The sequence below is a fragment of the Leopardus geoffroyi genome, chromosome A1 (genome assembly GCF_018350155.1).
Source record: "Leopardus geoffroyi isolate Oge1 chromosome A1, O.geoffroyi_Oge1_pat1.0, whole genome shotgun sequence".
In the NCBI taxonomy this organism is placed as follows: domain Eukaryota; kingdom Metazoa; phylum Chordata; class Mammalia; order Carnivora; family Felidae; genus Leopardus; species Leopardus geoffroyi.
In genome coordinates, this window is record NC_059326.1 from 239148499 (window position 1) to 239287544 (window position 139046).

General features: G+C 54.8%; 4 protein-coding genes and 4 long non-coding RNA genes across 14 annotated transcripts; 4 read left to right on the plus strand and 4 right to left on the minus strand.

Annotated features, from left to right (window-relative positions):
• The first annotated feature begins 1630 nt into the window (after positions 1-1630).
• Positions 1631-22198, plus strand: LOC123579364 (palmitoyltransferase ZDHHC11-like). Its single transcript, XM_045443308.1, has 8 exons — positions 1631-2311; positions 2712-2924; positions 7052-7227; positions 7673-7774; positions 12344-12468; positions 14614-14766; positions 17184-17293; positions 21223-22198. The coding sequence occupies exons 2-8, from the start codon at positions 2712-2714 to the stop codon at positions 21355-21357; spliced, it is 1014 nt and encodes a 337-aa protein (XP_045299264.1). The 5' UTR covers positions 1631-2311; the 3' UTR covers positions 21358-22198.
• Positions 10599-19233, minus strand: LOC123579377. Of its 2 annotated transcripts, none has more exons than XR_006702731.1 (2): positions 18255-19233; positions 10599-10644 (listed from the first exon to the last, which is right to left on the minus strand). It is a non-coding gene; the product is annotated as an uncharacterized LOC123579377 (long non-coding RNA). The 2 variants fall into 2 exon arrangements; XR_006702732.1 differs by lacking the exon at positions 10599-10644 and adding an exon at positions 15621-16472.
• A 223-nt stretch (positions 22199-22421) lies between the features above and the next one.
• Positions 22422-41127, plus strand: LOC123579372. Its single transcript, XM_045443320.1, has 5 exons — positions 22422-25480; positions 29550-29584; positions 31054-31154; positions 36627-36699; positions 40385-41127. The coding sequence occupies exons 1-5, from the start codon at positions 25295-25297 to the stop codon at positions 40608-40610; spliced, it is 621 nt and encodes a 206-aa protein (XP_045299276.1). The 5' UTR covers positions 22422-25294; the 3' UTR covers positions 40611-41127.
• A 5819-nt stretch (positions 41128-46946) lies between these two features.
• LOC123579403 (tubulin polymerization promoting protein) lies at positions 46947-74280 on the plus strand. 2 transcript variants are annotated; one of them, XM_045443391.1, is made up of 4 exons: positions 46947-47061; positions 59152-59472; positions 69612-69765; positions 69911-74280. In XM_045443391.1, exons 2-4 carry the CDS (start codon positions 59156-59158, stop codon positions 70103-70105), a joined length of 666 nt encoding a protein of 221 aa, XP_045299347.1. In that variant the 5' UTR covers positions 46947-47061; positions 59152-59155; the 3' UTR covers positions 70106-74280. The 2 variants fall into 2 exon arrangements, with proteins under 2 accessions (XP_045299347.1, XP_045299337.1); XM_045443381.1 differs by lacking the exon at positions 46947-47061 and adding an exon at positions 47742-47979.
• Positions 74281-76078: 1798 nt separating this feature from the next.
• On the plus strand, positions 76079-78317 carry LOC123579410. Its single transcript, XR_006702752.1, has 2 exons — positions 76079-77727; positions 78262-78317. It is a non-coding gene; the product is annotated as an uncharacterized LOC123579410 (long non-coding RNA).
• On the minus strand, positions 78111-114974 carry CEP72 (centrosomal protein 72). 5 transcript variants are annotated; one of them, XM_045443353.1, is made up of 12 exons: positions 114848-114974; positions 109028-109143; positions 107904-108096; positions 106090-106198; positions 97480-97658; positions 95999-96181; positions 92996-93297; positions 90733-90874; positions 89465-89661; positions 82748-82874; positions 80110-80221; positions 78111-78672 (listed from the first exon to the last, which is right to left on the minus strand). In XM_045443353.1, exons 1-12 carry the CDS (start codon positions 114942-114944, stop codon positions 78531-78533), a joined length of 1899 nt encoding a protein of 632 aa, XP_045299309.1. In that variant the 5' UTR covers positions 114945-114974; the 3' UTR covers positions 78111-78530. The 5 variants fall into 5 exon arrangements, 4 of the variants coding, with proteins under 4 accessions (XP_045299309.1, XP_045299300.1, XP_045299319.1 ...); XM_045443344.1 differs by having other exon boundaries at positions 109016-109143; XM_045443363.1 differs by lacking the exon at positions 114848-114974 and adding an exon at positions 114722-114832 and having other exon boundaries at positions 109016-109143.
• Positions 114975-123402: 8428 nt separating this feature from the next.
• Positions 123403-124937, minus strand: LOC123607260. Its single transcript, XR_006716708.1, has 2 exons — positions 124546-124937; positions 123403-123983 (listed from the first exon to the last, which is right to left on the minus strand). It is a non-coding gene; the product is annotated as an uncharacterized LOC123607260 (long non-coding RNA).
• A 10118-nt stretch (positions 124938-135055) lies between these two features.
• Positions 135056-138257, minus strand: LOC123607321. Its single transcript, XR_006716715.1, has 4 exons — positions 137928-138257; positions 137368-137462; positions 137060-137105; positions 135056-136627 (listed from the first exon to the last, which is right to left on the minus strand). It is a non-coding gene; the product is annotated as an uncharacterized LOC123607321 (long non-coding RNA).
• Positions 138258-139046: the final 789 nt, after the last annotated feature.

Genomic DNA, 139046 nt, shown 5'->3' on the forward strand with positions numbered 1-139046 from the left:
TGGCCCCGCCCCGGCCACGGGGGCCTTCTGTGCAGGGTGTCGTCCCCAGCTGGCTGTGGGGGCCCTGGGCCTTCTCTACAGGGTGTCTGTAGCTCGACCCGCCCTGCCCCCCGTTGGCTGTGGGGGCCCCAGGGTGGGGCCGGCCCTGGCTTTATGAGGCGCCTTGGGCTCCGTCATTGCCACGGCAACCGGGCCTTTGTTGTTTCTCAGACCTGGGCCGAGTGAGCCCGTGATCCTCGGTCCTGCCTGGACTGTTGACCAGGAAGGAAGTGGAGCGGGTTCTGTCTCCCAGCCGGGTAGGTGTCTCCTGCTTCTACTGTGACCAGAGAACGCAGAAGCGTAACCTGTGCGCATCCCCAAGCAGGACACAGGATGAAACAATGATTCGGGGGCTGTCAGGACCTGTGTCGGGTTTCAGAAGGTCACGTTTGCCAGGCTGTGATATCACAAACACACAGGTGCGCCCAGGACGCCCTGTTCGGAGAGCATGGTGTGACGGTGTCTGTCTGGCAGGGGGCAGGGTCACCGTCCACAGTCACACTGGGCCAGCGCAGCAGCCTCTGCTCGAAGCTTCTGTGAGTCGGCCATGTTTGTGTTGGGGACGTGGAGGTGACGATGGCCTTGTGGGAGCATTGCGGCTCCAACACGTCTCACACCAAAGCCTGGACTAAGCCCTTAGGAATGACGAAAAACGAACGTCAGGAACTGAGCTTGGGCTAAGAAGGGACCCAGGCCCCACCGAGTCTGCCCAAGAGGGAGATCGTTAGGTTTCCTTCCTGCGGCCTGAATCCGGAGGACCAGTCCCGGCATTTGCGGAAGGAGTGGACGGGGGCCTGGCTCAGATCTGGTGGGGGGGGGGGGTGGTTAGGAGGTCGTCTAGGGAGTGACGCCAGCACAGGCTCCAAAGGCAAGAGATGGCCATTAGCGGAGGGGGTGGGGGGGACGACGTGGCTCCAGGCTGAGGAAATAGCACGAGAAAGGCCAGGAACGAGAAGTGAGCCGAGAAATCTTGTGTGCCTAAGCTGTGAGTGAGTGTGTGTGTGTGTGGTGTATGTCTGTGTCGTGTGTGTGTCTTGTGTGCGTGCTGTACGTGGGGTGCCTGTGTATGTCTCTGGTGCGTGTGTTCCACGTGTATGTGTGCTCTGTGGCGCGTGTGTGTGGTCTGCCACGTATGTGGTATGTGCGGTGTGTTCCGTGTGTGTTGTGTGAGCGTGTGGATGGACGTGTCCGCACGGGTGTCTCGTGCACACGCGGAGCCCACGTTAACTGTGCCGTCTGGTCCCGGCAGGAGTCAGGAGCCCGTGCGTTTGTTGGTAACTGTGTATTTGTCCTGGTGAGAACTGCTGGAATCTTCTGAGAGTGAGAAACCGAACCGGAGGATCCAAGGGGGTGTTCGAGCCGAGCACCTGCCCCGCCAGGGGGCCCGGGGTGAGGCCCCTGGTACCACGTGCAGCTGCTCTCTCCAGACCCCCCCCCCCCCCCGGCTCACCAGCGCCCACGTGACTGGCGGTACCGGCCGCAGCCCCTCCCGGTGACGGGAAGTGGGCACCTCCCGCCGCGGCTGCTTGGGCCGCGTGCGTGGTGGTGACCTCACACTCAGGCCGCTGTGGTCCTGCCCCGGGGACCGAGGCTGCGCTCGCCCCCCGTGGAGTGTTGCTCTTGGTGCCACTTTGAGGTCGGCTGCAGGGAAGCTTCCGGGGGGCCTCCGAGGAGTGCTGCTGCGGTGCCCCCACGCGTGCACTCTCAGTCCCATGTCCCCGTGACACTTGGGCTGTCTCTGCTGGGGTTCAAGGTAGCCTCAGAGCTTGAAAACGCGCTCTGCTTCAAGTGTTGCCAGATCCAATGCCAGCTGCAACCTCAGGGTTTCCACACGTCAGTGACGCCATTTCTGTCCTGGGAAGCCCCGTAGGATGCGGCCCACCCTTGCCTTCCACGGGCTCCTGGGCCGACGTGCGCCCTCCCGTGCCTTCCCTGTGCCCTCGTGTCCCGTCCGCACCCCGTCGCCCCTTCGGCAAGATGAGTGCCGTCTCCACTGCCATCCTCCACGGCACTTCCGGTTTCTCCCACGTGCCTGCTTCACCTCCCTGGGCCGAGGTCTGCGGTTACGCCCTAGAGCCCACCTCCCCATTAGTGGGGTTTGGTTTTCAGAAGCATCCTTCCCATTGGCCGGTACTTCCATCCAAATGTTGTTTTCGCGCAGGAATCGTGTCGCTCGTAACACGGCGCCTTTCTGTGCTCCAACCCCCGGGGCGCTGGCCTCGCCGTCCATGTGGGATGGTCGCTGTGGTCCCCCAGGGGTCTCACTGATCAGGTAAGCCCTGCCTGGCCCCACACCCCGAGAAGAGTGGCAGAAATCCGCCCTCATGAGGCAAAGTCCCCAGGACCCTCGGCTCTGCCAGGGGCGGCTGTGATGCGGCTCACCTTCTCCAACAGCCGGACACCTGGCCAGAAGTGGCCACGGCTCCCTCCCAGCCCCTCAGCTCGACCTGGGTGTCCCCAGAGTGCCCAGAGACCCCAGAAGCCCCTTGGTCAGCAGGCCTTTGTTCTGCAGCAGGAACATGGTCTCTTGTTCTGTCCTCAAGGGAAACTTGCGGAAGATTCCCTGAGGATTTCGGCACACAAAAGTGTCGCGTTGTCACAGGGTCTGCTTTTCCTGCAGTCTTTTCCTCGGTTTCCCTGGGGGTAGGAGTGACCCTCCTCCCGTCTTGCAGATGGATCTGTGCGGCCGGAGCCAGAGAGGGGCCCTGCGGGAAGCCAGCAGGAAGCAGGCCTCGCCCCGCCGCTGGTCCAGAGTGAATGGCTGGTCGTGGCCCCTGCACACCTTCCAGGCGGTGGCCTGGACCACGCTGTTCATCTTGGCCTTCGCCAACTTCGGTATCTTCGTCCCCTTGCTGCCGCCTAACTGGAACTTGGTCATCTATGGTGTATCCTTCGCTGTGGGAGCAGCGCCTGCTGTCCCAGGGAGGCTCCCCGCGGGCCCTGCCCCAGATCTGGCTCGGGACCCTGCTACGCCTACCAGCCCCCGCTGCGACCCCTGTTCTGCGACCCCGCTCCTCCCCTTCACCCCAGACACCCGCCACGGCCACGCTGCCTGAAACCTTACGTTCGTTCTCGCTGTGGCTCCCTGGCTTGGGGCCGGGGCTAAAAGCACAGAGTGTCTGCTGCTTGCCTGCCGGCAGTGCAGGGAGAGCCCGCCTGGGGGCCAGGGCTGGAGGGGCTTTGGGGTGAGGCAGGCAGCCTGGACGACAGGAAAGGGTCGCAGAGGGGTCGCGGGGCTGGCTCAGAAACTGAAGGCTGAGTCCCAGGGATTCACATGGCGTTCGTTCTCAGGGTCTGGGGTGCCCCGTGCGGGCCCCACTTGTCTGCAGGTCTGCAGTGGGCTGGGTCAGGCTGGCTGGCGGGGGAGCCACGCCAGGGGTGCGAGGAAGACACCGATTATAGCCGTGTCCCTCTTGCGACAGGTGAGTCTGGTGGCGGGTGTTGGCTGGGCCTGGAGTGGCCGAGGCCAGAGAGAAAACCCGCCGGCTGTTAGGAGCCACATAGGCCACAGTGGGGACTGTGAACCCCGTGGTGGCCTTGAAAGGAGGCTCCAGACGTGTCACCAGAGTAGGCTTCAGGCCAGGTGGGCGGGCGTCGGGGACGCACTTGGGGTTGGCGCGCAGGCCCCATGGTGGAGCGTGGCAGGTGCAGTCGAGTGCTCCTCCCCCGGCCAGGCGGGCATCGCCAGCCTTGCCCCCTCCTCACACCTCACTCTGTGGGTGACGGACCTCAGTTCCGCCAGCGCATCCGTGCTCCGGGGGCCACCGCTGGCCCACCCCACCAGTGAGCCTGGGCGTCCCCCATGGCCTGATGTGCAAGCCTGCTGCCCCCCCAGGGCCACGCAGCCCCCGATCTGGCCGGCCTCCCCCTGTGGGGCCCTCAGGGTGTCTGATCCAGCGGCACAGAGCTGGGAATGTGGGTCCTGTGTGTCCGGATGCAGCTGCCCCGCTTCTAGGCCTGTGGCCCAGGGTTGGCGACGCTAGGTGGGGCCTGCAAAGCCAACATCCCACGCCCCACATCACCCCGTATAACTTGTGTCTTTCACACACAAGAGGATGGGCAGAAGTCGGCCAGCCTTGTAGATTTCTCCACTGGTCCCCAAAACCTGCTTTGTTGGGTTTTTTAAATTCAGAATCCAGGCACAGTTCACGCTTTGCATGTGGCGAGGGGTCTCCTCTCTCTGTCCCAGCACGAAGGCCAGCAGTGCCCGACCCACGACTTCCTGGTCAGAATGGCACTCTCGCTGGGACTCACACCACAGCGAAACGTCTCCCAGTTCTGAGAGGGAGCCCTCTCTCGTTCTGGGAACAGAAGCCCTTAGTGTCGGCAGGGGCCAGCTCCGGGGAGGGCCACTTCCTGGCCTCCTTGCTGCCTCCAGCTGCCCCTCTATCTGTATCCTAACCTCCGTCCCTGACTGTGGGTTTGTTTGCGTTCTGGGTTCTAATCCGTTGTCTCCCTTCTCCCTTCGCTGTGGCTCAGCCTGTTCTGGGGCCTTCTCGAGCTGCCTCGTGTTCTCTGTCCAGGGAGCACTCTGAGAACTCACCTGCTTTCGGGCCCAGAGGGCGCCCCGAGCTCACTTGCACACCCTTTCTCCCAGGAGCCCCTGGCTGGCCTGAGTCCCAGGTTCTGGCTGGCTTCCTTTCCCCTCAGGCTCCGCAGCGCTTGGCCACCGGGGGGCGCCAGCGTCGTTCGGCGCTGCAGGGACTGCTGCCCCAGGAGGGAGGGCAGGGTCTGGGTTGCACCTCCAGAAGACACAGCAGAGGAGGCGGACCCCTGGTTCCCCGCTGACCTCAGCGGCCAGCTTCCCCCACAGCCCTGCCCCTGCGAAGGGCCCCGGAGGGTCCCTGTGCTGAGGGACTGGCCTCTGACGTGACCCGTCTTAAGTCCAGGAGCCTGCGCCGTGGCCAGGCGAAACCCCTGGTTAGGTTAGCCTCAGTGACTGCAGGGCTGGTGGGGGATGGTGGGAGCTCTGGGGGGCGCCTCACCCCTTCCTGCCGCAGAACCGGAAGGACCCGAAAGGAAGGTCGGTCGGGAGGGCGTGTGTCCTGGGCTGGCGGAGCTGTGTGTTTACCAAACACAGATTGTCGCTAAGGGGATGGGGCCTCGAGGGCAGGGCCTGGCCTTCTGCCGCTGGAGACCTCCTACCCTGTGCCTTTTACTTTTTGTTATTCTCTGCAGCCTGAGAGACACCCATAACCCGGGCATCTGAATGTGGGGGCAGAACTTTGGTGTGGTGCCCACCTGCTGACACTTCTCAGCCAAGTGGCTACGGAGTGAATGGCCAGGCAAAACGCGGTGGCCTTTTGCTCACCCGTGTCACTCCCACGGGTGACCTGCCTGAACCTGTGTTCGTGCTTAAGGGGGCTTGCCTACCACATGGCGGGGGGCTGCCCCTCTGTTCCTGGGGGACACGTTCTGGTAGTGGCCTGGCCACGGCACCTGCAGGGTTGGGACAGGAGGGGAAAATCAGGCTCAGGTCAGGGGCCTCGCTGCCTCCAGTTTGAGGCTAGAGTGCAGGCCACGCTGCCCCTACACTGTCTCCAAGGGCCCCAACGCCTCAGTCCCTCCCCCACACCTTGCCTGCCTATTTCTGATGCGACAGAGGAAGGGGCCTTCCTGCCGCACCTCTTGTCCTGGGCCGGACCCCTGTGCTCAGGACCTGCTCCCGCTGCCCCAGTAACCACACAAACAGTGCTTGCCTCCAGCCAGCGCCTCAGGCTTCAGGGAGCAGGTGCAGGGAGACCGTGTGCCAGCACTGTGTTGGTGTCTCCAGCTGTGATGGCAAAGCCTGACCGGGCCCCTGACCACCTGGCCGCGGCCCCATACCCTGAATGGAACAGCAGAGCAGGGGAGGCTCAGGCCTTACCCAGCCCCGCAGGGTCCGGTGGCCACAGGAAGGGCCTTGGTGTCACCACATCCCTTATGTGGCACTGGGGATCTGGTCAGTCTCGTGCCCCCGTGCAGGTCCCCCAGGGCCCGGCTGGTTCTCAGCCACCCTTCCACTCACCCCTGGCCTGGGCACCAGCTTCCTGGGCTGATCCTCATGGCCCTCAGCTCATTCTCGCCTGCCCTCCTCCTGCCCTCCTCCCCCAGCAGGGCTGAGTCCCCATTGCCTCCATGCCGTCATCTGGCAGCCTGAGTCCTGGGTCTGCACGTGGTGCCTAGAGGCTGGAGGGCGAGGGAGGAATGAGCGATTTGGGCCAGAAGCAGCCTCCCACTCAGGCTAGAGCATTGTGGAGGCAGGACCCCGCCTGTCAGCCCCAGGCCCGTGGAGGTGGAGGTGGAGGCAGAGGCTGAGGCGGAGGCGGCTGGCAGGTCTGAGGAGGACCCCGAGGGGGCTTCCCGCAGGACTGAGCAGTAGCCCCAGCCCCCTGCCCCGAACCCCCACCCCTGTCAGATCCCGGCAGAACCCCGTGCACCGTGGCCTCGCCTCCCGGGCTGGGTCATTTCCCCCTGCCACACCCTGGAACCCAGCCTGTAAACCCTGAACCCTCCCATTCAGCACCGGTCCTGGGAAGCAGGGCAGGGCTGACAGGGAGGCGGCTTCCACCTCTTCTGTTTGGTTTCCAAGGGGACAGTGTGTTGGTCCCGGAGGGGAGGAGGAGGATGGGAGCCCGGGGACTGGTTTTACCCTGGGTGCCACGGCGGGAGTGGGTCCAGAGAGCCAGAGGGGCCTAGGGGCGAGGAGAGACAAGACGGGACCCAGACAGACCGTGCAGACTGGCCGTGTGAGCCCTCCCTGCTCCCCTCCATTTTTTGATGATACACTGTCTTCTTCCCCCGACGCACGTGCTCTGAGCATCTCTGCTGCCCAAAGAACCCCCACGACTTCGGCACCCAGCGTGGTGGCCGCTGGCCCCCGAGGGCCTTCCCTTGCTGCCTTGGTGAAGCATGGGGTCCACACCCTCAGGCCGCAAGCAGGCGCCTCCAGGGTCCTGCTGCTAGTTTGAGCAGGCACCTTCGCCGTGTTGACCGGGCCTGGCCGCACGTTCCTTGACACACTCACGCCCAGGTGACTGGTGGGCTTTTCTGTTTCCACTTCGTGGTCCACTTGCTTGCAATTTCCATCGATCCTGCTGAAACCAACGTACGGCTCAAGAACTACTCGGAGCCCGTACCCACCTTCGACCCATCCAGACACACACATGTCATCGAGAACCAATACTGCCACCTGTGTGAGGTCACCGTGTGAGTGCCCAGCGTGTGGGGGCAGGCAGCCCCGAGGGCGCGGCCCCTGCCGTGTGGACCCGTCCCCTCCCCGTGCTGTGCACAGGCAGGTCCTGCCCCGGCCTTTCTGTTTCCATGCAGCTGACTGGTGCTGCTTTCCTTGAATGAGCAGCAGTGGCCCTGAGACACGCAGGACCCCTCACCCATCTAGGGGCTCAGATGAGTCCCAGCCCCCCCCCACCGGAACCCCACCTGGGCTAGTCAGAGCACTGAAGGCTCAGCAGGCAGCCTGGGAGGGAGGCCTGTGGCTCAGGATGGGAGCTGGTGGCACCGTGTGGCAGGCGTGGCTGAGGGAAGCTAACCCGCCTGGGGCCTGGTCTTCCCTGCCACCTGTCTCTCCCTTCTGACCCTGTCTTCCTCCTGCACATGCTGCTAACGGGCTGCTCATGTGAATTCTTCCTTCTAGGAACAAGAAGGCTAAACACTGTAGGGCCTGCAACAAGTGTGTATCTGACTTTGACCACCACTGCAAATGGCTTAACAACTGTGTAGGGGGCAGGAATTACAGGTGAGGGGCTGGAGGGGGAGGTCCGGGAGGGAGGGGCAGAGTCCTGGGGGAGGGAGAGGGAGACCCAGCAGGGAAGAGGGATAAGGGCATTGCAGGGCTGGGGTGGTGGTGGGGGGGGCGGGGGTGGACCTAGAAGTGGGGAGGGGTGAGGTCCTGGGGGAGGGAGAGGAGGTCCTTGGCAGGGGAGAGGGGTGGGGTGCTAGGGAAGGGGGAGGTGGGACTTGGCAGGGGGGAGGGTGAAAGGACTGGGGGAGGGGGGGGGCCCAGAGAGAGGGGTCCTGCAGGCTGGGGGCCTCATGGGTAAGAGGGTGGGGGCCACAGGCAGTTGGGGGAGTCCCATGCTGTCCCCAGCACAGCGGTCCTTAGCGTCTTTCTGTTCTCCTTGTCTGGCTCTGAAATGTGTTGGCCTGGGGCCCCTCCCGAATGTGGAGGCCCAGCCCCATCCAGAGGGGCTCAGGCTGAGCTGACTTGTCCTTGGCCCGCTGGCCTGGACCCGGGCGCTTTCTCCCGGAGGCCGTCAGAGCACAGAGGATGTGGGCCAAGGCTGCACTGGGAGCAGGTGTGGTGTTCAGTCCCGCACGGGCTTCGCCAGGACCCCACGTGCTAGGGCCCAGGCTGTGAGTGGCCAAGAAAGCCGCAGGGGCTCCCCCGGTTAGTTCAGAGTGGCCTTCGCCGGCTCATGGCGCTGCAAGGGGTTCCACTGCTCACCCACTACTCATAGCAGGTGTGCTCCGTGCAGCCTGGTCACGGAGCCCGGTCCAGGAGGCTTGTGCTCCGTGCAGCCCGGTCACGGAGCGTCATGCTCCGTGCAGCCCAGTCCAGGAGGGTTGTGCTCCGTGCAGCCCGGTCATGGAGCGTCGTGGTCTGTGCTCCGTGCAGCCCGGTCATGGAGCGTCGTGGTCTGTGCAGCCCAGTCCAGGAGGGTTGTGCTCCGTGCAGCCCGGTCATGGAGCGTTGTGGTCTGTGCTCCGTGCAGCCCGGTCATGGAGCGTCGTGGTCTGTGCTCCATGCAGCCCGGTCCAGGAGGGTTGTGCTCCGTGCAGCCCGGTCATGGAGCGTCATGCTCCGTGCAGCCCGGTCCAGGAGGGTTGTGCTCCGTGCAGCCCGGTCGTGGAGCATCGTGGTCTGTTCTCTGTGCAGCCCGGTCATGGAGCGTCGTGGTCTGTGCTCCGGGCAGCCCGGTCCAGGAGGGTTGTGCTCCGTGCAGCCCAGTCATGGAGCGTCGTGGTCTGTGCTCCGGGCAGCCCGGTCCAGGAGGGTTGTGCTCCGTGCAGCCCGGTCATGGAGCATCGTGGTCTGTGCTCCGTGCAGCCCGGTCATGGAGCGTCGTGGTCTGTGCTCCGGGCAGCCTGGTCCAGGAGGGTTGTGCTCCGTGCAGCCCAGTCATGGAGCGTCGTGGTCTGTGCTCCGGGCAGCCTGGTCCAGGAGGGTTGTGCTCCGTGCAGCCCGGTCATGGAGCGTCGTGGTCTGTGCTCCGGGCAGCCTGGTCCAGGAGGGTTGTGCTCCGTGCAGCCCGGTCATGGAGCGTCGTGGTCTGTGCTCCGGGCAGCCCGGTCCAGGAGGGTTGTGCTCCGTGCAGCCCGGTCATGGAGCGTCGTGGTCTGTGCTCCATGCAGCCCGGTCATGGAGCGTCGTGGTCTGTGCTCCGTGCAGCCCAGTCATGGAGCGTCGTGGTCTGTGCTCCATGCAGCCCGGTCCAGGAGGGTTGTGCTCCGTGCAGCCCGGTCATGGAGCGTCGTGGTCTGTGCTCCGTGCAGCCCAGTCATGGAGCGTCGTGGTCTGTGCTCCATGCAGCCCGGTCCAGGAGGGTTGTGCTCCGTGCAGCCCGGTCACGGAGCGTCATGCTCCGTGCAGCCCAGTCCAGGAGGCTTGTGCTCCGTGTAGCCCGGTCATGGAGCATCATGCTCCGTGCAGCCCAGTCCAGGAGGGTTGTGCTCCGTGCAGCCCGGTCATGGAGCGTCGTGGTCTGTGCTCCGTGCAGCCCGGTCATGGAGCGTCGTGGTCTGTGCTCCGTGCAGCCCGGTCATGGAGCGTCGTGGTCTGTGCTCCGTGCAGCCCGGTCATGGAGCATCGTGGTCTGTGCTCCGTGCAGCCCGGTCCAGGAGGGTTGTGCTCCGTGCAGCCCGGTCATGGAGCATCATGCTCCGTGCAGCCCGGTCCAGGAGGGTTGTGCTCCGTGCAGCCCGGTCATGGAGCGTCGTGGTCTGTGCTCCGTGCAGCCCAGTCATGGAGCGTCGTGGTCTGTGCTCCATGCAGCCCGGTCCAGGAGGGTTGTGCTCCGTGCAGCCCGGTCATGGAGCGTCATGCTCCGTGCAGCCTGGTCCAGGAGGGTTGTGCTCCGTGCAGCCCGGTCGTGGAGCATCGTGGTCTGTTCTCCGTGCAGCCCGGTCATGGAACGTCGTGGTCTGTGCTCCGGGCAGCCCGGTCCAGGAGGGTTGTGCTCCGTGCAGCCCGGTCGTGGAGCATCGTGGTCTGTTCTCCGTGCAGCCCGGTCATGGAACGTCGTGGTCTGTGCTCCGGGCAGCCCGGTCCAGGAGGGTTGTGCTCCGTGCAGCCCGGTCATGGAGCATCGTGGTCTGTGCTCCGTGCAGCCCGGTCATGGAGCGTCGTGGTCTGTGCTCCGTGCAGCCCAGTCATGGAGCGTCGTGGTCTGTGCTCCATGCAGCCCGGTCCAGGAGGGTTGTGCTCCGTGCAGCCCGGTCATGGAGCGTCGTGGTCTGTGCTCCGTGCAGCCCGGTCATGGAGCGTCGTGGTCTGTGCTCCAGGCAGCCTGGTCCAGGAGGGCCGTGCTCCGTGCAGCCCAGTCAAGAAATGCTCCACTTGCTCAGGTTTGAAAAGCGTTGCTGCTTTGAGCAGAAGGAAATGCAAAGCTGTCATGATTAGAAAAGTCTAATGAGAATCGGGGGCCTGGGAGCCCCCATGCCGCCCTCTCCCGTACAGAGGAGGAGCCCCAGGCCAGCTGGGGCTGCCTCCTCACGGTAGCAGGGCTTTCTTCTCTCCCCCAGATGCTCCTCTTAAGGCCTTGGTGCCACAGGCTGGTGGCCTGGAGGTCTGGTCAGCCGTTGGGGACGGGCGAGGGTTTGTGGCCCTGCCACTGAGGAGGACCAAGCGGACCGGGCCCCAAAGGGCACACAGGGCGGAGTTCCGAGGTCCTGACAGTGGCCTCCGGGCACAACAGGCTGCAGAAGTTCCCGGTGGGGACGGCTGGGCCCCAGGAGCCCTCCTACCCACTGGGCGTGTCAGCAGCAAGGAGTGTGCACAGAAGTGAGTGAGGGCACCGTGTGGGCGTGGCCACCCCTGTCCACGTGGAGTCCCAGACTCCCTCCTGTCCCTTCCACCGTCAGGCAGAGAAAGCAACAGGAAATGACTGCATTTGAAGACGAGTTGGCCAAAACAGTTGCCAAAGTGTGATAAGCTCCTGAGAGGACATGCCTTCACAGAGGAAGTGCCCGGACTGGGCGCTGAGGCCCCACAGACGTGGGAGTCAGGGACGACAGCGACGTTTCTGGCCCCGAACGTGCAGCTGGAGTGGCTTTGGCCCTCACCCTGCCGGGAGGGCCGCCTCTGGCCGGGTGCCAGCAGCAGCGGATGGCCGAGGGCCTTCTGCTGAGGGTGAGCCCGTCGGCTGGAACAGCTGCACTGCACATTACAGGCTCCCCGGGGACCAGAGCCAGGTGTGGGGCCAGGCTTCTGCCCCCTGCAGCTCGGGGACACACAGGACACGTGCCCTCCAGGGCCTTCGACAAGGGGCCACAATGCAGGCTGCCCTCCACATCCACGTGACCCTTTGAGGACATTCACATTTTAGCTCTCTGCCTAAAGATGTGTTAAAAAAAACAAAAACAAACCTCAAGATGTTCTGGAAAAGAATAATGGAGTCAGATAAATTTCAGCTGGAGAAAAGACATTGATGAAGATTGAAAATGCTAAAGAAACAGTTTCCTTAAATATCACCACGGTAGAAAGCCCAAAGGAAGACCTTGCAGCAGAAGCTTATTCCAAGAATTGCTGACCAGAATTTAATTTTTGGATGGTTAGATCATTCTCTGTCCTGAGCACAGGCAAGAGGACAGGAGTGATTCTGGTCTAATGCCAAAGCACAAGATATCACTTGAGCACAGAAGTGTGCACAGGCCCCTGGAGGGTGCGTGGAGATGATGCACCATGGGCCGCCGGCCGGCCAGGCGCCTGTCCCAGCACCTCTGGCCTTCCCGACCTGCTGGGCTTCCATGCCTCTGGATGGAAGCACAGCACCCGGGATCCCGTGCAACATGGGGGGCAGGGGTGGTGGTCCCGACCCCGACCCGGTGGAGCCCTGGTGAGCGGTGGCGGCATGTGGAGGAAGCTGCGGGCGGCCCGACCTGCTCGGAGCCTCTGTGTACCCACCTGGGAGCCGGGCCGGGCCCTTCTCACTGCCGCGTGGGGGTGGGAGGGGGACAGAGAAACTGGAGGTGCCCTCAGGGCGTCCCCTGGGGAGCTCGGGTGCCAGCAGGCAGGAAGAAGGCTGGGCCTTGGGTTCAGGGTCAGGGGCACCTTGCCCAGCCCTGAGTCTGGCTCTGCCCCCCGCAGATATTTCTTCTGCTCCTTGGTCTTTGCCTCGGCCAGCCTGCTCTGCCTGATCACCATCCTGCTGTACGTCTTCATCCAGTACTTTGTCAACCCGGAGGTGCTGCGCACTCATCCCCTCTATGAGGGTACGGGGGCGGGGGGGGGCTCCTCTCTGGCGTTGCTTTCTCTTGGGTCCCTCGTGGTGGTAGCCTCTCCCTCCAGCTGTCTTTCGGGGAAAGCTCTCCCTATGGGGGGGAACCAGTCTGGCCCGCCCCCTAGCTGGTTGAGCTGCAGGGCCGGGCAGGAGGGCAGCAGCCCCCCAGGCACCAGAAGGCAGCTTTGGGGCCCGGTGCCCATCACCCAGTAGTTGGTCTTGGCAGGGAGCAGGGTGGGGCGGGAGGGCAGGGCTGCCTGGGGAAGGTGCCGGGTGGTGTGTGGCTGCAGGTGTCTGCTGAGCGGCTCCAGGAGCCTGGCCTTGGGAACACATGTGCCTCAAAGGTCTGCCCACCACTGCCCACCCTCCGGGCCTGTGACCGTGACCTTATTTGGAGAGAGGGTCCTCCCAAATGTGATTAAGGATCCTGAGATGATCATGGGTTACCCGGCAATGTGTGGGGTCCTGGATCCAGTGAAAACATCCTTATAAGAGACTGGGGGGACATGGGCACAAGCCCAGGGGTGCCTGGAGCCCCAGAAGCTGGAAGATCCAAGGATAGATCCTCCCCCGTGGCCTTGGAGGGAGACGGGCCCTGCAACAGCCTGACATCGGGGCTTCATCTCTGCTGTTGAAACTGCCTGGTCTATGGCCATCGGTCACAGCAGCCCTGGACACTGATGCAGGGAGGACCCCAAGCGGAGCACCTCGTGTGTCTGTCCTGAGTGTTTGGGGATCTCAGCCCTCAGGGTGCAGAGCAAAGCTTCCTTTCTCAGTCCAGGCCTCTCTCCGGAGCACGTCATGGCCATGCCCTCTTCCTGGAGGGGCACCATGCCCTGTGCACCTTCACCCCCAGGCCCGCACTGCACCTGGGCTGGATGAGCCCTCGTGGGATGGGCCATCTGACCTGCACCTGCTCCGGAGTGCATCCTGGTGATTTCCATGGTAAAAGGGAACAGTGGGGTCTCGGCGAGACCCGGCCCTGCTCAGCGGGAAGAGCCGCCTGCGCTCTGCACGCAGCCAGCTGGAGGCCTCCGCCTGCCATCCTTCCTGACAGTCTCCACACGCGGCCTGAGCAGAAGGGCTGGCCGGTGACCGCCGCCTCAGAACAGTCACCGGTGGGCACTGGGGCTTCCCCGCAAAGGTCCTCCCGGCCACGGGGCCTCTCATTGCCCCAACACGCGCTGAAATGTGGCTCGCACGTGGTAAGGGGCAGCCTCAGCGCACCCGAGTTCCATGGCACGTGTCCTTACTTCCTCCCAATGTGGGCGTCGGCTGGGCCCTCGCTGCCACACGCTGGCAGGACAGAGGGCAGCCTGGTCTCCGAAGGTGCTTCTCTCTGGGAACTTGCTGGCCCCGGAACCATTGTGGATGTGCTGCACATGATTGCCTGATGACCGAGGCGATCTCCTGGGTTTGCTGTTCCAGGAGATTCCATGGGGCTGCTTACCCGCCAGTTCCCTGGGGCACTTTGCTCTCATTGGTGGGAATCATCAAGACATCACGGCTGAGGGGACAAGCATGTGGCCGGCCACCCCATGGCACACCCGGGCTCATGCACACTGCGCTGCAGCCCCCGAGGCGCACAGCGGGCCTGGTGGCCACTTTCCATGCCACATGAGGGACCGGAATCAGTACCTCCCAGACCCTGTGGTGGGATGAGAGCGTTTCAGCTGGATTCCATCTCCATGGGCCTGCCTGCAGATTCCTCAGTGCTTTCCTCACACTTAAGTTTGGAAGTGTCGGCAGCCCTCGGGGCCCAGAGGACCACATCCTGGAAATGTCCCAAGGCGCTGGCTACTGCCTTGCAGTTCCCTGTGAGGGCGGCTGACTGAGAACGGGGAGGGCCTGGCACAGTGGCATGGCCCTCGGGACAGGGTGGGGGTTCGGCCAGGCAGGGGGTCAGGCTCTGTGACCCGGACCCTTAGTTATCCTCTCCCAGCCTCACCTTCCAGACCCGTAAAGTGGGGCTGCGACACCCACCTCAGTCGGGGCTGCAAGGGCCCCGGGGCGAGGTAGGGCACACACTGGGGTGGGGGAGGGGCTCCCTCGGGCTGCTCACCCTCCCCCACCTCCCAAGGAGGGGCTGGCCATGCCCCAGGTGCTGGAGGCATGCGCGTCTCCCTTGCCTCCGCAGATGTCTCCAAGGACACTTGGCTGCTGTTCCTTCCTTCCTTCCCTGTAAAGACGAAGACCCTGGTGGTCCTGGGCATTGGGGTGTTCGTCCTGCTGCTGTCCGCCCTCAGCCTCCTGCTACTTGGACACCTGCTCATCTTCCACCTCTTCTTAAGTATGTGTCCTGACCCCCACTCCAGTCTTTGTCCCTTGCGTTCCAACATGGCCCAAGACAAGGTCTGCTGGCCCCTGCTAGAAACGAGCACATCAGACAAATCACAGGAAGAGACACCCCTAGAGGGACAGCAGGGCTCATTCTGCTCTGAGGCCTGCAGAGGACACGAGAGGGCCTAGGAGTAAGTTAGATAAGGGAGCAGAACGTGTGAGGCAGGAACAGGCACCATTAAAAAAAGAACAGGGGATTTAGAGAAGCACCAAGTCCTAACAATGAGAAATAGTGAGCCAGCGACAGGGTACCTGCTGACCCAGCTCGCTGCAGGGACACCGGCCATTTCCTGGAGTCCACGCGGCACTGCGTGCAGCAGGCTCCACTATGCCGTGGCCCAGGGGAGGGCATGACTTCTCTCTGTGGCCTCTGCAAGGGAGAAGGTGGCAGCGGGGGCCCTATGTGGCTGCCGGAGCAGGTCTGGCACAGGGAGTGTCCTCAGCAGAGCCAGGGCCAGAATCAGCACCCAGAGCCAGCGGTGGGTCAGCCCAGGCCCTTAGCCTAAAGCTTCCACGCACTGGCCAATGGGGACAAGGGTGCATTTGGGGACAGTGCCCCAGCTGCAGCCTACATGACAGCCGGCAGGTGGCAAGCTGGGCAGGTCCAGAAGTCCACTGCGGCCACTCAGGACAGATGGATGTGAGACTGGAGAATAGGCCCGCGGGACAGATGGCCAATGGGAGAGGGACCAGAGGGCCCCAACCCAAGCAACAGGGAGGGTGGTGGTGCCACACTCACTGTGGGGGTCGGAGCTTATGGCTCAAGGTGCTGTTTACAGGGTATCTGGACAGCAAAACACAGACTTCCAGAAAAAGTTGGATTACTAGCTATTGTTACAGTAAACTTACCCTGCTTGAAGTAACAGAGTTATCACCTTGCAGTCTCTGTGGGTCATGGGTTCAGCATAGCTTAGCTGGGTCCATTGGCCCTGCTCGGCCACAAGGCTTCCGCCAGGTGTGAGGAGGGCTGTGGTCTCATCCGACCGGGACCCACGTTTAGGATCAACGCCAGGGTGTTGGCAGGCCAGTTCCTGGCCTCAGTTCCCCGTGAGTTGTTGGCCGGTGCCTCTTCCCACCAGGACACTCCAGCACGAGGGGGCAGCCGGCCTTTTGTAGCCCAGTCATGGAAGTGACGCCCCTCACCTCTTGTGCAAGGCGCTGGGGCCACCCACTCTCCAAGGGATGGTGTGACGCAAATACCCTGAGGTGGGGGGTAGGGGCTGCTGGGGGGCCTGTCGGAAGCCATGGGCAGCTGGACGCCCCACGGCGAAGTTTGGGGGAAGGACATCCTGACGAGGCTGCAGCACGAGCGGAGTGCAGCGTTGGTGAGGGCAAGACCTCCCAGGAAGACACACAGATGTCGGGGTGCCAGCAGCAGGAGTGTGGGGAAAGCCGCCTCCACACAAGCGGGGGGACAGAGCATCCCAGAGACCAGCGGCCCCGGCTGCTGTGCTGGCGCCTAGTGTCGCCGCGGCGGGGGGACATGGCAGACGCTCATTTGGTGCACGCCGCACTCTGGCCTCCCTCCCCAGCCACATCTCCTCTCGCTACTGTCAGATGAAGGTGTTTACACAAAACTCAGGACGAGTGTGAGCTCTGGGGAACACACAGTGTGTACTTGCCACCCGATGGCGATGGCAGCCATCCCTGCAATCCCTGCGAGAGAACGAGTGTTTTCGCGAGCGTGTGGCCAGGCGCAAATGACGCCCTGACTCAGGTTCTGGGGGAGGTGGGAGGACCAGTAAAAGCCAGGTGGAGTTCAGCAGGAAGCCAGAGCAAACAGACAGACGCACTTGTACACACCACCCAGGGAAGGGAACGGGCTCCACGCGGGTGTGGGGGCAGCCCACCCTCCGTCTGCTCCTCCAGCTGCAAATAGGCTTCTGTGGGCGGCCCTTCTCCCTTTCCAGAAATAATTAGAAGCCATCTGTCCTCGTGTCGGTTTTAGGGAAAGAGAAGTGGGAGGATTGGTGCCTCTGCTGAAGCAGGCACAGAACCCGTTTCGTGGACGGTGCTGTCTGTTGACAGACCCGGGTCTCAGATGTCCTTTCAGTGACCTGGGGTGCTTCTGCCACAGTGCCGGAGCCAGTGTCCGGGTCCACGCTGGCTTTGCGGGCCTGGAAGGCTGCAGGGCGGCTGTTCCTGGGACGGGGCGCCAGCAGCCTTGGGGCTGTGACGAGCTACCGCTTGCCTCCCACAGGCCAGGTGGGCCCCAGGGTGGCCATGCAGCAGCCTCCCGGCGCCCCGGGTTAGGAGGCAGCTGCCGGCACCCTGGGGGGAAGCCCCGGAAGACCGCGTTGTGGCCTGTGGGCCACTCTGCCCGCTTGCGTGATTGTAACTGCCCATTTCCGCCTTTCTCCTCTCTAGTGTTCAAGAAGTTGAGCACGTATGAGTATGTGACACAGAACCGCTGTCAAGAGACTCCAAAAGTTCCAGCAGGGAGGAAAGAGCTGTCCTTCAAAATAAGCATGCCACAGGTAGCGGGTGCCCCTCTGCTTCACCATCTGTGCTATCCGGGCCTGGGGCAGCGCCCAGTGTCACCTTGCAGCTGGGACTTCTCAAACACAGTCCTTTGCTTCTGTGTTGGCACAATCCTCTGATTCCGTGTGTGTGTGTGCGCGCGTTGTGTGATGCAGTGCAGGTGTGTGTGATGCGGTGTGTGTGCGTGTGCGTGTGTTTGGTGTGAGATGCAGTGCATGTTTGCACGTGAGTGCATGTATATAATGTGATGCACATGTGTGTGGTTGCGTGTGCACAGTATGTGATGCAGTGCATGTGTGTGTGTGGTTTTGTGTGTGTGTGTTTAGTGTGAGATACAGTGCGTGTATGTGACTGAGTGCATGTGTGTGACTGAGTGCATGTGTATGTGTGCATGTGTACATGGTGTGTGTGTGCAGCGCAGTACATGTGTGTTTGGTGTGTGGGAGGATTTGTACGTTCACTGTCCACAGAATCAAGCCGGCAGGGCTGACTCCTTTTAGGCCCATATATTAATGCAGCTGCTTCTCACCAAAATTAAAAACATTTGCTTTTCAAACGGGTGCCATTAAGAAAATGAAAACATAAGCCAAAGGCAGAAATATATGCAAATCATATACTTGTGTCCAGAATATATAAAGAATTCAAAATTCCATTATAAGAAAAATGACCCAGTGTTTTAACTTTTTAAATGGGCAAAAGATTTGAACCAACTGTTCACCAAGGAGGATCCATGGTGGCAGATAAGCACATCGACATCATTTACCATTAAGAAAACACAAAACCACAGTAAGGTACCATTACACACCCATTAGAATGGCTATAATCAAAAGAACCAACAATAAAAAGTGTTGGTGAAGCCGTAGATCGAAAGGCTCCTACGTTACTAGTGCAGATACCAAATTATATCACTTTGATAAGCAGTGTGGTATTTTCTTAAAAAGTGAAATGTATACTCACCGTTGAAGTCAGCAATCCCACTTCCAGTTTCTTAACTATTAGAAGTGAAGACACAGGTATTCATGTGACAGGGGTGCTATCCCCCAGGGAGATCCTTTCCTAGGACCCAGGAGACTCTGAGGCACCATTACTCAAAATTAACTAATAACTGACTTGAATTGTGTCTAAGACTAAGCCCCGTGTCAGCAGCTTTTTCACTTTGTGAATTTTTATCGCCCACAGCAAGCAGATGACGACCTGAGTCCATCTGCCCGTAGGTAAATGTGTAAGCTTACTAAAGTTGTTTTATCTGTCTGACAAATACTATATGCTCTCAATAGTCTTGCTTTAAAAAGTCTTCGTGACTCCAAGGTTATACAAATATTCACATTCTTTGCTAGTGTTTTCACCAGTTTTATTCGCTTTGCATTTTGATTTCCAAGCCGACCTGAATTTGTTTGCGTGTTCACGGAGACAGGGGCTAAGGTCGTTATGTCGCCCTGAGCCAGCGCCGCACTTCGCCCAGGACCTGGTGCCCCGGGCTCCCCCGGGAGACCCTCTTCCGGCCGCGCCTCGCCCTGAACGTCCGGCAGGGGAACGCCCTCGGCATTCTTTAGTTTTCATAGTTGACAATTCCTCCACGTTTTTAGTTTCTGTGTAAATTTTAAAATAGTTCTCGTGCAGTTCTGAGAAAGGCGGAGTTCGAAGTGGAGTTACAATAAACATTCCCTAGAGGCGGGAGCGAGCGGAGCCGCAAGGTCTCAGCTCCACGCCCTGAAACTGCCCCGGAAGTCGGTCTCCCCCGGGGGAGCGGGCCGGAAGTGCCGCAGTTCGGTGGTGCTCTCGGAAGCTCGGTCCTCGCAGAAACGGGTGGGGGCGACTCCCATGTTCCGGCGGAGCGGGGCGGGTCGCAGGGCCGGTGCCGGCTCGCGACGGAGGAGCGGGAATCCCTCCAAAGAATCCGCTCGTTCCTTCTGCATTTGTTTCCTTAGACACCGGTGGCCATGCTTCTGGGAAAACCCGGGTCGTTTGGGAGTTTCACTTGAAGCATCGCCTCACTGCGGTCCAGGTACAATCTGAGCACATTCCCCTCACCCTGTCCGGCCTGGGGGCCAGCCGCCTCTAGAAGCAACCGAGACTAACCCCGTTTTCGGGCAGTCGGTGTGGACGCCGCGCAGGAACTGGGGACCCAAAGTCGCTGGCCGCCCCACGCGCTGCAGTCACTGCTGGCGCTCCGAGGACTGTCTTCCAAGTTCCGTTTTTGTATTATTTTGTGAGTTATACTCACGGTGCTTTGTTTTTATAAAATTGTAATCACATTGTTCAACTCTTCAGCCCCTTTTAAAAATTCCATATATTGTGGTGCCACTGGGTGGCTCAGGCGGTTAAGCATGGGACACTTGGTTTCTACTGAGGTCATGATCTCACGGTTTGTAGCTTTGAGCCCCACGTTGGGCTCTGTGCTGGCAGCAGTGAGCCTGCTTGGGATTCTCTCTGCCTCTCTCTCTGCCCCTTCTCCCCAAGGTCTCTCTCTGTCAAAATAAATAAATAAACTTTAAAAAATTCCATACGTTGTGGACATAGTTAAAAGAAAAAGAACCATAATTTTTATGAATATAAGTTATTTCATCTTTGGGAGGGACCATATTCCTCATTTCTGGAATGTTATTTCTTATTTTCAATCACTATAGTGTTCCCTTCTCCAACTGGAAAGTGAGCTGCTAACCTTTGTATTGAAAGGTCGATTGTGTTGAGAGACAAGCCCTCTCAATGCACCGGGCCGTCTGTCACAGTGGCCTCTCTTTCCTGCAGAAGTGTCCCTAGTTTGACCTGGACACTCACAGCCTTACATGTTAGGCAAAGCCCACTGTCAGAATGTCAGCTCCTAGAGATCAAAGAATATGTTTAAATCATGTGGCACTCCGCCCACCCCCCAAAAGAAAAATCCACTCAGTAAGTGCCTGTGGAGTTCCATGATGTAAATCACTGGTATATTTTAGGGGAGAACTTCGTGTCGGACTCTCTAAGGTGCTTCTCTCTAATAGTAGTTATCAGACCAATTTATTGGAGGTATTTCCTCTGGACCGTTAATCTGCTGCGAAAGTAGGATGACACGTGTGAAGATAACTGCTTGCCTAATTCTACAGGTGCTCTGCTCAGCTAATGTCCATCAAGTGGCTTGTATTTATGTTCTATTGCTATGTGGCAAATTCCCACAAATATAGTGGCTTGAACTAAGACTCGTCTGAAAGCACTTGTGGGTCGCGTGCCTGGCAAGCTCAGCTGGGTCCCTGCCTGGCGCCTCCCAAGGCAGCAGTCACGGCTTACGGGTCAGCCCTCCCTTCTGGAGGTTATGGGGACGAGTCTGCTTCCGGGCAGATTGAGAATGCCGAGGCAGCGGTTGCTTTCCCGCTCTTGCCACGTGGCCCTTCTGTCTCTAAGTCGGTAATGGTGGGTCTGGTCTCCTCGTATTTTAGATCTCTCGGACTTCCTCCTTTTCCTCATTTCTCAGTTTTTAAGGATTCGTGTGATTGCATTGGACCTCCTTGGGTAATCAAGGACCATCCTCCGTTTCCTACAGTTGCTGCAAGGAATGAGCACCAAGTGACGATGCCGTGGTCTCCAAGGCAGGTCACTTTGTCCGTTTGTAACTGAGCTCTGCTGCGCCCACAGACTCGGGAACGCAGTGGCCCAGCGTGGGGGCGCCGCAGCAGGAAGAAGCACCCCCGTGGCCTCCCGCCGGCCAGCAGTCATAGACCTTGACGGGTGGCGCTCCTGCGCCGCGTTCTCCGTGGTGCAGCCAACCCGAGGGCACGCGGACGGCCTCCCAGGAGCTGCTGGCTCTGAGGCTCTGCAGATGAGCACGTCACGATGGCGGCCAGTGCATGGAGCTTTGCAGCTGTCGGCGGCGCTCTCCGAGCTCACTGCACAAAGCAAGGCCCTTCTTTGCTGATGGGAGTCTGTCCTCCCTTTTGCCCCATCCCTGTAGAGAGCAGCGCAAGGAGGCCCCGCCGCAGCCGAGGTGTCCGGGTCTGTGTCCCACCATCACCACGTGCCAGGAGAGCTCCCCCCTGCAGATGAGAGCCCCGGGCACTTGAAGGGTCTCAGGCTGCCCCCGGAATGAGGACAGAAAACGCTTGGGATTGCTTGTTTGACTGATTTGAAGCATTTACTCGGTACCCAGGCATGCTACTCATATGGGAACAAAGGTGGAGGGAGAAGAGAAGAAAAACTGACAGACAGAAAATATTCTTAACTGTAGGGCTTATAGTGTGTGTGTGTGTGTGTGTGTGTGTGTGTAAGGGGAGAGAAAGAGATAAATGCAGGCAATCTGGGTGTGCTAAGACTGAAGTGGCATCCGTGTGCTTTAACAAAGGGTGCTGATGTCTGTGTCCTGCTGGCTTTGAAAAGCACCAGAAAATAAAATGATGGATGGATAGTCACGTGGTTAAAAAGAAATATTTACAGCAAAATTTTAATGATGATAGGACCTGGAAGTTGAGTGTGTGGGCATTCTTGTACAATCCTTTCCACTTTTCTGGGTGTTTGAAATTGTCCATTCTTAAAAAAGTGTTAGGGAATAACTATAGGCCACAGACATGGAGTAAGGGGTGTGTGTGTGTGTGTGTGTCTGTTTATGTCTGCTCTTCACAGATTGAGACTGAGGCAAGAATGTCCACCTCAAACTTCTATTTGACATTTTACTAAAGTTCCAGCCAGTGTAATACAGCAAGAAATACAAAGACATACAGATTTGAAAATGAAACTGTATTTATTTGCAGGAAACATGCTTCTAACAAATCTGCAAGATATATGGTAGAAATAATAAGATAGCTCAGCAAGGTGGTAGGATACAAAAGCAATATAATAACCCCAATTATATTTCTGTATGCTAACAATGAAAAATCTCAAAATGATATTAAGAAAACCATTCCATCTGCAATAGCATTGAAAATAATAAAATAGGGGCGCCTGGGTGGCGCAGTCGGTTAAGCGTCCGACTTCAGCCAGGTCACGATCTCGCGGTCCGTGAGTTCGAGCCCCGCGTCAGGCTCTGGGCTGATGGCTCGGAGCCTGGAGCCTGTTTCCGATTCTGTGTCTCCCTCTCTCTCTGCCCCTCCCCCGTTCATGCTCTGTCTCTCTCTGTCCCAAAAATAAAAAAAAAAAAATAAATAAAATGTTGAAAATAATAAAATAAAATAAAACAAGCACCAAATGTATATACTTAAAGCTACAAACTATTGATGAGAGAAACTGAGCACAATCCAAATAAACGGAAAGATTTAGAATATTCGTGGACTGGAAAATATTGTCATGATAGAAAACTCCCCCCAAAATTGATCTGTATAATTACCATGATCCCTATTGAGTTTCCAGCAAGCTTTTTTCTTTAAGGAAATAGCAAGCCAACCCTAAAATAGATACAGAAATCCAAAGGACATAGAGTGACCAAAAGAATTTAGAAAAAGAAGCAGCAAATTGGAGGACTTACTCAATCTGACTTAAAAATGAACTATCGAGCTACAGTAGTCGGGACAGTGTGGGCCGTGAGGGTGGTGTGCCCAGTGAGGGGAGACATGCAGGTCAAGGGAACAGGATAGAAAGTCCAGAAATAAAACCTGATCAGTGGGTGTTAAACAGAGGTGCCAGGATAATTAAACGGGGAGAGATGAGAGTACATTCAATAAGCTGTGCCAGAACAATTGGATGACCATATGCAAAAAAAGAGGGCGGGGAAGAGCTTAATAGCTGCTTCACACCATACACACAAAAATAACTCAAAATCAGTCACAGTTCTGAATTTAGGGGCTAACCTATAACACTGTAGGAAGAAAACAGAATAAAACCTTGGTGGTCTTGAGGTAGACAAAGTTTTCTTTAATATGGGCACCAAAACCACTATTAAGGAAGAAAATGGAAAATTTGACTTTTTTATAAAAGAGAGCATTTCCTGTTCAGAATTCACCACTGCAAAAATAAAAATGTAAGTCACAGGTTGGAATAAATATTTGCAAACCCTGTGCTTAAATCCAGAATAAACAAAGAACTCTTAACACTTAGTAGGGAAAAACGGCCCCATTTTTAAAATGGGGAAAAGATTCTAATTAACTTTACCAAATAGGATATATGGGTGGCAAACAGTCACCCGACAAGATGTTCCACGTCATCCACCACTAGGAAAGCGCAGCTAAAGCCACGGTAAGGCAGCTGGAACGGCTCCCTCAGAAAGGCTGCCCGCACCAGGAGCGGGAGACACGGAGGAACCGGCGGCCCGTAGGTAGCCGTGCGAAGTCGTCGGGGTTTACAGTGATACCACTGTGGAAAGTCGTTTGACGGTCTCCTAAAATCTTCAGTGTGCTCCTAACCTCTGACACGGCGACCCCCACGCAGAGACCCCTTCCTGGGAAGGCCCTGAGCCACACGCACCTGAAACTAATGACGGACTTGATTTGCTACGAATAAGCCTCAGTACCAACGACTTCTTCTTCTTTTTCCTTTACGCCCACAGGCAGCCACAGGTGACCTGCAATCACCCTCAGCACACAGGTAGGTTGTAAGCTTCCCGGACTTGTTCTCTCTGAATGAAAACGGCTCCGCGCTCTTAAGTCAAGTTGCTTTGGAAAGTGACTCATCTCCGATGGGATATTTTTAAATAATGTGACAACACAGTAGGAAATAACGCTGTTTCGAGTAGCAGTACCACGTACAGCTACGCAGGGACCTTTTGCGCTCCACGTGCTTGGGGAGATGCAGTAATTGTCTCCCTGCGGACGACTCGCATCTCAACTAGCACGGCAGCGGCAGCGCTCATTTATTCTGTGTGTCGGTCGGAGAACATGTGGGGAGCGGGTCCCAGCCTCCTTTCTACGACCTCCGATAATACGTAGTTTCCCGTCGCTCCTGAGCCACGCCTGCTCATTCTGAGCCCGCGAGGAGTCACACAGAGGACAGCCCTGCACGCGCACACGCACCCAAAGTGCACCCCTGCAAAGTCACAGAAGCAGAAAGTGGCCCACTATGAAGGTCACGACCCAGGGTGAGCACACATTTTAAAACATGCACTTGGTCTCCACTTTGAAATTGTACCAGTGTGGAAAGTCACCTCGGAACACGGAGAAACGAGAAATATGCTCACGTTAGGGTGAGGGTCTCGATCTGCCAGGGCTGCCCTGACAAAGGACCACAAAACAGGTGGCTTAAAAAATAGAAATGTACTGTCTCACTGCTCTGGAGGCTGGAGCCGGACTCACCTCGACGTGTCCCCAGTCACAGGACCTGCACTTGGCTTCTCTCCTTGGCTCGTACCTGATGCTCTTTTCCCTTTGTCTCTTCAATTTTCCCATTTTGCCCCTTTCTGGCAAGAATGATTGAAAATTAACGAACCAGGAGGGCCTGCCTGCCCTCTTGCATGGACGCGGTCATCAGGCCGAGGGCCTGCCTGTCTTCTGGCATGGACGTGGTCACCCCTCTGAAGGCCTACCTGTCCTCTTGCACGGACGTGGTCGTCGGGCCGAGGGCTGGCCTGTCCTCTTGCACGGACGCGGCCGTCGGGCTGAGGGCCTGTCTTCTTGCACGGACGCAGTCGTTGGGCTGAGGGCCTGTCCTCTTGTATGGACGTGGTCGTCGGGCTGAGGGCCTGTCCTCTTGCACGGACGCGGCCGTCGGGCTGAGGGCCTGTCCTCTTGCACGGACGCAGTCGTCGGGCTGACCCTGGTCTCAGGTGATGACACCTTGAGCTGCTAGAGTCGCTGCATCTGAAAACCCCCCTTACAGCGATGTGAGGTCATTGGTGGACACTGTTCAATCCACTTGCACGGTTCAGTTAGCTGAGTGTCCCACGACCTACATCCCCACCATTGCTCTTGGTAATTCCTGAACATCTCTTCCCTTCCAAACCAGGGCCTCTCCCCAAATCCCCTCCTGATCTGCAGGGGCACCCCTTGTTGTTGACACCCCCTGCTGCTCCTGCAGCTCTCCCTTTAGGTGCTCCTCCCCTGCCCTCCCGGGGTCTCCCACCGTGCAGTGGACCTGAGGGGAAAGGGCGGTAAGGAGGCTGTGTGATGCCATGGCCTGTGGTTTCCAGCAGCCATCAGCATCCCCTCCAGGAAGCAGCGCCCGTCCTTGCTGATGAGTGTCTCCCCTTCCCCCTGCCATCCCACAGAGTGAAGTCCAACCATCTGCTGCCGGACGTGCACTCAGGTCCACCCTCCTCCACCAACACGTTCGTGGAGGACTCGTGGGTGATGGTAAGTGAGGCATGGCCGTGTGTGAGTGAGCCTCAAACACAGGGGTGGGGTCCAGTGCTGAGTCTAAGCTCCCCACAAGAGCAAGGGCAGGACAGTATTTGGACCTGCTTGTCTGGCTGGTTTAAGGCATTTATGGTGTCCTCCGGGGACACTGCTCGAACAGGACAGTGGTGGGAGGGGGATAAAGGGAAACAAGGCGGGCAGCACAAACAATCTAAAGCGCAGGGCGTGTGTGTGAGCAGAGAAACATGACGGAAAAATGGGTGCTACTGGAACGGAAGCATCACACGTGTGCTTGGGTGACATGTGTGCACTCCAGAAAGCTGGCGAGATTCTGGCCAGGAAGGGCTCAGTGACCCACTTACTGTCACAGCAGAAGGATGCCCCTACTCATCTCCCAGGTCAGCGGGGAGGAGGGACATACCTGGTCCACTGTGTTCATTACAGAGCCTGGAGTCAGAGCTCCACGTTAGAGATGCTGGAGGCCGGTCTTCAGTGGGGACTGGTGTGACTGGCCAAGTCACAGCTTAAACCGTAGCCAACACAATTATGGCATGACCCCTCCCCGCCACTCGCTCCCATCAAGCCTTCCAACAAGTACATACTTTACGTGCATGGAGACCAGGCTGCTGCTCCATTCCAGGGGTCACAGTGGTGGCTGTGGCAGTGATAGCATCTATTGGCGCCCATCCCTGCCATCCCTTCTTGGGTGGTGGTGGCCACACAGCTTCTGAGTGACATGAAGGACACATCTCAAGAAGCAAAGATGTGATGACCATGTGGGTGTTGACCATGTATGACCGTGAGGGCCATGTCCCCCCGCTGGTTATAATGTGTGTCCAGGTGAACATGTGGAAGCCCTCTCTCTGATGTGTGGCTCTGGAGCTCGCCTCTAGAATGTGTAGTAGAGCCGTCTCAGGGCCACCTCATTCCCATCCTGTCTCAGGAATCCAAGGAAGCTGCGACCGTTCGTTGTCACTCTGCTGGACACTTGTCATCCATCATCACGTTTAATCCCTCTGTGGATTGTCTGAGACAGATCATCATCCCACTTTGATGGCCGGGCTCACCTCTTGGTGTGCGTGGAGCTTTAGGACCCCACCGGCTTAAACCCTCCCCACCCCACACCCCTGAGGATACATTTTCTTCTGCTTTCAAAACTGTATATGCCAGATATGGTCATATGGCTTTCTAGTGCCACAGTAGTAATAGCATGGGGTCTGGGGCTTTTAAATATTTGTATACTTCATTCTAAATCTTCCAGTGTTGAAAAATGCATTTCTCACTTAAGAAAGGTAGTTACCTTTCCAGCCAATTTACACAAATTACCAACACTGTCGAATTCTACCGAATTTTAAAAAAATAATGACACAAACCCTCTCAGAATATAGAGGAAGGGAGACCTGTTCTGTGAGGCCAGTTCCAACCTGATACCAAAGCCAGACAATGTCATCCCGAAAGAATACCATGAGGCAAAATCCTTCAAGAAAACACAGAAACCATTGATTAAGTGTTAGCAAACCAAATCTAGCAGCACACAGAATTAAGTACCATGGCTATGTGAAAATTAATTGACATTATACAAAATACCAACAGTAAATGACAATAATATGGTGCTGTCAATTCAGAAAGGGAGTTGCCAATAAGAAACTCTCACGTGTGACAAAAAAATATTCTCAACAAATTAGGAATGAAATGAAAAGATCTTCATTCTGACCTATGCAATACACCTATGAAATACAACTAACATACTTCCTGGTGAAAGACTGAGTACGTCTTAAAACCGGGAATAAGGCAAGGATGTACTGAAGTTCCAGCTGGTGCAATAAGACAAGAAAAAGGAATAAAGAATAGAAAGTGAAACTGTGTTGATCACAGACAACATGATTCTAAAATACAAACAAAACAAAAAACAAAACTACTAGTAATAAAATAGCTTTGCAAGAAGCAGGTAAAGTGCTCTCCAGTAAGCTCTGGGACATTTATCTTCAGTGTTATCCAGAGCACGCCTGAAATCAAATACAGTCCCTACCTGGCGTCAGGAACCTCTGTGTGCCTCCAGCTAGCTCCACAGCAGATTGCCTCAGCATGGTCAAAGTAGAAGTTTCTCCATTGCCTTGGCTGATCTAGAAATGTTTTATGTAATTTGCCATTATCTGGAATGGAAACAGTAAAAAATAAATCTCTTTTGACTTTGTATTGTTAAAAAAAATAGCAAATCCAATCATATTTCTGTATTTGGCAAAAATGCCACTGAAAATAATATTAGTTATTTTATTAACAATAGCATTAACAATAATGAATTTAACGAAACTGTAGTAAAGTCTATACATTGAAAGTTATAAGTATGGGACGCCTGGGTGGCGCAGTCGGTTAAGCGTCCGACTTCAGCCAGGTCACGATCTCGCGGTCCGTGAGTTCGAGCCCCGCGTCGGGCTCTGGGCTGATGGCTCGGAGCCTGGAGCCTGTTTCCGATTCTGTGTCTCCCTCTCTCTCTGCCCCTCCCCCGTTCATGCTCTGTCGCTCTCTGTCCCAAAAATAAATAAACGTTGAAAAAAAAAAAAAAGAAAGTTATAAGTCATTGCTGAGAGAAACTGAAGACATTTAAAATAAATGGAAAGATATACAATGTTCATGGATTGGAACACTCAATATTGTTAAGATAGCATTTCCCCCAAAACTGATCTATGGACATAGTACAATCCCTATTGAATTCCTAGGAGGTTCTCTTTTGTTTTTTTATGTTTTTTTTTTTTTTTTGACCAACAAGCTGATCATAAAATGTACATGGAAATTCAGAGTACCTAGAGTAGCCAGAACAATTTCGAAAAGAGAACAAAACTGGAAGAATTATACAATCTGACTTCAAAATTTACTAAAAAGCTATAGTCATCAGGTTAGTGTAGTCAATGGAATAGAAATGGAATAGAATAAAAATTCTAGAAATAAGCCTTCACACTTATGGCCAAGGCAATCCTTTGGGGAGAAGTGAATATTTCAACAAATGGTCCTGGAACAACCGGATATCCATCGTGAAATAAAAATAACACCGTACTGGGAATGCAAGCTGGTGCAGCCACTCGGGAAAATAGTATGGAGGTTCCTCAAAAAGCTAAAACTAGAACTACCCTATGACCCAGCAATTGCACTACTAGGTATTTATCCAGGGGAGACAGGTGTGCTGCTTCAAAGGGACACATGCACCCCAATGTTTATAGCGGCACTATCGACAATAGCCAAAGTATGGAAAGAGCCCAAATGTCCATCGATGGATGAATGGATAAAGAAAATGTGGTATATACAATGGAGTATTACTCGGCAATCAAAAAGAATGAAATCTTGCCATTTGCAACTACGTGGATGGAACTGGAGGGTATTATGCTAAGTGAAATTAGTCAGAGAAAGACAAAAATCATAGGACTTCACTCATATGAGGACTTTAAGAGACAAAACAGATGAACACAAGGGAAGCAAAAATAATATAAAAACGGAGGGGGACAAAACAGAAGAGACTCATAAATATGGAGAACAAACAGAGGGTTATGGGAGGGGTTGTGGGAGGGGGGGATGGGCTAAATGGGTCAGGGGCACTAAGGAATCTCCTCCTGAAATCATTGTTGTGCTATATGCTAATTTGGATGTAAATTTTAAAAAATAAAAAATAAAATTAAAAAAATAATAGTACCGTACTTAGGTATTGACCGCCCTGAGACCCAGGTGCTGTCAAGGTCAGACTCTCCTGGGGCGTCTCCCCTCAGCCCCCCGAGTCCTCAGGCGGCCCCTCCTCTGTGTGCCTCGGTCCTGGCTGCTGCCCGCGTGCAGACCTGCCACAGAAGTCAGGGCCGCCCGGTGGCCGCGTGTGACACATACCGGTCCTGAGCGGGCCCCTTGGCCAGTGTGGACACTGGCTGTGGAATGCGCTCCCCCACAGACCCCTTCCCTGGCCCCGGGACCCTGAGGACGTTTGCTCCAAATCGGTAATAAGGAACGTCATTTTGTTTAACAATAAGCTCGAGGTTGACCGCTCCATCTTGTTTCCTGTCGTGAACAATCATCTCTTCCCTCACAGGAAACAGCCAGCAGCCTGACTTCATCTGCCCTCAGGTGAGTCTCTGAGCCTCCTGCAGCTGCTTCCCCGTCTCAACGACTTCACCACGATTCCCAACGAACACAGTCTTCGGTGGGAAACCTTAGGGTACTGTGATGACGCGATCGAAGACAAACCAGTTTCCCTTGACGTCACAGACGCGGACAGCCACCCGGAGGGCTCGCCGTACTCCGCTCGCTGGAGCTGGCGATGAGACCTCTCTGGGTTCTTCACAAGTGACACGTGAGCCAGTGCACAGGTGTGAGCGATGCCCGTCTGCTTTCTGTCTGTGAGCGTGTGCTGCGTGCAGAGGGCGCCGCGGTCCGTGACCGTGTGCAGCAGAGGCAGGGCTCTCCATGTGCCAGGTGGGTGACCGCACCTCGCAGGCCCCTGGGGAGCACACGGCCTCCGCCCCTCCTGTGCCACAGAGACAGAGAGTGGCCCCTTTCACATCGTGGCCCAGCTTCAAGCGCACATTTTAGGGTAAATCAGGTGTAGCGCAACACGGTGACTACCGTCCCCGCGACAAGACGTCGTCTTCTCCTGGAGTTTGAGTAACAGGAGGCCACACAGCACCCATGTCAGCGAGGTCCGCGCTGTCTCCCCTGCATTTCCCCGAGCACACGGTGAGCACAGGCTCCCTCTGTTTCTGGAAGGATGGTTCTGGGGAACATTTCACAGCTGTAAGTGTCTGAATATTGTATCCTCACTTCACAACCTCAGTAACTTTGCACCAAGTGCCCTTTAATGCATTTGAAGTGAAATTAAAGAGGACAAGTTATGTACTTGAATGTCACCCACCACACACACACACACACACACAGACCTCCCGCTCTGGCCCGCAGGGACTGTTGCAGAAAATGTTTCTTTGGTAACCAAAGAGTTAGGACCCAGTTGAGCAGCTAGCGCTTTAGACACCTTCCGTGGCCTGCTCCTGAGGCCTCCCCCGAGTCTCAGTCCTCGAGGCCCACCCACCAGGGGCCTCCCTGGGACGTCGATCACAGGGAAACCTTGTAGGACTTCGTACAGCCTGTGTTCCTCGCGGTCGCTGGCAGACAAACTTCTTGGGAGGACTTCTTCCCGGCTGTCTATCTGTCTAGGGCGTCCGGTCTGCTGGTTATGTACAAACCAGCCAAACGGTGAATATATGAATAAGGGGGAGGGTCCGTCATGCAGGTGAAGCTGCCTCTGTCTGGTTTTAAAGGCATTTCTGTCGGCAGAAATCCACCGGGTGGCTTTTTTAGTTTTCCGCTGGCGGTGGAAGCCTGCAGCGTCCTTCTCGCATGAACCTTCTGCGTGTTTATGGCGCGGGACCCCCTCTGGCACTCAGCCTCCAGGCGCTGCCTGCTCCGGAGACTGCAGATAAGAGGGGGCCCCAGCGGGGAGACGTCCACGGGCACCGTGGAGCCCGCAGGGTCCCCACGCGCTAGCCCGCCCGGCGAGGGCCTGCCCTGTAACATGTTCCTTCTTCCCCGCTCTGCCCTAGCGGACCCGGGAGCAAGGTGTTCCTGTCGCCATCCAGTGATCCAGTGACTTCACCCTACGCTCCACCTTGGCCTCCGGCACAGAGGACCACCTGCGGTGAAGGTGAGCCTGTGCTCAGATGTAGGGCCTGGGGCTCCCTCCTAAGCCGGGCTCAGCACCATGCCTGGACGCTGGTCGCACTGGTGTTCTGCATTTACTGGGTGCCTGGGCCACTACACAAAGGGCCCGTGTGTGTGGAGTAGGAGGAGAAGCGAGGGCAGATCACGCTCCTGACGGGGGCCCGTGTGTGTGAGAAGCGGAGTCCCCAGACAGGTGTCCCTAAAACGAGCCTCGTACGTGTGCTCTGGTGCCACGTGCTGGTGATGGCCACGTGGTAGGTGACACAGACCAGAACGCCCGCTGTGATAGACTCTCAGCAGTGGGTGTTTTCAGGGTGTCCCGTGTAATCCCTTCAACTTTCTGTGTGTTTGGAGTTTTTCATAATAAATGTTGGGATAGAGAAGGGGTGTGTATAACTGACAGTCAACACAGAGCGTGTGAGCCACACACGGGGCTGAGTGAGGAAGCCTGCCGATGATACGCTCATGGCCCCAGGACCGGGCGGGTGGGGTGGCCTGTGCGGCCAGGCAGGAGACACAGGCAGACCCAGTATGGTGGCAGCCTCACCAGCAGGTGAGTGTAGAACCCGGAAAGGCGGGGCTGTGGAGGGCCCGGCTCCCACCGTCCGTCCTTCCGTGTGCTCCCTTCCAGAGTGGCTCGCGGGGCCACCCAGCCAGCGGGGCCTGAGTTGCTTCTGTAACAGCACGAGGCTCCAGACAATGTTGGAAGCCTCGGCTTCGAGCTTGACTGCACCTGAGAGGGCCCCTCAGACCCTGGCGCTCAGCCGCCCATGCACATTCGCTGAACTCACACGCCCAGCCCCGGGCTGGGGCTTCCTCTCTGCTCATTCTGGAACCCGCGTTTAATCCTGACGCCCTGTGTGCCCCCACTTCACGCCAGGCCCACCCCTCTGCGGGCGACCCCAAGGCCCGTAGCTCTGAGCAGAGTCCTTAGAGAGAAATGGGCGCCATAAGGCGCACTTGGACTTGGGAGTCCACCCTGGTGTGCAGGCGTGACTGGCTCCACAGCCCAGAGTAAGTTCTTTAACCTCCCGGAGTGCCTGGGTCTCCATGCTTTCAAGATACGCATGGACTCCATGAGGGGTCCCGAGTCCTGTTGCCAGTGTCCAGCTGGGACTGGTGCTCAGTAAATGCTAACCCCCGTCCCCCATCATACCTGCTTTGGACTTTGCTGCCCATTAATTATAATCCTCATCTGAGGACACAGACTCATCACTGACCTATGCGTTACCTGCTTCCTAAGTTTACTTGGTATTTTATTTATTTTTGGTAACAGATGTAGCATCACCGCCCCCCGCCCCCCACCCAGAAAAAGGCAGGGTCCTGATGTGGTCAACTTCTGTGTGGCCCGGCCACGTGTGGTCTGCTTCTGTGTACGTGGCTTGGCCACACTCTTTGTTCTCATGTTTTCCTTTCACTTCAGTGTTTCACATCATATGTAGTCCTAAAAAATAGATGCTCACAACACATCGGTTACTCTTTATTTCACAGAAAGGACATAGTGTGTATGTGATGTTTGGAATTTGGGGGAATCACCTTTTCACTTACTACCTCTCGGTCAAAACGGTGGTTCCCTGTCCCGGGTGGCCGAGCTCCTTTGCCTTCCTTCTGCGACTGCTTCTTGTAACTCGTCCGTCCCCTCTGCTGTGGGCCAGCAGGACGTGTGCCCCCTTGCGGGTCCCTGTGAGGAGCAGCAGGCCATCTCTTCTACAAGGCCAGACTCTTCTACAGGGGTGCTCGGTCTGCACTCCCGCAGAAGCATATGCATATTCGGAGCCCTGTAGGTCTGTGTCGTCCCCAACACCTGGGGCACCGAGTGGTGCGGCTGGCTGGCGGCTCACGATCCCGCCCAGCCTTCCCCTCACCACCGATGGTGCTGAATATGCATTAGCCATGTGAATTTCCTTCTGTCGGAAGTGCTTCCTCTTGTCCTTGGCCCATTTTCCTCCTGGGCTCTTTCTGATTTTCTTATAGATTTATTTGTGTGCTTTATACATGCTTGATACAAACGCCTCATTAGTTGGGTGAATTACAGATAGAGTGTCACAGCAACTCGAGTCCATGCTTAGCTGAACTCAACATTTGATGAGTCACAGTCACACTCACACTTGTGCATATTTTATGATCATGCTTTTGGGTCTCGATTAATCTCGAACCCAATCTTCTAAAAGACAGTCATCTATACTTTCCACTGCTAATTTTCAACATTTGATTTTGAGAGTTGAGTCCTCACTCTGTGGGTCATTGGTGTGTTTAGTGTGAGGTAGGGATCCAGCTTCATCCGTTCCAGGTGGTTTCTGTTGTTCCAGCTGCTTTCGCTAAACATCAGATTGACCTTCTTTCCCCCACTGATTTATTTTTTGTATGTCTCGTATATTTTTTATTCCATAACTCCTCCACCACTGCCTTTCTGTATTTAGTTGAATTTGCATACTGTGCCATTGTGATTCCCATCTTCTTTCCTTTTGCTTATACTTTTTAGTTACCTTCTTACTGGTTACCTTGGGGATTACAATTAATACCTTAAGCTTATAAGAGTCTAGTTTGAATAATACTACGTTAATTTCAGTAGTATATACTCTGATCCTATACATCTTCCTACCTCTTCCTTTATATTGTTACATCTTTATACATTGTGTGCCCATTAAGAAAGATTTATAATTATTCTGTGAATTGGTCTTTTAAGTCACATAGAGAAGAAGAGGAGTTACAAACCAAAGTACGACAATCCTTGCTTATGTCTCGACCTGTGTGGTTACCTTTCCGAGCGTACTTTATTTCAGCTACTGTCTAGAGCCTCTGTTTTAGCCTAAAGATCTCCCTTTGGCATTTCTTGTAGGGGAGGTCTGTTGGTCATGAATTCTCTCAGCTTATGTTTATCTAAGAACATCTTAATTTCTTCTTTATTCCCAAAATACGGTTTTGTTGGATTTAGAATTCTTGGTTGGCAGATTTATTTTCCTTCCAGGACTCGAAAGGTGCCCTCTGGACTCCATGGTTTCTGATGAGAAATCAGCTGTTGATCTTACTGAGGCCCCTTGTGCGTGATTAACCACTTCTCTCTCAATGCTTTCAGACTCCTCTCTTTGGGTTCTGAGAATCCGGCAGTGCTGTGTCTTGGTGCGAACCCTTCTGAGTTTATCTTGCTTGGAGTCTGTGGAGCATCTTGGATGTGTAGATCCGTATCTTCCATCGGATTTGGAGAGCGTGCAGGCAACGTTTCTCCGGACACTTTTTCTCTCTGCCCCCTCTCTTCTCCTTCTGGGCCTCAGGTCTGCCAGGTGCTCTTCATTTTCCTTTGTTCCATTTTTCTCCCTGGTCCTCAGGTTGGAGAATCTCAATTGTCTTCAGGCTCACAGATCCTTTCTTCTCCTGCTCTGTTTTGAACTCTTCTAGTGAATTTTTAATTTCACACTTTTCAGTGGCAGAATTTGTTTGGTTCTTTTTTGTAATTCTGTCTCTTTATTGATTTTCTTTTTTGTTCATTCAGTATTTTCATGACTTCCTTTAATTCTTCACCTTGGCTCATTGAGCACATTTAAGATAACTGACCTAATGTCCTTGACTACTAATTCAAATGTCTGGGCTTCTTCCAGGAAATTCTGTCAAATTCTTTTTCTCCTTTGAATGGGCCATATTTTCCTTTTTCTCTGGATGTTTTATAATTTTTTGTTGAGAACTGTATATTCTGAGTATTATAATGTGGTTAAGTCTGGACATCAGATTCTCCCACTGCTTGGGATTGTAGATCTTTGCTTGTTGAACTATCAGTTTGTGAGTCTCCCAAGCTATTTTTGCAAAACATGTATTTGTTGTTGCAAAGTTTCTCTCATTATCTCTGTGGTCAGCCAGTGTTTTCCTTCAATGTCTGGCTGCAAATAGGGGGACTAAGTGTCCCAGTAGATGCTCCCAAAGACAGCTACTGCTGCCAAGAGGGCCAGGACAAGCGAGCCCTTGTGCCGGCCCCTCGGGACATGACCAGACTAACCAAAAGACACAACAGACAAGTTCTGGAGTACAGAGTCCCTACTGCCTGCGCAGGAATGAAGGCTGTTGGCCTGTAGCCACAGGAGGACTGAGGACCGAGGGTGGGTGGGTTGTCGCTGCTCTGTTGACGCCACTCACTCGGGAGAGTTGGACAGCATGTCTCCCCTGGTGCTGTGCAGCGTGTCTGGTCTGGCTTCAGAGTCTGGAATAGTTGACCCCAAAGGCTCTCTTTAGCACAGTGGTCACATCTGTGGAGGACCAATCTCTCGTGCTTCCTGCTCCCCGGCTTTGTCCTCAGGTGAAGGATGCTGATGTGCACTCTGAGAACACGTGTCACCACCTCCCCACAAATCTCTACCCCGCAGGCAGGCCTCCACTGTTCCACTGCCCGGCTCCATTGCGTTTCTGTTTTCATTCTAAGCAAACAGTGTGCTTCCCTGGGGCATCATTTCAGTAATACCTTGATCACCTTTGCTTCCAAGCACCATCACCTCCTTCTGTGGGTTTTTCTTACACGTCCTGCCTCTACCAGGTTGCTGCCCACTCCGTGGCCCTCTGTGGCCAGCACCCCCACCTCTTACCCGTCGGAGCCTTGCCCCTACCTCAGCTCCCACAACTGCCTCTGCGTTGGGTCCCCCGGGGGCCTGTCCATCTCGACAGCATTGTCCTCACACCTGGCTTTTCTACAGTCTGTTCCCGTTTGCTTCCTCTTCTTCAGGGAGCCATTGTTCATTGAGGTTCCCCTTTCAGTTCCTTCCCATTTAATCTCATTCACGCCTCAGTTTGTATCTTGACTAATTCTCAGGAGCTGGCTCTGGGAGGAGGACGAAGGCATGTACGGGTTTAGAGATCTCCTAGAGACACTGGACTTGCAGAACCTTCCAAGGAAAGTTCTGCACAGCTGCACAGTCCAGTCCCGCCGCACACAGCCCTGTAAGTCAGAAGGAGCACCGTCCCCGGCCGTTTGGCAAGAGCCGTGCTCTCCCGTGTCGTCCGTGCAGGGGATCTGAAGTCACCATCAGCAGGCCCGGTAGCACCAGGGCAAGGGAGAAACCTCCTGCTTTCGGGAGATGGTGTGAGGACATTCGGGGCCCCTGGGTAGCCAGGACTCACCACCAGCAAGCAGAGTTGTGCAGAGAAGGTGCCAAGCAAGACGAGGCGGCCTGTGTTGAGTCTTCCCCCCATGCCAAGGGTCCAAATAGGCTTTGGTGGCCCCCAGGAGACCCTCCTGCTCATCAGGAAAAGCACCACTTGTCTCTGTCCTGATGCGCGTGCAGAGGGAAAAGCCACCCCCCGTCCCCAGAGCAGCCGCCTGCTTGAGTGCTCTGAACTCAAGAGGCGAGGTGGCCGCCGGTGTCCCAGAGCCCGTCGTGGCTCCGTCTCCAAAATGTGCTCTTGCTGCTCTGTTCTGTTCCCTTTGGCAGTGCAAGAGATGCCATGTCACGTATTTCCTGTTATTTCTCTGCAGGTCTCAAAGGACCAACAGGAAATGAGGTTGCCTGTGAAAGCAGACAGCGCCGAGGGCAAAGGCCCAGCTTCAGGTAAGACATCACACAGTGTGGGAGTTGAGATCCACCCAAGTTTGATTCCCTAAAGAGGAAAACGTTCTCTACAGAAAAACGAGGAGAGGGAGAAATCACTGGTGGGGAGTCAAAGGCTAGGATGCTTGTTGTCTCAGTGGCACGGAGGACGAGCTTGGGCTCACGTAGTGTCTGCCGATGGGGCCTGGCGTCCCCGCGCCAGCCCCGCCACCTGCTCTGTGTGCCACAGAGCAGCAGGTGCAACACGTGGGGCTGGCCGCCCAGCTGAAAGAGTGCCTGCAAGGTAGGAGCTGGCCCTGGGTGGCGTCGTGTGGCCGCCGATCTGAGCCGTGGACCCTGACGTGCAACGGTGGCCAACCTAACCATGGCACCAGAGCGAGGGCCACGGAGAGTTTGACTAGTGACCGGAACCAAAGGCCTGATGTGCTCTGTTAGAGGCTCAGACTCCACCACCCGCACGCTGTCTGCCGAAATGCACGGTGACTTTGTTATTCACTCGCCTGACCCTTCCAGAGTCCTTCTGAGACGGCCCCACCTCATCTAAGGAAATGTTCACCACTCAGCTTTTAAACAACTACCTACCCTTGGCCACGATGACGCCTCCTGCTGCCGCCGTCGCGTCAGAGCTCACAGTGCAATTCTCCAGTGCTCCTGTTTCTAGAAAAGAGGTGGAGGCTGACCTTTCAACACGCCCGTGGCCGCAGGAGTCAGTGGCTCCTGTTTCCAGAAAAGAGGTGGAGGCTGAGAGGGTGAGTTTGATTTCTGCGTGATTCCAGAAAGGCCAAAGCTGGATTTTAAGAAACCTAAACTACGAGCAAGTGGCAAAGTGACAGGGAGCCCGAGCCTCAGGTCTGGGTACGTGGCAGGTTGGCTCCTGAGTGGACTGACGCCACGGGCGCATGCACGTGCACGCCGTCCACGTGGGTGTAGGTGCTCGTGGACAGGTAAGAACAAGGGGTCCTCAGCCAGGGACGGAGGCAAAGAGAAAGCCCACAGAGAGCCCCGTGGGCACCTGCAGCCTGTGTCCCAAGGGCCCCTGCCTCCCTGGTGAGCCGGGTTCTCGTGGCCTCACAGGAGGGAGAGACAGGCCCAAGCTCAGGGCGCAGCCAGAACGCAAGGCCGATAAGTCATCCTGTAAAATCGGGACCCAAATGGCTACACGTGCATTGCAGTGGTGAGCCCGGAGGAACCCCTGCTCCGCTCCCACAGGACACAAGAATGAACCTTGGAGCCGAAAGGAGCTGAGAAAATCCCCCAACTCCTCAAGCTGAGGATTAACGCCAAGTGACTCTGGACCAGCCGTTTGCAGGTGCCGAGAGGCGCTCCCCTCGCAGGAGCTGGGAAGATACCAGCCGCGCTCATCCCACACGGCCACGCCCTCATGGAGGCCAAGGCCCCCACAGAAACAGACACACGTCGGGAGTTGGGCTCGAGGACCAAAGGCAAAGTAACTGTGGTTGTTGTTTGGGGAAACAACAGGCAAAGGGAAAAACATCTGAAGAGAGCAGAAAACCTGTTTAAATCGCACGTGTATTTGAAGAGAAACCAAATGAAACTCAGAGCTGCAGAAAATGCCACTGACGTGGGGCGGCTGACTGAGGGTTTTGCAGCACGCGGGTCACAGCTGGAGTTGGTGAGCTCGAAGCTGGAACTGGAGAAGTTACCTGACACCCAAAGACGGGACCCAAAGACAGGCGGAGAGCGCGACCGGAGGTGGGGCTGGGGTCGGCGGTGTGAGCGGAGTCCCCGGCAGGGAGGGGCGCTCGGGGGGCAGCGTGTGAGGCCGTGGGGCTGAGGGCCCTGCGCTGCGAACCCGCACGCACTCGGGTCCGATGAGTCCAGGAACGGCAAGTGAGACCGTAGCTGTGTCGTGAGCAAGCTGGCACACTCCAGAGACAAAGAAAATGCGTATTTTTAAATATTTGGCGATAAAAAAAGGGGAGTCCTTCCAGGGAATATCGACTGACTACGCTCATTGTAACGGAAGCTACGGCAGAGTGGAGTCCTGCCTGCAGTACGGGGGCCGTCAGCCCAGGGCTGCCCTCCTGGCTGATGCACCTTTTAAAGTGAAAGTGAAACAGGCTCTTCACACAGAAGTAAGGAACGTTAGGGAGTGAAAATAGACCATTTTCGGCGCATTTTTAGAAAGCGACGTCCCTAGGAACAGATCTAACAAAAGACACGCCGGACTCATGGAGAAAACGGTAAAACTTGCAGAGGGACGTCTTAAGGAGCCTGATGAGTGCGGACAGACCCAGCTCACGGCGTGCGTGCCAGGCCTCCCAGAGAGGCCAGTGCAGGACGCCAGCGCGAAACCCTGCGTCTGAGACGTGTGTGGAACTGCAAAGGACCAAGAATGCCAAGAAGCAGGAGAGGAGCAATTTAGGACGTCTGGCCGGGCCGCTTCCACGAAGCTTGTGAGTCAAAGACAGAGTGGGGTCTGTGCCGAAATAAGCACAGGGCCTGGCGTGGTGGCTTGCAGGGGCCGCGAGCACGTCAGTGGGCACAGGGACACTGTTTGTGGCACGGGGCGGCTGACGAGCAGGGGTGGGTAGATTGTTTCATAAACGCGGAAACATTTGGTGCCGTGTGGGAATAACACTAATGAAATCAGACCCCACCTTGTACCGTTTACACAAATTAATTCCACGTGGACTAAAGACATAATGGGTGAAGGGACAACTATGCAAACTGGAAGATAATATTTGGTACTATCTTCTTTTTTTAAGTTTATTTATTTATTTTGGGAGAGACGGAGAGTAGGGGAGGGGCAGAGAGCCAGGGAGACAGAGAATCCCAAGCAGGCTCAGCACTGTCAGCACAGAGCCCGACGCGGGGCTCGATCCCAGGAAACTGTGAGCCGAGACCCAGAGTCCGACGCTTCACAGACTGAGCCCCCCCCCCCCGCCCCCCGGGCACCCCTGGTACTGTCCTTATGTCCTCATGGTGACTGAGGGTCCTTAAGCAAGGTTTTCTTAAAGGCACCGTCCCTAAAGGAAGATACACAGAAATTAGATCACACCCAGATACAAAGGGAGGCTGTCAAAAATCGGGAAAATATTTGTGACACATAGGTGACAAAGAATTGGTGTCCAGGACACAAAGTACTATGACACCAGCAGGAAAAACATAGCCGCATGATGGCTGGGCACTTCGGGGAACAGGGAACCCAGAAGACCCACAAACAAGTGCGACCTGCTGCCTTCCTCCGGGAAAGGTGACCGAAAACCACCTGTGGTGGGGTGCGGTCCCGGTCACACGAGCAGGTGTGAGTCTGCCATCACTGAGGACTGGCACGGGTGGGCCTGGGACGCGCACGCGGCTGGTGGACAAGGCCGTCGGCACCGCCAGGCCTCCCGGGTGTGGGTCGGGAAACGCCTGCCCGCTGCACCAGGAGCCGTGAGCATTGCTTCTGGGTCCGAGGAGATGCCCAGTACGGGGACCCCAGCTCGGGGGAGGGGTGGAGGAGGGTTCCCGCTGACCCGCTGAGCAGGGCTGCGTGTGCAGACACAGATGTTCCGTGCAGAAGCGGCCGCCCTCCTGGCAAGAGGTCAGGACGGACGGCACCGGGAACCTGTCCTTGGCCTTCCTGGCAGAGGGCCGCTTCTGCACCCGGGGCCAAGGACTGGGCGCGCCCTCTGCTCACCGCCCTCAGGTGCTCATGGCACTTTCTTTTGCTCTGCAGGAGCCAAGGGGCCCACACCGGCCAAATGGGCGTCCACACACCCGTGTCCTCAGAGATCCGGGCTCGGGAGGCGGCCCTGGAGAGACTCGGGCTCCCGCGCCTACTGCCCTCCAGCAGCCTGGATGTCCCCTCGCGGAGGCAGCAGGTCCAGGGCACGGAGCCTGCCACTGTCACCACCACCAGGAAGCCAGCGGATGGGCAGGTGTGCCATCTCCAGCACATCTAGCTCCCAGGACAGACAGCAGAGGTGGCTTGGGGCCAGGCATCGCCATCCGGCCAGGAAGCAGAGGGCCCGCTCGATGCTTAGGGAGAGACCAGGGTCAACCTGGATATCGCTGTCAGCACGACTTGTGTCCGCCCTGCCGCGGAAGCCCCCGAGTCCAGGGCAGGCGCTCACCCCGACTCCCACGATGCCTGCCTGGCCTGAGGCCGGCAGGGGCGCCCGCCGTGTTCATGGTGCAGTGCAGCCCTCGCCTCTACGCAGGCACCGGCTTCCTCCAAGCGGAGTGCTGGGTCCGCGTCCGGAGTCCAGGAAAGAAGGGAGCCTGTGCACACCCTGACTTGCGCTATTTCCCGACACGTCCCCATCGTGCTCCAAGATTCAGGACAGACTTGGTGTGATGTTTTCACTTGTGTTACTTAGGAATGTTGACAACTGTTGTGAACCTAAGTAGCCTTTAGGGAGATTCTTCAGAATTTCTTAGACAGTTATACGAAATAATAAAAAATAATTTCATTGGCAATAAGCTTGAAATCAGTCTTGGTAAACTTTAAATTCTTGGGTTTCACGTGGCCTTTTCGAAGCCCCTCCTGCCCCCACCCAGCCTGAGTCCTGGCCAGAGTGAGGACGAGGGGTGTGATACAGAGGAGGGGATTCTGGCCTTTTTTTTTTTTTTAAGTTTATTTATTTTGAAAGAGAAAGACAGCAAGGGAGGGGCAGAGAGAAGGAGAGAGAGAGAGAGAGAGAGAGAGAGAGTCCCAAGCAGGCCCCATGCCACCAGCACAGAGCCTGATATGGGTCTTGAACTCACAAACAGTGAGATCATGACCTGAGCCAAAACCAAGAGTCGGACGCTTGACCCACTGAGCGCCCCCAGGAGCCCCAGGGCTTCTGGCTTTATGGTGAACTTGTCAGCACAAGATAATTAGTGCTCTCATGAAAACGTAATTTCATTGCATCCTGGATTCATACAAAGTGAGCAAATCCCCCCAAAACTGGAGAACAAAAGTGAGCTGATAGGTAGGTGGTCCAGGACCAGGGGCTCCTTTGAAACCAGGCCTCGATCCAGAAGCCAGGAACAGAGCTGGGGGCAAGGATCCAGGATGAATCCAGTCTCAGGCAGAAGTAAACTGAGCTAAACTGGCCCAAGTTAAGAAGCTAGATTTTCAGAGCTTAAGATCAGTCCAGATAAGCTCACAACCAAAGATCACAAACCATCACGCACGAGAGAGCCAAGAAACAGTAAAAGAGAATTCAGACCCCCCAGAAACCTCAAGGACTAGAAATACAGGATATTAAGGAGGATGCACAGAATCTTTTAATGTTGGGGCGCGTGGGTGGCTCAGTCGGTTGGGCGACTGACTGCAGTTCAGGTCACCATCTCACAGCTCGTGAGTTGGAGCCCCGCGTCGGGCTCTGTGCTGACAGCTGGGAGCCTGGAGCCTGCTTCCGATTCTGTGTCTCCCTCTCTCTCTGCCCCTCCCCCATTCATGCTCTGTCTCTCTCTGTCTCGAAAATAAATAAACGTTAAAAACATTTTTTTTTAAAAGGCTGAAAAGAATTTTTAGAAATAAAAAGTATACTTGTTAAAAACTTGGATAAATTAAACATAGCCAAAGAGAGAGTTCTTGAACTGGAAAGCAATCTGAAGACGTTGCCAGAATGTGGATGCGGCCGTGAGGGCCACGTGGAGGGAGGGCTGGCGGGCGCGGAGGGCAGGTGGGCCTCAGACGCGTCCACGAAGCCCTCGAGAAGGGACTTACTGTAGTGGCAGGGTCGCCCAGGACTCACAAAACACGTGCCGGTGGCTTCTTGTCCAGCCAGCTGCTCAGGTGAGAGCTACACCTTGAGACCTATGCGGAAGCACGGGGCACCGGAGACACTGACCTCAAGAACAGCCGGAGGAAAGACCACCGACAGGAAGAGCAGAGGACAGCAGACCTTCCGGCTGTAAGGACAGAGGGAGGAAGCAACTTCGCAAAGCATGACAGAAAACAGCTGTCGACCTGGCGCCACATAACCAGAAGTGCGACGCGGAGGAAAGAGCAAAACCACGTTTGTAGATGACAGAGAATTGTGCTTACTACCACCAAACCCACAGTGCTGCGACTGGAGAAGACAGAAGGGAGAGGCGTGCGCGAAGCAAACATGGACAGGAGCCGCGGGAACAGGTGCGACACTCACCCTGACCCTCTCGTGCTTCCTGTCGGCTCACCAGGTCTTCACACAGTAAAGACACAGATCTGGACGACACAAGTAACGAGCCTGATTCGCGGGACGGCTGCGGACCCCCGGCTCACTTGTTGGGAGGTGTGTGTTCTCCCGGGGCTCGTGGACCTTTTCTAGAAACGGAGCTTGGGCCGCCCTGCCTCACCTCAGCGCACTTCCCACCCAGGGACCCTCGGCGTGCCGCCCCTCTGTTCCTCCGCCCCTCCACACTGTGCCGGCCCCCCGGCTGTTCCTGCCCCTTCCTGCTCACTGCCAGCAGCGTTTCCCCTGTGGTCCTTATGGTTGGGGAGCATCCAGCCTCTTGCGTCTGTGGGTTAGAGTTTACGTCAAACTTGGAAACATTTTGGCCGTTATTTTTCTAACACCTTTTCTGCACCCTTGTCCCAAGTATTCTCTCTGCTTTTGGGGGGACCCCGATTAAGCACACAGTAGGCTGCCTGAAGCTGTCCCACAGATCACGGACGATCCGGGTTTTCTAATTCTCTTCTTCCTGTTTCACTTTGGGTAGCTTCTGTTGCTACATTTGTTCCGTGTCTAATCTGCCATCGGCCCGTCCAGGGTATCTTCCATGTCACACGCTGTAGTTTTTCAGTCCTACTATTCAGTCTGTGGTGCTGCTGGGACTCCCACGCCTCAACTTAACTTTCAGGCCCTGTGGAATGCAGTTAGCTGTGCTAATACCTCGTGTCAGTCCTGGGTCGGTCCCAGATGACTGGTCTTGTCACATGGGTCTGATTTTCCTGCTGGTTTGCACCCCTGGTAGTGCTACGTGGAATCATTATGTTCACCTTATGGGGTGCTGAATGTTTCTGTATTTTTATGAATATTCTCGAAAGTCATTCTGAGATGCAGTTAAAGAGTTTGATCCTTGTGCCTTGGGTGGGGCTAATGGTCCCCCACTAAGTTGTCTCCTTCCCCTGTTGCCTCATTCGGCACCCCACGGATGCGGAGTCTTGAGCTCGGCCTCCGCACTCGCTGCACACGGCCGGACCCAGCTGCATTCTCACGGGGCTCCTGCGGGGCTCTGGGTCCGTCTACTTCGGTACTCCGTCTTTGAGTTCGGTCACCCTGCATGGCGCTTGGAGGCTATACCCAGGCGCTTGCTGGGGACCCTGCCGCTCAGGGGTCCTGTGCTTTGCTGCCTTTGCTCCGTGTGAGAGAGCACACCTAATTCCTGTGACTCCGCCTCATCTGGACGCGAAAACCTGTTCTGTAACAATGGGACGGACGGAACGTGCTGCTGCACAAAGGCCCATTTTCCTCTGCAAAAGCAGAAAACGCACTCACGGAAGCAGTCTGCTGGACCTTAAAAGGCTCAGCTGCTGTGTCCCCGGGAGGTGGAGAGGCGCTGGGATGAACCCCATCCCAGAACTCTTGCGGGGAGCACTGTGTCAGAGCGGAGGGCACGGCTGCGCTAGCCAGGAGGTGCGCACGCGGTCCTGTGCACGGAAGGCCGCAGAGGAACGCTGGCTTAGATTAACTGGGGGCAGATCTGGACCGTACTAAGGGACAGATTTTGTTACCACGTGGAGGCTTCGGCACCTCTCTGTCCCACGGCTGCCTTCTGACAGGTTTTCATGCACATGTGGGAGCAGCTCCTTGCAGGGCTTGGATCTCAGTGGTGGCAGATTGTTTCTGTTATCATCACCCGGTAACTCGGTGATGCACCGCGTCCTCCCAGACGGGCAGCCAGAGAGCCACCTCGTTCACACGCCTCCTCTGGTGCACACTCCAGGCCCAGGTTTAGGATTGCAAGGATAAATTCCTAAGCTAAAAAAGCAAGTTTGGGGCTCCCTGGGTGGCTCAGTCGGTTGAGCTTCCAACTGTTAATTTTGGCTCAGGTCACGATGTCACAATTCATGAGATCGAGCCCCGTGTCGGGCTCTGCGCTGACAGTGCGGGGCCTGCTTGGGCTTCTCTGTCTCCACCCCCCTCTCTCTCTGCCCCTTCCCACCTCTCTCTCTCTCTCTCTCTCAAAATAAATAAGTTTGCATTTAAAAATAAAGATGAAAAAGCAAGTTTCTGAAGCAAGCATCACACGCACGGGCTGTGGGCGCCAGCCCTGCCCTATGCCTCTGCGTGTCCTCTCTGAGTCCCGAGACTTGCCTGGCAGCAGGACTGCAGTCGGGGCTGTGTGTGCCGAGGACCCCGAGGGGGACCCTGAGCTCTGTTCGATACTCCGCTGTTGCCATCCTGGGGGTGCTACCGAGTTTTGCACAAGGGGCCCCCAGTTTGAATTCTGACCAGGCCCCGTATGTATGGCTGGTCCTGACAGCGATGCTGTCTCCGCCCTCCAGAAGCAGGGCGCCAGCCCGCCTGGAATGTGGGGGCAGGACCTCCGCGGGCCCTGACTCTGCCCATCTGGCCCTGAGGGCTCCCCCAGCGCCCTGCCCTGAGGGTGTCCCCATCTCCCGAGGCCTTGCCTCTCCTTCCCAGGGAAAATGCTCCTTGCATATTTATGCTCCTGAAACCTGGTGCCCACCTCCGTTGGCAGATTACCCTGTGTCTATGTCAGAGCTCTAATAGGTCTTGCAAAATGGATTCAACGGTCACCTTTGGCCGATACGACAGTGGGAACATAGTGTGCAATGTTTTTCTTTCTTCCTCTTGCATCGTTAGTAGTGATGTCCAGGAGAAAGCAGTGCTGAGGCCTGAGTGGGATGCGGCGAAGACGCTGTCCAGCTCCGACCGGAACCAACAGAACCCTGAGTCTCAACGAACAGACCTCTAGACGGTCGCCCATCTTCCACCAGTTTGAAGCGGAAGTAGAAACTAGAGGGTTGACAGGAGGCATGTGGAACCCAGGACCTCTGTGGGGCTGGGGTGGGGCTGAGCCCCTAGGGCTGCCTGTCCCTGGCTCCCGAAATGTCAGGAAAAGCACGTCCTCCCCACCGCGGCCTAGTGGACTGCGGCAGAGCCTGCACCACCGCCCCCTCTCTGGTTCGTGAGCTGCCTGTGCAGGCTCTGAGCAGGCCGGAATCTCTGAGGTGAGCCCCAAAGCTGCATCCCACCTGCAGAGTCTGGCACTTGTGATTCATGGGGCTCTGAGAGCAGGGCAGAGTCTGGAGGGGGTGTATATGTGTGTGTGTGGGGGGGGGGGTCTCTGCAGCTGGGAGAGTTAAGGACAGAGCCCGGGTGGGGGCGGGGGTCTGGTGCCAGATGGACCCAGGACAGAGACTGGGTGGGCATGTGGGTGGGGGTTCTGTAGCCAGGAGGGGAGGGCAGAACCTGGGGTAGTGGTTCCTTGGCGAGGTCCAAGGGAGCCACAGCAATGAAACTGGAAGAAGCGTCACACCCCTTCCCCCGACCGGCCTTCTCCACTGGAGGGTGTCCTGCAGGACAGACAGGGAGGCCTTTGCACCCCAAGCCCCAGCACTAAGCAAGTGGGGCCAGCCTGGAGGGGAAGGGCAGCGGGCCTCACCCAGAAAAGAGAAGGAGACATTGGAAGATTTCCGGATCTGCGTGCGCAGGTAGGCAGGACGGGCCCACCTCGAGCGCTGCAAGAACAGGGTCTCCAGGCTGCGCTGGGGATGCAGCCGCTGCTTGTCCCTGGGGGGGCGGCTCCGGCTGCACCGGGGCCCAGCACAGCCTGACCGCACCCAGGCGCGGCTGCACGTTCCGGCTGTTCCCAATCTCCCGGACGAGGCCCATTCCCCGCCGGCCCTCCCTGCGCCCCCTCCGTGAGGTCCCAGCCCGCACCCCCGACCGCGACCCCACTCCACATTGGGCCTCCTCGTCGGCCCGAGTCTCCGCGGAGAGGGCAGGGCCCCGCCGTCCCCCCGCCCCTCCCCGCAGGCCCGTCCGCTCGCGTGCTGTCGGCCGCGGGGATGCGGGCGGGCCTCCCGAGGTCCCGGAGGGCCAGGTGCGGCCGCCCCTAGCCCACCGCCCCCGGCTCGCCTCCCCTGCGGGGTTCCCACGGCCCTGCGCCGCGCCGGCCTTGTAAGGCAGAGCCGCGCCGCCGCCGGCCTCCGTGCGCCCCGCGCGCTCCCCGGGCCGGGAGGGGCCGGGGGTGTGGCAGGGCCGGGGGCGGGCCAATGAGCGCGCGGGGCGGGGTGGGGCGGGGGCGGGCCAATGAGCGCGCGGGGCGGGGCGGACCGGGGGCGGGCCGTCGGGGCGCGCGGGGCGGGGCTGGCGGGCCCGGGGCGGCGGGGGCGCGGGCGCTCGCCGGACACCCGGTCGCGCGCGGCCGAGTCGCGGAGGCGCCCGCTGCAGTGGCCGCATCTCCGAGGTAAGCGTCCGCAGAGCTCGGTCCGGGGCGCTGGACGCAGGACCACCCACCCCGCCCGGGCCCGCCGCGCCTGCCACCTGCGCCCGCCGCGCCTCCTCCTGGCTGCGGCCCCCTGCGTCCGCGCGCCCCCATCCCGGGCCCTGGGCTGCCTGGCGGTCGGTGCTGCGCGCTGAGGCCCCCGGGGGCTGCGTCGGGGGCGTGGGTCCGGGGGCTCGAGGGGCGCGGGCGGGGGCGACCCCGCTGCAAGGGACAGGTGGTTGGTGCGTGGGCCCCGGATGAGGCGCTGGGCCTGTCTGGGCGGCAGCGCTTCACGCGACGAAGCCGCACCCCCCCCCCCCCTCCTGGCAGCCCCTTTCCCCGCCGCCGCCGCCGCCGCTGCCGCCTCCCCACGTCCCGCTACGCGGACGCCCAGGCCTGGGGTGGCAAGACCGAAGGGGATTAGGGCGTAGAGGGTGTGAAATGAAGTCAGTGCCCTGCAGCCCCAATTCCGGGAGACCCGGGGCCCCGCAGAGGGCCCAGAGTGAGCGTGGTCCCTTGGCAGAGACCGCGCCGCCCCCTCGGGGTCCCAGGCCCCTCTCCGGCCGCATTTGCGTCACCATTATCACGCCAGGTGACAGTGTCAGCCGCACAGTGTGCGACTCCAGCAGCCTCCCCGGAGGGTGTCACGTTCTCTTATCGCCTGTGAGCACAGAACCCGGCAGTCAGGATGAAGAGATCGGCTGCCAGCAGGTTTGCTCACACACCTCTGGGGAGCAGTGCCCCACCTGTGCAGCAGGACCAGAGAAACCCTTTATTCTGCGGTTTCAGTTACGCAAATGCAGCCTTGAAATGAGCTGGGGAGAAAATCCATTCCTGCCACTCTGCTCATGACTATTTCGACAGGCGTTTGGTGTCTCTGAAGATGAGACACCGTTTAGGGTAAGCTGACAGTGTGGCCATCTATCTGCGTATTCAGTGGTTAGTTTACCTGGCGTTTTTTGGATACCGGCAGGGTCTCGGCAGGGTCTCGGGGACGCTGGATAAAGGACCCAGCTCCCATGTCCCACTCTGCAGGCCTGTCCTGACTCCCCATGGCCAGCTTCTCAGGGAGGACCCAATGGAGGTGGGGGGGGGGGGGCGGGGGGAGCTCTGCACCATCCAGGGCAGCCCTGCACTCCTAGGAGGTGATTGGTAAAGGCCAGCCTGGATCCTGAGTGCCCTGGGACCACAGGGGCTTGGAGTGATGGGGAGAGAGCTTGGAACAGGCAGGAAATGGGGGTGGGGCAGCGAGACAGCGGCTTGACCGATGCCTTAATTAAGCTGGATTCTGTGACCCGGTCTCTGGTACCAGCCACTGTTCCCGTCACATGGTCCAAATCACAGGGCTCCTCGAGGGTTCTGGGGGGAGGGGTGCTGGTGAATTTGTCTGCAAATTGCCTGCGGTAGGAGGGTATGTGCATTCTCCTGGGGGAAGGGTCCGCCGCTTTCCTGATTTCCAGAGGGTTCCGTGAGTCAGAAAGGTACCATAACTTAAGTGCTACATTAGAAAATCCCTCTCCGTGAGTCCGGAAGGATGAAGTGATGGAGATCATGGGAAGCTCTCTTGGCTGTATTCTTATCTCCCTGGTGCTGTTTGGCTCCTCTTCCCGAATCCTTTGAAGTCTCAGTAAATCACTGGTAAAACCGTATACGAGGTTATAAATACTCACGGTAGGAAATGTGTAAATCACAGGAGAATTTAAGGAAAATTAAATCACTCATCACTGCCTGAGGATGCAGAGAAGGCTTTTAGCAGCCAGACGGTCCTCAGGGCCGCAGAGTGCTCCCGGCAGGAGAGACTGAGAATGAAAAGCTTCCTCTGGGAGAGGCTGCGCTGCCTGGAAGCCAGGCCTATTTATAGCTGGTGATGTTGCTGGTGAGGCAGGAGGGGCACGTCTGGGGATCTCGGGACCACGAGGCAAGGGCCCTGCTGCACCTCGAAGTGTCAGGTCCTCTGTGGGCTGGAGGGCGGTGGGGGCGGGGCGTGTGCCCCTGAGCCCTCAGACCCTGGACCCGGCAGACACTCCCCTGTGTGTCAGCAGCGGCCTTGCCTCAAGGGGGTGGGGGATGGAGCGCACCTGCCTCTGGGGCTCAGACGGGGTCTCCAGCCTTTCTGGGTGGGGACGGAGCCCTGGTGTCTGCCCTCGGCAGTGCAGTGCGTCTTCAGGGGGACCCTTTGCGGCCGCGGAGAGCGCGGGGTGCGGGGTTGGCCCTGCTGGGGCCTCGGGTGAGGGTGCGGCCCTGTGTGAGCCCCAGGAGCGGCCTGTGGGGGGGGGGCCGCCCCTCCCTCCTCCCCAGCTCTCATCTGATGTGGGGTGTCGGTCTGTTCCCAGGCTCCTTGTTCCCTGGAACTGTGCAATAGCACAGGACGGCCGTCAGCCGGGAGGTGTAATTTAGCGTCCAAACACAGGACCTTCTTTGGTGAAGAGTCCAAAGTCTTGCACGGAGAGTGAGGCAGTGACAGTTTTCTGCCTTCCCCGCCCTCGCCCCCAGCCCTCGCTTCTCTCAGCAGCGGGACCTGCCAGCCGGTCCTGGGAGGAGCACGTCCACACCGACTTTTTCTTGTTTTTAATTAGGTTTGTGGTGAGGAACGATGGGTTCTTACCTTTGCTGAAGCCTAGATGTTAAAACCCCCTGGAGCCTTTCCCACTCCTCCTGCTGCCTCTGTGGTGGGGCGCACCCATGTGTCCCCGGCGTGTGTCCCTGTGTGTCCCCACGTGTCCCTGCAGGTCTCCAGCAGGTCCCCAGGGTGCCCGTGTCTCTGGTTCTCTTGGCGTAAACGCAGTGCCCCCGCGTGGGCCCCGTGTGACCTCCTGCCCTGAGCCACGTTTCCCCAGACCTCTCCCTGTCACACCTGCGCACCTGCCAGGTGGCCTTTACCTGGGAAGCCCCACTGCAGTGGGGACAACACTCAGCGGCCGGCGCCCCCGGGTGACCTCGTGCAGTCCCCACGTGCCCCGCTGTCCCCCCTGCATGGGGCGGGGGGGGGGGGGGCGCGTGCGGTGCAGGTGGGGGTCTGGGCCCAGAACCGACGTTAAGTCAGGCTAAGTCAGGTGCTCCTCGCGTGTGCCTGCGGCCCTGCGTCACAAGCTGTCTGTAGAAAGCCCGCCCACACCCTCCTTCTCCATCCAGGTGTCGTGCTTCGTGCACTCCCTGACCCTCGACCCCGCTCCAGTCATTTGATGCCGTAGGACAGACTGTCCCCAAACCGGGGCTTTAAGACAGTGACCCTGTTTGCTTTTGCTCATGACTCTGCCAGCCAGCAGGGCTTGGCACGGACGGTGGTCCCCATCCCCGGACCTCGGCTAGGGGTCTGCTGGCCGGACAGGACCACCCGAGACTGCCCTGCTTAGTTGAGTCTGGGTTGAGTGACTGGCACGAGGCTCCCCTCTCTCTGTGTGGGGTGTCTCCAGAACGTTTGCCTGTCCCTCGAGGGAACAGGGGAGCCTGGTTCTTTGTCGTGTGGCTGTGTCCCACGGTCCAGCCAGCTGGGGAAGTGCCCCTGGCTTGAGGGGCGGGAGCCGGTGGGTGGGAGACGCTCAAGGGTGGCCCCTCTTCTCGGTGCTTCGGAGGACCAGTTGTGGCAGCCCCCGGGGCCCCTGGCCCTGTGCCCCTCGGCCTCTGACGGCCCCCGGCCTGCTCCCTCGGGACTCGCTGCACCCTTTCCGTGGCAGCGGGTCGCACGTCTGTGGGTGGACGGCCCCCCCTCGGCCGTGCCGCCTGCTGCGCCCTGGTTCTGATTCCTGCTGCTTGGTCAGCTGTCCCCCGCGTCCTCGGGGTCTGAGGCTCCGTTCTCCGGACACCCTGCAGGCCCTGCCCCACTGGGCCTTCCAGCCCGGCAGGGGCCCCTGCCTGCTTCTCTGGACTTGCTGCCTTTTTCTCATTGAGTTGAAGGGCCCTTTACGGGTTCTGGAGACAAGCCCATATTTGTATCTTCTCCTACCCCGTGGCTTCCCTTTTCTCTCCATCGGTGATATTTTTTGATGAACAGAAGTTCTTGATTTCAGCCTGCTGCCATCCTAGAATGGTTTCCTTTAAGGGCAGTGATTGTTGAGGCTTGTGCAGTGGATCTTTCTCTATCCCCAGGACGTCAGACACCCTCAGCCCTCACCTTCGTGAGGATTTTGCCTCTCCTCCTTCAGTCCTCGGAGCGCCTGAAGGGTGGTGTCGATGCCCCGTCTCCCCTGCATCTGCCATTTACTGAAAATATGCTCCTCCCTTTTTTCTGCAGGGCCACCTTGTTACACATGTGTGCGCATGTGCTTGGGCTCTGGCGTCCCTCCCGTTGGTGATTCTGTCCCATTGGTGCTGTCTTTGCTTCCAGACCTTTCTCTTGAGTCTCCATGCCCGTGGAGCAAATCTTGTCTTTCTTTTAAGGTCGCTGTGTATTCACAGCCCTTCTCCCACATATGTCAGCTCAGTGGGTCTAGACACTAGACGCAAAAGTTGTCGGGGTTTTTATCCAGATTAAGTGAAGCCTGTGGTCGAATTTAAGGACAGTTGACATCTTCCTGTACGTAGATTCCGACCCACGTTCGTAACGTCGTCATTTGGGCCTTTCGTTTCCTTCAGTGGCCGAGTTTTCTGTGTTGACCGTCTGTGCGTCCTCTGTGAGCGGTGTTCCGAGGAACTTGTATTTCTCCATATTTTAAGTGTTGCATTTCTAAATGCTTTTTACTGTGCATCTTCGCTGTTACGCAGAAATGAAATGGCCTTTTGTGTGTTGACCACGTATCCAGAAACACTACTAGACTCACTTACTGGTTCTAATAATCGTCCTGGGATCCCTTTGGGTTTGGTGTGTGCACAACCCTAGAAGCTGCAGATGATGAGTTTTTTTCCCTAACAATTTTTATATCTTCATTTCCTTTTCTTGTCTTTCTCTACTGACATGGGGAATATAGTACTTGCCCCACCTTAAAAACAAACGCTTTCGATATTTCAAGTGTGGCGGCTTTTTTCAGCTGTTTTGCAGGTGGCCCTTTTTCTCAGATTAGGGAGTTTTCCTCTTTTCTCGATTTACTAAGAATTTGCATGATGCATAGATGCTGACTTCTGTCAGATGCTCTCCCTGCATTTATGACGGTGGCATTAGTGTGACCCTCACATTTAGCCACATTCCCGGCCCGGCCCCAACTTGACTGCAAAGTGTTGATCCTTTTTATCTCTGACTGGATTCCGTTGGTTAATGTTTTGTTTAGGATTGTGAAGGACAGTTTTTGTATCCATGGGCAGCTCCTCAGGTCTGCCTGCAGTGTGGAGTGACTCTGGCGCCCACCGAGGCCAGGACCTGGCCGCCTCGCCCCTGCAGCAGGGCTGTGTAGGACCCGCCCCGCCCCCCCCCCCCCCCCCCCCCCCCCACTGGCCACTGCCCTAGCATGGGCTTTAAGCCTTTCCTAAAGCAACAGGCTGTGTGAGCCGCCTCTTCCTGTGCCCAGTGCCTGCAACTTGAGGCCAGAGCAGGGATCCCAGCAGGCAGGTGTCATATGGCTGTCCTGTACTGGGAGCCTGTCCTCCAGGGGCCTTTGGAACCCGGCCCCGCCTGATCCTCTGGGCCCTCTGGGCCACGGCCCCTGGCTTCTCTCCTCCACGCACTGTTATCTGTGGGGGACGCTCCTCCTCTGGTCTCTGGTCCCCTGAGTGCTCCGAGGTGGCTGTGACAAAGAGCCACAAAACAGTGACTTAACACACAGAAGTTTATCCTCTCTCAGTGCTGGGGCCAGAGGCTTGGGGCCGAGGGCCAGGGGATCTCGCTCCCTCCGGAGGGTCTTGGGGAGGGTCCTTCCTGCCTCTTCCAGCTCCCGGGGTTCCAGGGCCGTGGCTCTGTCATCACGTGGCCTCCCCCATGTCTGTGTGTCTGCTTCCAAGAGCACTTGTCATTGGGTTCAGGGCCGCCAGGCAGATCAGACCTCGCCTTGGTATCTTCAGCTTGATGACGCCTGCAAAGACCCTTTCTCCAAACAAGGTCACATTCACAGTTCTGGGGGTTAGGATGTGGCCGTTCGTTTCTCGGGGCCGCCGCTCAGCCCCCTCCACTTGCCCTCAGGCTGCCTGCAGGCGCTGACAGAGACCCCTGGCCGGGCACTTGTGGGGCCAGGCGCTGGGTGACCGAGCGGCTGGAAGTTTCCACCTGTGTCCTCATCCAACCCGTAGGGCGCCACCTGCCCGGGGACATCTGTCCGGGAGCCTCGAGTCTCCCTCCGGCTCAGCCCACCAAGACCAGAGTGTAAAGTGTGGGAAACGCGGCACCCGCACACTCAGGGCTTCAGTGTTTCCCGCGTCGTGGCTGGGACTTGTGGGCAGAGCATCTTAGGACAGGTCTTAGAGAACCCGCGGCCCAGACGGTGAGCCACGGGCTAGTGTGGGCCTGGGCAGCTGTCTCGGGGACCCCAGAGGGCCCAGGGGGGCTGAGCCCCCTTCTCTGTCCCTGCTGGTGCCCGGGGGCCACCCTCCCACGCCACTCTGCTCTCCTTGGTTCTGAGGCCCTCTTTCGGGATTGGGGGTGTGCCCCGTCCCTCCCGGCACCCCCAGGCCCCGTCCAGCCTGGCCCCCCTGTGCTGGCTGCCCCTAAGCCTGACCCACCAGCTGGGCAGCAGCTCCCCAGGTCAGAGGCTGGGGCTCCCAAGGCAGCCTTGCTGCGGGACAGTGCAGGACAGGTCCATGGCCCCGGGATGTTCGGGGACACAGACAAGACACGGGCCTGGTGCTCTGCTCGTGTTTTTCCATTGGAGAGAACTCAGTTTGGTCTTCTGACTGGGAACACACGATGGCCTGGCCTCAGGGCCTGGACAGCCTGGCCCCGGGGGACCTGTCGGGGCCAGTGGCCTCAGGCTACGGGATCTGGGACCTGAGCCGTATCCTGCTCACACAGCCCAGGTCACGCCAGCTTTCTCACTGGGGCTGTGTCCTGTGGAGGGTGGGATTCCTGGCTGCCCCAGTGTTTCTCGGGAATGCGCAGCTCAGAAAGCCTGCTTTGTCCGCCCGGGAGGCTCTCACCGCTTGGAGCGGCCCTCAGCGGGGACGAGTGGCCCCGGGAGGCTCTCACCGCCCGGAGCGGCCCTCAGCGGGGACGAGTGCCTTTGTTCCCCCAGGGGCAGCAGCCAGGGCGATGCGCCTCTAGACCCTGATGTCGGGGCCTGAGCCTCCAGGTGGGCTCTGGGCCCTGGTAGAAGGTGGAGAGCAGGGAGGCAAGCCGCGTGAAGCGTTCTGGAAAGGGCCAGCCCGGGGGCCTCGGTGCCTCTGCCCGCCGCATCCCACAGGGTCTGCCCGGAAGCCTCAGAGGGGCAAGGGGCGTGTCTCTTGTTGTCGTTCTCTTCTGTCTGCGCCTTTTGTTCGCCGTCTCCGCGTTGTCGCTGAGAGTCTGGTGGCATCCGGTACGGTGCCTCCCACGGCCTCCTCGTGGTTTCCTTGGCTCAGCCCCCATCCCCAGCTGCGCCCCTGGCCGCCCAAGAGGTCTGAGCAGGGTCCCGCTTTACGCTTGTGTGGCCAGGTCCCCCGAGGGTCCTGGCACAGAAATGGGGTCTCGGTCTGGACCCTGGGCCCCGGCGTCCCGCCGGTGGGCCCAGCGACCAGCCCCGGGGCTTCAGCACCTAGAGCTTTCGCTGGCCTGGGCCCAGGTGTCAAGATCCGGGAGACGTGGGAGTGAACAGCAGGGACACCGAGCAGGGGCGCAGGGAGAGCCAGAGTGGCTTCCAGAAGCTTCCCTGTGATGCGCCCGCCCCCAGGGGCCCTATCCCCCTACAGGGCCTGTGGTGTCCCTCAGGGGCCCAGAGCCCGGTTCTCAATTCCACTTGCAACACAGTGTGTCCCCTGCAGACTCCCCTGCACCCAGAGGGGCTGGCGCTGTGCCTTTAGCGGAAGAAGGTTAAGGCCAGAACCCCGAACGAGATCCTGCCTTTCGTGGGCGGGCACTTCTGGGAGCCAAGGGGCTTGGCGGGGCGAGCAGCCCCCACACAGGCCCGCAGGCCCGTGTCCCTGCCCCTGCACGCAAATAGGGAATTCTCCAGGGAGCGCTGTAGGTTCCAAGGCTTCAGGACACTCCAGCCCTGTTATTTGCAAAGAATATCCGCCTCTTCTGGGTTTGTGGCTGCAGGGTGTCCCCGAGGAGGACACCGGTTCCCCCTGTTTCGGGGGCCTGGACTCACACCGCACTCCAGCAGCACGGGGAGGCCAGCTCAGGACACCGGGGTGCCAGCTGGGCAGGACCTGGCTCCTTCAGGGACACCAACGTGGAGTTCCAGGAGTCAGGACAGAGCCCGGGAGTGTGCTGGGGGACTTGGGGTCACACTGGTGGGCTCTCCCCCCTCTCAGAGCGGGGGCCCAGGGGCAGGTGGGCGGGAGGAGGGGCTGCCGTTTCTCAGACAGGGTCTCTGGGAGGCTGCTCACCTCCAGGCCAGAGGTTCCCGGGGAGATGGGGCCAGAGGAGGGGCTCATGCGGCCCCCAGGAAGAGTGACAGAAGCCAGCAGCATGTGGAGGACTGGGGGACAGGGGTCTGGGTGAGCTCTGGCTCCCCTGCGGCCTGCCCAGATTCCCAGACACAGGCGTCCTGCCGGCCCCCACCTGACCCCGCTCTGCACGCCATCCCTGGTCTCTGATTCTAGTACAAGTGCAGCTCTTCCACGGAGCCTGCTCGCAGACACACCTGCTTCTGTCGCAGGAACACCACTAACAGGGAGTTCCTGGTCAGGAATTCTGTGTGCCGATGTCCGTGTGGCAGCTGACAGTGGTCTGTCGGGGTCTGTCCCGTGTCACCTTTTCTGTAAGTTTCGCTTTAGGCAGTCGAGGCTTAAGGAGGTTGCCAGGGAGAGTCCTTCTGAATTGGGGCCCGACTCATTTTGGAAATAGGGGCCTTGGCCTCGTGCCTCTTTGGGGCCTCGGTGGGTCCCGGGGGGTGGGGGCCGGGGCGACCACATGGCGTCTGAGAGACAGCCTTTCCCGGTGGCGGGACGATCCCTGTCTGGCACACACTGGGGCTCAGGCCCATCCAGGTCTGTATGGGGCCCGCTGGCAGGGGCTGCCCTCTGGCCGCCCCCCCTCCCCCACCCGCGGTCCCTAATTCCACCTTGGCAGGGCCTCTCGAGGCCCTTCTTTGAAAACGCAAATCCAGTAACACAGTCTCCCCACACCCAGTGTGGGTGTTTATCAGCTCCCTGCTCCTGACCCTTCTGGCCCAGGGGGATGGCTCACATGAGACCTGGGTGCTTCCTCCCCCTCCTCATTCCTCCCCACACCCCTGCGCTCGCTTCCTCCCCCTCCTCACTTCCTCCCCACCCCCCTGCGCTCGCTTCCTCCCCCTCCTCACTTCCTCCCCACCCCCCTGCGCTCACTTCCTCCCCACCCCCCTGCGCTCGCTTCCTCCCCCTCCTCACTTCCTCCCCCCGCCCTGCGCTCACTTCCTCCCCCTCCTCACTTCCTCCCCACCCCCCTGCGCTCACTTCCTTCCCCTCCTCACTTCCTCCCCATCCCCCTGCGCTCACTTCCTCCCCACCCCCCTGCGCTCGCTTCCTCCCCCTCCTCACTTCCTCCCCCCCCGCGCTCACTTCCTCCCCCTCCTCACTTCCTCCCCCCCCCCGCGCTCACTTCCTCCCCCTCCTCACTTCCTCCCCACCCCCCTGCGCTCACTTCCTCCCCCTCCTCACTTCCTCCCCATCCCCCTGTGCTCACTTCCTCCCCACCCCCCCTGCGCTCGCTTCCTCCCCCTCCTCACTTCCTCCCCACCCCCCTGCGCTCACTTCCTCCCCACCCCCCTGCGCTCGCTTCCTCCCCCTGCTCACTTCCTCCCCACCCCCCTGCGCTCGCTTCCTCCCCCTCCTCACTTCCTCCCCACCCCCCTGCACTCACTTCCTCCCCCTCCTCACTTCCTCCCCACCCCCCTGCACTCACTTCCTCCCCCTCCTCACTTCCTCCCCACCCCCCTGCACTCACTTCCTCCCCCTCCTCACTTCCTCCCCACCCCCCTGCACTCACTTCCTCCCCCTCCTCACTTCCTCCCCACCCCCCTGCGCTCACTTCCTCCCCAGCCCCCTGCGCTCACTTCCTCCCCCTCCTCACTTCCTCCCCACCCCCCTGCACTTACTTCCTCCCCACCCCCCTGTGCTCACTTCCTCCCCCTCCTCACTTCCTCCCCACCCCCCTGCGCTCACTTCCTCCCCACCCCCCTGCGCTCGCTTCCTCCCCCTGCTCACTTCCTCCCCACCCCCCTGCGCTCACTTCCTCCCCCTCCTCACTTCCTCCCCACCCCCCTGCGCTCGCTTCCTCCCCCTGCTCACTTCCTCCCCACCCCCCTGCACTCACTTCCTCCCCCTCCTCACTTCCTCCCCACCCCCCTGCGCTCACTTCCTCCCCACCCCCCTGCGCTCACTTCCTCCCCACCCCCCTGTGCTCACTTCCTCCCCCTCCTCACTTCCTCCGCACCCCCCTGCACTCACTTCCTCCCCCTCCTCACTTCCCCCCCTCCCCACCCTGATTCTTACACATCCCCAAACAGTCTGGGTTTTTTTTCAGGAAAGCAGGTGAGGGCAAGGAGAGAGACTCAAGGGTTTCACAGAGAGTGGGGGGTCGTGGGGGTGTAGGGAACTCTTGGGGCGGTCCTGAGCCGGGGGAAGTCCTCACATGGAGGGAGTGGGCAGGGCATTCGGACCGCCAGGTCTCTGGCCAGCCAGAGTGATCCCTGGGCGTCCCTGGTCGTACCTGCTCACACGTGAGGGGCCTCCACCCCCACTGTGTGCTGATCTGGGCCCTGCAAGGGAAGGGCTCTCCTCGGGTGACCAGGAGACCCGTGCCCGCAGGTCCGGGCTCCCGTCGTCGGCACAGACAGGCCTCTCTCGACAGCTCGGTGTTCCAGGAAGCCTCTGCTAGAGCTCTCAGGCTTTTACAAACTACTCGTGTCATTATCTCGTCATATAGCACATGGATTTATCAAAGGACAGGACAGGACACGCAGAACGCCTGTGACTCCTCCTCCCTCCGCCCTAAGAAGCTCCTTTTTCAGACAGAGAAACGGGGTCAGCGATGACACTGGAAGTAACTGGGTGGCACCCGGCCTCTGCTGTGGGTCCCTCTGAGGGCAGGCACTGCCAAGGCAGGCGCCGGGTTCCTGGCCCTGGCTGGGCCTGCGGGAGCCTAGAGGGTCTGCTCCCTGTGCATCCACGGGGGGCCGCCTGGAGGAGAGGGCATGGGTGGCCTCGAGAGCCGTCCGTCCAGACCTGCACCGGCTTTGCTGACCGGGTGGGCATGGGTGACCCCGGCCTCAGGTGCCCGGCCTGGCTTCCTCTGGGCCGGCCGGGGCCCCCAGCCCAGACTGGGCGGGGACGCTCGCTGAACTGAGGACTCGCCACATGCTTGCCGCTCAGGACTCTGCGTGTGCCCTGGGGGCACTCTGCTCTTGCCGAGCCCCCTGGGGCCCGGACGGCCACCCGCTGCTCCCCTGGGAAGCAACTTCTGGGGGCTCGGTCACACACCTCGGTGGGGCTTGGACACCTCAGGCTCCTGTCTGGGCCACTGGCCGTGACACAGGGAGGGGGCCCCACAGGGACCCACCGGCCTTGGGGATCAGGTGCCCCGCGAAGGCAGAGACCCGTGGATAGGGCAAGGCAGCCTCCGCTGGGCTCCCGATGAGGGGCCCCACGTGTGGTCCCCACCCTGGGGCCACGTCTGCCACACTCCCACTCCCGCCACGTGCCTGCGCTAGGTCCGCAGCCCACGGTTCCGGGTCTCCCTCCCCGTCACTGGCAGGTCCCTTGGGAGGATATCATTCCGGAGAGTCAAGCAGATGTGGTCCAGGAAGGAGACAATGACACAGTGGCCGGTAGGGGAGTGACAGGAGGGGCGCCGAGCCCACAGGAGGCCGGATTGGGCGCTTCCCCGTGGACTTTGTTTGGGGACAGCCCTCATCCAACCACCGGGCGCCTGGCGGGGGCCAGCGCTGGGAGGGGCAGAGTGCCTGGCAGTAGCTTGATGCCCGAGGGACCTGCCCCATCCTGGGTGCCCACTGTGACACGGGCGGCCAGCCTCCTGCCCTATGCATAGCTCTGTAGAAGCGTGGTGACCCCTTTCTCCCCATCCTCTTCCAGCAACATGGCTGACAGCAAGGCCAAGGCCGCCAAGGCCGCCAACAAGACACCCCCCAAGTCCCCAGGGGACTCCGCAAAGGACAGAGCGGCCAAGAGGCTGTCACTGGAGACAGAAGGTGCCGGCGAAGGGGCGGCCGCTGCGGCCCCAGAGCTCAGCGCCCTGGAGGAGGCTTTCCGGCGCTTTGCCGTGCACGGGGACACCAGGGCCACCGGGCGGGAGATGCATGGCAAGAACTGGTCGAAGCTGTGTAAGGATTGCCAGGTCATCGATGGGAAGAATGTGACCGTCACTGACGTGGACATCGTCTTCAGCAAAATCAAGTAAGTGCCCCCCAGGCCTCGCACTCAGGACTCCCGGTGGGCGTTGTGTTCGGCTGGCAGTGGGGGGGTGGGATGTGCCAGTGCCCCTGACCCGTCCCTTCTCCGGATAAGATGCCCAGGAATTGGCCGGGGCTGGCGGGGGTCCCTGGAGCTGGCGGCAGAGCTGAGAAGCCTGCCCCTCGGGCGTGACAGGCGCCTCGCACCCTCGAGCCTGGGGAGGTGTTCGCACCCGAACTCTGATGCGGCGTCATCGCCGCGGACTCGGTGGCTGTGAGCAGTGAGCCCGTGTGCTTCCCGCACGCGTGCGCGTGTCCTTCCTCCTGGATGCTGGAGAGAGCGTCAGGCGTGGTTCCGTGCCTTCTCCGTCCCTCTGGGCGCTTCTGCGGCCCGACGACACCCTCCCCCGCCTCCCGCCCTCCAAACCTGAGGACCCACCCGAGAAATGTCACAGCGCGCCCAAGGCTGCCTGGCGTCTAGCGATCTCGCTGTAGGTCACACTTGTGGGAAAATGGCTTCTTTCTGACACGTGCCCATCTCAGTTACTGTGATGCCTTAGCTGCACGTCCCCGTGACCTGGGCACGTTTCCTGGGACGGCCCTGTGCCCTCCCTGTACATTCAGCCGTGGATGGTTTCCTCCCTGTGTGTCCCCAGCGGCTGTGACTCCGTGTCACCAGACATGGTGTGTCTATCCAGGGAGGTCTGCCTGCTTTCCTGGGCAAACACTGGTGCCTGTCCTCACAGTGACCACCGACCAAGGGGACAGCCTTCTCCTCCAGAGCTGGGAGGCTGCAGGAGGGTAGAGTTGCCCCACGAGAAAACCAACCCTCAGGACCCAGACCACTCACCAGGGGGAGGGGACTTGGTGCCAGAGGAGGAACCAGTCAGAATTCAGGGTCCGGGCAGAGGCCCCAAGGAGACCACAGCTGAGGGAAAGGGATTCTAGTGAGCACTCCACTCCCAAGGCCCAGGGTCAGAGGGGAAGGGACAGGGCTGGGGTGCAGGGGGGATGAGGAGGTAAAGGTGGGGTGCAGGGGGAGGAGGAGGAGGGGAAGGTGGGGTGCAGGGGGAGGAGGAGGAGGGAAAGGTGGGGTGCAGGGGGAGGAGGAGAAGGTGAAGGCGGGGGGAAGAGGAGGAGGGGAAGGCGGGGTGCAGGGGGAGGAGGAGGAGGGGAAGGCGGGGCGCAGGGGGAGGAGGAGAAGGTGAAAGGGGGTGCAGGGGGAGGAGAAGGAGTAGGCAGGGCGCAGGGGGAGGAGGAGGAGGGGAAGGCGGGGTGCAGGGGGAGGAGGAGGAGGGAAAGGTGGGGTGCAGGGGGAGGAGGAGAAGGTGAAGGCGGGGGGAAGAGGAGGAGGGGAAGGCGGGGTGCAGGGGGAGGAGGAGGAGGGGAAGGCGGGGCGCAGGGGGAGGAGGAGAAGGTGAAAGGGGGTGCAGGGGGAGGAGAAGGAGTAGGCAGGGCGCAGGGGGAGGAGGAGGAGGGGAAGGCGGGGTGCAGGGGGAGGAGGAGGAGGGAAAGGTGGGGTGCAGGGGGAGGAGGAGAAGGTGAAGGCGGGGGGAAGAGGAGGAGGGGAAGGCGGGGCGCAGGGGGAGGAGGAGAAGGTGAAAGGGGGTGCAGGGGGAGGAGAAGGAGTAGGCAGGGCGCAGGGGGAGGAGGAGGAGGGGAAGGCGGGGCGCAGGGGGAGGAGGAGAAGGTGAAAGGGGGTGCAGGGGGAGGAGAAGGAGTAGGCAGGGCGCAGGGGGAGGAGGAGGAGGGGAAGGCGGGGTGCAGGGGGAGGAGGAGGAGGGGAAGGCGGGGTGCAGGGGGAGGAGGAGAAGATGAAAGGGGGTGCAGGGGGAGGAGAAGGAGTAGGCAGGGTGCAGGGGGAGGAGGAGGAGGGGAAGGCGGGGCGCAGGGGGAGGAGGAGAAGGTGAAAGGGGGTGCAGGGGGAGGAGAAGGAGTAGGCAGGGCGCAGGGGGAGGAGGAGGAGGGGAAGGCGGGGTGCAGGGGGAGGAGGAGGAGGGGAAGGCGGGGCGCAGGGCAGGAGGTGCTCTGTGGTTGGTTTGGGGTCCCAGGTAGACATTCCATCACCAGGGCCAGGTGACGCCCTGGGAGCCCCGACAGTGTGGGCCAGAACCCCCAGGGGCCCGGTGTCCCCGCCCCTCCGCCCGCTGACCTGCGCAGTGTCTGTGGGGCAGGGCCCCGGGCGGAGGGCAGGTGCGCACTCCAGACCTCCTGGGTCCCTCATCGGCTCCCTGGTCTGTAGAGCCCTGGTGCCTGAGGGCCCTGGTCCCCGAACCTGGACCGCCCTCCAGCAGACGGACCGCTCCTCTGACTGGGTGTCCACACGGCGTCGTCTGGGCCCAAACGTCCATTCTGTCGCCTGTGCCCCCCCCCCACCCCCCGGGCCCCGCACCTCCCACCTGTGGAGGCTGAGGAGATAGCCCAGTGGAGGGGCCGGTGTGGACAAATGAGCCCCCCACCTCTGCCCCCGCTCACCTCTGGTCCTCTGATCTGCGCCCCCTTCTGCCCCCACCCTGTCTGCCCACCCCCTCTGTGCCTGGCTGGGCGCTGTGGTGCCACCCTCCTCCACGCGTCTTGGACTTCAGTGTCCGTGTGGGGTTCGGCTGCGTGGGACCTCCCCTCTGGGGTGTGCTGGGTCTTCTGGTCACTTTGTCACACTGACCTCGGCCTGAGCCTCGGGGCTGACCCCTGCCCATCGCCGCCCTGCTCGCAGACCCGCCGGACCCTGACTTGTGCCGTCCCACCTCCTCACAGAGGCCCAGCCCACCTGAACCCCCACGCACCTGGGGCGCGGGTTCCCGACCTCTCTTGCTGTGTCCTCGGGGCATCTTCTAGTCCCTCCTCGGCTACAAGCTGCCCCCTGGAGATGAAAAGCTGTGCGCTCCTCAGCTGGGTCTGCCTGATCCCCAGGGTCACCCCCACAGAGCAGGGGCCAGACTCGGGGAGCCTCTGGGAAGTGTGGCCTCAGGGTCAAGGACATTCCCAAGAGGGGCAGGGGCGGGCCACCTCGGCCCAGAAGGTGCTGAAGTGTTCCTACTTGGCGTCCACCGGGGAGGGGGCCGGGGAGGGGCCGCATCTTGGTTCTTTCCCCCGTGTCTCCGGGTTGGGGGCTTCAGGACCTTTGGGGACCAGGGAGCCACACGGAGCCTGCCTCTACCCACTGCCCAGGATGGCAGTCTGGCAGCTGGCAGGGACCAGCCCTCTGTGTCCCCACCTGGGGGTCTGCACATTTGCCGTCCCTGTGGCCCCCGGGGTTGTGACCAAGGGGACTGATACCTGACTTTGGAGATGCTATCATCACCAGGGACCAGGTTCCAGCCCGAGGTGCTGTGTCCTCTGCCGAGGGGGGGGGGGTGGGGGGGCGGGGGGGTGTTGGCCTGCTCTCCTTGCTAAGAAACACGAGCCAGATCTGTGGTGTGGTTCCCGTGGACGGTGGCCACGGCCAGCCGGTCTCGGGCATGTGGTGCCGCTGTTGGCTGACCCCCAGGGCCAGACAGGAGCCCGCGGCTGCCTCCGAAGGTGCCTCTAGCACTCGTTCAGCGGTTCAGCGGTGCAGCCGTGCTCCGGCACCCCAAGCGGGAGGGACAGGGGGGCAGCCGTGTTCACCGTGTGCTCACACTGCTGGGGTGGGGGCAGCAGGAGCCTCAGGGGGCCCACGCGTCCTGAGCTGGGGGGCAGGAACCCCGATGAGGCCCAGCATGGCCCCCATTTCTCCCCTGGGCGTGTCTTCAGGCCTTCAGCACTGACCTTGGGAAACCACACGCATCCAGGAGACATGGGCAGGCCCGGGAGCAGAGGAACCTCAGAGCCGTGTCCCTCGGGGAGGGTTTCAACAGGGCGGGGAAGGCACAGCCGGTAACACGCCAGGGGTCCCACACCCTCGGCGCCGGCCCAGACGTCGAACTGTCGGGACGGGTGATGGCAGCCCTTCCTTCCGTCACCTTTCATTCCTGTCACAGAAAGTTGCCTCCACGCTACTGCGCACAGGCATTTGCACACGTATGCACACACGCACTCACAGCCCACACTCGTGTGCACAGAAGCACATACACGCACACGGCTCCCAGGACACATGTGTGCACGTACGCAGGCATGTGTGCTCACAGGTAGAACTCAGGCTCTCCACACCCCCGGGGGTGGGGAGGTGGCTCACTCCGAGGATGGGTGCCCTCCTGCGTGCAGGAGGCGTGGGCAGCCCGCCACCCAGGGAGTGGGACGCGGGCCCTGGTGTGAGCACCCACAAGGGAACCCCCTCTGGTTGCAGTCCCCGTCCCAGGAGGCAGGGCGTCAGCCGCTCAGAAGCTTGGGGCCAAGTCTCGGCCCCCGGCCCCTGGGCACAGAGGGCTCCACATTGCAGAGCCCAGGGCTCCTTGGGACCCCTGGTGTCTCTGCCCCGGCTCGCATCGGCGGGGGGGGGGGGGGGGGGGGGGGAGTCGTCTGATGGGTGGGCAGTGGGGGCCCCAGCCCAGCAAGGGGTTGTGGTCACAACGCAGTCACACGGGCCTGTGGTGGCCACTGGGGCCCCTACAAGGGGGCAGGTGTGGGCAGGGCCCGTGCCCGGGTAGGCTTGCTGGTCACCCTGGGAGGGTGTGGCAGGGGCATCGTGCCTTGTCCCCGGAAGGGGAGGTGGATGGTGTCCCGGGCGGGGTCGTGGGGTCCCAAGGGAAGGCTGCAGGGTTAGAGGACGCTGGGAGGTCCCGAGGAGACCGTTTGGATCTGCTTTTATTTGGCCTTGTGACGAGGGTGGTCCTGGGCGGGACGTGCACATCCTGATCGATGGGGTCTGGGGTCACACTTGTTCCAAGTGGCAGCCGTGGCAGAAGCGTCCTCGCCTCGTGGGAGCCACGGATGCGGAGCCACAGCCGCTGACTGGTGGAGGAGATCGCGCTCTGTTTGCAGGCGGTTGCCATGGCTCTGCGGGCGGTGGCGCCAGCCCGGGTATCTGCAGGCTTTGTTTAGGTCCTGTTGCCACGGCAGCGCTTGTTTGTTTTGATGTTACTATGTGTTAAATTTTAAACAAATTTCTCGCAGCTCCACTCCAGGTCTCGATTGAACGCTATTGTTACCAAGACAAAGCCTTCTGGCACCCTCTCCTCCCCGAGGGGCAGACCTCGGTGGGTCTGAAATACTAATTAATCCAGACTCTGTGTGCCCAGCACGAATAGCACCCTGACAGCCCCGCGTGGGGAGCCCGGACGACAGCGTCCCCTCAGTTCTGCCCGTGTGCTCGCGTGGGGTGCAGGTGGAGGGCCCGGCCTGAGGGGGGCAGAGGGCGGCCTCCTGGCCCATGCGCGCGCCTATTTTGGGGTTGCTGTGTGTTCAGAGTGAGGGGCCGTGTTTCCTGCAACGTGATGCTGGCGTCTGGGTCTCAGGGTAGGAAGAAGCACCTTGGCGGGGCTCCCTGGGGCCTGTCGGCCACTGACCGGCTCCATTCTTGCCACACACCCCGTGGCCCCAGCCGGGACACGGCCACGGCCCGGACGTGGTGGGACTTGTCCGAGGCAGGAAGCGGGAATAACAGAGCGGAGCCTTCCCCACAGAACACAGTCCAGATGCCGCCCGCCGCCGGTCCACCACGATTGTGGGGCGGGGGCGTCCACGGGAGGTCCGGGTGAGGTTGGCAGGGCCCATCCCAGAGACACCAGGGACGGGGGCTCCCCTGTGCCGGGTCTGCCCAGGGCCCACACTGTCCAGGCGGGGGGCAAGCGAGCGTGGGCATTCGGGGTCAGCGGCGGGGTCAGGATGGCCACGTGGCTGAGGCCTTCTCTGCGGGGGCCCTCTCCTGGCCCGAGGCCATGCAGGGCCTCCGCGGTGGGCAGCCTGGTGCGTCTGGAATCGGGGAGTTGCTGGCCCTTGGCCCCTCGCTGGGTTGATGTGGATGCTGGGTCTCGGCACACCTTTTGTCCTTTTAAGCTGACCTTCCCCAAATGCTCAGAAATGGTTTCAGTGACCTCAGTGGGTCTGTTTCATAGCCCATCCCCTGCCATAGCCACGATGGCAATTAGGGGTGCAGGTTGTGGGCGGGGGGTGGTGGCTGGAGCCCCCAGGGACCCTGCCCCTGCCCCCTCACAGGGCAAGCCCAGCCCCAGGCTCCTGCATGAAGCAAGCACGCTAGGGTGGCTTTTACCTACTTGGCGGGGAAGAGTCGGGGCCACAACTGCCCCTTCAGGCAGATCGGGGCCTCCCCGCGGCCCCTACAGACCCACAGCATCATGGTTGTGCCCGGGCCCTGATAGGCGGGTTGGTCAGCAGCACTGGGGAGCCCTGGGCAGGAGCAGGGCGGCCGCTGTCTACCAGGAAGGTCTGGCTGCAACTGGTCCTCCTTTTTTTTGTTGTTTATTTTTTTTAAGAGAGAGCGAGAGCAAGCGAACGCAGGGGAGGGGCAGAGAGAGAGGACAGAGGGTCGGTAGCAGGCTCTGAGCTGTCAGCACAGAGCCCGAAACCCGGGCTCGGACTCGTGTACCGTTGAGACCATGACCTGAGCTGAAGTCAGACACTTGACCGACAGAGCCCCCCAGGCGCCCCACCGGCAGTCCTCCTTGGGCACAGCGTGCAGTTGGAGCCACTGGTCTGGCCTGGGAGCTGCCCCAGGTCAGGCATGACGTGAGGGCACCGCTACGTCACAGCCACAATGACAGCTCCCCCAGGAGCCCCCCACTCCTGCCAGCCCAAAGGAATTCCCCACAGGCCCCTCCTTCTCACTGAGCCTCATCAGAGCCTTAAGTGGCCCCTCGACACCCCACTGCCTGCCTGCGCTGTCACCCTGGCCAGCCAGGCTGCCCTCTGGACAGGTCTCCCAGGGCCCTGGCTTTGCTGCGGGGGGGGGGGGGGGGGGTGGTGCATGGGGGGCCAGTAGCTTCCTCCCACCCGAGCAGCAAGTTCTCCATAATGACCCAGCATGCTGCCTCCCACCTCTTGGAGAGGTGTCCCTGGGAGTGCCATTGGTCCTGAATCATGGAGGTGCTGGCACGTTTTGGCCCGAAGCCCGGGAGCCTTCCTGCTGTTGGCCCTGGAGGGACATACGCCTGTCTCTGGAGGGCTGCCCTGGCCCCCGCCAGCCCCAGTGTCCCCGGGTGACCTTTGGCACTGGCAGAGTTCAGCCCCCTGCCCACCCTGAGTTGGGTCTGGAGACCTGGGGGACACAGGGCTTGGGAAGCAAAGTGAAACCCCAGCTCATGGGGCCTTGTGTGTGATCAGTGACCCCATTCCTGCTGGGCGGGCCTGCAGGCAGGGCACCGGCCAGCCCGGCCTGGAGCCGGGAGAGGGGGTTTCAGGGTGGGGACACCCTCCAGTTCTGTGGACTCTGGAGAACAGGCTCACTCTGTGTCCAGAGAGCAGTGTAATGTGATCAGTGTCTCTGGGGAAGAGACGGGCATTGTCATTCTAGAACTTGCTGCGCATGGCTCTCTGCAGCAGGGTGCCGGGTCCCCTGGGGAGAACTCCCTGCTGGGCAGTCACGGTGGGGACACTTGGGGACACCCGGCCCGGCCAGGTGGAGCGGGAGAGTCGGCCTTAGGCCCGTGTCCACCAGCTCTGAATGTGGCCCTCTGATGGGAGCCCCCGTCAGCCTTCCCCCCCACCCCCAGCTCAAGTGACTCACACTGGTGGCGCCTGGTGCCGCGGTGCCCAGAGGGGGCTGCGTGCTCCGGCGGCCAGTCCCGGGGCTGGCCGTCAGGCCTGGCATCCACATGCCACCCGGGCAGGGCGTGAATAGGAGACAGGAGTGCCTTTGACGGCCCAGGACAAACAAACAGGGCCTTGGCCCGGCAGCAGGGCAGGGATCACCGTGCGGGGCGGCTGCTGTGAGAACCTCGCCGCCCAGGAAGGTTTCCCCAGAGGCTGGCGGGGCGGGGGGGGTCGAGACCAACTGCTGCGGGGGGCAGAGCCCACTGCCCACCACTGGGTCTGAGGAATCCCTGCACCCACCAGGCCACCAGCCCCTGCTGTGCGGTCGTGGTCGGGACCAGCACCCGAGGACAGAAGGGGCGTTTGTGTTGAGTGCAGGCCCCGTGGGGGCTCGGGCTTCCCAGCCCCGCTCCCCGACTGCGGGCTGTGTCCCTTGTCTTCCGATGGGCACGTCAAGTGCCTCTGAGTCCCTGCGTGTGGTGTCCAGCTGTTCACTGCCGAAGGACACCTGACTACGTGGTTCCCGTGGGACTGCGGTGCGTCTGTCCTGCGTCGAGCCCAGACGTGGGGGCTCGGAGCCGTAACTGCCCAACCGCCTCCCCGGGTGGACGCCACGTCGGAGTGCCCGGCTGACCACATCCTCCCGGTGCGGCCATTTCCCCGGCTTCAGCCACGCTGGCCGTCCGGCCCGGCAGGACTCGCCATGTGGGGTGGCGCTTTGTGTGCTCTGCCTGGACAGAGTCCGGTTCGGGTATTTGCCCCGTTTTCTTTTTTTTTTTTTTTTTCAACGTTTTATTTATTTTTGGGACAGAGAGAGACAGAGTATGAACGGGGGAGGGGCAGAGAGAGAGGGAGACACAGAATCGGAAACAGGCTCCAGGCTCCGAGCCATCAGCCCAGAGCCCGACGCGGGGCTCGAACTCACGGACCGCGAGATCGTGACCTGGCTGAAGTCGGACGCTTAACCGACTGCGCCACCCAGGCGCCCCTTGCCCCGTTTTCTATGTGGGATCCTCCCTGTTAAGTTTGAAAAACTTTCTCTTTCAGGTGTCTGTTTGCACGTGTTTTCTCCCCATCTGTGGCTCGTTTCGTAGTCCTCGGAACAGCATCTTTTCAAGGGCGTGGGGTTTTAAATTTCGGTGCATTCCAATTCCTTCTTTTATGGACTTTTTTGGTGTTGTTTCTAAGAAATCTTTGCTTCACCCAAGGTCACAAAGTTTTTCTCTTAGGCATTCTTCTAGAAGTTTATAGTTCTAGGCTTTGTGCTGAACTTAGGACGATGGCCCGTTTTGAGTGAGTCTCTATAGGCCCTTCGAGGCACAGGACAGGGCTGGGTCCCCGCTGTACCAGCACCAGCTGTTTAGAGATGGCCCTTTCTCTGCTGAGCTGCCTTTCTTTGCTCTTCCGTGGAAACCCTCGTGTGGGTCTGTCCCTGTGCCCTCGTGGTTATTGTGGCTGTTCTGGGCCGTCTGCTCGTGGACATCTGCAGGGCCGTCCCACTCAGGCCTCTGCACCCACAGGGTGTCCCTGCGTGGCAAGGAGCCGCCCCCACAGGACCTCTTGTTCTAAAACCCTGACAACTCACTCCGTGGATTAGCAGGAGAGATCCAAAGTGGTAAAAATGGTTTTTAGTAAAAATTATAAAACGTGCACAGTTTAGAATCTTCCTGAAATTTTGTGAGTGGCCTGCGGCAGGGAACGAATAGGGCTGCATCTGCCCCTAGCCCCCTTGTGCCCCTTAGGCAGGCAGCTTTCAGGTGGAGGCAGTGGGGGTCCTGGGAGGAGGGATGGGCCCTGAGACCACCTTGCTGGGCGTATTGGCGAGGCGGCCGCCCGACCCCGTCCCCATGTGATGACAGGGACGTCGGGCCATGGTGGCCCCAGGCAGGATTCGACCTCTGTGTGGTTCAGATGGGATGAGCGTCTTGACCTGACTTTTTCCCTCCTGCTCTGAGTGGACGCCACACACGCCCCATTTTAGACCCAGACAACAGCTTTGTTTTAATGTCCGGTTGTTCATAAAGGATGTGGTTCCTTTAAGCTTTTTTCCAAGACAATTTATATTTGCTGCCGTTGCCCATGGTGACCGACTGTTGGGCATAAACAGTGCACACCAGGGTGGGGGAGGGGCATATTCTGTATTTTAACGTTAGACTTGATTTCTGCTGTGGGAGAGAGGTGGGGGTTCCCCAAGGCCACTGGGCCCCCACCGGGTTCCTGGGTAGGGATCCCCTGATGCCACTGGTCCCTGGGTGGGGGCAGGGGTCCCCCGTTGTCACCAGGTCCCTGGGAGGTAGTCTCCTGATGTCATCGGGTCCCTGGGCAGGGCCAGGGTTTCCCCAATGTCACCTGGTCCCCGGGCAGGGGTCTCCTGATGCCACCAGGTCCCTGGGAAGGGGTCCCCTGACATCACCTGGTTCCCGGATGTCAGCAGGTTCTGGGGGCACTACTTGGTGGGGCTGTGAGTTACGGAGGGGAGCGGCCCTGGCCCGGGCCCTGAGCGCTCTCCTCCCTCAGAGGGAAATCCTGCCGGACCATCACATTCGAGCAGTTCAAGGAGGCGCTTGAAGAGCTCTCCAAGAAGAGATTCAAAGACAAGAGCAGCGAGGAGGCCGTCCGCGAGGTGCACAGGCTCATCGAGGGCAAGGCCCCCATCATCTCAGGGGTGACGGTGAGCATGGCTAGCAGGGACTCCCTGGGGTGGGACAGCGGACGTGTTACTCCCTGGGGGTGTGCTGACCCAGCTGCCGACGGCCTCACGCGCTCACTTGGCCCCTTGCGCTCACACGGGCGCGCCCCATTCTCTCCCTCTACAGAAGGCCATCTCGTCGCCCACTGTATCCCGGCTCACGGACACGACCAAGTTCACGGGCTCCCACAAGGAACGCTTCGACCCATCAGGCAAGGGCAAGGGCAAGGCGGGCCGTGTGGACCTGGTGGATGAGTCGGGCTACGTACCGGGCTATAAGCACGCGGGCACCTATGACCAGAAGGTGCAGGGTGGCAAGTAGCCAGCCCAGGAGCAGCCCTTCCCGCGGGGGCCCGCGCCACCTCACACTTCATTACATTCCCTTGCTCCCTGGGGCAGAACTCAAGACTGGGGCCCCGGGGGGCCGCGGGGGTGGCAGTCAGGCCTCCCCCTGCCTGGGGCCTGGCATGCTTCTCTCTGACCCCCAAGTGGGGCCCCGAAATCACTGACCGTTTCTAACACACCTGCCTCGTCCAGTGCTGGCCGACAACAAATGGCCTTTTTCAGAGCGTCTCCTGGGACCAGACCACACTAGCTACCTGACTTACAGGCGGAAAGGCCATTTTAAAGGGGCCGGTGAGCCACAAGGGGTGAGTGGGACAGACCCTGTCAGAAGGTGGCCACCCCTCTCTGGAACCTCGAGGGCAGCACAAGCTAACGCACTAACCAGCAGCACCAAGAAGACAGAAGTGAGCTGCTAACAGGACATCATGAAGGTGTGGGGAGGTGGGACAGGTGCTTGCATGTGCACAAACACTCACACATACCCACGTGTGTGTGCCTGCAATACGCACATGCTCGCACACACACACACACACACACACGCACACACGTCGTGGAGCCGGAGGAAGGTGAGCCAGTGGAAGGGGCTCCTCAGTGGACCAGAGGAACACGGTCTGAAGTTGTCAAAATGGAAGCCAAGGACAAGACCGTTCACTTTATTGTGTTTTCCTAAGAAGAAACTGGAAACGTATTTGTTCCCAGAATGGGTCAGCGAAGACAGAATACCGTTTCTGCCCCTTTCTCTCCTGCCGTTTGTGTCTCTAGGCCAGGAGACCCTGCTGGCCGAGGCTTCCCGTGCAGTCGCTTTGCTGGCATGATGCTGTCTTCTGTCCGGGGCCCCACTCTGCACTGAGGGCCTCCGGGCTGTGGGTCCCCGTGGCTGCTCCCTGTTTGCTGTTCAGGTTCGTGGTTCAGTCTCTGCATGAGTCTTCCCTAACCTCTCCCAACCCCTGCAAATGCAGAAAACCACACGACAGAGGCAGGCCCACAAAGGGCCCCGAGGCCAGCAGCATTTGTTGGCATTTGGTTTCTCCGTGAGGCTGGACAGGGGAGCCGAGCATTGGGACTCTTGTCACAGTGGCTTCATGGGGACATGTCCCCTTGCAGAAGTGCCACCAAGCCTGGCGAGTGACTGGTGGGGCCGTGTGGTCCTGGCACTGGTCCTGGGAAAAGCCCACGGGAGCCTCAGGGAAATGCTTCTTGGAGCCCGTCCACCCTGGCCACTGTTCTGTGTCCGTGGCAGCTGGCTGGTTGGGGGGCACTCCCTGGCGCACAGCACAGGCGGTTGAAATAGACCGGCACCGGGGTGGCACACGCACCCGCCTCCCTGTGCCCAAAGGGCATGCTGGTCGTCGCTAGAGCTAGGGATGGTCCCTTGTCTGTGCGGTGGGGCTGGGGGCTCGAGCTCCCATCCAGCATGGCCCCTCTGAAGGGATGTGGTCCTCCCCCTCGCCCCCACGGTGGGGCCTCGCCAGCAGCTTCCTCCCGAGGTTCTGAGACTTCCCAGTGCGTAAAATCAGAGATGGTTGCAGGCCTTGAGTCACCTGTGCTCACTGCAGTCTCTAGTTTCTGCCTTGGCGATCCTGAGCTGCCCGGCCAGGCCTCTCCACCCCATGGTGGGGGAAGGTGGAGAAACCGAGGACTGCGTGCTGGAGGAGAGACAAGCAAGCAGGACACAGGACCCCCGGCTGGACCGCGGTGAGGATCTGGAGGCAAGGGGAGGACGTGGGAAATGTCGGAAGGCGACTCTGAACACGACAAATGTTTCTCAACGACGAGCAGGTCATAAACAAGCCCTCCTCCCAGATCCTCTTGGGCACCATGTTGGGGAGCACGGTCTGAGGCGGTGGGGCTCCGCCTCCTGCCATTAAACACCTGGGTCCCCACTAGCACAGCCATGACACAGCGTGGACACTGGAGTCCAGCAGGACCTTGGCTCCCACAGTGTGCATGCCCCAGTGAGCAGAGGGACGAGGGTCCCCGTGCCACAGCCTGTACCGGGAATGCGTAGCCCCCCTTCCACCGGCCCTTCTCAGCCCCCCTCACCCCCAGGAGGCCACCTTCTGTGCCAGAGCGGAGTCTCCAGGCAAAACAGCCTCCCCAGGACCACCCTGGGAGACTGGGGTCTAAGCAAGAGAAACCACACATCTGCCTGCCCACGGGGACCCCTGCTGTCACGCCCTCCCCACAGCAGCCCTCTTCTTAGTGGAAGGCACCAGTGCCGCAGGCTGGTGGAGCTGAGCTGCTCACTTGTGACCAGCGTTTCCCAGTGCGCTCCTGACTGTTCTCACAGCACCTTCCCGTGGGGTTTGGGAATGGGACCCCTTGGCGGTCCACCCCGTCCCACAGCAGGGAGGTCCGGTTGGCCACACAGGGGCTGCAGTCTCCCCTGCCTCCCCCGCCCAACCCCAAAGCCTCTTCGGACGGCGCCCGTCCCCAAAGCCTGGACGTTCCCTCAGTCAGGAAGGAGGGGGAGGTAGCAAAGACTCCATCACGAGACTTCAGCGCTCTCCATTCCATCAGCTTAAAATCATCTGCTAAACGTGTCGCCGCATGCGTGTGGCCCCCGCACACGCTCGCACACGCATGCTCCTCCATCGGGGTCTGAACACGGAGAACACACAGGCAGGGTGTGTGTCTTTGCTGCATGTTATATGCAATGCCACTTAGCTTCTACTAACCGCGGTTACCCAGAAATCCAGCGTCTATGTGTGAGCGAGAGACCGCACAGCACGAGGAGACAGGACGCGTTCTGCCAGGGAGGGCAGGGCTGGCAGCATCTGAGTGTCAGGAGAACTGGAGGAGGGTGCTTAACACTGATCACACCAGAACACTTATTTATTTCTATTTAACGGGATAGGATAGGCAACCAGGCGGCGGTAACAGTCAGCTTTACCAAAATGAAGTTCAAATCATGGAAGTTTAGGACGTTATCGCAGAAGATACATATTTATACTGGAGTATTTTCACACCTCTAGTGTCCCCAGTCCTACGTTTGCGGCAGATGAAAATCACAGCCGATGCGAGAAGCCGGGGAACGGTGCGCGCAGGCGGCTCGAGGGCACCACTTCCTGTTGGTGTGGCTCTGCGTCCGCGTCCCCGTGCTCGGCGCTCAGGACAGGCCGCGGGCGTCCCCCTGGCTGCTCGGTGGACAGGGCCTGCGGCAGCGGGCTCATGCCCCCACCCCAGACTGCCTCTGTGAATAGTTTCCTGGCGCCCAGCTGTGCCCGTGTGCTCAGTCGGGCAGGACGTGTGGCTGCTTTTGCACTACGTCGCGTGGTGGTGGTAGGAGGGGACACCTAAAATTTTCACCATCTGGCCCTTTACGGGAAAAGCGTGTGCTGGCCCTGCCCTGGGGACCCAGCCCAGCTCTCTCCATACACAAGCTGGCTGCTCCCCCATCCCGCAGCCCACGCCACATGGGACGCCCCGTCGTCACCTGTTCCGTGCAGGCCAGGTTGACAATTCAGCTGTACTGTGAAGTTACCAATAGGCTAGAATGTCCTTAAAACACTGACCCCGAACAGCTCCCCTCCACTGATTGACTACTGAACACTGTGGAACCTGGTGGTTCAGGGTATGGCCTCTGTCCCTGGGCATGTGGAGGGCATGGCCCCAGGTGGGCTGGGCAGTGGCCACCCTGAGCTTCGAGAGGTTTTTTTCTCTCCCTCTAGACTCTTGAAAACCCAAACCAAGCCAAACACAAAGGAAACCCGCACAACTTAAAAGAAACTTGAAAGGGATCGTATACTACTAGTTTGTACTAAGTTTTTTTCCGGAAAGGGAAATAAATTTATATATATATGCAATATATTTTTACACTGTTTTGTTACCATTAGGGAGTCCTGAGTGTATCACTTTATCAGTGTGATGGTGAAGAGTAGAGTCGACGTCTTGGGTGTTCTGACTCAGAAAGGCACGTCTGCTGGCGTCTCAAAGCCGCACTCAACCAGGGATATGTATGGGATCGGGGTGGCCCTCCTCTCCCTCCCAGAGCGTGAGGCACGGTGTCCCCGCTCAGAGCTGACCTGCAAGGCCTGACCTGCAAACCTATAGCGAAACGGCTCGTGTCTGTCTGCATACTGCTCCTCCTGTGTTCGCTGTTAACATTGTGTGTCAAATTGGTAAAGTGATAAATAAAGGTGTTGAAATGTGGATCTGTTGTCCTCAAGTGCACCACCTACACCAGCAGTCACACACAGGCGCTGACCTCTAACACGGACGGGCTGTGGGAGGGACGGGAGCCACAGCTCACAGGGTCTCACGTCACCTCCCCGCAGGGAGGAGACTTCTGCTTCCTCATTTAGACGGGGTGACTCCTGGCCTGACCCCAGGCCACCTGCCTCGTAGTCCCAGGCTCGTTCCAATCTCGCCCTGGTGGAGCCCCGGGTGGGGGCCCAGACACAGCAGTGATGTCCTCGAGTAAGTACCAACATGAAATCCTCTGTGAGATAGTTTTCAAAACTGAGGATAAAGGCATTCGTTCTAAGACACAACAGGGAAAACTGCACCAGCAGACATTAAAAGTAAGTCTAACTGCAGCAAGAACATGACCACAGACACAATGTCTGCAGGGAAGTGGCTCAAAAAATAGGCAGTAAGTAACCATACAAAAACCCTGTAAAGAAGTGCTTTCTGTGGGAAAAAAAATTTCCCTAAAATACTCAAACACTGGGGCGCCCGGGTGGCCCAGTCAGTTAAGTGTCCGACTCTTTATTTCAGCTCAGGTCGTGATCCCACAGTTTGTGAGTTCTAGCCCAGAGTGAGGCTCTGTGCTGGGGGTGCAGCCTACTTGGTTGGGATTCGCTCTCTCTCTTTCTCTCTCAAAAACAAAACAAAACAAAACAAAACAAAACAAAACAAAACAAAACAAAACAAAAACACTAAAGCAAAAACCAGAAACCAAAAACCCTTAAAAGCCATCACATGGAAGCCGAAGGGTGCCCAGGGAGGCACATGCCCATGGCTCCTGCACACTACCAGGGGGAGCAGAAGCCCTGATTAGATGAACACCCGCTGTGATAATATGCCAGAAAGAAGGCACAGCTTCCAAACCCAGCGGAGGTGAAAATGGCTACAGTATAGAAGGGGACAATCACAGAAGAAACAGAATACAAAACAAGAAGAAACAAAAGCGTATATTATGTCAGGCGATATGGCAAGAGAAAAGAGAGACAAGCGATAGAGTAAAAGGTTTTAGAGCCGAATGTGTCAGTAACTTCCACTAAAGATGGAAAGGAACAGAAGCTGTGGTGCAGGAGAGGAAGTGAGAGAACAGCGGCGCCATGGACCAGCATGAACCATGGCCAGGGGGACAGGGTGGCCCCGGTGCCATGGGGAGGACGCAGGTGCGGACCAAGCCTTGCCGGCCCCGCCAGAGCCCCGCAGCTGGCCCTGGTGTTCTGCCTGCTCTGTCACCGGCCAGGGCCGCCCCAACGCGTCCTTGGCTTGAAAGTGGAGGTGGAGCCTGAGGTCGGGAGCAACCCGTGGCCATCGCTCACCCACGTCCCTTCCCTTCCCTGAACAGCAAGGACTTGCTTGAAGCAACCACCACCCCGACGGGTCTGCCTTAGGGACACAGCTCCAGATGCTGAGGCCGTGGAAATGCCATTAAAAGATTGTTAGGCCAAAAACTTGGACAATTAGGCAATATGAGCGAATTCAAGATACAGCCCTTATGAGAACTCAGGAAGAAAGGGACAGCCTGCGCCATCCCAGGGCTTAGGCCGAGTAACTAATGGCAAAGTAGAAAGGCCCCCAAACCTAGTGGCTGACACAGTGACACTCCTTTCTTACGCACACGGAGTCCAGCCGAGGTCAAGGAGGGCTCTCTGCCCCCAGGAGAGAAACAGGCCCGCTGGTCAGTGGCACCGCCGGCAAGGCTCCGGAGGGGACGGCGGCCACCCTGGTGGCCCGGCAGCTCTTCTCTGTCCCACTCAGAATGAGCCACATGGCCCCAAACCCACTGCGGGGGGCTGGCGAACGGAGGGGTGGACGGTGCTCTGTGAGAAGGGGCTAAGGGAACTAAACCCGTGGCCAGAAGTCTCCCACAAAGAGCATTTCGGGCCCGACTGGCTTCCTCAGCAAGTTCCATCACACACTCAGGGAAGAGAGAGTTACAACCTGTCCTGAATTCTCCTAGAAAGCAGAGAAGGGTGCACAGCCGAACTTCTGTCACGGGCATGGCGTGGCGGTGCGAACGCGGAGGAGAGCGGTACTGTAAGGGAGGACCGTAGGTGGCGTCACCGCGGGGACAGGACGGGTTCCTGTCGCCGTCCCAGCCGACAACCACACCATGCGGTGCCGCGTCAGCGGGGTCCTGGGACCAGACTCTAGCTACCATTTCCTCTTCACGACAGCGGGGGCAGGCACTTAATCACCCCTTTCTACAGATGAGGAAATGGAGACCCAGAGAATTCCGATAATTAAATGTCAGATATTAAGTGGGGTACCCGGAACACAAAATCCTAAACAAAATAGTAACCAAATCCAACAGTATGTTTGCAAAGGAAAACCCACCATTACTAGGCTGTGCTTAACCCAGAAAATTTCGGTTGTTTTTACATTAGCAAATTACTATACTTAACCACATGAACAGAATAAAGGAGAAAAAACCACATGGTCATCTTCAATGGCTGCAGAAGAAGTGATAAAATTCATCCATTCACGATAAAAAATGTCTTGGCAAATTAACACTACAAGGAGTTTCTTTAACCTGATAGAGTCTATCTATAAGAACACTGCCTCACACACCCTCTAGAATGAAAACATTAAATCTTTGACAGTAAGTGCTGGACACATGGACCGACAGAAACTAACACGCTTCTAACGGAGCATCAGTGTAACCATTCTAGAAATCATCTGAAATTATCTGCAGCAAAGGCGTTAAGAACATGGTTCAGGAGTTAAGTGAAACATGAACATAATGGGACACAAAGTTAATAAGAACCAAATGGGATTTTAGAACTAAAAACATGTAATTTCTGAAATTAAAAATCCATTATCTACACAGGCCCAACTGCAGAATGGACGAGGCCTGTGACAAGGCAGCAGAAATGACCTCAACAGAGGGCGAGAACAAAAGATGGGGAAAAAGACCCGAAGTCTGGGGACCCGTGGGGATGCTACCAAGTGGTCTGGGTGTAACTGGGGTCCGGGAGGGAGGGTGGGAAAGAAGCTGGATCGAATAACCACGTTGAAGAAATGGTGGCCAAAACTTTCCCAGATTTGATGAAAATTATAAACTCACAGGTCTAAGAAGCTCAACGAAACCCAAACAAGAGGAACATAAAAAGTAATAGCATGGGGAGCGTTTCCAACAAGCCTAAAATGGTTGAATGCTAAAATCTTTTCAAAAAATTAAAAAAAACGGTATGATGAAAGAAATTGCACTCCCCCACAAAAACCGTATTTGCTGTGACATGCTTTCCTGCTAAGTTGCAGAGAAACTGATGCCAAAGGACACAGCCACAACCAGACAGGAGGGAACCGGGGAGGCCACCCCGGTTCCTGAGGGAAATGCCCGACCCCCGACCGCCAGTGGCAGAGCCCGACGACACACGCAGGCACCTGTAGGCCTGCCTGCTCTTCTCCATAAATTAAGTAGGCTTGGTTTAAAAAAGTACTTTGTTTTACCTAGAAGCCAAGTATTTACATAAGATAAGAAGTTTCCAAACTAAAAATCTAGTATTTTGTCCGTGCGTGCTCTAATTTTCAGAAATGCGCTGTAATTGTAAGCAAGAGAGCGCCTGGGGAAATACTTCCACTGTCAGGCAGTGATGTCACAAAATGGTATTTTTAATGTTTCCCCAAACTGTGTTACTTTTATTAAATCTTGGAACGTATCTGTCCCACCTGCGCCTAGCTTGCTTCATGAAAGAATTCAGTGAGAAAATCTCAGTCACAATTTATAAAAAGTCACTTTTAGAATGTTAGTTTATCTTGTCACACAAAATTATTTAATGATCACACACACGCTCTTTACATTAGGGAGAAAAATACTGCATTTTATCTCAAGATATTTCACGGAAAATTAATGATGCTGGTCTCAAAAAACACCAATATGTCTTGTCTCAAAACATGTGAAGGGCTTGGATTAATCCTTTTTTTTTTTTTTTTTTTTTTTTGCAATCTCAGGAGCAGGAGCAGCGTGGAGTCAGAGGGAGCCACCCTGGTTAGCACCTCCCTGCAAACACTACCCCTACATGTCCTCGTTCGCAGACTCGCCTACAGGCAGATCAATCCCATCTTTTCAGGGTGTTTTAGAAAACCGAGCTGGAGGCCCTGAACACGTTTCAAAACTTCAGCCGATTATGAACGGGAGGCAGAGCTCTGCCCCACAATCGTACCAGGTAGAAAAGAGCTTCCGCGGTTTACTAGGTGCGTGGAGGCGGCGCAGATGCGGCCTAGCAGCCGCCGCGCGGGAACAGACCCAGCGTCTTCTTGAGCTCCTTGTAGCTCCAGTGCAGCTGCTCGACCTCGGCCTTGTGCTGCGCGCGCGCCTGGCTCAGTTCCTGCAGGAGGTGCTCGTTGGTGCCGACCAGGGAGCTGGAGGAGGGCGCGGGGGAGCGACGCCTGAGCACCGCCTGCCGCCTCCTCTCCAGCAGCGTCCTCCCTCACCTGGCCGGGGCCCTCCCCGTCCACCCCGGTCCCCGCAGCCAACCCCTTCCCGTCTCCCACCGGCTTCCGCTCCCGCCATCCGCCCCTGGCCTCCAGACCGCGTGAGGCTACGCGTGACCCGAGCCCTCGGCCACCAGGCCACGTGCAGGCTCAGCACCCGGACGGACGGGCGAAGGCAACGAACGACGGAGGGGTGCCTCGCTACGCCAGCCGCACCTGTTTTCTGAGAAAACCATCATCATCTTCCCAGCTAGCAGAACAATGTTCTCATTCTGGAACAGATCCAAAGACTGACATATTTCTATCTCCCGGTCCAATGTAAAAGGGCTCCCTGAATAATTCTGACATAGTGATAGCGTAACTGAAGAGTCCTGGTTTTACAGTGTTGACCACGGTTGCCTTTGGAAGGACTTCAGGGAAGAAGCGGCCCTGTACTGCCCACTCGGCCATCTGCGAAGCGCCCTCGCCCCCCAGTCGGCAGCGACCAGGGGTAGATGGGAGCGGGGCCATCTTCCCATAGACGCATGCCCCCGACGACAGACCTCCTGTGCAGGCACCAGCCGTCTGCTCCGGCCAGGCTAAGGCCCAGAGTGGATGAAGTCAGCGTGGACCACCACTGCCCCCCCCTTCCACCCGCTGCGTGGCAGCCCCGTCCACACGCAGCCCACAGTGCTGCAGATGGGGGCCCATCGGGTTCTGGGAGCCATCCTGCCTCGCCTGTCCCCCCCCCCCCTGCACCCATGACAGCTACCTTTTGCTCCCTTCCGCTTCTCCATCTATGCCCCAGCTCCTCTCCCAGGAGCCCCTTCCCCTCTGTACCTCGTGCTTGGGGTGGGCCCGCTGACCCCCCAGCGTCACAGCCTGGCTCCACCTAGGGCCGTGCTGCACTCAGCCCAAGGTGGGGGAGCAGGGGTGAGTTGGGCTCAAGCTCCGCACCTCCACAAAGTACACCTCACACCACCCAGTGAGCGGCACGCCGCCTCCCTGCACCCGCTTCCCAGCACACGATTCTCTGGATAGAAACTGAGGCTCCGCCTGGACAGCCCCCACACTGCCTGCTCCCTTCTCACCACCCGGCACACAACTGGGAGTAAAGGGGGAGGCCCCGCGCTCTAGGAGAACTGACAGGAACCACGCCGGGTGGACCGGGACAGCCCAGAGTCTCTCAGCAGCTCTCACCCACCCCTCACAGATGCCGCGGCAAGAAGGGATGTGCTTTTCCTGAAGAAACGGGAGCTCAGGGGAGTTCTAAGTCCACCGGCGACGCGTGCAGCCCAGAACCCCAACAGGCGGCTCCTCCGTGTACCCTGCTGTCACTGGGGCCGGCCCTGCCTCCCCCGCCCCCCTGCCGCCCCGGGCAGGCACCTGTGGCTCTCCTGCAGCATCTGGGTCAGCTCCCAGACCTTGTTGTAGTGCTCCAGATGCTGCTTCAACTCCACGATCTCACCAGAGAGCCTCTTCACACTTGTTTCAAGTCCTGAAAGAGAAAAAAAGTAGCATCATTTAGTGAAATTGAATGTGTTTGAGTGCTTCATGTCCTGAAAGCTAAAATAGTTCGAGTTTAAACTGGATGGGGACACCAAAGACATATAGCTTGGAAAAGGTCGGTTTCTGTAAGCAACTCAAAAATCACCTTGGGATTGAAGCCTTGGGCCTCTGCCCTCCGGACACCCACGGAACCACATCCCCGCATGGAGGGTGGAGGGTGGAGACAGAGGTGGGCCTGGTGCCAGCTGGAAGCTCATTCCACTGATCTATGTGCTGGCAGGAAAGGGCCTTCAGGGGTGTCTCTTCCACCAGGCAGCAAGCTCCGCCCCAGGGGAGGCCTTGAAGCTTTGGGGACAAGCGACAAGGGGCCCGCAGTGGCCGTATGTCTCTGATGTGTCCTCCGCCCCCAGGCCCATCAGTGACACACTGTGTGTTTGGACTCCATCTACATGACTCCTGTCTCTGGGCTTCCAACTTGTGAGGAGAAGAAATCTATCATTTCTCGGCTCCCAAACCCCAAAACCAGGATCCAAATAAATCCACACACAGACACATGGCTGTGGAACTACACAAGTCCAGAGACAACAGGAGAGCCAGAGTGGGAAGGTACGGGAAGAGGTTCGGTGAGGACACGGATAGCAGGCTCCCGCAGCAAAGGCAGAGGCTCCCAAAAGCGCTACGAGGGACAACACTCCTCAGCACCCACGTCCGCCTGCACTTACACCGGAGGGTGAGCGGAGGGGACTGTGGGACGAGGACCGTGAAGGCGCAGTTTCGGCATCCCCCAGGATCCCCATAGTAGTCTAGCACCAAGAGTAACTAGATGACAAAACTGGAGTCCCAAAGACGACCTTTCAGCACCTGGTGGTGAGGCAGCCTCAAGACCCAAACACGAGAGCCACAAGCCATGCATGGCTTCATCTGTGGGAGAGGAGCAGCAGTCAGGAGGGGGGCAGCTGCTAAGTGTCCCCTATTTTCACAAGAAATCCCTGCAGGGCAACCGAGGACCCGCGGCTGACACGAGAGGCTCGGCCTCCCCCAGCAAGGGCAGACCAGAGGACCCCGTGTGGTCTGAAGGGACTGGAGCAACCCCGCGCCCTCAAGGCTGGCCTGCCCAGTCCCTTCCAGAGCAGGGCCGTACCACAGAGGAACAGCTGGGGAGGGGCCCAAGTCGCGCAGGAGAGGACACCAGAGGCAAGCGGGACAGCGAACAAGGCCTGGGAGTCCCCCAGGTGAAGTTTGACGTGCTGCGTGCTGTACTCCTGGACACTGAGAGGACGAATTCCATGTGCAAGTGAACAGCACAGAGCACTGAAGGCAAACCCCACACAAAGCTGTTGCCCCCGGACAACAAGAAGCCACACTCGGGGCACATCAAAACCAGGACTGGATACTTCAGAATGAGCTAAGGACAGAAAGGAATGATGTAAGAGGGGTGCCTGGGTGGCTCAGTCGGTCAAGCATCAGACTCTGGGTTTCAGCTCAGGTCGTGATCTCACGGTTTGTGAGCTCGAGCCCCACGTCAGGCAGTGCACTGGCTGGGTGGAGCCTGCTGGGGACTCTCCGTCTCCCTCCCCAACTCGCACTGTCTCTCTCAAAATAAATAAATGACCTTAAAACAAAAAAAGAAACGATACAAGAAATGGAAGAACAACTTAGTCAGAAATGGGAATGTCAGAGGCGGCTGGCCTCGGGCACGAGCTCGCAGCAAAGGAAAGCTTCGTGAGAAGCGAAGGCTGAGCAAGTGAAACAGGACAATGACATCTCAGGAAACAGGTGAAAAGTGGAAAGTTTTTACCTGAAAACTAAAGAAGAGACTATGACGAACTCTTGGCACGCCATGGAACAGCCCGATACACAGCAGAAGAGGCCTGAGCAGGTGCGTCACAGACGCCTGCCCAGAGCGAGGGTCTTGTCTGTGGCTGCGCTCCCAGGACCACGCCCACAGAGAGGGCCTGTGACGGGCCGTAGCCCGGAGACATGTGCTCCGTGGCCCTTGAAGAACAGTTTCTGGACCCCTGGGGACCTCGGTGGGGCAGTCCTCAGTGAAGTTAAAACCTCCCAGCGACTTCGCGGTTCGCACCCAGACGAGATTCACGGAAGACACAAACTACCACCAGCCCGTCACTGAAACCCCAGAATCTGACCGTGAAATACCGAGTGCCCTTTTGTAAAAATGGCGAAATAGAAATACAGTGAAGAGAGGGAAATGAAGGGGACCTGGCTCTGGAAGAAATGTGACAAAGAGGAAAAGCACCACGCTGCTGGGAAGAGCCAAGGAGACAGAGGAGTGACCGTGTGCATGCTCGGGGAGGCGGGCAGGGGGCTCCCCGGTCCACGGCATTGCCAACAACACAGACCACATCCGAGCTTTTAGGGGTCTGCTCAGACCAAGTGGGAGCGTCTCTCAGCCCTCAGGACATGTTACAGTATTCACTGGACCTGAAGTCTACCTATGAGTGTTTGAACACTTACACTTCACCAAATAATGTTACCAAATAAACCACAAACTCACCAGTAATCTGCAAGGTTAACGTAGCTGCGGTGTCTGCATTTTTTACTTCTTTTTTCAGGCTGAACAAAAGAGCCTTTAGGCTACTATTCTCCTCCAAAGATTTGTCTAGATGCTGTCTCAAGTCACCCTAAGGACACAGAACAACGCACTTAAGACAGAGGAGTCAAATTCAGTAAAACGTATATAGAAAACTAAACCTTGGAAATCACCAGACGTTAGTTTTCTTTTATATCTCATAGCCAATAAACCACAACGTGAACAAGAAAAATCATAATTGCCCCCAGCTGAGCAGCACAGTGTACTTCAAAGGGGACAGTGAGAGGGGTGGCACAGTTCACGAGGGGGCAGGTGGTGTCCCCGGAGTCCCTGGGGAGGGTGTGCTTCAGCAGGAGAGGAGATGTGCTGGCTGCCGGAGCCCTGCCTCCGCCAGGAAGGCTCCATGGTTACCACAGCCTGGCTCCCTCTCTCTTCTCAAGGAGCAGGAACAAGGGCTGGGCAGTGTGCCAGCCCCATGCGGTCCCTCTGGGCTCACTTCTTGGGCAAGAGCGCAGGCAGACCCCAGGGCTCCGCACTACCCCCAACCAGGCGCCTCCCTGCAGTCTGTAAGTGGATGGAATCAAGCCTGCGGGAGCTGCAGACGGAGTGGGCTCCCCTCGCACCCGGAGACAGAGGCAATGCCCAGCATGCCACGGGACATTAAAAGGGAGGAGAGGGGACCGAGGCCACTGTGAGAGCTAGTGGCATATGACCCATCAAAGCCACCTTGCCTGCAGAGAAACTAGCACGCGCACCCCCACCAGAGGAGTGAGCGTCTGTCTCAAAGTGACAGGGGCCCTTTCAGGAAACTGCTACGCTCGTTCTCCACCCCAACAGCCCAGCCAGCGCACTGGCCCCTCTGTGTGCACATACGCTAGGGCACTCCAGAAACTGTTACACGGCCAGTTATGTCCGACGACTCGTCTCCCGAACACGTGGAGTTCTGAGAGGGCAGGGGCCGGGCCCCAGCGCTGACGGTCTCAGTGGAGGCTGAAGCAGGGACAGTGGACAGACGGCGCTCAGATATGTGCGACACTGCTGCCTAGAGCCAGGCTGGACCGGCTCGGGGGCAGGGCTTTCGCCAAGACCGGCTCCCCGGGCACTGGGACCTGAGGAGACTCGACTGAGGAACCAGCGTCCTCACAACGGGGAGGAAACCAGGGTCAGCAATGGGCCCTTCAGGAACAAATGACTTCCTCTGTGAGAAGTATCTCCTGGCTGACTCACCACAGGTCTCCTGACCGAGCTCCACTGACCACGCCTCCCCTCCCCTGGGATGGGGTCAATGGGGTGAATCTCAGAAACGACTTGGGCTTCCTGATGGTTCAGGACTGCTTGTCCGGGCAGGGCCTCTCACTGCCCCCAGCCAAGGTCACCCTGTAGGACAGGGTCAGTCAGACCGTCCACAGAGGTGAAGGAGTGTGACTTCCACACTAAACTGCATCACTGTGGAATGGACCCCAGGGGCCCGTCTGCATGGATCCCACTGGTCCCACACTCAGCACTGTAAGGGGACGGGCTACCTACTCACCTGCACCAAACCCAAAAGCCGTGGCCTTTTGTTTCCATGGTTAACCGGCCATGCCGCGTCCCATGGGGTCAACACTGTCCAACAAAAAGAACGTCTACGCAGTGATTATGGTCAGGGTCACAGGGCTCCAGTCCTTTCTGGACGCAGTCACCACTTGTGTGCACACATACATGTCCACACTGCATCCATCTAAAGACCAGAGGCCGCCAGTATCATTTCACCATTTTTTATCTTTTTCTCTAAAAATAAAGCTTCGTGTGGGATCTCTGAAATGGCAGCTTCTCATAAAGATGGTATCAGGTGTTCCAGAGACCTGTCTCCCAGCAATCCTGTGGCTATTCTCAGTCCCATCTTCTGAAAGACACGGCTGACGCCGAGGCTGGGTGGGCAGCTGCCAAGACGGCCCAGGGGTGCTCCCGCCGTCACGGGGCGCCCTCCCCTCATGTGGGTGGACCTACTGACTGGATCCCGAGCAACACACTATGCAGAAGTGCTGACACGTCCCTCTCAAGAGCAGGTAACAAAGGACGACCTTCTACCCGGCCACTCCCTGGCCCTGAGGAGCAGCTGCCATGCCGTGAGGGCCTCGGGCGGCCTGAAGAGAGGCCCTCGTGCACAGATCCAAGGCTGCTGTAGGCAAGTCCGGCAGGGGCTACCCACCTCCATCAAGCCCTCAATCGACAACGTGATGGCAAGACCCTGAGTCAGACAGGCAGCTCGGCTGCTCTGGGACTCCTGACCCACAGGAGATGTCAACAATAAATCCTTGCTACTGACTGTGCTGCCCTCTAGGGTAACCTCATAGGCAGCAGTGAGGGACACACACAGAGGGCTATGTAACTTGCGAGGACTGACCGGCTGCTGTGTCCCAGCCCACCCTCTCAACCACATGACAGAATCTGTTAGTACTGACTCTTTACAAGAAGAGCCCCCTGAACGCAGTCCATCTAGTAAAACTCAACCATAATACTTAGCAAGGTAAACAACTTCACCCGGCTGAGTGCACAGTCGACATCTTACTCATTTACACACACACACACACACACACACACACACACACACTTGTTTATTTTGAGAGGACAGCACGAGAGCATTTGAGAACATACAAAACGGGCAGAGAGAGAGGGAGAGAATCCCAAGCAGGCTCTGTGCTGATTGCCCATGTGGGGCTCGATCTCACAAACTATGAGATCATGACCTGAGCTAAAATCAGGAGTCAGACATTTAACTGACTGAGCCCCCCAAGCGCCCCACATGACAGACATTTTAAAGTAAAAATCGTATATATTTGAGGTGTGCACTTGATGATACACACATAGATGGTGAAATGATTACCACAGTCAAGCAGATTCCTGCAGCTTCTCCTCACAGTTAACATTTCTTGGTGAGCACATCAAAGCTATTTTCATAGCAAACTTCCAGACTCACTGCAGTATAGGAACTGTGGCCCCAGACCTAGTCATCCTGCACAACCACGGAAATGTCCCCTTACCGCCATCTCCCTGTGCCCCCACCTGCCCGCCCCTGGTGATCATCTCCCTCTCCGTTTCTATGTATTCAACTCTTAGACTCCACTTATAAGTGAGACCATGCAGCTGATTTCTTGCTCTGTCTGGTCACCGGGCACACTGTCCTGCAGGTCCCTCCATGTTGTTGAAGACAAGACTTCCTTCTTTTAACGGCTGAGTAATAGTCCATGCCATAAGTACACATTTTTTTTAATCTGTTCGTCCACTGACGGACAGTTCGGTTTCCCGTGTCTTTGCCGCAGTGGATAATGCTGCTGTGAGCGTGGGGGTGCGGATCGCTCTCGGAGGCACTACTTTCACTTCCGGTGGTCACATACCTGAAAGTGGGATTGCTGGGTCATATCACAGACTTAATTCTAATTTGGGGGGAGCCTCCATACTGTCTTCCATGCTCGCTGTGCCAGTTTGTATTCCCTCCAACAGTGCACGAGGTTCCCTTTTCTCCACATCCTTGCCAACACGTTTTGTTTTTTTGATTCTAACTGCTTCTGACAGGGGACATCTCTTTGTAGCTTTGATCTCCTTTTCCCTGATGATGAGTGATGCTGGGCATCTTTTCATGTAGCTGTTGGCCATTTGAATGTCTTCCTTGGAGAAATGTCTATCCAGACCCTCCAGCCATTTCTCAGTTGGGTTCTCTTTTTGCTACGGAGTTGTGGTATTTATATATTCTAGAATTTAGCTCATTATGAAACAAATGGTTTGCAAACATTCTCTCCCAGTCCACAGGCTGCCTCCTCACTGGTACTGTGCAGGAGCTTTTGAGTTTGATGTAGTCCCACTTGTGGATTTTTGCTTTTGTTGCCTGTACTTTGGGTGTCAAACCGAAAAAATCATCACCAAGACCCTATCAAGGGGCCTTTTCTCTGTTTTTTTCTAGAAGTTCTACAGTTTCAAGTCTTACATTTCAATCTTTAATCCATTTTGAATTGACTTCTATGCATGGTGTTAAGGGTCTGGCTGCACTCTTTTGCATGAAGCTATCCAGTCTTCCCAGCACCATTTATTGAAGAGACTGTCCTTTCCCCATCATATATATTCGCGGTGTCCTTGTCAAAAATTTGTTGGCCATTTATGTATGAATTTATTTCTGGGGTCTCTATTCTGTTCCATTGATCTGTGTGTCTGTTTTTATGTCAACACCATACTATTTTGATTACTATAGCTTCCTTCATAATATAATGTGAAATCATGGAGTGTGATGCTTTTTTCTTAATATGGGTTTGGCTATTAAGGATCTTTTTGTGCAACTAGAAAAAAAGAATACAAATTTTAAGAAAAATAATCACAAATTTTATAATTTTTTATTTCTGTGAAAAATGCCATTGGAATTTTTATAGAGATTGCACTGAATCTGTACATAACTTTCAGCAGCATGGGGTTTTTAACACTATTAATCTTCCAATTCATGAACATAGGATATCCCTCCATTCATTCATCCATGTCTTAATGTTTTCAGTGTTTAGATATTTAACCTCCTTGGTTAAATATATTCCTATGTATTTTATCCTTTTTGATGCAGCCATAAATGAGATTATTTCATTTCCTTTTCAGATGACTGTTGGTGTAAAGAAACACGACTGATTTGTTATACTGATTTTATGTCTTGCAACTTTACTGCATTGATTAGTTCTAATAGGTTTTTGTTGTTCTGAGTCCTCAGGATTTTTTATACATACAATCCTGTCCTCTGCAAACAGATAATCTTACTTCTTCCTTTCCAATCTGGATGTCTCCTTTTCCTGCATGCTCTTGCTACTACTTCCAGTGCATGGATATTCACGTCCTGTATGTGTCCGATAGTGGGTCTTAGCTTAGAAAGCAAGCTTTTGGTTTTCTCCCACTGATCATGATGTTAGCTGTGGCCTTATCATAAGTGGCCTATATGGTGTTGAGGAAACTTTCTGGTGTTATCTGTTTTGTTGAGACTTTTTATAATGAATGGATGTTAATTTGGTCAAATGCTTTTTCCCATCTGTTGAGATGACTGTGTGGTTTTGAGGTTTCAATCTGTTTATGTGGTGTTTTAATCAGCATATGTTAAACCAACCTTGCATTCCAGGGGAAATCCTACTTGGTTATGGTGTATGCTTTTTTTGATTTGTTTCTTGAATTTGACTTCCTAGTATTTCACTGCAGACTTTTAAATTATGTTCATCAGTGGTATTAGCCTATTGTTTTATTTTCTTGTGGTGCTTGTGGTATTAGGGTGATGCTGGCTTCATAAGTGAGTACAAAAGTATTTACTTCTATTTTCTGGAAGAGTTTAAGAAGGAGTATTAATTCTTCTGTGAACGTGCAATAAAGTTAAGCCATGAAGCCATCAGGTCTCGGTTTTGTTTGTTGTTGTTGTTATTGGGAGGCTTTATATTATTGCCCAATTTCCTTATTTGTTATTGGTCTGTTCAGGCTTTTTTTTTTTTTTAATTTTTATTCATTTTTGAGAGTGAGAGAGACAGAGTGCGAGTGGGGGAGGGGCAGAGAGAGAAGGTGACACAGAATTCGAGGCAGGCTCCAGGCTCTGAGCTGTCAGCACAGAGCCCAATGTGGGGCTCAAACTCATGAACTGCGAGATCACAACCCAAGCTGAAGTCAGACACTCAACTGACTGAGCCACCCAGGCGCCCAGGCTTTACTTCTTCTTGATATAGTCTTGGCAGGCTGCATGTTTCTCGGAATTTACCCATTTCTTCCAGGTTCTCCAGTGTGCTCACATATAAGCACTGGTAACAGTCCTTAGGACCCTTTTTATTTCTGAGGCATTCACTGTGATGTCTCCTCTTTCACTTGTGATTTGAGTCTTCTTCCATTTTCTTAATCCAGCTAATGGTCTGTGGATTATGGATATTTTTTCCAAAACCCATCTCAGTTCTGGTATTTTTTTCCCCATTATTTTTCGAATTCTCTATTTGATTTATTTCTGCTCTGATGTTTACAATTTCTTTCTTTTTTTCTGTTGCTAACTTTGGGTTTAGTTTGCTTTTCTTTTTCTAGTTCCCTGAGGTGTAAAGTTAGGTTGTTGAGATCTTTCTTCTTTTTTAACATAGGCATTTGTGTGTAACGGTCTTACACGGTGAGGTTAGGAAGGGCGGGGGCAGCCCTGCCCAGCCAGGAGTCTTGGGCTCGGGGGCTGGGGTGGAAGCTGTCCTGGCTCTACCTGCCCTTGGGTGCCACCTGGTGGACAAAGTCCATCCGGTCCAAAAGCAAGCACGTCATGGGCCTGTGCTGACTGATGCAGCAGGCAAGACAGCAGCAGGGACCCCGGGCTCACCCAGCTAACTGGAGCCTCTCTCGCCAGTGGTCCCAGTGGTCAGGGAGCCCAAGCCAGGGAGCACCAGGGCCACAAAAACTCCACCTCAAGCCCAGCTCCATGTGTGCTCTCTTGTGCAGGACAGGCAGGGCTAGGACATTGAGGCTAGGACAGGATGCTGTCATCCAGAAAGCCCTGCTGTGTAGGGCTCGGGAACCATGCAGGGAGTTGGGGGGTGGGGAGGCTGGCGGGGGAGGGGACCCCTGCCCCTGTGGCCTGACAACAGCCAAGGGGAAATGCATCCCCAAACAAGGCCTCCACCCCACGAAGAGGGGTGAATGAACAGAGACGACGCCAAGGGCACGGCTCACCATCTCCTTCCGCGTGTTGCTGAGTTCCGACGCCACCTCACTCATCCTCATGCTGTACTGCTGCTGCTGTTCAGCAAGGAGCTTTTGCAAAGATCTCTTTTCCAGAGTAAGGAAGCTAATTTCTTCACTCACGGCTGCTGAGATGTCCTGAGCTGCTGTAAACTCTTGCATCGATGATAAAATCTGTCTTGCCTGAGCTAGGAGTAAAAATCAAATGATATTGTGGCAGTTACGTTGAAAACACGAAGAATAAACAAAACGCGTCCAGCACATCTGGAGTAACACAAACTCTCAACTGGCAAAAGGACACGGACGCCAGCGACACCACCTCCCTCAGGTGTCTGCACACCCATCCACTCACAGGTGGGATGGGAGGCGGGGACACAGGAAGAGTTTTATTCTAAAGCGAAGGTGCCCCTGAAGAGAAGGCCACGACTGGACAGTGTGCCTGGACGTCCCAGTGGCCTGCCACGCTCTCTTCCATGGCACTGCCTGCTCCGGCTCCTGCTCCTAGCCTGGGAGCAAGTGGGTAAGATTTACAGGATCAGGATCCAGGGGCTCCAGCATCCTGGGCAGTCCTGACTCTAGAAGCTCCAGGGCCATGATACCAAGCACATAGCTCAGCTCCGGGCAGGGTCCAGGGTCTGCAGGAAGGACGAGCGAGCTCCTGCCCCAACTGAGACCCTGAAGGCCACACACTGGGCTGCGGGAGAAAGGCACAGTAACCACCCCAGGGTGTGGCGTCTCACTCTCTGGACGAAGGGCGCCCCATGTGCTCCTGCACCCAGGCACAAGCAGAAGCAAAGCCAAGTCCTCCCTGGGAAGTGACCACCCTCCTGGGCCTCATCCTCAGTGAAAGCTCAGCAAATCCAGGGCCCTGCACAAAAAAGCACATGTTCGGAGGGCCGGAAGGAGACGGCACAGCTTTGTGATCTCTCCAAACCTTCACATAAACCAGAGCAACGAGAACCCAACATGTGAACAGCACCTCCAACAGAACCAGGTGACGATGCAGAGTACCAGTAGGAAAACCAACAGCCACAGTCCTGCACGACACCCCTCGTGCCTCACACCTCATGGAAGTCCCGAGCCGCTTCAAGAGGGCGTCAGGATGCTCCATGCGGTGCGGCAGGGACGGTGACGGCCAATGGGGAGGGTCCAGCAAGGTGCAGGGCTCAGAAGCCAGCAGGCAAATAGCACCTGCAAACAGAATGCTGCCCGGAGGGCGGCCCAAGTACGGGTCTGAGCGGACCGTCCTCCTGACTCACCGCGGAACACCTCGTTGCCGTGCAGGGACTTGCAGCCGCCCCAGTACCTGTCCACCAGGTCGAGGAGCGCCTCCAGGAGCACCACTTCCAGGCCAGCCTTCTTCCCGGGTGGCGGAGCTGAGTACAGTTTGGCAGGAGACACCTGCCACGGAGACAAAGCCATGATGCCGAGATGCCAAAATCAGTGGTTACTGTGTGAAGCAAAGCCTCTGACGCCAGCATGCCTCATGCTGATGCCCTTGTCCTGCAGAGGTGTGCACGATGGGGCTGTCCAAACATCACAACGCTACAGGGGTGGCACATGGGGATCCCTTTCCTGCCCCCCCGGACGTGTGGCATCCTCATACCCGGAGGAACAGCTAAAGGACGCGCTAGCAGGTGTCACACCAAGTATGTCAGTCATGAGACCCACATCATAATTTAAGCTCTAAGGCTGTGGGAACCCCAGTCCCACAATGGCCTGTCCTGGGCCCTCCTGAACCAGTGCACAGGGACTCCTGGAGGCTGCAGACCCTTTAGAGTCAGTCTCGGCCTGAACGGTCCCCCAAATGTATGAGGCCACATGCCAGACCAGACGGAGGTCAGGCCAGGACGATGTGGGCAGAAGACGGCCAGGCAAAACCACCAAGACTCCACCCAGGCCCTGGCCACATCAGTGCCGTGTCAGCAACCACATCAACAGCTCTCCTTTCCTCTTTAGAAATTACGTCACCAATTTTAAAGAATTACCAAAGAAAGGGAGATGGTTCTGCCCTCCTGCCCACTTTCCAAGTGTCTGGGGGTTTGGGGAGGGAGGGAATAGAAGCCTGCATCTGTCTCTGGGCTGACGGCCAGAGCCAAGACACGGGCTGGTCTCAGATGTCCAGGAAGAGCCGGGACATGGGCTGGGCTCAGGTCCTGCCACCACCGCCCACCCCAGGTCCACCAGGGACAGGGCCTGGTGAGCGAGCACCGCACTGACCAAGGTCACACTGGGGGAGGGGCAGCGTGAAAATGCCAAGGCCTGGCTGCTCACCCCAAAAAGCTAAGGGTAAGAGCATATAGCCCTGGTGAGTGTCTGGCACCAACACTTCCATCCTCCATCAAACTATCTGGACACCTGTCCTCAGGCACAGGTGACAGAGCCCATGTCCCCAGCACACTCAGGCTTCTGTCTCCTACCTGAGGACCACAGGGCAGTGTCCTCTGCAAGAGGCCGATCACCGTGAGGTCCCAGCCCCTCGGTGAGTGCATGAGCTCTCTGGGTGAAGCTTCGCACCTGGCACTGTCCATCCTTGGTGAGCGAGGCCAGGCCTCCAGGGGGCAGGAAAGGCCCGGGCCTGTTCCCCACTCAAGCAAATCTTCATTTCTCTTCCTTCTCTCAGTCCAGACAGTGAGAGACTGGCCATATAAACAAACAGTGGCCGCATCCTGTGTGAGAGTGACCCTCTGACCCAAGACCTGCAGCGACCGGCCCAGAAGCCAGCCCCTCATGTATGGCAACCAGCCAGGAGGCCAAACTGTGACCCCTGTAACGGTCAGCCCAGCAGCCAGAATTTGATCAGTTAAGTGACAGCTCCCCTAATTTTTTTTCCCTCTTTGTAACTCAGGACCGACCACAGGAAGCCAGGTCATTTCCCTAACCAAGCAGCATTTTGTCCCTAACTCTGCTGCACCCTCTCTCTCCCCTGGCCCCAGACCCCCTCCACTGTGACGCCCTCCCACTCTCCCGACTGGGTTTGTCTGGCAGACCAGCAACAGGGCAGACCCCCTTGCCACAGCCCGTGCCCGCCCAACGTCTGCCCCAGTTCCCACAACTTTGTGCCTCTATCTCCAACAAAGCCAGTGACAAAGGCAACAGAGTCATCACCCATGTGGCTCTGGGTCATTTGCAGGGTGGCAGAACCCTCAGTCCCTACCCAGGGCCAAGTCTTTTGGAAAACCACAGGATGCACGTCCAGGACACCCTCACAACAGGGCCATTGGTGGCTCCCTGGCCAAGATGATGGGTTCCGCCTCTAAGACAAGCACCCTTGCCAAAAAGCAGAGCACAACTGCCCCTCAACTGTGCCCACATTCCAGCCTCAAAGCACGGAGCGTGGCAGAAAGTGGTGGGAAGCCTGGGAGTATATTTCCACCAGATCAAAAGGTAGCAAATGCTGGGGAGAAGCACGTGTAGAAGTTTCTCCAGCTGGGAGCCAGTGAGCACAGGGAAGGGAGAGGGGGCACACAGGCCTGGCAGCCCCCACCTCTCCATCCGGTCCTGCTCACCTCTCCCACTCACCTCTCCGGTGCCACTCACGCTGGGGGGCCTCTCCTCTTCGGGCTCCGACACCGCTGAGTGAGGAAAGGTCCTTTCGCTCCTGCCCTCCGAGCCACTCTGCCTGCTCAGACTCTCCTCAGGGCTCGAGGGCACACTGGGCCTCTCCGGGCAGTGCAGACACTCCTGGTCTGCAGGTGCCTGAGATCTCCCACCAGGCATTCTTCGCTTCCTGTACTTTTCAGGAGCAGGCAATGGATTCGATACCTTTTGGGCTGACAAACTTGACTTCTGAGAAAGGGTAGACTCCTCAATGTCTGTGGAATCTGTAAAGGAGAGCGGAAGAGAGCCCTCAGCAGACCAAGTTCTCTGGCCTCAGTGACCAGTACCATAATTTAAAAAGGTGTGTGTGGGGGCGCCTGGGTGGCTTGGTCGGTTAAGCGTCCGACTTCGGCTCAGGTCATGATCTCACGGCCCGTGAGTTCGAGCCCCGCGTCGGGCTCTGTGCTGACCGCTCAGAGCCTGCAGCCTGTTTCAGATTCTGTGTCTCCCTCTGTCTCTGCCCCTCCCCTGTTCATGCTCTGTCTCTCTCTGTCTCAAAAATAAATAAACGTTGAAAAAAAAAAATTTAAAAAGGTGTGTGTGCACGCATATGTGTGTATGTGCACACGCACAAATATGGAAAATCCACCCAAAAGTGATAAAACTGAGCTAATAACTTTAACAAATCAATCAACCAACTACTATGTTCCTGACAAAATCACGTATGAGAAAAAGAAGTGAGTAAAAACTTAGAATCTGGGAATTACAGAGGACTGAACGATTTGCCCCTGTAGCAGACTTTGTTAACATGTCAGTCCCTGAGACCCTCCCTGCCACTGGGACGGCCACTGGGCCACGTCCCTGAAGCGGGCTTTCACCAAGCACTGCCCGGCACCGGGAGGAGACGAAGGCTCTCCCTGGCCCCTCAGGCCCCCGTGCGCTGCAGACAGGGCCTTGCTCCATGGACAGGCTCTCCCTGCATCCCCTCCCTGCTGCTGTCTCGAGGCACCACAGCACCGAGCTCTGCCTGGACTCTGGACTCTGCACGCCAGCCTGGCTCCTCAGGCCCCACGGCCACACCCGTCTCACCAGGCCACCCTCCAGCCCAGGCCTCTCCTCTGGGCTCTTGCTGCTGCGTTCTCGCGTGGCATCGACGGCTCCAAGGCTCCTCGGGCTCACCAAGCCAAGGACTTCCCTAGGGAACCTGTGCCTCAAGTGCTCACCACCTGAGGAGACAACAGTCATCCAGCTGCTGGGTCAGAGGTCACCAGCACTCTGCTCCCTGAGCAACACGTCCATCGCTGAACCTCCCCAAGTCTGCCTGACCGCTGCCTCTTGCTGGGACTGGTCTGCCATACCCCCTGGGGCAGACCCTCCCGTGCACCCTCTACAACCCAGACACACAGCAGCCACTCACACCACCTGCCCCCGCCCCTGCCCCGGGGACAGACACAGCCCAAGTGCTGCCGTGCCCCCTCACCTCAACCTGTGACCTGTGCTCTTCCTTCTCCCCTTCCAGCCCACCGCCTCTGCATGAGCCCACTCTCCCAAGACGCACGGTGGAGTCTGGCCACCAGGGATCAGCAGAGCAAGTCACAGTGGGGGTAAAGTCAAGTCTGAGCGCCTCAAGGACACAGAAGATGGAAAGACTGAGAAACTGTTCTGGGTCATAGGAGTCTGAGGAGATGTGACAATTAGATATGCTCTGTGCACCTGGACAAAATCCTGGACCGGAAACAAAACAAAACAAAACATCAATGGAACATTTAGTGAAACATGAACAGAGTCTATGGGTTAAGTGGCAGGTCTGTGGTAAGGTTCGTGTCCCATTCTGGAGAGTTGATGCTCGTTATCCAGGAGGGTGTCGTTGCGCTTAGGAAACCACACTAGAGTGGTTAAGAGTGACAGGAGACCCTTCCCCGAGAAGGTTCCAGAAAGGCCGACGACAGCCTATGTGCACACATACATATGCGTATACGTCCCTACGTTACATACGTACATAAGCACGTGTGCCCGCACAAAGATGCACACACGTACATACCATACACACATACATGGTGGGGAGGGGAGGGGCACAACCGAACAAATGTGGTAAATGCAAACTCTGGGGGCATCTGGACAAAGCAGACATGAACCTTCATTGTTCCGTCATGGCAGCTTTTCTGTGATCACTCTGTGACAGTTCACAGGGACTACACATCAAGAGAGGTCTGAACATCAAGCACATGCGTCTTTGTGAACAGAGGTAAAATACGGAGCGCTGACAACGTGGCGGTCCCGTGCCCCACACACCCCACGGCACCACCGTGAGGCCTCAGGGGTAAAAGCAGCCGGTCTGCCATGTTTTGTTCGGCAGCGGCCGCAGGCAAGCCAGGCACGTCACCAGCACAACCTGCTGGCTTCGAAAGGCCCCACAAACAAGCCTCAGCAATGTGCCTGGTTTGCTCATATTGGGAGGTTTTCTGACAACTTTGCCACACACATGCATACAACACTCCCAATTTACTATTTTTTTTTTTTTTCCTTTTTTTTTGAGAGAGCGAGAGTGCAAGCAGGGCAGAGGGGGAAAGAGGGAGAGAATCCCAAGTAGGCTCCATGCTCAGTGCAGAGCCAGATGTGGGGCTTGATCCCATGACCCTGGGATAGTGACCTGAGCCCAAATCAAGAGGTGGATGCTTAACTGACTGAGTCGCCCAGGTGCCCCTCATTGTAATTTTCAAAATGTAGCCACAGTCGTAACCTGGACCCCTGTATTCCGAAGACGTGCATGTGTGTATAGATAGAAGGGCCAGGTACTTAGCAACTAGACTATACAACACGGATCCACTACACGTTTCAGTGTAGGAGATTCTTTCCTAAGACATCTCAGAGAGCTCCACAAACACACAAATATATCAAAGACAGGAGGAGAGATTTCACAGGGACAACACACGGTGAAAACATGCACTGCCAAGGAGCTGACAGAGGGCGCATGACACTGCTTACCTGGGTGTGGGGCAAAGTGTGTGTGCAGCCCACACTGCGGTGGGAGCTCCCCACAGTACTGGTTCTGAGGCCTCTCTTCTGAGCCATCCCCTCGAGAGCTGCTTCTCCTCTTCTCGTGGCCTTTCTTTATGGAATCCCCACACTGGTACTGTACTGACTGGGGACTCAACAGGTGCCTGGATTCTATTTTATTAAAAAACATTTTAGAAGTTTTATTTCATCAGAAATGACATTTTAACCTTATGACAGTGTATGACAGCTACAGAGTACACAATTAAATAAGAAAAAGGTGACTGAGCAGCCAACCCCGCAGTGACAGCAGCAGGTGCCGCAGACGCCTGAGCTCAGCACTTACTGCACAGCTGGTACCGGTACAAAGACTCAACAACCAACAGAACACCACACAGAATCTAGAAAGAGACTCGAGTCAGCTGAGTTAACAGATGTGCCACGGTAGCGAGTGAGAAGACGGTTTCTTCACAAGCACGGGGTGGACAAAGATTTCTTTACGGGACACCGAAAAGCACAAACCATATAAGAAACAGAATTGACAGGCAGACTCCCCTGAGAACTTCTGCTCTTCCGAGCACGTTAGGCAAAGAAACGGCAAGCCACAGAACAGGAGAGGTCTGCGGTGCCTGCATCTGAGAACGGGCTTGTACGAAAAAAGCCACAGAGAACGAGCTCTTATGACCTGGCACTAAGAAGCGAAAAATCGGAGGGGAAGAGGCTTGAACAGAAGTGTCTCAGCAGACAAGTGGCCCTGAAAACCTACGTGTTAGAACCATAAGGAACACCACCACGCTGCCTGAGGAGCCGGAACTGACAAGACTGACAACACGGAGCCGGCGAGGACACCCAATGGGCAGATGTCCTCGCACCAGCAGGTGAGTCCTGGGGTTTCAGCCCCAACTGATGCCTCAACCTATTGCCGTCTTCGTGAAAAGCTCTCAGAAACTCCTAGCAGGAGAAGAAGCAGAGCCACAGCACGGACACAAGCCCTGGTGGAAAACAGAGGTCCTGAGCAAAGCCCTTGAAGAAACTCACATGCTATAAAGACTTCACAACATCCTCGTCCGGTCTAAAGTTCTGAACCTGGCAGCCTGAGCGCTCAGTGTCTCCTAAGCTAAGGGAACACCCACTCATGGTACAGATGGACAGTAGTCTCACCAGCCACAGGATACTTTACCCTCCTGTCTACTTTGACCTTTTGGGTCTCCTGTGTAGTTGAAGTCGATCTGAGGAAGGACACAATTTCCACAACCACGCCGTAGAACTATACGCTCAATTATACTGATATTTTCTGTCGCAAGTCTATAATCCAAAGTACTGGTATTTACAAGTTCACAAAGCCTTCACGAAGATTCTGTACTTAAAGGTGAGTTTTCTAGAAAGCACAACTGTGTGTCTGGAAGCCAGTAATTACCAGAACCCCGCAACAGGCTGGCCCACTGGGCCTTGGTGGTAGAGTAGCAGCCTACCTTGGGAACTAGGGAAGTTGGCCTCTCGCCCCCTCTGGCTGGAGCTTGTGCTCCCGGGAGGGTTGCTCAAGTCCCACTCGCACTCAGCGATAAGGTTCAGGACCGCCTCATCATCTGCGTCCATTACCAAGCATTTCTTGGCCGAGGGATCAGCGCACGTGGCCCTAGAGTGGCGTGGTCTGCAAGGAAAAGCAAACTCAGTGCTGTCGTTCAAGCCAGCATCATGCTCCAGCCCACGCAGACCCTGTGAAGGAAGATGGGTGCTCTATCAGCGGGGCCACAAGGTCTCTGGGGAGGAGCTGGGGCACCGAAGAAAATGGCTCTGGGTGCCTCTATTGCAGAAGTCAGCACAGGGCTTCCCCAGGACGCTGGGTGATGAAAAGAAGGTCATGTGATGGCTCCATGCCATCCCAACATCCCAGTCAGGTCTGTTCAAGAATGAAAGTTCCAGAAAGCTCCTGTTCTGAAATCCCCTAGTGTGTTCTCCTCCTAGCATATCCATGATGTGATGCATTTGATCAAGAAAGTTAAAGCGAATGGTGTTCGAAATTTGTATTTTTACATTAAGTGAAAACCTCTCCACACTGACTGAATATGAGGTGTTTTAGATACGACATCCCTACCAATGGTGACCCCCCCGCACATGAAGGTGAACACACACGAAGGGAATTCATTTCCAACAAGGCAGCTTATGAAATCTCTTCAAGATAATAATCACCTACTATGAACACTGACTCTGTGATAGCTGATCATACTTTAAGAAGTCAATACTGTTCACTATTTTCTGAGAGTTTTCCAGCTCACTGCAGAGGAAAGGGGTCTTGGGTTCTTTTTCTGGTCTGCCCACAGAAACCTGACACCTGACACACTTCTGCCTTGGGGGTCTCCACGTCACCTATGGATCACAAGGTTCCACTAGGTCACCTATAAGACCCTCTGAGCTCTAAACGCCATAACAGTTCAGTCTCTAGGTGGTCAAGGACTAGATGAGCTACAGAATATTGCTGGAAAAAATTAAAGACATAAATAAGTGGAAAGACACCCCATCTTCATGGACTGGAAGATTTAACATTGTTAAAATGTCACTAGTCCCCAAAGCAACCTACAGAACCAGTGCAATCCCTATCAAAATCCCAGTGATGTTTTTTGCAGAAATGGAAAAAACACATCATAAAATGCATCTGGGACCTCAAGGGACGCCAAATGGCCAAACAATCTTGAAAAAGAAGAGTAAGCATTAGAACTGATATAGCAGAATTGCTGACATTACCAGACTAGGCTTTAAAACAACTACAAGTAATAATACTGAGGTCTAATGGAGAAAGCAGACAATATACAAGAACATGTGGGAAATTTAAGCAGAGAGCTGGAAATTCTCTAAGAATCAAAAAGACATACTAGAGATCAAAGAAGAGAAATGAAGAAGCCTCTGATGGGCTCATCAGAAGTCTGGACACAGCCAAGGGAAGAGTGTCTGAGCCCAAGGATAGCTCAAAAGAATCCTCCAGGGGCGCCTGGGTGGCGCAGTCGGTTAAGCGTCCGACTTCAGCCAGGTCACGATCTCGCGGACCGTGAGTTCGAGCCCCGCGTCAGGCTCTGGGCTGATGGCTCAGAGCCTGGAGCCTGTTTCTGGTTCTGTGTCTCCCACTCTCTCTCTGCCCCTCCCCCATTCATGCTCTGTCTCTCTCTGTCCCAAAAATAAATAAAATGTCGAAAAAAAAATTAAAAAAAAAAAAAAAAAAAAGAATCCTCCAAAACTGAAAAACAAAGAAAAAGATTGAAAAAACCCAGAAGAGAATACTCAAGAAACGAGGGACAAACCACAAAAGGTGTAACACATGCTTCTTGAGAACATCAGAAAGAGAAGAGAAAAAAGGAACAGAGAAAATATTTAAAGTCTGAAAATTTCTGTAAATTAATGTCAGACACCAAACCACAGATCCAGGAAGCTCAGAGAACACTGGCAGAGTAAACAACCAAAAATTTACATCAAGGAATATCGTATTCAAACTGGAAAAAAAAAATCAAAGAAAAAGTAAAAAAAGGCTGAAATAAGGCAAAGGGAAAAACACTTTATGTATAGAGTAAGAAATATAGGAATTACATCTGGCTTCTCCTCAGACACCACACAAGCAGCAAGAGAGTGAAGCATTTCAACTGTTGAGAGAAAAAGCTACCACCCCAGAATTTGGTAACCTGCAAGATTATCCTTCAAAAGTGGAGGAGAAATAAAGACTTCCTCAGATAAACAGAAACTGCAATGTGTTGCCAGTAGACTTACCTTGTGAGAAATGTTAGAAGAAGTTCTTTAGAGAAAAGAATGATGCAGGTCAGAAACTCAGATCTACATAGAAAGGAAGGGCACTGGGGCACCTGGGTGGCTCAGTCGGTTGAGCATCCGACTTTGGCTCAGGTCATGATCTCATGGTCCGTGGGTTCGAGCCCTATGTTGGGCTCTGTGCTGACCGATCAGAGCCTGGAGCCTGTTTCAGATTCTGTGTCTCCTTTTCTCTCTGCCCCTCCCCAACTCACGCTCTATCTCTTTCTCTCTCTCTCTCTCAAAAATAAATAAGCATTAAAAAAAAGAAAGGAAGAGGACTGATCTAACAGATGAAAGTCTGAAGTACCAGCAACAATGTAGTATCTGATTATGGATGCCCACGTATTACATGCAGTTATAGCTTATTCATCAATGAAATCAATGATGGCACCGATACAAGGGACAGGAGGGTGGAGTTAAGAATGTTTTGTTAGGGGGCGCCTGGGTGGCGCAGTCGGTTAAGCGTCCGACTTCAGCCAGGTCACGATCTCGCGGTCCGTGAGTTCGAGCCCCGCGTCGGGCTCTGGGCTGATGGCTCAGAGCCTGGAGCCTGTTTCCGATTCTGTGTCTCCCTCTCTCTCTGCCCCTCCCCCGTTCATGCTCTGTCTCTCTCTGTCCCAAAAATAAATAAAAAACGTTGAAAAAAAAAATTAAAAAAAAAAAAAAAAAAGAAGAATGTTTTGTTAGTATGAGGTATTTCCACTGCCTGGGAAGCAGTGCAGTGTTACTTGAAAGAGGACTTGGACTAGCTGTAAAGGTCTACTTCATACTCTAGGGCAACCACTAAAAAAGCAAAAATATAACTGAGATGCTAACAAAGGAGAGAAAATAGAATCGTGTAACATGCTTGTTTAGAAGCACAAAAGGAAGAAACAAAGCAGAACAGGAACAGAGAAAACAGGAATGAATATGGTAGATATGAATCCAACTGTATCAATAACCACTTTAAACATCAATGGTCTAAACGTTCCAATTAAGAGATTTTCAACAAGGATCAAAAAACAAGATCCAACTATATGCTGTCTACAAGAAACCCATTTTATTTATTTTATTTTTATTTTTTTTTTTTCAACATTTATTTATTTTTGGGACAGAGAGAGACAGAGCATGAACGGGGGAGGGGCAGACAGAGAGGGAGACATAGAATCGGAAACAGGCTCCAGGCTCTGAGCCATCAGCCCAGAGCCCGACGCGGGGCTCGAACTCACGGACCGCGAGATCGTGACCTGGCTGAAGTCGGACGCTTAACCGACTGCGCCACCCAGGCGCCGCAAGAAACCCATTTTAAATATAAAGGCATATATGGATCAAAAGTAAAGGGACAATGACAATGACAAATACATCATCCTGATGCTACTAGAGAGAATGCAGGAACAGCTACATTAATTTCAGATGGAGCTGACTTCAAAGCAAGGAAAGTTACAGGGATACAAGGGGCATTACATAAAGATAAGGGATCAATTCTACAAGAGGAATTTAAAGCCCTTAACCTGTATACACCTAACAACAGAGCATCAAAATACATGAGACAAAAACTGACAGAACTACAAGGAGAAATAGAGGAGTCCACCACCACAGCTGGAGACTCCAGCACTCCTATATCAGAAATGGACAGACCTGGCAGGCAGAAAATCAGTAAGGACACGGCTGAAGTCAACAGTACCATCAATCAACTGGATATACTGACGTCTATAGACCACATCATCCAACAATAGCAGAATTACACATTCTTCTCAAGCTTCTATTCAACTTAGATAAATCACACTGTGAGCCATAAAACAAATCTTCACAAATTTAAAAGAGGAGAATTCAGAGTATCTGCTCTCAGACTATCAGTAATTGATAACAGAAAGAAAAATGGAAAATCCTAAATACTTGGGAGATTAAAGAGTAAATTCCTGGGGCGCCTGGATAGGTCAGTCAGTTAAGTGTCCAACTCTTGATTTCAGCTCAGGTCATGATCTCACAGTTCATGAGTTCGAGCTCTGTGCCAGGCTCTGCACTGACAGCATGGAGCCTGCTTGGGATTCTCTGTCTTCCCTCTCTCTGCCCCTCCCCTGCATGCAATTGATCTCTCTCGCTCTCTCAAAAATAAATATTTAAAAAAACATAATAAAGAGCAAACTCCTAAATAATGTATGACATGAGTCAAAAAAGAAATCTCCAGAGAAATTTAAAAGTATTTCGAATTCAATGAAAATACACCTTATCAAAATTTGTGGGATGCAGTGAAAGCAATACTTAGAATGAAATTCACAGCATTGAATGCATATATTAGAAAAATAGTAAAATCTAAAATCAATAATCTAACCTTCCACCTTAGGAAATTAGACAAAGAGCCAATTAAATCCAAAGAAAGCAGAAGAAAAGAAATAATAAAAATCAGAGCAGAAATCAGTGATACTGAAAACAGGAAATCAACACAGAAAAATCAACAAAAACCAAAAGTTAGTTCTTCAAAGAGATCAATAAAATTGAAAAACCTCAATACCAGGTTAATTAAGAAAAAAAAAAAAAGAGAGACAAATTACTAATGTCAGAAGTGAAAGAGGGGTCACAATGACAGATCCCATGGACATCAAAAGGATAATAAAGGAATACTATGAAGAACTCTACACCCACAAATTTGATAATCTAATCAGACCAGTTCCTGGAAATGTACTAATCTAACAAAATTCACACAAGGAGAAATGGATAACCTGAATGGACATATATATTAAAGACACAAAATCAATAATTAATAGTCCTCTGAAACTAGGTTCAGATGGGTTCACTGGTGAATTCCACCAAACATTTAAAGAAAAAAAACTATAGCAATTCTCTATAATCTCTTCCAGAAGACAGATGCAGACAGAATGCTTCCTAACTTATTCTATGTGGCCAGCCTTATTTTAATATGCAAGAAAACTATAGACCAGTATCTCTCATGAATACAGATGCAAAAATCCTCAACAAATTATTAGCAAACTGTATCCAACAATGTATAAAAAAAATTAACTCACCACAACCAAGTGGGATTTATTCCAGATATGCAAGGCTAGGGCAACATTTGAAAATTAATGCAATCATCACATCAACAGACTAAAAAAGAAAACTCATATGCTCATATCAATAGATACAGAAAAAGCATTTGACAAAACCCACATCCATTCCTGATGAAAATGATGAGCAAACTACAAATAGAGGGGAACTCCTCAACTGGATAAAGAACATCTACAAAAACCTGCAGCTAACATCCCCCTCAACGGTGAGAAACTAGATGCTTCTTTGCTAAGATCAGGACAAGGAAAGGTGTCCCCTCTCATTCCTTCTTTTAAACATCATATTGGAAGTCCCACTAATGCGATAAGAAAAGGAAATAAAATATATACAGATTGAGAAGGAAGAGATAAAGTTGTCTCTGTTCACAGATACATGATTGTCTATAGAAAATCCCAAAGAATCAACCAAAAACAAGAAAGGAAAAAACCTCCTGGATCTAACAAGTGGTTATATAGCAAGGCTGCAAAATACAAGGAGTTATAAGTTGCATTGTATTCCCTGCCGTCCCCCGCCGTCCCCGCCCCGCCGCCAAAAGATATGAAGTCCCAATACCCTATACCTCAGAACATGACCTTATTTGGAAATGGGGTCTTTACAGAGGTAATCAAGTTAATAGGAGATTGGGGTGGGCCCTAATCCAACCCGACTGGTATCTTTTGGGGAAACTAGGACACAGAAACAAACATGCAAAAGGGGAGATTACATGAAAAGACACAGGGAGAAGAGCCATATAAAGAGGACTGGAGAGATACATCTGCAAGACAAGGAACACCAAAGATTTCCAGCAAACCATCAGAAGCCAGAAGAACCACCAGAATCACGGAATAGATTCTCCCTTACAGCCTCCACAAAGAATCAAGTCACCAACACCTTGATTTCAGACCTCTACCCTTAACGACTGTGAGACAACAAATTTCTGTTATTTTAAGCCACCCCATTTGTGGTACTTTTACATCAGCTCTAGGAAACTAATGCATAAGGTTAATATACAAAAGTCAACCACTTACTATATACCAGTAATGAACAACTGGAATTTGAAATGAAAAAAAGGCAGTGCCATTTACAATAGCATCAAAAAAATGACATATCAAATATAATCTAACAAAACATGTACAAGATCTGTTTGAGGAAAGCTACAAACCTCTGATAAATGAAATCAAAGAACTAAATGAATGGACATTCTATGCTCACAGAGAGGAAGACTCAATATTGTCGAGGTGTCAGTTCTCCCCAGCTCAATCTACAGATTCACTGCAATCCCAGTCAAAATCTCAACAAACCGATAGTTTACACAGAAAAGCAAGAGACCCAGGAAAACGAACAAAATACTGAAGGAGAACAAAGTTAGAGGTCTGACACTACCGGACTCCTAATCTCACATGGACAAAGGGGCTAGGAAACTCTTTTTGTAACAGCCACCAGACCCATTCATGAGTCTCCATCTTTATGACTTAATCACCTCTCAGAGGCCCGACCTCCTAACACAGTCATCTAGGGGTTAGGATTTCAACACATGAATTGGGGGGGGGGGGCCACAAACATCCAGACCACTACACAGGGTACTGGGAGCAGCTGTCTACACAGTAATTAATCTAGTTTTAATGGGGAAGTGAGGAGAAGATGGCGACAGTGTAGGTATCTGAGGGAACAGGAGACCCCAAGGATTTGGAATCGATCTTGAGAAATCAGAACAGAAACTGGCAAAATATGGCCCATAAGGTCAAATCTAACCCATTGCCTATTTTTGTAAATAAAGTTTTACTGGAACACAGTCATCCATTTAAATATTGCCTATAGCTGCTTTCATGCTACAAAGGCAGAGTTCAAAAGTTGAGGAAGAGATCACATGGTCAGTCCACAGAACCAAAAATATTCACTCTCCGGCCCTTTTCAAAAAAGAATTGGTAACCCCTACATTACAGGAATTTAGGGATGAGCTAAAGCATATAATGCAAGAAAAAGAAAACCATTAAAAGCTTCAGACAAAACAAAATGGTGTACAAGATCATGTAATTTCTAGCACATTATAAGCAATGTAAACATAGTGTATTGATTTTTGCCCTTTAAAATCAACCCTCAGGCGTGCCTGGGTGGCTCAGTCGGGAGTCTGACTTCAGCTCAGGTCACGATCTCGTGGTTTGTAGGTTTGAGCCCCACGTCGGGCTCTGTGCTGATAGCTCAGAGCCTGGAGCCTGCTTTGGATTCTGTGTCTCCCTTTCTCTCTGCCCCTCCCCTGCTTACACTCTGTCTCTCTCTCTCTCAAAAATAAAGAGACATTAAAAAAATTTTTTTAAAAAAATCAACCCACAAACCACGAAGACATTTTATGGTCTCAGGACACATTTAAATACTACCAACCATCACAGTGTACATTAAACACAGCAATGCAGATGCGGGGAGGTGGCACAGATATGGGGCATGGGCAGGCATAGGATCCCACTCCCACGGCACAACTACATACGGCACCGCCAGCACTGACCACAGAGAACACGGGAAGGATCGTACTCCACAGGCTGTGAGCACTGGGGCTGGGGAGGAAGGGGCTGTGACAGTCAGCAGTCAGCTACCGCTTAAAGCGCTCACACGCATAAAAGGTGGCGTGTTTGTACTGTCTGCAGATGAGAAAGTAACTCAAGCAGGAAACAACCACGAAAGTAAGCAGTGGCTGCCTCTGAGGGACAGGCCAAGGAGGAGACAAGATGCTGTGACTTCCTATCGCTACTTGACTTTACATGTTACTACTTTATTTTTTTTTAATTATTTATTTATTTGTTTATTTTTTACATTTTTAAATTTATTTTTGAGGGAGAGACAGAGCACAAGTGGGGAACAGGCAGAGAAAGAGACAGAGGGAGAAACAGAATCCAAAGCAGGCTCCAGGCTCTGTCAGCACAGAGCCCGACGTGGGGCTTGAACCCACAAACCGTGAGATCATGACCCAAGCCGAAGTTGGATGCTCAACCGACTGAGCCACCCAGGCGCCCCTACGTGTTACTACTTTAATAAACATTTTAATATTATAAAATAAATATGGAAAACAGGGACAACAGGGGGAGAAAGCCCCCGTCCCACCACCATTTCCTTGAGCCCCCATTGGTACCTGAGCATTTCTTCTTTCCTCCTTTGCACGTCTGCCCTTGAAGTGGCAATCAGCACACAAAGAAGCTCCTATCTTTTAGGTAAACATTCTATCAACAGGCAAGTCTGAACAGCTTCTCTCAATGTTCAAATACCACTTCTGTTCATACCTTCCAACTCTTAAAACAGCTGGGAAGCTCTGCTTTGAGTCCAGTGATTCCTCTGATGCAAAATGCAACTGGGATGCTTTCCGCTCGCTCTCTCTCACGGGACGATCATCTAGGGAGAAGATGCCAGAGAACTAGCAAACACCACCAAGAAGCAGGTGACAGGCCCCCAACGACCCAGCCCCACAGGGGCACCTCCTAGCAGCCTTGAAGCACATCACCCTTCCCTTGGGAATGAAGGTGCCCCCGTCACCCACCCTGCAGCACACTGCATGGGACCAGCACTGCCACCTCTGGCTCAGGGACCTTCCATCCCCTGGGGCCAGTCCTGCCACAAGCATCCCCTGTTAAGTACTGGGTAGACCCAGTAAAGGAATGCTGGGCTCTGGTGGCTACACTTGGTTTCCCAGATGACAAATACCGATTCCAAGAGGGTCGGCCTCCTCCCGTAAAGCTACTCCTCAGACACTACTGTGGAGGCTGGCTGCTGCCCGTGGGAAAAGAAATACACATGCAAGTTGACACACAGGCACGTCTTTCTCGGTACGTCTACCTCCTTTCTATGCATGTTCTCAGTGCTGGATGAGGTTCTGGAACCACACTGAGCACACCTGAGATGTCTCCATGGATGAGAATCCTGAACATGCTGAAGAGTGAATGTGGTGGCTGTGTGTCTGGGCCTAGGGTGTGCATCCTCAGATCCGGAGTTTCAACTGTCCCCACACATGAGCCCTGAGCCCCAGAAGGCCTCTGCTCACTTGTTACTGCTGGGTCTTCCCCCGGAAAACCTGAGAGTCAGATGGTTCCCAATACTAAAAGTCAATGCTGTGCAACTTTTCACACATCCTACCACAGAACTAACGTCACAAATGGTCAAATTCCAAAGCTGCCTCCCAAAGAGCATTTAATGGAGGCACACCCCAACCGCCCCTCAGCCTCACCAAGCAGTGCACTGGCCCTCAGGATTGAGGATGCACTGTCATCACTGGGGACACAGAACAACACTGCCCTTCAAGCAGACATTCCCACACCCCCAATACCCAGCACTTAGCTCCCTTCATGGAGGAGGAGGATTGAGCATACAAGGCTCCTTCTCCCTCTTCATGCTCCTCCGCGTGCCCTGGTGCTCACACTCCAGATCTCTCACTGGAGGTGCAACACGGGGGGCATCAGCAGTGCCACCGGCGAGAACGCTCATGGCAAAGACAACTCCTGGTAGTCGGGCAGGTGGGTGGGAAGGTGGCGCTATGGATGGCTTCCCCAAGCATGAACCTCCCAGCTGGTATGGTCACTGGGCACCCTGGGAGCTCTGCCTGCAAGCCTGACACAAAGATCTGTTTCTTTTAGGGACATGGGCTACTAAGCCAGTGGGTATAGCTACACCTGCCAACAGGACCTCACACTCTCCCATCGCTATCACTGGGGGAGGGGAGGGCACAAGAACCTCTCTTCCTACAACCTTCTAGGCAGATGTGAAACAAGGTAAAATCTAACCGCCTGGCTGAGCCTGAGATGAAGCCCAGGGAGTCACGCACAGAAATGGCACCGGATGTTCAGAGAACACATCCAAGCCAATCACCTAGAAAGTGGAGGGCCAGAAAGGGACAGAGCAGCCTGGCCCACACCTCTGCTCATGGCCCCCCCGGCAGGTGTCTGTGGCCAGAGTTCCTGGCCATCCTCCCAGGCAGCGCTCCCACAAGACTCACGCTGGGAGACACAGGGACTCCACCAGGGGAGTAGAAAGTCAACTTCTGAGAGCACAAAACACCTATTAGGGCTCCCATGAGCAAGGGTGTGAGCCCAGCTGTGGCGCCTACCCAGCTGCCTGAGCTTCGGGAGCATGCGCACGACAAAAAGGCGGTAATCAGACTCGTTCTTCACCACAGGGTTCAGCCGGAAGTCCACGTCTGTAAGCTCCGTCAAGGCGTGGAGCTGAAGCACTTCGGCTAACGAGGAGATGCAGTTGTAGTAGAGACTGAGGCTTTCCAGCGCAGTCAGGTACTGAATGCCCTGCCAACGGGGCAGAATGCAGCATTAGTTTATGCTTTGAAAAATAAACAGCGAGACGGGCCATCAATACGAACCAACACCAACCTAACAGAGGCACCCGCGAGTGACCACATGCCACTGCCAGGAGGAGCACAAAGACGGAAGGCGCTCCGTGCCGTGCAGGTTCGGGATGCCACGTCTGCAGCAGCGCAGACCGCGGAGGACAGCCCGTATCTGCGGACTTCTCACAACTTCATTCAATCCGCACACAACCCCACACACTAAGAACTGTTACTGCTCCAATTCTACAGATTAGAAAACAGCCCGGGGAGGTTGAACAAGGGGCCGGCCCTGGGTGTGCCCTGGACTGAGAAACTCCCAGGTGACGCCAACCAGGCTCCAAGCGCTCTCTATAACGTGAGGCAGAAGCCTCCTCTCCAGGAAGTCGTGGGCAGTGTTTACACAACCCCCCCCCCCCCCCCCCGCCACCACCTGGGTGATTTCTCACTCCCTCACCAGGACCAAGGGCTTCCCAGGATGCCCTGCACACACGGCACTGCCACTTAAGGGTCTGAGGCCAGATGTGAAGTGCAGAATGTGGATGGAAAAAAACACAGCTGAGACAGGGATGGACAGTGACCAGCCCACAAACACTAGTCTTTCGGGCCTTATTTTATTGCCTTTAAAGATACAGCTGTCTTCATCGGAGACATGAGTTTCAGTTGTCAAAGTAGTTTAAAGATGTAATGAGATGTGTATGAAATCTACAGCTCATCACGAACACAAGAAAAACAACGCAATATTGCAACCGTTGTTAAGTGTACGCTCTACATACATTATAAGCAAAGTTATAAAACATACTGCATTGTTACTATAAATGTACTTTCCACTGCTACTGACAGCAATAAAATTTCTTTCAAGAAAAAAACCTAAAACTTACCTGTAGACTCACCAAGGAGTTACGTGAGAGGTCTAAAGATTTTAGGCCAGTTAAGTTCATCAAAGAATTTCCTAGGTGAGTAATCTTTTCTTGGTAAGTTCCAGGAATAGATAATGACCGAAGTTCAGCTAAGAATAGAAAAATCATGAGATTTTCACCTTCCTTTTCAGTGAAAATATATTACTGTAATAAGAATGAGCTACAGCAGGGGCACCTGGGTGGCTCAGCCGGTTAAGCGGCCGACTTCAGCTCAGGTCATGATCTCACGGTCCGTGAGTTCGAGCCCCGAGTCAGGCTCCATGCTGACAGGCCAGAGCCTGGAGCCTGCTTCGGATTCTGTGTCTGTCTGTCTGTCTGTCTCTCTCTCAAAAATAAATAAACATCGGGGCGCCTGGGTGGCGCAGTCGGTTAAGCGTCCGACTTCAGCCAGGTCACGATCTCGCGGTCCGTGAGTTCGAGCCCCGCGTCGGGCTCTGGGCTGATGGCTCAGAGCCTGGAGCCTGTTTCCGATTCTGTGTCTCCCTCTCTCTCTGCCCCTCCCCCATTCATGCTCTGTCTCTCTCTGTCCCCAAAATAAATAAACGTTGAAAAAAAAAATAAAAAAAAAAATAATAAACATTAAAAAAATAAAAAATAAAAAAAAAAAGAATGAGCTACAGCAACCTCAGAATCTGAAAAGTCACAAGAACAATGTAACTCCAAGTCTGAGTACTGATACTACAGGAGAAATGCATGCAAGCTTCCAGCTCACGTTTATCTCCAAAATGCCTCCATGCCCACACATGCCCTGCTCCCCACACCCCTGCTTCTCCCCTCAGACACTCTCCCACCAGGAATATCTTCCTAACTGGGCCCCCACTTCGACTCGTGGCTGCTTCACTCTGTCACCTGTGGAGCCCCCATGCAGGGATCACAATTCGAAAACCAATGGTGAGCTAACGTGACAACTCCCTGCCAGTTACATGCAAGGGCACAGTGTGTGCTCTATGCACCATATGCCTCTGCGTGCCATTAAATGAATGGCAGCCATTAAATGAACATTGCTACAAAAATAAGTTTCTGTGATCAAAAAGACAGTTTAGGTCTGAGCACACCAGTACTTTCCCAGGAAGAATTATGTTTTAAAACACATCTTAATTAAATTTAAAATTGACTTGTGGGCTTCCATTTCCAGACAAGACAGAGTAGACCCATTTCACCCTACTCCTACTCAGGTACTACACCTAAGTGCCTGGAAAACAATATATGAAACAAGCACCAGACAAATCTGGAGGGTGGGGAACAGAAGGCCAACTGTTTAGGGACCTCAAGAAAACAGTCCAGCAGTGAGGGCCCTGTGCTGGTTTGGGGTCCTTTTTGTCTCCCATATGTCCCAATATGAGTGCCAAAGAAGCTGGTGACACACAGACACCATGGACACTGACTGAAAAGTAAGGATAAGCCTGCTGCCCATGGTAGAAGGACCAGGAAGGGGCAGCGGTGGAGGAAGGACTCCTGAAATCAGCCCCACTCTAGCTCAAGAGCCAGCAAAACAAACAAACAAACAAACAAAAAGAACACACCACACACCTGGCCTTGCACAGTGGCCAGCCCTGGGACAGAGTGAGAGGATGCTGATTACCACCTGGGTTGCAAGGAGGTGGCCCACAGCCATCTACAGAGGCTGCGTGTGTGACAGGAGCCTGGCCACTACCTTAGGAACAAGGCATCGCCCGCTCAGTGCCAATAATGTGTAACAAGATTCAAATAAGAAACAAGTCTCTCAATACCCAAAATGTCCATGACACGAGAAAAAAATGACCAAAACCTGAAAAAAATCTCAATTTAAATAGAAAAACAATCAACACCAACACTGACAGGGCAGAATTATTTAACAAGAATTTTAAAGCAATACTTTAATGAACAATTATGAACACTCTTGAAACAAACGATAAGATAGGAAGTCTTGGCAAAAAAAACCCATAAGATATAAAGAAGAAAAAAATAGGAATTTCAGAAACATAAAATACAATAACCAAAAGTACCACACAGAAGCAGCTCAGTAACAGCATGGAGATGACAGAAGAAAAAATTCAAAGAGTGAATGCAAAGATAGACTGGTCAAAATTGTCCTATCTGACCAGCAGAGAGAAAAGAGACTTAAAAAAGAGGAGAAAGAAAGAACGAATGAACAGAGCCTCAGGGGCCCACGGAAAAAGAAACCTAACATTCCTGTCATGAGTCCCCATGCAGTCCCAATTAGAGTTCCAAGAAGAGAATGATAGTATGACTAAGAAGAAAAATGTTTAGCAATTAAAGAAATAATGGCTGAAAACTTACCAAATTTGGCAAAAGACATAAAGCTATATATTCAAGCAGCTGAGAAAACCCCAAACAGAATAAAGACAAAAAAAAAAAAAAAAAAAAAAAAAAAGCCATGCCCAGATACATCAGAAATAAACTTCTACAATCTAAAAACAGTGGAAGAGGGGTATCTGAGTGGCTCAGTTGGTTAAGCGTCCAACTTCAGCTCGGGTCATGATCTCGTGGTTTGTGAGTTCAAGCCCCACATCAGGCTCTGCGCTGACAGCTGTGTCTCCCTCTCTCTCTGCCCCTCCCCTGCTCACGCTCAGTCTCTCTCAAAAATAAATAAACATTAAAAAAAAAAATTAAAAACAATGAAAGCATCTTGAAAACAGCCAGAAAGAAAAGGCATTACCCATAGAGAAAAAACAACTCACAAAGCAGGTGATTATCCTTCAGAACCAAGGAGGCCTGAAGGAAGGAGAGCCACATTTTCCATGTGCTGAAAGAAAAGAACTTTCAACCATGAAACCTGTACCCAGCAAAAACAATCTTAGGTACTGAAGTGAAATAAAGATATTTTCAAATGAAGAAACACAGAGAGAATCTGTCATGAGTACACCTGCCCTAAGGCAACTGCTACAGAAAACTCTTCAAATAAATAGGAAGGATAAAAGAAGAAAACCTAGGTCATCAGAAATGAAGGAATAATGAAACAGGTAAGCATGTAAGTAAAAATGTTTCCTCCTGAGTTATTTACAATTTTGGATGACTGTAAAAGAAAAAAGTGATTAATGTGGTTCTCAAGGTATGCAGAGAAAATATTTAAGATCACTAAATTATAAAGGATAATAAAACCAAAGGACACATTGGGTAAGGTTTCTACATTTCACTGGAAGGGGTAAAATGTCCACACAAGTAGACGGTGTTAAATTACATAATACATTGTAACTTATAGAGCAACCACTAAAAATAGGTATACAAAGAGATATGCTCAAAAATATAATAGAGAAGTCAAAATGAAACACTAAAAAAATACTCAAACGGCAGAAGGCAGGAACAGGGAAAGAACAGAAAACAAATAATAAAATGGCATACTTCCAACTATCCTATATTAACAATTCCATTAAATGTAAATGGTCTAAGTACACTAGAAAAAAGAGATTGGCAGAGTAAATAAAAATGAACCAACTATAAACTGCCTATAAGAACCTCACTGCAAATATAATGATATAGATAAGTTTAAAGATTACACAGTAAATAGAGGGGAAAAATATGCCCTGAAAACACTAATCAAAAGTAAGCTGCAGTGGCTACACTACATGCTTCAACAAAGAAAATCATCAGGGACAAAGAGCAACAGCACATATGTTACAAGGGTCACTTCAAACCCTAAATATGTAGGCAAGTGTCAAAACATATGAAGGGAAACAGAGAAATCAACAATTACGGTTATGGACTGCAACACTTCCCTCCCAGTAACTAATACAATCACTAGACAGAAAATCAACAAAGATACAGAAGAACTAAACCTCATCATCAGCCAACAGGGTCTAGTTGATATTCACATAATACTCCACCCAACAACTTTCTTTTCAGGTGCACTTGGAACATTCACCAATATAAACCAGATCCTGGACCAAAAACAAACCTCAACAAATTTAAAAGAATTAAAATCATAGAGTATGTACTCTGACCATAATGGAATCACACTAGAATCAATAAAAGAAGGGGAAAAAAGGAAAATCTCCAAACCCACAATGAGAAAACACACCCCCAAGCAATCCACAGGTCAAAGAGAAGTCGTCTCCAGGAAAACCTAAAAATGCACTGTACTTAATGAAAATGAACATATAACAAAATTTGTGAATGCAGCTAAAGCTGTGCTTACAGGAAAACTTATGTCACTAAATTATAAAGTATAAAATCAGTAATCTAAACTCTCACCTCAAGAATCTACAAGAGAAAACTAAATGCAAAGTGAGCAGACAAAAGGAAATAATAAAGAACAGAATCAATAAAATTTGAAACCAGGAAACAATGGAGAAAAACCCACCAAACCAAAAGCTGACTCACTGAAAAGGTTAATACAATCGACAAACCTTTACCAAGTCTAAAATCGAAGACAGAAATGACCAATATCAAGAATGGAAGAAGGGTTACCACCACAGACCCCAAAAACATTTAAGAGGCTGGTAAGGGAGTAAACAACTCTACACACATAAGTTCAACAACTTCTAGAAAACAATCAATTTTACAAATCCCAACCATAACTCACCCAAGAAGAAACTGATAATAAGGATAGTTTTACAACAGACAGAGAAACTGAATGTATAATTTAAAAGCTTCAAATATAGGGGCGCCTGGGCGGCTCAGATCATGAGCTGGGGGTTTGTGAGCTCCAGCCCCTATGGGGCACACTGCTGTCAGTGAAGAGCCTGCTTCTGATCCTCTGTCCCTCTCCCTCCCCCCCTCAGAAAGAAACATTAAAAAAAAAACAAAACAAAACAAAACCAACTTCAAGGCCTATATGGTTTCAGAGAGCACCAAATCTACACAACCTCTTCTAGAATGCACATGAGGAAGCAACACTTCCCAACGTATTTCAGGTGCTCAGCTTTACCTTGATGCCAAAACCAGAGAAAAACAGGACAAAAAGAAAACCAGCGACCAACGTCCCCCATGAATATACACACAAAACTCCGCAGCACAGAGAGATGGGAGACCAGAACTCAGGAGACAATTGTGCAACAGGGGCGGAGGGCACGTCTTCCCAGGAATGAAGACTGCAGGTTCAAGGTTTTATTAAAAGCCAACCTGGAACCGCCTTATTTATGGGTGAAAGAATGCCCCCCCACCCCACTCGGGCCCCGCGCCCCACTCGGCCCCCCCCCCGACCCCACTGGGGTCCCCCGCCCCACCCGAGGCCCCACCTCCACTCGGGTCCCGCGCCCCACTCAGCCCCCCCGACCCCACTGGGGTCCCCCACCCCACTCGGCCCCCCCTGACCCCACTGGGGCACCCCACCCCACTCGGGCCCCTCCCGACCCCACTGGGGTCTCCCGCCCCACTCGGGCCCCGCGCCCCACTCGGCCCCCCCGGCCCCACTGGGGTCCCCCGCCCCACTCGGGGCCCCACCTCCACTCGGGTCCCGCGCCCCACTCGGCCCCCTCCCGACCCCACTGGGGTCCCCCGCCCCACTCGGCCCCCCCGACCCCACTGGGGTCCCCCGCCCCACTCGGGGCCCCACCTCCACTCGGGCCCCGCGCCCCACTAGGCCCCCCCTCGACCCCACTGGGGTCCCCCGTCCCACTCCGGGCCCCACCCCACTCGGGCTCCGCGCCCCACTCGGCCCCCCCGGCCCCACTCGGGCCTCCCACCCCCACTCGGGTCCCCTCGCTCCCACCGCATTTCCCCCACCACCTCACACCCGCCTTCGACGGTTCAGGAAGACGCGGTCCGGGTGCCGCGTCTCTGGCCGGACCCCGTCCGCCGACCCCGCGGCGGGAAGCTCGCGCCCCCAGCCTGCCCGCCGTCACCGCCACGCACACAGGTCGCGGTGAGGCGCCAGGCCGCTCTTCTCCCGGATCTTCTCTTCACACAGCACCAGCCACGGGCCCGCAGGCGCCATACTTTCAAACGGCATGCACCTGTGTCTGCGCCTGCGCAGTGGGGCCGCCGCGGAGCCGCGAGGGGCGGGGCGAGGGGCGGGGCGAGGTGGTTCGGTCCTCCGTCTCTGAGCTCCCCTGCTCTGCCCTCGCTGAGAGCAGTGCCCTCCCCAGGAAAGCCTACCAGGCCGTGGGGAGCCTAACCCACCGGGAGACCCCGCACGTAGGGTCACTGGGAGGCGGCCGGTGACGTCTGGGGTCCGAGCTTGTGGCTCTCCCTCTGACCCGGAGGTTCGTGGCCTGTCAGTCCCTCTAGGGCCTTTGAGCGTCAGGAGGAGCACTGGAGATCTGCAGGGTTTAGGGAAGACTCGGCCGCATCTGCCCCAACCAGCCAGAACCGTGGAGTCACCCTCTCCTCCTCCATTTCCTGGTATATGGGAACACCTCTGCTGCCCCTCGCCCCAGATGTGACCGGCTCCTTGGCAAGGTCACGTGGCATGTCACCGCCTGGGGGGTGGAGGTGTAGGGGGGTGCACACAGGGTGGTGGGGTACAGGCTACCGCATCTCTGCTAAGCAGAGCAGAGCTTCCAGCCTCGCGCACTGGGCCCTTGTGCGGCCGAGTCATTTACTGAGACTGGCGAACACTCGGTAATACTTCGGGCTTGTCCTGGGACTCTGACACAGGTCCCATTCCAGGTACTGCCCGCGCTCCCCTCTCTACGGGTTTGGGCACATCCCAGGCCCAGGGTGTGGTCACCGCACCAGGTCCCCTGAGGGGGACTTTGTGCAGGCAAGACACTGACAAACAGCGAACCCACGTCCCGCTTCGGAAGCGAAGAAAGGCCAACAAAAGGCTTCAGCTGGCGCCGCCCGAGGGAAGTGGCTTGTCGGGGCGGCCCACACTCCACACACCCACTGCTTCCTCCGCTCACGGTCCTGGGGCTGGACAGTGGACCTCTGCGCACACCCTGCAGGACAGCACCACAGAGGCAGTGTTTCTGCCGTCACGGAGGCATCAAGAAAGCTTGGAAAATCGTGTTTTCTGCTTCCTGAAGTATCACATATTCATTGGAGGAAAAATGCAAAATACAGGAGAACAAAGATTAAGTATTCCAGCACACAGAGAAAAGCACCGTTAACGTTTCCACGTGTGTCCTTCAAGTGTGTTTTCCAAGCCTGTGTATATTTTACAAAAACGAGACTATGCTGACTGTTCTCGTATTATATACACGTGTATTTTTTACTTTGTAAGAACTCTTTATGTCACTAAATATTCTTCAACATCATTTATTAAACTTCCATTTAAATTTTTTTTTAATGTTTATTCATTTTTGAGAGAGAGAGAGCGTGAGCAGGGGAGGGGCAGAGAGACAGAGGGGGACCGAGGATCCGAAGTGGGCTCTGTGCGGACAGCAGCAAGCCCGACGTGGGGCTTAAAATCACGAACCGTGAGATGGTGACCTGAGCTGAAGTCGACGCTTAACCCACCTAGCCGCCCACTGCCCCTAAACATCCATTGTGATGGACCATCGGATCATAAACCAAACCCAGGTTCATCTGACCCACCTTCCATTGCTGGGCCTTCCACCTGTTTCCATTTCCTTACATTGACAAGTCTGGTGGAGTATTGTTTCAAAGTTCCTCTTGGGGCTCTTTGGATGGAGCCAGGAGTGTTAGAGCCTGGAGCTGGCACCATGAAACCACAGAGCAGGAAGGATCTAGAAGGGGAGGCAGGGACTGCCTAAGCCCTGGCCCACATGGCCCCCACTCACCCCCCAGGGAGACAGCAGGAAACTCCATGGCATCCTGTCCTGAGTCCTGGCCCATCTGACTGCATTGAACTGGGTTTCACGGAATAGTCTCCAACAGGTGTGTGGAAACCACTGAGGGAACACAGCCCTGTCCCAGCTCAGCACCTGCCTGTCCAGAGACCCAAGGAAACTGCCTTTCAACTGTGGGGATGCCTTTATCCAGCTCAGGGAGACTAAATCCACCCAGGGAGACTAAAACCCAGAAAGCGTGTTCGTGGCCAGTGCAAGGGGCTGCATGGAGAAATTTGGGGGGAGTCCGGGTGGCTAGGCACTGGACACAGGTGTGGAGGGCCCCCCTGTGCACCGAGCTCTCCATTGCTTGCAGCCCTCCACAGCCTTCTAGAACATTCTAAGGAGGCTTCTGGGCCTCTCAGCCTCAATCCCCAAACTGTAGGCAGCAACTTTGGGGTCAGTTCATCCCTAGAGATGAGGCCAGAGAAGCAGACAGACCAATCTGAGGATGTGCCCATGTCCACTGTGCTGGGCAGCTGGAGAGGTGCCCTGGGATGTCTGGACTTTTCCTAAACCACGGTTCTTGCCAGGGAAGGGGTGGGAGTGGGAAGAGACCTGCGATGTGGGGTGATTTCCCACTTTCCTCAAGACAGGGGAGCTTACCCATCCCTGGGAACCAGAGTGGCTGAGGGGTGCTCGCTGTGTGCCTCTGAAGTGCTCTGTTACCTACTGTGAGGCGTCCCCTCTCCATCCTGTGGTGTAAGCCAGCATCGTGTTGTTTCACTGGCAAGGAAACAGAGTGACCACCTGGGTGCAGTTTTAGGGCACAGGCTCCACACCTGTGCTTTTGTGCCAGTTTTGTGCCAGGTCCAGCAAACACAGGGGCTCTTGTGCGGCAAGGATGAGCCCACCTCGCCAGTCTCTAGTGAGCCCACTAGACTCATGCATGTGCACCTGCGCGCTCACAGTCACATACCCTCACACACACGGCCTTCCCCAGCCGGTTGATGGAACCCACCCTTGGCCAGGCTGGAGACACCCCCCACCCAGACAAAGCGGGTGCCCTGCAAACACACCTCATTCAGAGACTTCATGGAACGTGCCTGTGGTCTGATGTGGCTACTGGTGTCTCCTGAGGGCCACGCTGGGAGGGAGGGAGGGGCAGGCGGCCCAGCGGGCACGGTCCTCCCCACCTCCCACCAGCTCCTCCTCCTGAAGAAGCATCTGACGAGGGCTGGCTCGTGCTCACCCACAAACCAAGAGCCCACCCCCCGCCGTATTTCCAACAGGAAGAGCAGCATTGCTACCTGTGAATTGTCCATGCATCATTTTGCCAACTAACCCCTCTCCTCGGAGCAAAATGAGATGGGGTGTGAGGCCCCTTCTGGGCTGTTTTAAGGTCAACTATCAAGGGTAGTTTGGGGGGCTCGTGTCAGTATGCTAACCTTGTACATGGCTAATCGTAACTCGGAGAAACGGGTGGTGCTGCCTCTGCTCTGGTCCCGGGTCGTGTGGTCAGCAGGGTGGAGGCTGTGGGGGCTGTCCAGGCAGGTGGGGGGACAGGCTGTGGGTGGCCACAGCTCCAGGCCGGGAGCAAGTCCAGCTGTGTGGACTCCACTTGTCTTTGGGAAGCACTCACGGCACGTGACTCTGCCCCTCATTTCCGGGAAGGTGAGAGTCCAGGCCTCTGCTGGGGAGGCCTGCAGCTCCAGGGGGCCTCCCCTGGGGGAGTGAGGTCCTCGGAGCAGGAAAATGCACCCACCCTGGGAAGCGTGGGCGGGGTTTTGTCTCACCTCGGAGTGCCGGCAAACATTCTACCGATGTCAGGTGTCAGACGCAATGCAAGCCCCGGATGAAACACAAGCAGAACCCCTCATGCGGGGCGAGCTCAGCTTTGCTGCCAGCAACCGCATCTCTGTCCAGACGCTTGGCCGCAGCTCAACTCCCATGAGGCCGAGTGTGACCCGTTCCTGTCCATGTCCAGTGGAAACCCCTGCCTCCACACCCCGCCTACAGAGCCCGGGGAGCCTCCCCCCATCCAGCAGTCTCTGTCCGTGGGCTGGGTGCCCTGTGTCCCTGAGCCACCCCTGTCCCGGTCAGGGCTTTGGAGGGGGAGAGAGGAACAGAGGCTCCGGTGTCCTGTGGTTGCCAACACCTAAAATCCAAAGACTTCTCAGGAAGATGGGGACTTCCAACTCCTTCTGGAAGGAGACACGGGACAACTGGGCCTATGTTTGCACACTACAGCAGCATGGGGGCAAAGCAGCAGTGGCACCATGGGGACAGGCCTGCAAGCTCCCCAGTCCTCTGAGCCTTGGCCCTTACCCGGAGATCAGGGACCTTGCCCACCATCTGGGACAGCCACTGCGGGCACACTGCATCCCATAACCACCCTGCATCTTCTTGCTGTGGACTTAGGGTCTTCCCAGTGGGAGCTGCCTCTGCGCCCACCCCCTGCCTTCCCTCCCACTACCTACTCGGCTGCTAAGGGAGAGATGCAGGACAAGTGAGGGACGGACCTCAGGTGTCACCCCACCTCCGTTGGGTCTGGGGACCCGCAGCCCGCTCTCTACCTCTGAGGCTCTAGTGAGCACAGGGCTCAGGGTTCCTTTGGACCAGGCAGAGTGTGGCCACACGGAGCCCCTGCCCCCCACCCTGGTCCTTTGCCCACGAGCCTAGGTCAGCCAGCCCTAACGTCTCCAGAGAGCTGGCCACCCCCAGCCTGCACTGATCCCCGCAGATCCCCACGGGGCGGGATTCCCTGTTGGGCTGAGAGTCATCACGTGGCAGAGCGTGGCAAACACAAGGAGAAAGGTCAGGTGCTGCCCACTCTTGCGGCTCGTGTGTTACGTCTGCTGTAAAGCGGGCAGCATGGAGGGCGGGAACACCAGTCTGCGAGATGCTGTTCTTGTTGCGCGACACAGCTGGGGGCAGGGACCGTCTCTAGCAGGCCAGCCGGCCTGGGAACCGGCAGGCGCCGTGGGCAGGCCCACGAGTTTGTGTGGCCGGGCAAGCCGCTCTCCGAACCACAGATTTCCCCGTCGCTAAAAACTTGGCAGGGTTTCGAGGCAACTGGCGCTTCCCTACCTCTTCAATTTTGCCGATTTCCATTTCGGACTGACAAGAAGTAAGCGGGAGGCTGCCATGGCATTTTGGGGTAGAGTTTTGATTTTCTGGAAAAAAGAATAAGTGTAGGTGGCACATGCCACGCCCCCCCTCCTTGTCTTGAACACAGTTGTGATGCCTGGGGTTGCAGCAGTTATTTGGGGACAATGAGGGGAAAATTGGCATTGCACAGGTTCCCAGCCTGGGCTCCAAACCAATGCCAGTCCCAGCTACCCCGAGCCTTCTAGCTGTGAGAAGACCCCAGTGTGCAGTGACCCTGCTACAGCCAAACGCATCCCCCCCTGCTGTGGTGGGCGAGCCACGCATGGCACGGGCTGTGCCGGGTGGTGAGTGAGCAGTCAAGGACGTCCCCAAGATGTGATATTCCGCCAGGCAGATGTGGAGGGGCTCCCTTTCTGCCTGGGGGAGAGAGACAGGCTCCCAGAAGAGGGGCGGACGGGGTGTGGAGGTGGGTGTTGCCAGCAGAGTGGGGAGGAAGGGGCTCTCCTGTCCCTGAGGCTCAGTCAGAGAGGAAGAGACGCCTGGGGTGGGCACGGCCCTCCCTCTGCTCTGGGGTTGAGCTCAGTTCCAACCTGGCCAAATCCAGGCGGTTTGTGTGGATGATGGAGCAGACGGGGCCAAGTATAAGCAGAAACCGGAAACAATTGACTGGTTTCCCGGCTACAAAGTGAGCGAGAATTCCGACAGCCAGGCCTCCTGCCCTTCGTGCATAATCACCAACAGTTAAGACAAACAGTGACGAGACTCCCAGAACAGGGACCAAGCCTCCACTTATCACTGTGGGTACTGCCCAGAACAAAACCAAAGTGGAAGGTCTTGCCTACAAAGAGCTTATAGTTTAGCTGATAGTGGGTACCCGAAAAGGCTATTTTGGGAAAACATTTGTGAAACTAGAAGTACTCCTCTCTCCCCCCAACGAAATCCATGTAAAATCTCTCGAACCTCAATGAGATTAATTTAAGGATCTTGGGAGGAGTTTGTCCTGGATTTTCTGGAGGGCCCTAAATGCAATCACATAAAAGAAGAGAAGACACAAGAAACACACTCTGGTCCCCACGGGATGAGGGAGGCGGAGGTCACAGGGACACGGCCAGGGGGAGCCCCGGGACGCCTGGGGCACTACCAGCTGGAACAGGCAGGAAGAACCCTCCCTGGAGCCTCCAGAGGGAGCACAACCCCACCAGTGACTTGACCTCAGACATCAGGCCCCACAGCAGGAGAGAGTAGATTTGTGTTGTTTTAAGCCACGAGTCTGTGGTGATTGCTCACAGCGGCCACGGGAGTCGAAATACAAAATGACCTCAGAAATTGCCTTGATCAGCCCCTTCGTACGCAGAAAGTTGATTTTTGCAGGTGTGAAATGCCTTACCTAAGCTCCCAAGGTGGTCAGTTGTCCTTATTTTCGAGGACACTGCTCCGCGGGGCTCTTGTCCAGTCTGTGTTGTATGGTGGGTTGAAGGAAGACATTTCCACGGGGCCTGCCTCCTCCCGCATCTCAGGAGAGCCCGGGCGGGGCGGGGAGACCACGCCCCTGACACGTGTCCCGGGACACTGAGCAATAGGACCAACCTCGGGACAGGGCAGAGCCGTCCTCAGAGGAGGCTGAGAAGCAGGCCCTCAGGGGTCGATCCCCCGTGTTGGGCCAGGCGGGTTGCCCGCGTTGTCTTGGTCGGTAGCCATGAGGATCCCATGAAGGTGCTACGATATGGGAGATCCTCCCTCCCACACCCATTCTACGGGGGAGGGAACTGAGGCTGGAAGGAGCCATGAAACTTGCTCAGACCCAAATCCAGCTCTGCCTCCCGCCCTGAGCTCTTCCCCACTAAGGGAGACCGCCTCCCATGGAGACCCCTGGAGGGCAGGGAGGGTCGTGTGGGGCCACCTTACTCCACTTTCCTCCAGATGCCCGCAAAAGCCTGAGCTGTCTCCTGCGGCTTAGACACTGTTTTCTGTGCTCATTTAACTGCCACAAACCATTTTCAGAACTCAGTCCCTGTAAATATTTTTTCAAAGGTCTCTTTTCAGTCTCAAGGAGCAGGAAGCAGTATGCTTTTAAAAACCAATTAGCCACACATTTTTGCTCATTAAATAAATATTTTTACTTTGGACCCAGTTGACGTCTCAGTTACACAGAACAATGGGGCTGACTCACCTGTTTGCGCCTCGGTTGCCCCTTTTCTCCCCGAACCTTTGAAGTCCCTGTGAGGCCGCGACACCTGGCCCATGTGTGGGGCCCGGCCCGACCCACAGGCACCACCTGAATTCTCACCCGTCTCTCAGGTGTTTGAGGCGCTTTCGATATGCTGGCACATCAGTCTTCTTGGAACACTCAGGAGGTTCGTGCTGCAGGACACGGCCTGCGGAGGAAAGTGACTGAGATGTGAAATGAGCGGACAGGACCTCCAAGAAAGTTGCGCCCCGGAGCCCCTCCTGGCGGTTTCGGCCTGTTCGCCAGCCCTGACTCCCCTTGCTTCCTGACACCTCTACTCTGTGGTTGCTTGTACCCACGGAAGACAGGTGGGTGAGGCCAGTTCCTTCTGTGGAAGGAGCCTTCAGTCACCTATTCAACAGGTGCTCACGAGTGTCTGTTCTGGGTGCTGGCCACACAGTGGGGCTTTGTTTCCACCGAGCAGAGGCCGGAACGGGGCATCAGGAAACGCTACAGTGTGCCACAAGCTGAGCCGTGCCATGGAAACAAGAGACGGGAACAGGAGAGGAACGCAGGTGCCGGGCACGTTGTGGTTTTGAATACGCACAGGACAGACCCGATCCGGGAGGCAGTGTTTAGACAGGGTTACACCACACCAGGGTTAACTGTTTACACCGGGGACCGTGCAGGACAGCATCTGAGCATCGCGGGAGAGCCAGGCGCTCATCCGGGTGCCCTGGGGTCAGGTGGGTGGCACCTCGGCCAGCTGTGCAAGGGTGATGCCCTCACCCACCGGGCCCCCACTGACCGGCATCAGCACCTCCCGAAACCAAAGTGCCAACTGAGAATTTGTCCTCATCCTCTCTCCCCCGACTTCGTACCTGAAATTATTCTTCTGCTGACCTCCACTGCATCCACCTCCCCACTTACCTATCCGGTGGACTTCGTCTTTCTTCATGTTTGTGTGGACTCACAGGATACCAGACCAATGGCAGGTTGTACACAAAGATGTATTTAATTTAGTTTTCTTAAATAAACGTCACATCTGTTCTTTGTTTTTAAATATTTATTTTTTTTGAGAGAGAGAGAGAACACTCATTCAAGGGGGAAAGGGCAGGAGAGAGAGAGGGAGAGAGAGAATCCTAAGCAGGCTCCACGCTGTCAATGCAGAGCCCTATGTGAGGCTCTATTTCAGACCCTGGGATCATGCCCTGAGCCAAGATCAAGGGTCGGACGTTCAACCAACTGAGCCACCCGGGCACCCCTGCTACATTAGTTATTTAAATAGTCAACTGGTAAGTTTAATACACTTGCAGAGAAATAACTGTAGGTATTAGAAGAGTAAATAAAGATTCGGAGCCAAACCCTAACGAAACAGAATAGGCAAATAATTGAAATATGTAAGCAAGCGTCTTTCGATTTGTAGTGGCTCTCAATTTAGTCGTTCACACACTCACAGCTTTATTACTTGATTACCATTGGTAATGTTAATTGGATTCAACCGGTTCATTTTCTACTTCTTGAAGTAAACTAGAATGGACTCATGGGATAATTTCTAACCCACACTGAAGGTTGCGTGTCATTAAATTCAGCCGGCACATCACAAGAGCGAACCAGAAACTTGGTGAAAACCACGATGTGAAAGGAGCTGGAAAGAAGCAAGCGCTAGAAGCCTTGGAAGGGCAGCGTGGCTAGAGCGGCTGAGAAGGGAGGGCGCGGAACGCCAGCCTTTGGGAGCCAGACGACTGATCTCAGGAAGGGATTTAAAATAGTCCCCAACTTTGGGGAAGCTGACACGGAAGCACGGATGTGGGAAGCCGCAGCGATGCTCTGTCCACACGGTGACTGCAAACGTGGGAGGGGCGGGGAAGAGGCGGGTCCACGCACCCCTGGGGGAGCCTCTGCAACTCTGGGAGTCCGGGAAACTGTCCCAAAGAAGAAACCTCACTGGAAGGCATGCGTGGAAAGAGGACATCAAGTGCTGGAAACGCAAGCCAGAGTGACCGGCTCTGAGGCATCTATTAACAAAACTGGTGGACTTGGAAGAAAAAGAGAAATGACTTGGTCAGAAGACAAAAGACCCAGGTCACTTTTCAAGGAAAGGAAACCAGAGAGTCCTCTTTTTTTTTTGCCAGAAGGTAATGGAGTGCCATATTTAAGATAACCAAGGAAAGAGCATCCAGGCCAGGGGCCCTACGCCCTGCCCAACTGACCCACATTGCTAACAGAAGGGCCACAGGCAGACCCGAACCCCTCAGAACTCAGGGATTCCGCGCGTGTGGTCAGCCAACATTGCCTTGGGGGCTGGATGGTAAATATTTTAAGCTCTATGGGTCAAGAGGCAAATTGAAGATATTATAAAGATGCTTACTGGGGCGCCTGGGTGGCGCAGTCGGTTAAGCGTCCGACTTCAGCCAGGTCACGATCTCGCGGTCCGTGAGTTCGAGCCCCGCGTCGGGCTCTGGGCTGATGGCTCAGAGCCTGGAGCCTGTTTCCGATTCTGTGTCTCCCTCTCTCTCTGCCCCTCCCCCGTTCATGCTCTGTCTCTCTCTGTCCCAAAAATAAATAAACGTTGGAAAAAAAAAAAAAAAGATGCTTACTTAACCACCTAAAATATAAAAAAACTGGTCTTCCTTGGGGATTCATAGAGACAAGTGGGGGGCTTGATTTCGCCAGGAGTCATGGTTTGTTGAGCTCTGTGCTACAGAATTAGCCTCAGACAACCAAACGGTGGGGAGACGTCAACTACAGAATTTGGAATCTGCGTTTGGAGTCAAGATTCTAAACACAGAACTTGGAATTCAGAATCTGAACCCAGAACGTAAACTGACAGCTTAGAAACAGGATCCAAAATGCAAATCAAAAGGACAGGCTGAGATGTTAGTTGCCAATATTGACAACACTTCCAAAACTTTTTAAACTTATACTCTTTCCTTTTCATTTTAATTTGGTTAATTAATTTATATGCATACCATAAAACTTACTTTTTTCTGATAAAAAGAAATGATCAGGACACAAAAAATTTCATCATGCCAGAAACTTCCTTCGGGCTTCCCTGGCGGAGTCAAACCCTTCTGCCACTGCAAACTCCTGGAAACTCGCATCTGTTTCCCCATCTCTAAAGTTTTGCCTTTTGTGAAATGTCACAAAACATGAGCCTTTTTATTTTTTATTTATTTATTTATTTATTTTTTCAACGTTTATTTATTTTTTTGGGACAGAGAGAGACAGAGCATGAACGGGGGAGGGGCAGAGAGAGAGGGAGACACAGAATCGGAAACAGGCTCCAGGCTCTGAGCCGTCAGCCCAGAGCCCGACGCGGGGCTCGAACTCACGGACCGCGAGATCGTGACCTGGCTGAAGTCGGACGCTTAACCGACTGCGCCACCCGGGCGCCCAACATGAGCCTTTTTAGACTGGCCTCTCTCGCCCAGAGGGTGTCCATGGCTTCATCCAAGTTGTTACACATGGAGAGCTAGTTCCTTTTGTTACTGAGCAGTATCCCCTTGTGCAGGTGTCCACACTTCATCCATTCACCTGCTGAGACATATTCAGTTGTTTCCAGCTTTGGGTGATCATGAATAAAGCTGGTATAAATAGTTGTGCACAGATTTTTCTGTGAGATAACTTTTCACTTCTCTGGGGATGGGATTACTGAATTGCATGGTAGTGAATGTGTAGCATTAAAAGACGCTGCCACTTCTCCAGAGGACCTGTGTCACCTTTCAATTCCCACCTCAACGGAGGAGACTTCCAGGTGCTCTGCACCCTCACCAGCACTTGATGCTGTCAAGTGTTTGCTTGCTCTTTCTTTCTTTCTTTCTTTCCTCCTTTCTTTCTTCCTTCCTTCCTTCCTTTCTTTCCTCCTTTCTTCCTTCCTTCCTTCCTTTCCTCCTTTCTTTCTTTCTTTCTTTCCTCCTTTCTTTCTTCCTTCCCTTCCTTCCTCCTTTCTTCCTTCCTTCCTTTCCTCCTTTCTTTCTTTCTTCCTTCCTTCCTTTCCTTCCTCCTTTCTTCCTTCCTTCCTTTCCTCCTTTCTCTTTCTTTCTTTCCTTCTTTCTTTCTTTCTTTCCTCCTTTCTTCCTTCCTTTCCTCCTTTCTTCCTTCCTTTCTTTCTTCCTTCCTTCCTTTCCTCCTTTTTCTTTCTTTCTTTCTTTCTTTCTTTCTTTCTTTCTTTCTTTCTTTCCTCCTTTCTTCCTTCCTTCCTTTCCTCCTTTCTTCCTTCCTTTCTTTCTTCCTTCCTTCCTTTCCTCCTCTTTCTTTCTTTCTTTCTTTCTTTCTTTCTTTCTTTCCTCCTTTCTTCCTTCCTTTCTTCCTTCCTTCCTTTCCTCCTTTCTTCCTTCCTTTCTTTCTTCCTTCCTTCCTTTCCTCCTTTTTCTTTCTTTCTTCCTTCCTTCCTTTCCTTCCTCCTTTCTTCCTTCCTTCCTTTCCTCCTTTCTTTCTTTCTTCCTTCCTTCCTTTCCTTCCTCCTTTCTTCCTTCCTTCCTTTCCTCCTTCCTTTCCTCCTTTCTTTCCTCCTTTCTTCCTTCCTTTCTTTCCTTCCTCCTTTCTTCCTTCCTTCCTTTCCTCCTTTCTTCCTTCCTTCCTTTCCTCCTTTCTTCCTTCCTTCCTTTCCTCCTTTCTTCCTTCCTTTCTTTCTTCCTTCCTTCCTTTCCTCCTCTTTCTTTCTTTCTTTCTTTCTTTCTTTCTTTCTTTCTTTCTTTCCTCCTTTCTTCCTTCCTTCCTTCCTTCCTTCCTTCCTTTCCTCCTTTCTTCCTTCCTTTCTTTCTTCCTTCCTTCCTTTCCTCCTTTCTTTCTTTCTTTCTTTCTTTCTTTCCTCCTTCCTTCCTTTCTTTCTTCCTTCCTTCCTTTCTTTCTTTCCTTCTTTCTTCCTTCTTTCCTTTCTTTCCTTTTCCTCCTTCCTTCCTTTCTTTTTCTTTCTTCCTTTCTTCCTTCCTTCCTTCCTTCCTTCCTTCCTTTCCTCCTTCCTTCCTTCCTTTCTTCCTTCCTTTCTTTCTTTCTTTCCTCCTTCCTTCCTTCCTTTCTTCCTTCCTCCCTTCCTTCCTTCCTTCCTTTCTTTCCTCCTTTCTTCCTTCCTTTCTTTCTTTTCTTTTCTTTCTTTCTTTCTTTCTTTCTTTCTTTCTTTCTTTCTTTCTCTGTTCTTTCTTTCTTTCTTTCTTTCTTTCTTTCTTTCTTTCTTTCTTTCTCCCCCCTCCCCCCCGTGTGCTAATTCTGATGGACACAGGCAGCACCACACTGTGAGGTTCCTCTTCATTCTGCCTCGACTACCAGTGTTGAACAACTCTGTGTGTGCTTATCTGCCATCCCAAATTCTTGGCTGAAGTATCCATTCAAATCTTTTGTCTTTGTGTATTGGGTTGTTTAGCAGTTCTTAGTATATTGTGGATGCAAATCCCTTGTCAGATGCATGGCTCACAGATGTTGCCCTTTGGCCTGTGCCTTGCCTTTTCACTCTCTTAATAGCATATTTTGCAGAGCAAAACATTTGATTCTTGTGAGGTCCACTTTATCCATTTTCTCTTTCACGGTTTGTGCTTTGGTGTCATGTCTAAGAATTCAATTTCTCACCCAAAGTAAAAACATTTTCTCCTTTGTTTTCTTCTAAAGTCTTATAGTTTTAGATTTTGCATTTACATTTTTGATCCATTTTGAGTTAATTTTTACAGGTCAGTGTGTCTATCAGCGTTCCTCTTCTTGCATGTGGACGTCCAATTGTTTCAACACTATGTGTTGATAAGCTGATCCTTTCTCCATTGAACTGCCTTTGCATTGATTATAAAAATCAATGGGCCTTATTGTGTGGGTCTATTTCTAGACCCTCTACTTCCTGTTGATTTATGTATCTGTCTTTTTGCCAATACCACACTGTCTTTATATCCTTCACAGTAAGTTCTTTTTTTTTTTTTTAAAGCTTATATATTTATTTTGAAAGAGAGGGAGAGAGAGAATCCCAAGCAGGCTCTGCACTATCAGCACAGGGCCTGATGTGGGGCTTGAACCCACAAACCGTGAGACCATGACCTGAGGCTTAACCCACTGAGCCACCCAGACGCCCTGCCTTCACAGTAAGTCTTAAAATCAGATAATGTGATGTCTCCAACTTTGCTCTTCTATTTTAAAATTGATTTAACTAATCCAGTCCTAGCCTTTCCATAAAAGTTTTCGAACATGCCTCTTTATCTAGAAAAAAAACTTGCTGGGGTTTTTGTTGTAATTGCATTAAACCCATAGATCAATTTGGGGGATAGTTTTCCAATCAATGAACATGTTAAAGCGGTCTTAAGTAGTAAGTCTTCTTTGGCTGCTTTCATCAGCATAAAGATCTGGTTCATGTTTTGTTAAGTATATATATATTTCATTTCCTCTGCAGAATTTTTTTTTTAACATTTATTTATTTTTGAGAGACAGAGAGAGACAGAGCATGGGCGGGGGAGGGACAGAGAGAGAGAAGGAGACACGGAATCTGAAGCAGGCTCCAGGCTCCGAGTCATCAGCACAGAGCCTGAGGCAGGGCTCGAACTCATGAACAGCGAGATCATGACCTGAGCCAAAGTCAGACACTTAACCAACTGAGCCACCCAGGCACCCCTCTGTAGCAATTGTGAATGACACTGAGCTGTAAATCTCAGTCTCCACATGTCCACCATCAGTATGTAAGAGTATGACATATGAGTACTGGTCTTGTATTCTGTGACCTTGCCAAACTTGTTTATTAGCTCTGAATATCGTTATATTTTGTAAATTCCTTGGGTTTTCTACCCAAACAATTATAACATCTGCAAATAGGTATGGTCTTATTCCTTCCATGTCTGAATGTCTTTTTTTTTTTTTTTTAATTTTTTTTTTTCAACGTTTATTTATTTTTGGGACAGAGAATGAACGGGGGAGGGGCAGAGAGAGAGGGAGACACAGAATCGGAAACAGGCTCCAGGCTCTGAGCCATCAGCCCAGAGCCCGACGCGGGGCTCGAACTCACGGACGGCGAGATCGTGACCTGGCTGAAGTCGGACGCCTAACCGACTGCGCCACCCAGGCGCCCCTGTCTGAATGTCTTTATCTTCCTTTACCCTTACCTTGCTTTCTCACCCTAGCATGGGGTTGGAAAGGGGTGGAAAGAGCAGGTGTACTTTTCTTGTTCCAGATCTTTGGGAGAACATGTTCAGTTCTTTGCCATTAAGCACATTAACTGCAGATCTTTTTCTATTATCCTTTTAGAGTGAGAGAGACCATGAGTGAGGGGAGAGAGGCAGAGGGAGAGAGAGAGAGAGAGAGAGAGAGAGAGAGAATTTCAAGCAGGCTCCATGCTCAGCATGGAGCCCGACACAGGGCTTGATCCCACGACCCTGGGATCATGACCTGTGCTGAAATCAAGAGTCAGACACTCAACCAATTGAACCACCCAGGTGCCCCAGCTGTAGATCTTCTAATAGATGCCCTTTATCAGACTAAGGAAGTTCCCTCCTTCTACTTTGCTGAGAGTTCTTGTCATGAATGAATCTTGAAGTTTGTCACTTTTTTTTTGCATTATTTGAAATGATCATGGAGTTTTTCTTCTTTCATATGTTAATATGGAGGATTGTGCTGATTGAATTTCATAGGTTTAACCAGCCTTTTACCCCGCTTGTCACTATGCATTATTGCTTTTATATATTGTTTACCTGATTTGCTAATATATTGATGAGTGTTTTTATATCTGGGTTTGCCAGAGATATTTGTGTGTTGTTTCATTTCTTATATTGACATGTACCTGGTTTTGTTGTCAGTGAACAGCTGGCATCATGACATCAGTTGGGAAGTGTTTCTCCTCCTCTATTTTCTGAAAGAGATTGTATAGAATTGGTAGTATTTCTTCTTTAAATTTTTTAAAAATGTTTACTTATCTTTTGAGAGACACAGAGACAGAATGCAAGTGGGTTAGGGGCAGAGAAAGAGAGGGAGACACAGAATCCGAAGCAGGCTCCAGGCCCTGAGCTGTCAGTACAGAGCCCGACACAGGGCTCGAACTCATGAGCTGGGAGATCATGACCTGAGCCACTCAGGCACCCCTCTTCTTTAAATATTCATAAAATACACTAAGGAAACTGTCTTATCTGGAATTCTCATTCTCAGGGTTTTCCCTTGTGAAGCCAACTACTTTAATAGAGAAAGAATTATTCAGATTATTCAGGGTCTCTATTTCTTCTCGGATGAGTTTTGGTAGCTTGTTGCTTTCAAATAATTGGTCTGGTTCATCTAAGCTGTCGAGTGTATGTGCACAGAGCAGTTTGTAACATTCCCCTACTGTCGTTTTAATGTCTGTGGGAACAGTAATGAAGTCTCCTCCTTCATTACCAGAATTGGTCATTTAACCTTCCTTCTCTCTCTCTCTTTCTGTCAACAGTCTGGTTAAAGGTCTATCAATTTTATTGATCTTTTCAAAGAACCAGCTTTCAGTTTCACTGATTTTTTTAATGGTCTTTCTGTTTTTAATTCCACTGATTTCTCTCATTTATTATTTCTTTCCTTCTGCTTGTTGTACATTACTCTTCTTTTTCTAATTTCTTAAGGTGGAAGATTAAATTGTTGATTTCTAATTTTCCTTTGTTTCAAATATAAGCATTTATTTCTTCTTTCTAATTAAATGCTTCTAATATAAGCGGTTCATTCTTTTTTATTTATTTAAAAAAATTTTTTACGTTAAATATAATTTATTGTCAAATTGGTTTCCATACAACACCCAGTGCTCAACCCAACAGGTGCCCTCCTCAATGCCCATCACCCACCCTCCCCTCCCTCCCACCCCCATCAACCCTCAGTTTATTCTCAGTTTTTAAGAGTCTCTTATGGTTTGCCTCCCTCCCTTTCTAACTTTTTTTTCCTTCCCCTCCCCAACGGTCTTCTGTTAAGTTTCTCAGGATCCACATATGAGTGAGAACATGTGATATCTGTCCTTCTCTGACTGACTTATTTCACTCAGCATAATACCCTCCAGTTCCATCCACGTTGCTGCAAATGGCAGGATTTCATTCTTTCTCATTGCCAAACAGCATTCCATTGTATATATAAACCACATCTTCTCTATCCGTTCGTCAGTTGATGGATATTTAGGCTCTTTCTATACTTTGGCTACTGTTGAAAGTGCTACTATACACGATGGGGTTCAAGTGCCCCTATATTCGCAGCTAATTCTATAAATTTTCATCTGAACACCACTAAGTTTTGATATGTTGTATTTCTATTTTTATTCAGTTTAAATAGTTTCTAATTTTTCTGAGAGATCATCCAGGATGTGTGGGTTATCTAGAAGTGTGCTGTTAAATTTCCACATATTTGGGAAATTTTCCGGATATTTTTATTGGTTTCTAGTTTTGTTCCATTGTGACTTTTCTGTTTTTGTTTTAAATTTGTTAAGGTGTGTTTTATGACCTAAAGTATGGTCTGTCCCAGTGAATGTCCCATTAGCACTCAAGAGGGATGCATGCCTTGAGGTCATTCAGTAACTATTCTACAAATGTCAGTGGGGTCCTGTTGGCTCCTGGCGCCATCAGTCCTTCCAGGTCCCTGTTTGTTTCCCATCAGCTTTTCTTTTTTTTCTTCCATCAACTTTTCTATCACTTACTGAAAGAGGACTTGTTGGGACTTTCCTTGCCTTCTATTTTCAATAGAAGAATCCGCCTGGATTTTTATATATTTTTTTTTAATATTTTTTTTTCAACGTTTTTTATTTATTTTTGGGACAGAGAGAGACAGAGCATGAACGGGGGAGGGGCAGAGAGAGAGGGAGACACAGAATCGGAAACAGGCTCCAGGCTCTGAGCCATCAGCCCAGAGCCCGACGCGGGGCTCGAACTCACGGACCGCGAGATCGTGACCTGGCTGAAGTCGGACGCTTAACCGACTGCGCCACCCAGGCGCCCCGGATTTTTATATTTTTTGTAGATGCATATAGGTAGGTTGTGTTGCTTGTCTCCGGTCTAACAATCTCTGTCTCAGGTGGTGTGCTCAGGTCATCTGTGCCCAGCTTCATTATTGATCCAGCGATGTTAGATGTCACCACGTGTTCCACCTATTATGTTTTAGCTAGAGCCTTTCTCTTCCCCCGTCTCTCTTGCTTGCTTTCTTTTGGATTATTAGAATATTTTTTAGTATTTTGTTTTTATTAAATTTTCTTTTGTTTTCTTTCTTTTTTTTTTTTTTTTTGCTATATCTCTTCCCAGTTTCTTTAGTGGTTTCTCTACAGATTACAACATAGATGAACTTCTCACTCTACTTGTCAATCTACTTACAATTGACATTTTACTACTGCAAGTGGGATGTAGAACCTCATCGCCACAGGAAGAAATAGAAAAGTTGAAGAGATGGATAACCAGCAATGAAATTAAATCAGGAATCAAGAAACTCCCAACAAACGGAAGTGTAGGACCAGAGGCCTCAGAGGTGAATTCTACCAAACCCTTAAAGAAGAGTAAATACCCATTCTTCCCAAACCGTTCCCAAAATTAGAAGAAGAAGGAAAGCTTCCAAAATCATTCTATGAGGTCAGCATGACCCTGATTCCAAAACCAGATAAAGACACTACAAAAAGGAGAACTACAAGCCAATTTCTCTGGAGATCACAGATGCAAAAATCTTCAACAGAATACTAGCAAACAAAATCCAACAATAAATAAAAAAATAATTTACCAAAATCAAGTGGGATTTATTACCGAGATGCAAAGGTGGCCCAGTATTCACAAAACAATCCACATGATACATCACATCAACAAGAGAAAGGATAAAAACCATATGATCATTTCAGTAGATGCAGAGAAAGTATTTGACAAAGTACAACATCCGTTCGTGATAAGAACCCTCAACAAAGCGGGTGAAGAGGCAACGTGTGATGAAGGCCACATATGAAAAACCCACAGCTAACATCATCCTCAATGGTGAGAACCTGAGAGCTCTTCCCCTGAGGTCAGGAACAAGACGCACATGTCGACTCTTACCACTTGCATTCAGCACTCTACCGGAAGTCCCGGCCGCAGCAATCAGACAACAAAAAGTGATAAAAGCCACCCAAGCTGGTGAGGAAAAAGTAAAACTGTCTATTTGCAGACGGCATGAAGCCCTGTCACCACATAGGCCCCTCTCCCTTTACAAGTGGCCCTCGTGTGTATTATACGCACACACACGGAAAACCCTCGGACAGCCCTGTTGATGTTACACAGAACAGACCTCAGAGCCAGGAAAATCAGGCGTGGAGAGGAGATATCGTCCGCCGGGTTCACTCAGGGACCTACCGCTTCTCTTGTTCCTCCTTCTGGAGTCTGAGTTGCCCTCCGGTGTCACCTCCTTCTGCCTGAAGGGCCCTTAACGGTTCTTCCAAAGCAAGCCCATGGCACCAGGCAATGAGAGTGTGTCCCGGGGTCTGCATCTTCCTCGTCTCTGAAGGATGCTTTTGCTGATGCGACTCTGACTTGATGGCTCTTTTGGTTTCACATTTGAAACATGTTCTTCCATGTGCTCTGGTCTCCACACTGATAAGAAATCGACCCTGTTTCGATTATTGTTCCCCACGGGGATGTGTCATTTCTTTCTGCTTCCCTGGCACTACATTAACTCAAAGGAACACTCTTTGCCGACAAACATGCTATTGAATACCTGTCACCGGTCACCGTCTGGACACGGTGGGAAGCAGAGCTCTGTCCAGGGCAAGGCAGACCTGTGACAGACGCTTGGACGTCTCTCCTGCTTCTGAATAAGCTTCCTTAGTGATTTACTCCAAACATTTTGCTCACATGCTAAGACACCCGCTGCCTTTTTCTTACCTTCACTGTGGAGCAGAATCCCCTCTACAGCTTTTGGAAAACACTAAGACCATGTTGCATTCACTCACTCCAACGGCATTCGCCTTCCCAAGACATTTTTCAGATTCTTAAAAGCAGAGGCTGTGCTTTCTTCTTGGTAACCGTTGGGATGAAATGGACATGAATTAGAGCACACATTTCGGTCACAGCCCTGTGGCCAGTGACTGTATCTTTCTGTCTGGGCAAGCTTCTGCCTGTCTCTGGAAGGCCAGTTCCTTGTGCGGCAGAGTAAGGAGATTAAACAGGGTGGTCGTTGAGGTCCTGCCGGAGATGTGACTTCTGCTGCAACATGCAGCACAACATCAGAACCCCAACAGGCGGCACAAATGTTTATTTACGGTGAAGGAGGCTCACCTTGCTGCACTGGCTCTGCTGATCGCGGCCGCCCGGGCCCCCACGGCACCTCCTGGTTTCTCGTCCTGCACAGCTGTGCTGTCATCACACGGCGTGGCCCGTGGGGGCAGCAGGAGGTGGCGGCTCTGAGGGGGCGCCAGCTCTGAGCGGGGTCGGTAAGCCCGTGTTTCTACCCCAAGGGCCCTCTCTCGGACGGCTGGACTGGGAGACGCTCCGGCGGCGTCCAGAAAGAAGCTGGCACCTCGTGCCCACCTCACACGAGTGAGCCTGGAAGTGGACCCCCAGCCCCCCGCCAAGGATGAGGCCACCACTGCAGCCAAGAGCAGGACGGCCACCACACCGGACCCTGAGCGGACCACCCGGCGAGACCGCCCCCGTTCCCAACCGCGGCCCCTGTGACATGTTTGTGGTTTCCAGCTGCTAGCTTTTGGGCTACGGATCGTTCCGCAAGAACTCTGTCCCTCTGGGCAGGAGGACGAGAGTGGAGCTGAGGCGGTGGTTTGAGTTCTGTGAAGGCAGCTGCTGCCCTACCTCGGGTGTGAGCTATAACTTGGGAGTTGTCTGCCTTCAGTTGTCACTTTCCACAACAACGTGTCCCCGGCTGCATTATCCACGACTCAGCAAAGCAACGGGGTGACTGCGGGGCGAGGACGTAGACCCGGTGTCTCGAGGAGGGCTCCCGCTGAAACTGATGTTTCTGAAGACGCTTCCAGAAGGCTCAGACCTGTCGCCATGGGGTCACACTCTCTCTTCCTGAATGTGGACAACTTCTGAGCCGGGGAAGCGGGAGATAAACCCCAGCGTGTTGACCGCCGTGGGGAGACGGGTGCCAAGGCCAGCGCGTCCCCTCGGCGTTCCGGCCCCAGAGGGATGTGGGTCCGGGCTGCTCCTGGGCGAGGGCCACAGAGCGAGTGACAGGCCAGCTCCTCCCGGCTCCTCCCTGCTCCTCAAGGAGGGCTGCCTGGTGTCCGTGGGCTGGGGAAGCGGGCACAGAGCCTCACTCTCTTACCTCAGGTTATGGCTGGAAGCATCATTACTTTGAAGTCTACTCTCCCCCAGACAGTTCGCAGCGTCTCTGAAGTAAATGGGTCACAGAGCAGCAGAAAAATGATGAGGATGACAGCGGCGTCCTGCAGGATAAGAGGCAGGCGGGGAAGGTTGTGTGGTCAGTGGGGCTCGGGAAACACTGCGCACACACACACTGCACACCAGGGCTCCTGGAAAGATGCACGGCACGGCCCAGGAAGTCTGCTACAAAGAGACTTGCGTCCCTGCTCAATCCACACCGAGCTGCCTCGGAACACCTCACCCCCAAATGCCCAGGGCTGCTAATTCCAGAGGAAACGCAATTGAGAATAATGGCTACGTGGGATGGTGGCCACAGAAGTGATTCTGTGCCCATTTTCCCCTGACGTCTAGTTAACTAAGTTAGAGAAAGGGGCTTGACGTAGTCTCCCTCGTGGGAAACAACGTAAGACAGAGATAGAGAGAAAGACCGCGAGGGGAAGGAGACAGTCTGGGTTTGGGGCAGCGGACGAGGGGTCATCGGAACTTTGTCATTTTCTTTCAGTGATTACACCTGCCCAGCAGTCAAGGCTGGCTGGACCCTCAGCTGACCCGGGAGGTTTCGGCTCCCACCCTTGTACCCTGGGCGGGGCGGTGGCCCGGAGCACTGGCCAGGATCAACAAGTGAGTGGGAAAGATCTTCAACATACGCACACGTGGAGAGAAGAGAATCACACGTACCCAGGCACTTACCCGCCGATCTAACAATTCGGCATTTTGTTATATTTGCTCCATCTACTGTTTGGGTCGGAGGATTTTGGCCAACTGACAGACAGCGTGGCATTTTACCCCTCGGTACTTCACCGGGCATTTCTGAAGAATGAGGCCGGTTTCCTCTGGGGCTTGGCGCCACGGGCAACCACAGACCCCCGTGGGGACCAGATAAACACGGTCCCTCAGGTCGTCCAGCAGCCGGCCCACGTTCACATCTGCTGACGGTCCTGAGACCTGTGCCCGTGTCCCCCACCGCCCACTCCAGGTGTGCCCTGTGCTGGGAGGACGGCGGTCCAGTTAGCTTTACCCAGAGAAGCACAGACACCAAGAGCCGAGCGTGACCTCCCCTTCCGGAAGCCCCCGTTTACATCTTTGGAAAGTAAAGGAAGTGCTCAGGGGGTCGGAGGAGGAGACCAACCACAGAGAGGTGATGGGAAAGTCTCCGGCGGCCCCCCGCTCTCTTGCAGGCCAGCCCCCAGAGCACCCCTGACTGTGTTTTCTCTTCCCTCCACACCAAATGGCACAACCCTTACCCTGCGGCCCACCGCCCTCACGGATCCCAGGTGGCAGCGGGGGCAGGCCTGGGTTTCCGTCCACGGCTTCCACCACAGAATGTCAGAGTGAGTTCTGTCAGCAACTTGAAGTTTTGCCTCGAGAGCACGCGCATCGTTCCAGGAGGTAGCACGGATGTTATGGAGCCACACCGTGACTTTGGGCTGCACATCTGCCAAAGAGGCACAATTATAAGTGGTGCGCACACCTGACTTTGCTCAAATCCCGCCCGTTACCCGTCCACTCAGCTCCCTCCCCGTGTTTTTTTAAAAAAATTTTTTTTCAACGTTTATTTATTTTTGGGACAGTTAGAGACAGAGCATGAACGGGGGAGGGGCAGAGAGAGAGGGAGACACAGAATCGGAAACAGGCTCCAGGCTCTGAGCCATCAGCCCAGAGCCCGACGCGGGGCTCGAACTCACGGACCGCGAGATCGTGACCTGGCTGAAGTCGGACGCCCAACCGACTGCGCCACCCAGGCGCCCCCCTCCCCGTGTTTTCAAGATGCCTGGAGGTTTCGCACTTTGCGCACCTGCTCAGGTGCCCTGGGCACCGGGCGGCCTCCCCGGAGGGAACACCAAGGGTGCGGATCCCTGGAGCTTACCGTATGAAAGACATTGCTTTATTCATTCTCTTCCTGCTTTTTAATTCTGTAGCAAACAAAAGCATAATACCCGTGTGAAGGCTCAGAAATTGGAAATATTAAGTATCAGCAGAAACCAAAGAATTAAGAGCCAGGAAGGGAGCACCGTACGTGTGATATCACACGAACGCCCTAACAAGGCAGAACAAACGTAAAGAAATCTTTAAACACATAATGAGGATGAAATTCAAAACAAGGCCGAGTTTATCAAAGGAAGACACTGCCCGACACCGTGAGGGTTACGACGAAGGGGCTCAGTATTGGCTCACATGCTCGGCAAATGCTGATACGCTCCGGGTCTCACCTCCGTGAGAAACCCCTGTGTCCCCTTCGCAGGACGTGGGCTTCGTCAAAGGTTCTCACCCTGCGAAGAGAAGCAGAGACACCCCTTCCACGCAGCCCCCAGCTTCCGCCGTCCGCCGAACACCTACTGTGTGCCAGCCCCCCGGGATGCGGTGAGGCTTCGGTGGGGAGGGCGGCAGGGCCGGTCCAAGCAAAGTGAGGAGTCTTGGGCAGGACTGACTCAGAGGCCACTGGATCGCGTGTCCCCAGAGGACAGGCCTTGTCGGAGCTCACAGAAGGCCAGGGTCAAACTCGCCTAGTCAGAAAGGGGGCACGACGGTGCAGGACCCCAGCCCAGGGGGGCCCAGCGCACGGCCTTGATCCCCAGATAGCCCATTTTAGGGCGGCAGCGTCTCAGACACTGCCAAAGACAGCACCCCCAGACCTTAGGTCTGTAGGGCCAGGACGAACCAGTCTTTCCCAACCCTTAGAGTTCAGAGAAATCCAGAAAGTGGCCGTCCACAGATAATATTCAGGGACCCCTTACCTCATTTGAGGAACAAGATGGTGATGAGTAACAGATCATCTGGCAGCAGAGGACCCTCGAGGGCGTGAGGTCAGGGCAGAGGACACTCGAGGGCATGAGGTCAGGGCAGAGGACCCTCGAGGGCGTGAGGTTGGGGCAGGAGTGCGGGGTCCACTCTCAGCCGGGCCTCTGTGCAGCTGCGTGACTCTGGCCGGGTCAAACAACCTCTCTTTCCTTGCGTCAGGGTGAGGACAGCAGTCCTGGCTGAACTGCGAGGAGGTGAACAGTGCTGGGCCCCACTCGCCGGCGCTACGGAGGTGGGCTTTGTCCCAGCCCACCCCACCGGTCCTCCTCTGCCCCTGGCCCCCCCACCCACCTCCACCCCGGCCGGTCTCAGACCTGCTCGGCTTCCACGGTGACTGCACGTTGCGTCCGTAGGGTAGAACCAACCGCTTAATGACTATGAACGCTCCACGCCATGCAGGGTGCTTCTCCACTCATTCGGGTCTCCCCTATTTCCCTCAGCCGTGCTTCAGAGGGATCTTGTGGACCTTCTGTTAAATGTAGTCTTACGTGCTTGACAGTTTTGATGCTATTATAAACGGAGTCACTCAAAATTTTTGTTTCCAAATTATCTGCTGCTAGTGCGCAGATACGGGACGGACCGTGGCATACTAGTCTTGTGTTCTGAGGCACGGCCGCACTCTTCACTCTCGTGTTTTTCTTGACGACTCCTTAAAAATTTCCACGTGAACAGGTGCACCACCAGTGAGTGGAGACAGAGGCAGCTTGACGCTGTGCTGATCGGTCTCTGTCCCTTATTTTCTTCTTGCTTTGCTGCACTAGGGGCTGCAGTGAGACCGGGGGGTCGCAGGTCACAGCAGGCTCCTTCCCTCATTCCGCCTCGGAGGAGAAGCACCAAATGTTCTGCCATTTAAGAATGAGGATGCCTATAGGTTTTACTTTGATGGCTTTGATGGCTGAAAGCTTTTATCTTGCACGTAGTTTCCGTTTGGGTCAGTGCTCTTTCTGTCCCCCTGGAGATATTCACAGGTTTTCTCCTTTATTTTGTCCATATGGTGAATTCCATTGATCTGACTCTCAAATAGGAACCTAACCCTGCAATCCCAGAGAAACCGA

Coding starts and splice junctions, on each gene's coding strand:
- LOC123579372 (XM_045443320.1), top strand. CDS start 25,295: ATGCCATGGCCTGTGGTTTCCAGCAGCCATCAGCATCCCCTCCAGGAA. Junction 25,481..29,549: donor TGGAGGACTCGTGGGTGATG/GTAAGTGAGGCA, acceptor CTTCCCTCACAG/GAAACAGCCAGCAGCCTGAC. Junction 29,585..31,053: donor CTGACTTCATCTGCCCTCAG/GTGAGTCTCTGA, acceptor GCTCTGCCCTAG/CGGACCCGGGAGCAAGGTGT.
- CEP72 (XM_045443344.1), bottom strand. CDS start 114,944: ATGCCGTTTGAAAGTATGGCGCCTGCGGGCCCGTGGCTGGTGCTGTGT. Junction 108,097..109,015: donor ACTCCTTGGTGAGTCTACAG/GTAAGTTTTAGG, acceptor CCCCGTTGGCAG/GGCATTCAGTACCTGACTGC. Junction 78,673..80,109: donor ATGCTGCAGGAGAGCCACAG/GTGCCTGCCCGG, acceptor GCCCTCCTCCAG/CTCCCTGGTCGGCACCAACG.
- LOC123579403 (XM_045443381.1), top strand. Junction 59,473..69,611: donor ATCGTCTTCAGCAAAATCAA/GTAAGTGCCCCC, acceptor CTCCTCCCTCAG/AGGGAAATCCTGCCGGACCA. Junction 69,766..69,910: donor CCATCATCTCAGGGGTGACG/GTGAGCATGGCT, acceptor CTCCCTCTACAG/AAGGCCATCTCGTCGCCCAC.
- LOC123579364 (XM_045443308.1), top strand. CDS start 2,712: ATGGATCTGTGCGGCCGGAGCCAGAGAGGGGCCCTGCGGGAAGCCAGC. Junction 12,469..14,613: donor CACTCATCCCCTCTATGAGG/GTACGGGGGCGG, acceptor TTGCCTCCGCAG/ATGTCTCCAAGGACACTTGG. Junction 17,294..21,222: donor TCAAAATAAGCATGCCACAG/GTAGCGGGTGCC, acceptor CCATCCCTGTAG/AGAGCAGCGCAAGGAGGCCC.